Raw genomic sequence first — 144,179 nt, 5'->3', positions numbered from 1 at the left:
ATCACTACACACCATCCATTAAAAGATAAAAACTGTTAACTGCACTTAAACATTTATTATTTTTCTTCGTACAAACTGACACAGTTCCACTGCAGCTGTATGAAATGCTTACATATATTTTTTTCTGAGAATATGGTTTATACGATGAACTCTATAAGTAATTTCATAAAATAATCGTTGTACCATGTGGCTCTTGGCAGGATAAGGAGGCGATTAAAAATCTCGAACAAATGTTGGAGCAAACTTACAATTTTTGTATGACGAATTCTAACACAAGAGCACTAAGAGAGCGCAAACCTCCGCCAAGAGAGCACCAACGTCTTCTCAACGATTAGTCAGAGATGATTGTTAAAATGAGAATATCTGAAATAAACTGGACTGCTCTCACAAACGAGAATACTAAAAATGAACCAGACCGCTATCAAAAATTAAGTAAAGAAAAAAAAACAGAAAAAATAATCCAGAATCCTTGTCCGGTACCGGATCGATCCCAAAATCTAATCAGTCCGGGCCAACCACGAGGCCAAATATCCCTGAAAGTTTCATCCGAATCCATCCCGCGGTTCTTCAGATATTTTGTCTACGGACTAACAAACACTACTGAAAACAATACCTCCGCCTTCGCTAAGGCGGAGGTAATAAGAATTTTTATTTTTAATGAAGGCAAGCATACGCAATGTAATAGGTCATACAACATATATTTAAATAAAATCACGTCTTTAATAACTCGTTAGTGTTAATCATAATTTTTCTCAAAGACAAAGGTGACCAATCCGAAATAGAAATTGATTAAAAATTCAATGAAGCTACGTAGTTGGCCACTGATTCACCCTGTCTGAAAACCTTTAAAAGAAAATATGTAACTATTATTGCTTTTTAAATTATATGTTTGAGTATACAATCTTTACACGTACACTGTTTAGTTCATAGACTTGCAGCTCTTTCAATGCTCGACAAAACTTAAATATAAAATAATTAGCGAAAATAAAACCCTGATATTGTATTACAAATTATTAGTTTTCTGTCGTAGGGTCTGTTTAATCTTTCTTGGATCTACTAAACGCAAAATATTTCTTTTTCGATTTTCCAGTAATAATTTATCTTTTTGATGGTCATTTCAATAGGGTGTTAAATAAATTTAACAGCATGGAAGACACATATCAGGCATTCAAAAACGCACAAAATGTGTTTACTAAAAGGACAATGATAACAATATATGCTCCGGCATATTAATAAATGATGAGATGCCGGAGCGGACTTCATCTCCGGTATCCAAAACTGAGTTTTATTATGACAAACCAACTAATTGTCACATATTATATATATATATATATCTATATATATATCTATATATATAAAAATGAGAATGTGTGTGTGTGTGTCTGTCTGTCTGTCTGTCTGTCTGTCTGTCTGTCTGTCTGTCTGTCTGTCTGTCTGTGTGAATCCCTAAAACTCGAGAACTACGCAACCAATTTCATTCAAATTTTACACATGCCTTACTTAGGGTTCCAGTTGTGTTTTAGTCAAAAAAAATTTTAACTTCTTCCAGAGTTCGAGCCCACAGCAACATAATATCTCCTCCACTATTTAAGTATTACGTGTCAAAAGTGAAACAAAAACACTCATGTCAAATACTTTCACTTTAAAAATGAAACTATTCTACTAACTGAAACAATCACATTTCGATACTGTAATGACAGATACTTTCAGAGAGAGAGAGAAAGAGAGAAAGAGAGAGAGAGAGAGAGAGAGAGATGTATATGTATACATATAGATGTATATGTACACGTTATTCCACTAACTGAAACAATCACATTTCGATACTTTCAGAGAGAGAGAAAGAGAGAAAGAGAGAAAGAGAGAGAAAGAGAGAAAGAGAGAGAAAGAGAGAAAGAGAGAGAAAGAGAGAAAGAGAGAGAAAGAGAGAGAAAGAGAGAAAGAGAGAGAAAGAGAGAAAGAGAGAGAAAGAGAGAAAGAGAGAGAAAGAGATGTATATGTACACGTATATGCATAGATATATATATATATATAGATATAGATCTATATGCATACATGTATATGTATACACATGTGTAGATGTATATATATATAGATGTACATGTAATATGTACACATATATACATATATATACATGCATACACATATCTATACATATATACACCTATCACACACAAACACATGCACACAAGCACACACATTAGTCATTTGTTTTCTTATCCAAAACTACGTCAAAAGTACTGAACGGATCTTTATGAAATTTGGAAATTATATTCTATGTATAACGGCCATAACTCCCATGAAAATTCATATATTTTTGATGTTGATGAAATTTTAACCCGAACATAACAGATGAGCATTATTTGTAATTCAACGGTACAACAGTGTAAGACTACCCTTTCAGATATACTTACATTGTGATTTCTGCAATGTGGTGCATAAATTGTCAAGTAAATGAGACGCATCTTTGCCTCCACTGATTCACTTGCAAAGTGTTGAGTAAAATTATTTCGTTGCAGACATCCTTTGGGTCTTTTTATTATCACTACGACACACATAGTCCCCAGTTGGTAACATTGATTTCAAGGCCCTCCTAGATGAGAGACTGGCATTCCACTTAATGTCTATGTTCCATGCTGGCATGGATTGGAGAGTTATTAATGTAGAAATATGGTATCGTAGCTACTAACAGTTGAGGGTTGCGTAGTCTAGACGGCGTTTTTAGATTTCATTATTCTCTTTAACCCGTGTGTGTGTTCGTGTGTGTTCGTACGTGTGTTTTTCCGTGTGTGTATGTATGTTTGCGTGTTTGCGTGCGTTCGTGCGTGTGTATGCGTGTGTGTGTGTGTATGCTTGTGTGTGCTTGTCTATGTGTATGTGTGTGCGTGTGCGTGTTCGTACATGTGTTTCTGCGTGTGTGTGTACGTGTGTGTGCGTACGTTCGTGTGTGCGTATGCGTGTGCGCGTGTGTCTTCGTGCGTGTGTTTCTGTGTGTGTGGGTATGTGTGCGTGGGTATGTGTGCGTGTGTATGTGTGTGCGTGTGTGTGTGTGCGTGTGTGTGTTTGCGCACGTTCGTGCGTGTGTTTGCGTGTGTGTGCGTGAGTATGTGCGTGCGTGCGTGCGTGCGTATGTGTGTGTGTGTTTGTTTATGTGTGTGCGTGTGAGTGCGTTTTGTGTGTGCGTGTGAGTGCGTTTTGTGTGTGCGTGTGTGTGTTTTGTGTGTATGCGTGTGTTTGTATGTGCGTGTGTGTGTGTGTGTTTGCGTGCGCTCGTGCGTGTGTATGCGTGTCTGCATGTGTGTGTGTGTGATTGTGTGTGTTTGTGTGTGTATGCGTGTGCGTGTGTGTGTATGTGTGTGCGTGTGTGCGTTCGTGTCTGTTCGTGTGTGTGTGTCTGCGTGTGCATGTGTGTGTGTGTATGTGTGTGCGTTTGTGTGTTTGCGTGCGTTTGTACGTATGTATGCGTGTGGGTGTGCACGTGTGTTTGTGTGTGCTTGTGTATGTGTGCGTGGGGGGGTGCGTGTGTGTGCGCGCGCTTGTGTGTGTGTGCGTGAGTTGCAGAATATTGAAATTTATTTTACGTAGTTCAAGGTTTATCTGATATAGAACTCAATAAGTCGGGTGGAGTCGGTAGATGTGTTAATTATATCTAAGTTGACAGTCTACCCTGATAATCACCCCGGGGTTATTAATACTTCAGGCCAAAGCAAAGCTGGGGGTAAAGTGGCAACTTGCGATATTATGAACGCAGATACATATAATATACATATGTAATATATGATAACCATACACATATGCGCAGGAGTGGCTGTGTGGTAAGTAGATTGCTTACCAACCACATGGTTCTGGGTTCAGTCCCACTGCGTGGCACCTTGGGCAAGTGTCTTCTACTATAGCCTCAGGCCGGCCAAAGCCTTGTGAGTGGATTTGGTAGACGGAAACTGAAAGAAGCCCGTCGTATATATGTATATATATATATGTGTGTGTGTTTGTCCCCCCAACATCGCTTGACAACCGATGCTGATGTGTTTACGTCCCCGTAACTTAGCAGTTCGGCAAAAGAGCCCGATAGAATAAGTACTAGGCTTACAAAGAATAAGTCCTGGGGGTAGATTTGCTCGACTAAAGGCGGTGCTCCAGCACGGCCGCAGTCAAATGACAGAAACAAGTAAAAGAGTAATATACATGTGGAGGCACATGGTTCATTGTCTTGAACGTCGGGCTCACAATATGTGGGGGGGCGTGCGCGTGTGTGTACATATACATTAGGTTGGTGCATAATTATTGCAGCTTTTTCAATAAATTTTATTCAGCAAAGCACCAAGCAGAAATTGAAGTAGATGGTGAATATGCTCCGGAATAATCCTTTAAGAATGTTTTTGTTAAATGTTCATGTTTTTGTTGCATGAAATTTTTTTGAAAAAGAAAAGCCGCAATAATAATGGATAATCTTTTAGCTCTTTACTAAATTGATATATATATATATATATATATATATATATAATAATAATTTTCCCAGAGGATGTAGCAACCGTTACCAATATAGCATAAGAACTTACCTTAGGAGATCATTAATTAGATTCCTTAAGGGTCGTTCTCACAGTTTATATTTATATCATAAGGTTTTTAAACTTTTAAATTTTCATATTCAAAAGAGACAGAGACTTCAAATTCGATATATCGATTTATTCACCACTCTATGTTAACATTTCTGTGCCAAACTTATCCAGTGACTGGTCCATTGGATTTAGACGTTTGGCACTTCTTCAGGAGTGGTTACCTTTCGAACAAAACACGAAAAAACACATACATAACTATTATTAGGTCTTTAGGATATCGTTAGCTTTCATCTTTTCTGAAGAAGTGCCAAACGTCTAAATCCAATGGACCAGTCACTGGATAAGTTTGGCACAGAAATGTTAACATAGAGTGGTGAATAAATCGATATATCGAATTTGAAGTCTCTGTCTCTTTTGAATATGAAAATTTAAAAGTTTAAAAACTTTATGATATATATATATATATATATATATATATATATATATATATATATATATATATATATATATATATATATATATATATATATATATATATATATATACATACATACACACAGAAAGGTTTGGTAACACAAACTGGAAAATAGAACTCAAAACATGAGTGTGTGTGTGTGCGTGTGTATTATATCAACGGCAGAAGTTACGAAGTGACACAAGGGCTTAGAGTTTCGTGTATTGTCACTGCCAATACACACTGTCCCATCCCTAGTTTAGATTTAAATCTTCAAAATTTTTCTCTTTGCAGTTTTTGTTTGCTCCAGTGACTCTTTTTTTGGGGGGGGGGAGAAGGTTTTTTGCCCAGTTAAAAAATTATAAATAATATAGATCGACTTCTGTACTGGTGTATGTGGATAGATAGATAGATAGATAGAAAGATAGATAGATAGATAGATAGATAGATAGATAGATAGATAGATAGATGGATAGATAGATAGATAGATAGATAGATAGATAGATAGATGTGTGTGTGTGTGTGTGTGTGTGTGTGTGTGTGTGTGTGTGTGTGTGTAAAGTGATTAGAGCATCCCCGAATATATTTGTTCCGATTTTCTAAACAATCCCACGGAAACCAACATTGCTCTTCGTCCTATCGAGGTCGATAAAGCCCCATACAGCCTGCTTCTCTCTCTTCTCTCTTCTTCTCTCTCTTCTCTCTTCTTCTCTCTCTCTTCTCTCTTCTTCTCTCTCTTCTCTCTTCTTCTCTCTCTTCTCTCTTCTTCTCTCTCTTCCTCTCTTCTTCTCTCTCTTCCTCTCTCTCTCTCTCTTCCTCTCTCTCTCTCTCCCTTTCATCCTCTCTCTCTCTCTCTCTCTCTCTCTCTCTCATATTATTCTTTACTCCTCTCCTGTGCCTGTTTTATGTGTACATCAAATCAATCGTTTGGCATAAATCGATACTTACAAATTCCAATCTAATGACGTCTTCAAGTTCAATTGAATAGAAACAATTCACAAAGTTTAGGTTGCTGTCCTTTCTTTCTTTCGCCTGGTTTTTCTCTAATATTATTGATGTAGTGGTGAAAGTAGCTGTAGTCGTTGTTATTCAGCCCCTGGTCAGCCTTGATCCAGCAAATCTATGGTCAAAGACTCCCCAGTCGTGACCATCCCATCTTGATTTTCAGATATAGTATATCCAGGACTACATTGGAAGATCTGATGTCTATTTCTAGCAGGTCAAAGCACCACATAGAAGTCCTGTCATTCAGAAACGTTAAATATATCTTTGCGTCAAGTTCAGAAACACTATAGAGATCCTTACAAGAATAAAGATATTTATTCTGTTAATGAAGATATTCCTTTTGATTTTGGTATTTTGAAATTATTTAGAAAAACTTCGAAGAATTTTCTTCGTTAGATAATCATTCTCTTTTGAAATTTCTACATATTATAACTGACGATTCTTTTTCGATTTATTTTCTCATATTGGCATCGTTTTTAAGATATTTTTCTCTTTCTTTTATATTCCAATTGTTTAATTAAAAAATAAATTCTCTCAACTCCAAAATGATGGAATAAATGAAAAACAGAATTAAGTTTCAAACTGTATGAGGCGACCTGAGTGTTGACAGGACGAGTTTTTTGTTGTCCACTGGAAGTCATTGAAGCACTTACTCATATTACTTTATAAATGTGACTCTGAGGGCGGAAGTTTCACTTGTTGAACGTATAATATAATAAAAATTAAAATAATGTGCTTATGCGCGCGTGTGTGTGTGTGTGTGTGTGTGTGTGTGTGTGTGTGTGTGTGTGTGTGTGTGTGTGACACAGAGAGAGTGTGTACTTATATGTTTGTGAGTAGTTCTATGAATATGTATGCTTGTGCCTGCGTCAGAGTATTTGAGTACGTCTATACCCGTGTGAGAGCAAGCATTCGTAAAAACGCATAAGCATTTGTATGTGTGCGTATGACTGTATGTGTGTATGTGAGTGTGTGTGTGTGTGTGTGTGTGTGTGTGTGTGTGTGTGTGTGTGTGTGTGTGTGTGTGTGTGTGTGCAAGTCCTTGAAGGTGTGTCTATGTGCAATTGTGTGTGCATGAGTTTACGTGCATGCATGTATGTGTGTAAGCATATATGTATGTATGTATGTATGTATGTATGTATGTGTGTATGTATGCAGGTATGTACATGCATGTGCGTGTGTACTGCGCATGCGCAAATATCTTCTTGGTCAGTAAGCTACAACACTTGATTTTTCTCTTGTATGTCGTATATTTTAGACGTGTGAATATGTGTATGAATGTGTATGTGTAGTAGTAGTAGTAGTAGTAGTAGTAGTAGTAGTAGTAGTAGTAGTAGTAGTAGTAGTAGAATAAGAAATAGAAAGTCTTTGGTACAGTATTATATTGTGAGAAAAATAAATAGAAATGGCGTTTCTGATAATTTTCCCACTTTAATAATTAGATTTTTATAAATTAGGTGTAAACACCTAATATCTTATAAACACCTAATTGGTAAAGTGGAATAACTATCAGAAAAACCATTTCTATTCCGTTTTTTTTTTCAAAGATGTATGTGTGTGTGTGCGCGCGTGCGCGTGTGTGTGTGTGAATTATTCGAATTTTATAGTATCAAGTATCCATCACAGTTGGCCTTACCAATCGGTTTCGCGCAAACAATACGATTGAGTGTTAGGCAACAAAACAATTCTATAAATACGCTCATCAGAGGTAGCCGACATGGACGTGAATATGGCAATTGCTTGCTTGCCATGTTCCCTTCCATGTCGGCTACCTCTGACGAGCGTAGTTATAGAATTGTAAGACCAACTGTGATGGCTACTTAATACTATAAAAATCGGATAATATATCCACTCTACTAACAGTTATACGAGTGCATCTTCTCCCTCAAATATGGTCTTTTAGACGACTCCAACATATGTGTGTGTCTGTATGTATGTATATATATATATATATATATATATATATATATATATATATATATATATATATAAAGGGACAACAAAACATCCAGACAGACGATACAAGGAAAAGAAGGACGGGTCATTCGGAGTTTTCTATCCTCAGTCGAGTTCCAGATTATCTTTGCAAGTTCGGCTGGTTATACTCGAGATTGCTCCAATCTGGCCAGCCCCAAGGAAGAAATAAGCCAAGAGCATTGGATTCCTTGGAAGAAAGCACCGAATGTATACGAAATACACAAATACAAATGCAATTAACAGGACATAACAACAGGTGTCTTTCGACTAAGGACGAATTAAATTAAGCTGGCGTGTGTGGAAGTAAGGCCTTACGGCAGGGACATAAGATTTAACAAGCACAGGGAGGAATATAGATGTTGCACGAATGGTAGTCGAACCAAGAATGAAAGGTCAGGCCTGGCCGAACACAAGTAACGTGGGGAGAGAAGAGAGAGAGGTAGAGGCAGAGGGATAGATGAATTAAGGAGGGGCGAGAAAAAGTGAGAGGCGGAACTCGACTGAGGATAAAAATCTCCGAATGACCCGTCCTTGGTTTCTTTGTATCGTCTGTTTGGACGTTTTGTTGTCCCTTTTTGTATCACCTAACTGTCTGGATGTTTTGCGTTCTTGTCCCATTTTTGTATTAGATATATATATATATATATATATATATATATATATATATATATATATATATGTTTGAGTCGTCCAAGAGACCATAGTATACATGTGTGTGTGTGTGTGTGTGTGTTGTAGTAGTAGTAGTAGTAGTAGTAGTAGTAGTAGTAGTAGTCTGTCACCACATCAAAGTGGCAGCTGAGTATTACTACTAATTTAACCCCAGGCAGATTCTCCACCAGCTGGTTATCGGTGCGACACTCTGCACCCTGTATATTCTTGTGACATTTGGACCTCTATTTATTAATGAAAACGAGTAAACAAAATTTTTATTTGTCATTTCTTGACGAAAAAAAACATGGCTTCCGTGTCGTCACATATATACACATACAGAATACATACACATATAATGAATGTCATGGCGTGTGAATCAACACAAACACATGTCCGCTATCTCTGACATATACACACACATTTCTCTCAGAAGAAAAAACGCCGACTTTTTGACATACACAATATTATTATTTTTTTTTTTTTTGTATAATTAACATTTTTTACTTCCAGTTTTCCCTGTTATTATTTAAGATAACATGACCAGGGGACCGTGAAGTCTTGTATAAAACAAATGGAGAATAGGACCTTTTATTTTGAAAAGAAAGAAAAAGAGAAACCAAAAATAAAAAATATATAATAAATAAATAAATAACAAAGAGAAGGGAGAGAAAAGAAGGAATAAAAAATAAGTAAATAGAATAAAATAAAATAGAGTACATACTACTACACATTCACTCGTCAATCATTCATAAAATCTTGATGCAGTTATACAAGAAGTAACATTAGAGGACTACCATGCGTTTGCAGACTCATGGTAGAGCCTCCACTTTTTATAAAATTCTTCTTGTTAACTTTCATTGTATGATTTGGGATTTTTTTTTTTTTTTCAATTAGATATCTGTCGTGCACAAAGTATCTAAAATGTTTGAAATTGAGAGTGGTTTTTGACACTTTTCTTTTATATATTAAAAATTTTGCTAATAAGTCAAAGATGCCATCAGTATATGTGTTTTTTCTCAACCCGAGCAGAATGAACTGTGGGTCAAGTTTCATGTTCCGAACATGTATGCACTTTTCATACAGCAAATCTAAGAAGCGTTGCCAGAAGACCTGTACACACTCACAATACCAGGAAAGGAATGATTTTTGGCATGATTGTATTTCTGCCTTTGACAAGTTTACAACTAAGACAGAGCCTAATTCATCTGATGAATTCATAACAGAACCAATTTAATTTAATAAACACTTAAGTGTCGGTAAAGAGGCAATCTTTTTCCCTGTGTGGTTTGAGAGAGGTGTTAGCTAGATTCGTGACTTTATCAATTTAGATGGATCTTACCACACCCTGGAAGAATTCCACAATTTTTAAAACCTAGATACAAATTTTCTCCAGTATAATGGGCTTATCAGGGCCATTAAAAGCTACCAAACAAAGTGAAAAACAAGCAGACCTACTGCTTTTCAACATTTAGAGGATAATACAGCTATCCGAAAGCTCATGTCCGTTAAGAAAGAAGCCAAACGATACGACTATGTTTTAAACAATGTTGATGCTTGTTTAATATTCAAACACAAATGGGAAGAGTGTATACTTGCTGAAATGAAATGGGAAAAAATATTTTTTACCACCTATAAAGACAACAACAGATACTAAACTACGATGGTTCCAGTTCAGAATTGTACACAATATTCTAGCAACTAATTCTCTACTATTCAAGATTAAATTGGCCGAAAGCAACCTGTGCACTTTTTGTCAACGTGAGATGGAGACGTACACGATATTTTAACCATTTAGAAATATTTTTAACTGAATGTGATTTCAAAAATGTAAATTGTTTGTACTGTAAGTATTTATATTTTAGCTTTCTTTAAACAGACAATATTTTAATGTTTGTTTTTTTATTATTTTCAAGTTGTTAATTTCCGTAAAAGATTTTATTTATTTAATTTTGTTTTAAAGTGAAAGAGAGGAGAAAGCGAAAGATGAACGTACGTGTATATGAAATGGACGTGTGTGTGAAAGAGAGAGAGAAAAAAGAGACAGGGGGAAAGAGAGAGAGAGAGAAAAAAAGAGAGAGAGAGAAAAGAGAGAGAGAGAGAAAAAGAGAGAGAGAGAGAAAAAGAGAGAGAGAGAAAAAGAGAGAGAGAGAAAAAGAGAGAGAGAGAAAAAGAGAGAGAGAGAAAAAGAGAGAGAGAGAAAAAGAGAGAGAGAGAAAAAGAGAGAGAGAGAGTGAAGAGGTGCGTTGTCATGTATACGTACATACATCAACACATATGCGTACATCTTTTTTTGTATGTACGTGTGCATGTGTGCGTGTGTGAGAGAGGGAGAGAGTGAACGTGTGTGTTCTCATGTATGTGTAAGTGGCACTCTCTCTCTCTCACACACACACGTCCATTTCATATACACGTTCATACATCTTTCGCTTTCTCCTCTCACTTTAAAACAAAAGTAATTAAATAAAAAATTGAACGGAAATTAAGAAACAAAACCAGCTGATCCGGATGACAGTTCTGAGAGTCAAAGCGAAAGATCACCCCAAGAGAATACCATCTTCTTTTTTTTTTCTTTTTTTTCTATAATTTTAGCTGAGAGCTGCGGCCATGCTGATGCACCGCCGTTACCATTACAAAAGTTTTTCAAGTGCATTCAATGTATCTCAGCTCCAAAGATTTGACTGCTATTTCTAGCATGCCCTGCTACCACGTAAGAGCTATTTGCGATAAAGGACTTGAAATACCTGTTACGTGGTCGCAGGGCGTACAAGAAACAGCAGTCAAATCTTTCCTTTTCCGAGGAAAGGAACCGTTTATGCGTGATTTCGATATCACATTCGTTGAAAGCATGCGAAATAACCTGGAAAAGAAAAAAATACACGAAACAGAACTCCATTGCTGGGAAACTTAGACTTTCCAGGTGACCCAACGGGTCACAGATAGTCTCGTATATATATATATATATATATATATATATATATATATATAAAAGAAATTTGAAAAGGAATATATATATATATATATATATATATATATATATATATATATATATATATATATATATATATATATATATAAAAGAAATTTGAAAAGGAATATATATATATACGCGCGCATATATATAGGGAAAGTACGAAGAAAAAAAAAAGCGAAAATGCACATTGGATATCAAAAAAATAAAGGCTTTTTTTATGAAAAGTAACGATAAATATAGACAATTAGATGAACTGAAGTAGAATTAAGAGGAACAAAAGTCATTATTTTAAATTGTTAACGAGATTCAAAGTCCTACCGGTATCGTCAAACGCTGTTCACTGGCTTTGAATGAGTAGTAACTATACAAAACATTAAAGTTAGTCGCCACATCAAAGTACATATATATATATATATATATATATATATATATATATATATATATATATATATATATATATATTCAAGTATGAATTAAAAGCAGCGCTAGCGTTGCAAACATTATCGAACACACATCCTCAATGCAGAAACGTAGTTGTTTGCCGGCAAGCTGGAAATTTGGTGCGGTTGAGATGACTCCAGCAAAACGCCAAGTGTTAAATACCTGAAAGTCATAGACGGGGGAGACAACTCACCCCCAAATCCCAATCAGGAGCAGTGGACATCGATGTTTCGCCACTGCACTCCTATATCTATGTAATTCAAAATATAAAGAATAATAAACCGTAAAATAAATTTTTATTTTTCAAAATGAAACAAAACTAACAGTAAGATGGAAAATAATGTTTATTTTTCTATACTTCCACTTCATTTATATTTGCAAAGTATATATTAATATATTCTTTTCTACTCTAGGCACAAGGCCCGAAATTTTGGGGGTGGAGAGGGCCAGTCGATTAGATCCGCCCCCCCCCCCCCCCCAGTACGCAACTGGTACGTATAGTGGCGCAGGCATGACTGTTTAGAGGCGCAAGTGTGGCTATGTGCAGTGGGATTGAAGCCGAAACTATATGGTTCCGGGTTCGTTTCGGCTGCATGGAAACTTAGGAAAGTCTCTTCTACTGCAGCCTCAGGCCGACCAAACCTTTTGAGTGGATTTGGGAAGCTGAAACTGAAAGAAGCCCGTCGTGTGTGTATGTGTGTGTGTGTGTGTGTGTGTGTGTGTGTGTGTGTGTGTGTGTGTGTGTGTGTGTCTGTCTGTCTGTCTGTCTGTCTGTCTGTCTGTCTGTGTCCTCCACCACCCCTTGACAATCGGTGTTGGTTTATTTACGTCCGCGTAATTTAGTGATTCCGCAAAAAAAGACCGATAGAATAAGTACCAATCTTAAAAAAAAATTATAAATTCTGGGATCGATTCATTCGACTAGAAATTCTTCAAGGCGGTGCCCCAGTTCGGTCGCAGTCTATTGACTGAAACAAGTAAAAACAAGTTTAATTCCTTTAGCTCTGGAGAGTTTGCTGCTCTTTTATAAAGTACAAATACACTCGACACAAGAATAGGGTTTTAATGTCAAGGAAAGTACTTGCACTCATACACCTCTACTCTAACTTCCCACCAAGGTGGAGTCTGTGTTTTCGTAGAATTACTCCTCTCTCTCTCTCTCTCTCTCTCTCTCTCTCTCTCTCTCTCTCTCTCTCTCTCTCTCTCTCTCTTCCTCCCTCCTTCTCTCTCACCAAGACCCCAGCTACAAAGACCTCTAACGACTTCTGGAAAAAAGTCTCGCTCCCTAATTCCTTCAAGTGCCTTTACCGCTCTCTTCACTCGCCCATTCATCAGCATATCTCTCATTACCTTCCGGTTGATATTATGGCCATCATTCCACTTTCGGTTGATAATATGGCCATCCATCCACTTAAAATTCCCTCCTTTTGAAACCATTATATTTGTTGGTGTTTCAACGCTCACAATCCTTGCTTTTTTACTCCAACAACACATCCGTTTGGTGAAGAAACATGAAATTCACAGTTATAAGCAGTTTTATATAAGTTTATCTTGTAGCGAAACCCTGGCTGAGATTTGAACCATAGCTCTCAGATTATTCCCTGTCTAAAACACAAGCTAACGTATTTCCAGGTAAACGATAGCGTCACTATAAAGCCTATGGGAATATGACTAGACCAATCAACACAGGCTGACTCGTCATGATTGAGGGGACATAATTTCCAAGGAAGTAAGCAAGTTTTCTCGCCAAACAATTTGATCGAAGATTGTATAAGGATAGTTAACAGCTATGAAAAGGACAGTCAAATTTAACCAAACTTGAGAATCACTAAACCATGTAGGGGAATTTATGTTGCTTGTCTTAACTGGTGGTTCTCCCTCCCCCTTTCTAAGTAATATGTTTATGTCGTCGTCGACAAAAGGCACTAATTATATTAGTGATATATATATATATATATAAGGATGAGTGTGTGTGCGCGCGCGAGTGTATGTAGTACGTGTGCATCTCTACAGTTTTCAACCAATTTTCATTAAACTTTACACACACATTACTTATGTACCAAGGATGGTCATGCACTATAGTACTTTTCCCAGATCTCCTGCGTAAAGCGAGAAACCTAGGAAAACGGTGTTTTACAAGGGGTTTTCTTTAAAAACTTCAGCAGTTTTCAACCGATTCTCTCCCTTTTCTCTCTCTCTGTTTATTTCTCTCTTCTCTCTCTTTTTCTCTTGCTTACACATATTCTCTCTCACCCTCTGTAATAGATCCTCTCTTTTAGTCTGTCTGTTTCTTTAACACACACACACACACTCTCTCTCTCTCTCTCTCTCTCTCTCTTTAACTCACTCACACACTAACTTCTGTCTACAAATTGCTTTCCGTGTATTTCAATTAGTCATGCGTAAAAATCTCTGTTGTTACGGTTTTTGTGCGTTCTCCCTGAAAAATAAGTTAGGTATTTTTTATTTTTGTTCACCCAGTGTATTTAAATTCAGTTTTGTCACATCTGCCTAAAAATTGACTTCAGTGTATTTCAATTTTGTCGTGCGTAAATATTTTTGTCTTTACGGTATTTGTACGTTCTCCCTACAACATTATTTATTTAAAATTTTTTGCACTCCGTCTATTTAAATACACTATTTACATTTCTCTCTCTCTATCGAAAAACGCTGTGCGTGCGGTCGTACATGCATATGTATAACTGGTATGGGCCACTTACAGCCGATAAGCCTTTATTACAAACTAATGAGATTTCAACCACGCCACTGAGCGGTCATGCGTTAGAAAAAGTTATCCTAAAGCAGCTCAAGTTTTTTCACTCAAGCCATTTTCTTCTGGAGCTTTATACGCTCAAACATGGTTTGTAAGTTCTGTCTACAAATTGACTTCCTTGTCTATAAATATAAAATTCTTTGTCTGTCTGTCTGTCTGTCTGTTTCATATGCATTCTCAAACGGCTCGACCAAATCAAATCAAATTTTACAAGGTAATAGTATCAGACCTCGTGAGTGTCAACAAGTATTTTTTTTTTTTTTTCATTTGGATTAAAACAATATAACATTGGCTCTGGTTCGGTATTACGTGTCAAAAGTGAAAGAATTATCAAAAGTGAAAGAATTATCAAAAGTGAAAGAATTATCAAAAGTGAAAGAATAAGATCTATATTATAATGTGATATAATATTGTTTCACTTTTATTCTTTCACTTTTCATTCTAATGTGATAACACTAAGATCATCTTATTTCTATTGAATTCGAAACAAATGAATAATTTACATCCTAATGTGAACAACATTATGTATCAGCAATTTTCCATCTTTACGGCCACGACAGCGAAACGCTGTCAGTGTATGTGTTGACTGACATAACAAACGGCTGGAGGTGAAACTTTTGACAAAGAGCAATGAGGTGGCAGGTCCAAGATATATAAAAATACACATTTACCGTTCAATTACCAGTTAATAATTATCGGAGCAGTTGCAAGGTTGCAAGGTATTTACAATTACAAGTTAGCAGTTCATACAAGTGCTTCTATTTCGGGATCCATTTTCCAACCGCTGAAACCTTTCCAATCCTTTTCAGTTGGCGTAGAACAGTTGTATGGGCTACACTAAACTGTTCTGCAAGTTCTCTACAAGTAGCGGTTGAATTTTCTGTGACAACAGCTTCCAACTATTCGGAATCAAGTTGTTTTGAACGACCTTCTTTCGGCTCGTCTTTCAAACTCAAATTCCCACTTCTGAAGCGAGAAAAACCATCTCCTGCAATTTATTTCACTCACAACATAATCCCCATAAACTCTCTGATGAGACTTTGCTGCTGCGCTTGCATTCACACCTTTATGAAGCTCATAGAGTAAGACATGTCTAATGTGATGTTTAGATGGGGCGAACAAGGGAGCAAATAGAGCAGAAGATTATGTCTATCAAACAGATAATAATTCATGAGGTGAATGCTGAACAGAAGGAATCCAAACAATAACAAATCTATTCATTCTTAATACATTCTTAATAGATTCGAACAGGAATATTTGATCACTGTTTTTTATCACTAGAAAACGCTTCCTCCAATTTAGATGAGTCACACAGTGAGGTCGAAACACTGTGGTGTCTCATAACCCTTTTACACCAATGATTCGCATGTATTATGAATACACGTCATCTACAGTAAGTGGATTTTCTCCAATGACATAACAGTGATCAGATGTTAACGTTGGAAACTGTCAGAAAGCATTACAAATGGATACATTATTGTTATTTTAAGAAAGTTTATTTTTGTAAACAAACCTCGTGGGTTTCTCTCCACAAGTACTGCATAATTCAGATTATGAAAAACGAAAACAAAAGTGTACCACGTGAGATTGAAATTCAATTGAAAATTGAAGATTGGGTGATCAGGGGAAACATGTCTTTAGAGGAGACAGATTAGCAAATTGTGTTGAAGGTCAAGTTTAATGCACAGTATTGAGATATCAAGTGAGATAGTGATAAAACAATGATTAGATGATGATAAGAAGGGAAAAATCGTGTCTTTCGAATTGATACTGGCTTTCGTAATAAGAACAATATCTAGTGGGATTGGAGAGACAAAGGAGCGGTCAGATACTAAAGTGAAAGTAATCTTAGTGTGGTGGTAGGGAGGCGGTTATATATCTTCTTAGACTGTTCTCAAGTCAGACAGGTTGCGTGCGTAGACAACAATGACTACCCTAACGTTTGAATTTCCATGTATCATCAAATAATTCGTTTGCTGATTTCTATAAACTAGAACCTATAGTCTTCCTAGATCTATCGGTCCGGCGCAGTAGCTTTATCTGAAGAGACACGCATTAACTTCAAAACACTGCGTATCTCAAAGTCCTTTCACACCAGTGAATTGCGTATGTTATGAACATACACCGTCTAAAGCGATGAGATGTTTAGTGACGAAACACACACACACACACACACACACACAACAGAGCTGTGCTTCTCTGTCCATTATCCCGGCGTCTCTCCGTCAATCCTTATTTCAATGATTTCGTGAAACAAGATATTTTCTAGAACTTGGAAAACGTTTTGTTATGACGTCATTCCAACTGACTTTTTAACACGAGGAAGTTTTTTTTTTTTTGCTTCTTTTTTTTTTTTTTTGATTTTCTTTATAAGTACGAGGTCAATAGTTTCCGAATAATTTGCTTCAGGAAACGAATTTTAAAAAAAAACACCGAGTTTATTCAATTTATTCATTAATTCATATACATAAGGAAATTGATGCTTTTACTTAATTTTTTTTTTTTAAAAAGGTCAAAACATTCTTTATCGTGAGTAAAAATAATTCACTGAAATTTATCATTTACCACTCTGTTTATGTATGAGGAAGTTTTGGCTTCGATATTTTACTGAAATGTGACAGAATCGTTAGCAGGTTAGGGAAAATGCTCAGCGACATTTCTTCCAGCTCTTTACGCCGAGGTCAACTTTGCTTTTCATTCTCTCGAATCGATGAAATAATTACCATTTGAGCCCTGGAGTTAATGTAATCGACTTGCCCCTCTCCCTCAAAATTCCTGATATTCTGCCAAAATTAGGAAGAACATTTATGAAAAACATATTAATGCGTTTCATTTGTGTGTGTGTGTGTGTGTGTGTGTGTGTGTGTGTGTGTGTGTGTGTGTGTGCATGTGTGTGTGTGTGTATGGAGAGAGAGAGAGAATGAGTGAGTGAAGATGTGTGTTGTCATGTATGTATTTTTTTCATGCATGTGTAAGTGGTACTCTCTCTCTCTCTCTCTCTCTCAAACAGTAACACACATTATCTTTCATATAATACACGAAGTTTACCTAAACTTTCAATGGTATAACAATATATTATATTATATTTATTATCATCATCATCGTTTAACGTCTGCTTTCCATGCTGGCATGGGTTGGACGTTTTGACTGAGGACTGGCAAGCCAGTAAGCTGCACCAGGCTCCAATCTGTCCTGGCAAAGTTTCTACAGCTGGGTGCCCTTCCTAACGCCAACTACTCTGAGAGTGTAGTGAGTGCTTTTAATTGCCACCGGCACGGGGGCCAGTCAGGTGGCACTGACATCGACCACGCTTGAATGGTACATTTTACGTGCCACCAGCATTGGTATCGGCTGCATATTATATATGCCAGTGCATGCGGCACATAAAAAGCACCATTAAAGCGTGGTCGATGCCAGTGCCGCCTGACTGGCCCCCATGTCGGTGGCACTTAAAAAGCACTCACTACACTCTCTCTCTCTCTCTCTCTCTCTCTCTCTCTCTCTCTCTCTCTCTCTCTCTCTCTCTCTCTCTCTCCCTCTCTCCTTCTCTTACTTACCCGGTTAGAGTTTCTGCGCCCAAATTTGCAAAGGGAAAGTAGATTTCTTTTTCAAATCTATTCTGCAATCTGGGATTTTAAGAGGCATGAACAAGATATTTTGTTTTAATATTATACTTTGATTTGTTTCACACACACACACACACACACACACACATGCACAAACACTAATGTTCTCTATTTCTCCTGCCCAGACTTCGTTACCACTAACTTCTATAACTTCAGCATTTTCTCTTATTCTTTTCAAACTTGTTTGAATTTTCAATCTAATGTAATCCACACTCTCGAAAACGAATTTCTTCAAAATGTTATCTAAAAATATAAGTAAAGAAAGAAATAGCAAAATAATTTTGAAAATGCGGAGGGGTGAAATTTCTGAGGGTTTCACTCCACCCTTCCCACTCATTTTCCGGACAAAAAAATGTGTTTTGTAGCACATTAGGAGGTCACCGTAATTCATTCAACGTAAAAACAGAAAATTTTCCAATGATTACGGGATGGAGAGGGTCCGATTCCCCCACACATACACCTGTTTTTCGAACAAAAATAAGGGGTTTGCGGCACATTAGGAGGTCGGGGTACTTGATCCCACGCAAACAATCCGAGGGTTTTTTTTTTTTTTTGCTCAGTGAAACTCGTGTGGGTGTACTTCCCAAAAATTCACCAAAATCGATGCGATTTTGATATCAGCACTCAGAACTACATCAAACTATATTTGTTTAACGTAATCTGGTGAAATTTTGAAATATTTCAAGTAGTTTGAAGAAATTTAATAAGATCAATAATATCGATAATAGGCGCAGGAGTGGCAGTGTGGTAGGTAGCTTGCTTACCAACTACATGGTTCCGGGTTCAGTTCCACTGTGTGACATCTTGGGCAAGTGTCTTCTACTATAGCCTCGGGCCGACCAAAGCTTTGTGAGTGGATTTGGTAGACGGAAACTGAAAGAAACCCGTCATATGTGTGTATATGTTTGTGTGTGTATTTGTCCTCCCCAACATCGCTTGACAACTGATGCTGTTGAGTTTACGTCCCCGTAACTTACCGGTTTGGCAAAAGATATCGATAGAGTAAGTACTGGGCTTACAAAGAATAAGTCCTGGGGTCGATCTGCTCGACTAAAGGCGATGCTCCAGCACGGCCGCAGTCAAATGACTGAAACAAGTATGAGAATAAAAAAATGTATATACATGTAACACACACACACACACACACACGCACACATACACATACACATACACACACACACGCACACGTATTTACATAGAGAAGAAAAAAAGGAAAAATCTGAAATGACTCATGTCGAGGGGAAATAACTCTTACATATATTCCTACTTTCTTCGTATTTAAATAAATACAGAAACTAACTTATGAAATGTTTTTGCTACAACTTTAATACTATTTAGAATTGTAACAGTTCGTTCTGTTTTTAATAAATCAGAGTAAAAAATACACTCTTTTTAATTTTAAATTTAATGTAATTTATTACATGTAATTCTATTATTATTTCAAATGATGAAAGAGATGACGAATAATACGAATATTTGGGCTGCGGATCAAGTTCACGTGTCAACCTTAACTGACTTCCGGCAGTTGTGTCATAAACAGTGATTCACCATTGAAACTCGGTTGTTTTTCTGCGTAATATAACTACGGGATTTACCAAAGAAGTAGATTATAGACTCTGTAAATAATTTAATAATGCCAACTGTTGTTAATAATATTTATTCTCAATACATTTTTTAGACAATGGTTTGTCCAAAATGATGTTACTGTACGGGAGATCGGTCTACAATCTTGACCGAATAACAGTGTGGCCTCACAGTTGTCAAAAATATTTATTCCCAGCAAATAATTATAACTGATTCATTTGGTAGAAAAAACAAAAACAGAGTTGTCATATTTATATAATTTATTTAAATCCACGTTGAAGTTGAAATTAACCGATTCCTGTTTGAATTGTTCAACGATAAAAGTTGATTGTCCGAGTGGGATGCTTGCTCTGCTCCGTCGTCAGTTGACCAACATGCATGGACAATTCCGAAGTAGTGTTTGGGATCCAGTGTTAATAATTGCACAGATAATCACCATGCAGTGTATCTTTTATGCATCGGCTGGATTTTGGCTTTATCTCACCAGTTATATCACAAACTTTGACAGACACATCAGCCAATTTTTTACGCATTCTGTAAGTTTGTTTCGATTCTTTACTCCATAAAAAAATGTTATTTCTTTACTATTTATACCCATATCTTCCAAAATTCCGCCATATTTTTATGTACATATTTCGCATAATGAATAATTCATTATGAGAAGGTAAAACAGTACAAACACTAAGACTCTATTGACATGTGCTAATACCAAGGATTTCATTATCGAATACTCGTTACGTTATTTGGCTTGCCAGAGTGATATTACAATAGAGCAGAAACGGTTTCTGTGTGGAGTATGTGTGTGTGTGTGCTGTTAACTCACGAAGAACTTATGAAACATCGGCAATCAACAACAAATGTTATTTCGAGGCGAGGGAGGCTTATAATGCTAGAAAGTGTAGCCACGTCTCTATTCAACCACTTCAAGCAACGAGTTCTTGTGCGAATACACAGATAAAATTGTCACAGCTGGAATGCTTTTGGTCATGAACCTGTTCAATAAAGTCCGAAACAAGGGCAACAAATGTAAATAATAAGTGATCACTTTACTGGTATACAATAAGCAGAGGATGATCAATAGTCATTGATCTGTTTATATTTATAATTGAATATATTTGTAAATGTTTTCCCGTTTCTTATCTAAAAAGTATATTTGGAATATTGAGCTGAGCTGCCAAATACTCTATTCAGAAAAGTTTTCAGTCATAAATTTGTGTGATAATAAACAAAATGTTTGAATGGAATAAGTAAAAGATCTTAATTAATATAATTATAAAAGGTAACAACTCCACAGCAAAAACAGTTCAAGTATCTTAAATTACAATAAATTTCTAATTTATAAAAGCATTTTTATTCCTCCTTTAGGGAAGTTTCCAATTTTATTATTATTATTATTATTGAGTGAGAGAGCAATGCAAGCCATCAAAGTGACACTGGGGTACAAATATACGAAGCCCAATATACCCATCATGACTACCCGTCTGATAAGGGTACACCAGACACATGCATCACAACCATATGTGCGCGACATGGTGACCATAAACAGCGCATGAACTTGCAGGTGGGACCCAGTTAGAATTTTCTTCAGGTTGAGTAGCTCATCCTGCTCAAAAGGTCCCTGAATAAGGTTTGTTTAAGGATGTTGAACAAAACACCCATGTTTCCAGAGGTGAATTATCCAAACCCCAAAGAATTCCTTTCGACACATGGCTATGATGCTCCCCAACTACTTCTGCTGGTGATCAGAGATGCACATATTGTCAGCCACTAAGGGATATGCTCAACTGGTTAAGGTCAAACAACTGACAAGCAAATCTGTTGTATTAAGCAGAATATTTGCTGTAGCCCATCTTTTATACCAAGACAAAACAATTAACATAACACTTCCAATCAGTTAAGATCAAAAGCCATGAGAGTCAGTGCCTGGTACGGCATCAGGGCATTTATTATTATTATTATTATTATTATTATTACTACTACTACTACACTTATTTTTGTAGATAGATAAAGTGCAAAGACAATTTCAGTGAAATTTGAACACAGAACATAGAAACGGATGAAATGCTGGTAAACATTTTGTCCAACTTACCAACAAGTCTGCTCGTTTGCTGCCTTCAAATTCACTCTAATAACTGATTTTCTCCTAAGCCTAGTACTTATTCTATTGGCTTCTTTTTCCCCGCACCCCTACATTACTCAGATGTAAACAAACCAACACCAGTTGTCAAATGTGGTAGGGGACAAATACAAAGACGCACATATACACACATACGCGTATATATATATATCATCATCGTTTAACGTCTGCTTTCCATGCTAGCATGGGTTGGATGATTTGACTGAGGACTGGTGAAACCAGATGGCTGCACCAGGCTCCAACCTGATCTGGCAGAGTTTCTACAGCTGGATGCCCTTCCTAACGCCAACCACTCTGAGAGTGTAGTGGATGCTTTTATGTGCCACTGGCATGTGGGCCAGTCAGGTGGTACTGGCAACAGCAACACTCAAATGGTGTATTTTACATGCCACCTGAACATATATATATATTTAGTTAAGTCTATGTCTGGTCATAGAGTGACCAATGGTTTCACATCCACAAAGGGCTTAGCCCCATGGATGTCTTTCTTGTCAGACTCTAAAGCCGAAGGCAAATGTAACTCTTCATTTCTGGGAGGCAAGAATTCATTTGGTCAGTAAGTCACCAAAGAATGAATAGTCTAGGGTCAACGGAGTATTTATTCTTTAGTGACTTGCTGACCAAATGACTGTAATAGATTCCTGCCTCCCAGAGGTGAAGAGTTACATTTGCCTGTAGAGCTCGACAAGGACGTCCTTCAAACCCTGGTGGAACAAAATCCCATCATAATTATTGAAGAACTAGCAGAGAAGCTTAGATTTTGTCAGTCAACCATTCATTGACATTTGCATGCAGTTGGAAAAGTCAGCAGATTGGGTCAATGGGTTCCTCACAAACTTTCCGTGTCTAATTGCATGCAGAGAGTGAATGTATGTTCTTCTTTGCTGTTGCCTCTCATGAATGAACCTTTTTTGGATCAAATAGTGACTGGTGATGAGAAATGGATTCTCTATAAAAATGTCAAGCACCAAAGACAGTGGGTAGGGAAAAGAGAAACTGCAGCACCCCAGGCTTAAGGTCTTCACCCACGTAAAGTGTTGTTATGTGTTTGGTGGGATATGAAAGGTTTAGTCCACTTTGAACTTTTAAACCCAAACCAAACAATAACAATGGAGATCTACTGCATGCAGCTTAAGTCAGCACTAGAAGAAAAACAACCATCTTTGGTTTCAAGACAAAAGGTGTTCTTCCATCAGGATAATGCCTGGCCATATACAGCAAGGATGACATTCCAAAGGCTGGAAGCAGTTTGAATGGGAAATGATGTCCCACCCACCATATTTGCCAGACATTGCCCCATCTGATTATCATTTATTCCACAGTCTTCAAAATCATTTGGATGGAAAAAAATATGAATTCTGTAGACGAGGTAAGAACAGTACTGGAGGAGTATTTTTCATCACGGACAAGTGAATTTTGGAAGAGGGGCCTTGCAAGTCTATCAGACAGATAGAAGAGCATTTTAGAAAATGAAGGAGAGCATATTTTAGATTAAAAAAGAACTTTGTTTATCTTAATTTTGAAAAATAAAAGAAGTATATAAAAAACGCATTATTTATGCGATGCCCCAATATATATATATATATATATATATATATATATATATATATATATCTTGTTTTGGTCATTGGATTGCAGCTATGCTGTGACACCATCTTGAAGGGTTTACTTGAATAAATCAACATTAGAACTTATTTTCTTAATTTTTAAAAATCTGCTACTTTTTTTATTGATCCCTTTTGCCGAACCACTAGGTTATGGGCATGTAAACAAAACACCACCGGTTTCCAAACAGTGGGAGAGGACAAATACATACACGAAGACACACACACACACAGGTTTCTTTCAGTTTCCATCTACCAAATCCACTCACAAGTCTTCAGTTGGATTGAGTTGGATAGCATACATTTGTCCAAGGTGTCATGCATTGGGACTGAACCTGGAACCATGTGGTTGGAAAGCAGATTTCTTACCACACAGCCACACATATTATTTGTTAACAAGAATAGTATTGACAATGACTTTTAAAGTCATGGTCAGCTAAACGTTCATTGGACAATCCAGTTATGGCTTAACCAGCTGAAATTTCAAAGTTACTGCCAATACTATTCTTGTTAAAGAATAATAAATTTGTACTCTACTAAATGTATTAAGTAGTCCTTCAATTTAATGTAAAACTGCTTTTATTATAACATAAAAACAAACATTAATGTGTGAGACTCATCCACCACTGCGGAAGTGTTAAGGCTGCTCCCCTACTGAAGAGGATTGGCCCACAAGAATCCTGTGCCAGTGCCATGTAAAAAACACTTGTGCTGGTGCCATGTTAAAAGCACCCACCACACTCTGCAAAGTGGTTGGCATTAGGAAGTGCATCCAGTTGTAGAAACCAAGCCAAATCAGACTGGAACTGGTGCAGCTCTCCAGCTTGCCAACACAGATGAAACCATCCAACCCACGCTGGTATGGAAAATGGATATTAAATGATGAGGATGAAAATGATGATGGTGATGATGATGATATATATATTTACTATTGCAACAGCTGTGAAGCCCTTACTCATGGTTCCTCTGCCCTCACTCAGTTCTGGTCACCTCATACTTTGAGGGTCCATCCTGATTATCTCCACCCTCTCTTCCAAAATGTTAATAGCCATGTTGTTACTCTAAAGTAAGGAGCATAGTTTGCTCTGACCTCTCCGTTTGTACTTTAACCCCTCATTCATCATCATCATCACCATCGTCATCATTTAACATCCGTTGTCCAAGCTGGCATGGGTTGGATGGTGTGGTTGGGAAGCAAGCTTCTTACCACACAGCTACAATAAATGATAATAATGATCCAACCAAATTCACTCATATTGGTCGGCACAGGGTTATAATAAAAGACATTTGACCATGGTGTCGTGCATTGGGGTTGAACCCAAAATTACATGATTGCAAAGCAACCATCTTATCACATACCCATGCCTCTCCTTAAATGTGTTCCCCTCTCTGGAAATAAAAGTTCCCTTTTTTTTTAGCCAGATAGTTTTATTGTCAGTAAAGATGGTTACTTGGTTATTCTTTACCCTCTTGACACTAACAATGGTCGGTCATTTTCACAGTTAATTAGATTGTGCTTTAAGTGTCTTGGCAAGACCTTTTAACAGAACTTCTTTTTTTGTAAGTTCACATTGTATTAATACCTTCCCCTCAACTGTTGTTTTAATGAAGGAAGCTTATTGTGAGGAGAGTGTCCGAGTGTCACTTGACTTGCTAAAAATAGCAGCCAATTCTCCCTCAAACCACACCCCTTAACCTTAAATACAGAGAAGACATGTTGGATAATGCAGACCTACTTCTGACTCACTAGCATACATTTGATCATGATAGGTCTGCTTAATGAAAATTAGCCTAGGGTTTAACAATATATATAAAGGCCTATGTTATCACAATACAAAATATAAAGACTTTCTACATTGGTGGTTCCCAAATGGGATCCATATGACCCCTGGGGTCCCGTATTTGATTTTTTAGGGGATCCACACAAGCAAAATGTATTAATTGCAAGAAACAGCTAGGTTTCTTTCTCAAACATTTTACATAGTTCAGTATGTTTCTGGCCCCATATTCTGTCACAGACGGTTGTTGCAAACTCACACAAGTGAGTGTGTGAAAAACAAAAGAGGAATCTTGAAAGAAGTATCTATAAAACTAGTTTTTAAATATCAAATAAAACAGGGGAAAAATTATTGAGAACCGCTGATATTAGGTCACTGTACCTGCTAGAAATAGCAGCCAGATCTCTTTAAGACTACACCATACCATCTTAACCTTTTTGTTACTGTATTTCTGTTGAGATGCTTTGTGTTTCTTTCAATTAATTTTAAGCATAACAAAGAATTTAGTAAAATAACTTAGTTATCATTCAGCTAGTGTTAGGAACATAAATTGTGACTAAGGTGTGGTGGAAGATTTTAATTCAAAACTTATGAAAACAAGACATTTGTACAACAGAGCCAGAGCCGGTTTCAGCCGGGTTGGTATCAAAAGGGTTAAGAAGGGAAGGATACCTGGGACTAAACAATGACAAACAATGATAATGCATTTTAGAGAGTTGTCGATTAAATGACAAAAAAATATGTCAGAGGATAATGGAAGGTTCTATCTATTCTGACTTGTGGTTACCCTGTTCATCTTGCTCACTGAATATAATTCCCATGACTTCTTGACTTTTACACATGTCCCACATTCTAAATCAAGGGTCAGCAAATGGTTGGTATAAATCCCTGAGAGATCTATGTCATTATCATGATTTAACATTTGTTTTCCATGTCAGCATAGGTTGGACAGTTTGACATGAGCTAGTAAGGCCAGGGGCTACTCCAAGGTCCATTGTCTGTTTTAGCATGGTTTCTACTGCAGCTGAATGCCTTTCGTAATGCCAACCACTATACAGTGTGCTGGCTGCTTTTTACGTGGCACCGTCACCTGTGCTTTTTATGTGGAACCAACACAGGTACTTATTACATGGCACCAGCACTGGCAGGGTCACCAAGTAATTTGCAAGACAAAAACCTCCTCAGCTGGGTGGAGAGAGTAGTACAGGGGGATGGGGCTTTAGAGCTATAGAGGGACAGGGGTAGGAGTGCCTCTAAATGTAATGCTGATTTGTTTACATTGCTTTGAATTAATCAGATATTATCTCATTGCTTTGCAATTTCATTGATGTGACTTTTTAGAATGTCATTGTAGGGTAGGTGTGAGAGACCAGATCTAGTTGGTTTTGGCTTAAAATAAATAGAAAATTTGTGCCAGATATGGCCAGTTTAAATGCTAAAGGGTGTTGAATTATTAGTGAACTGAATCTGGAAGACCATGGTAATTAAGGCTAAAACTCATTAATTTCCAGTCAAATATTGATGCATTAACTAGTATTCACCAAACATTTCACATAAAATATTCTGACTACATCAATATGCATTACAGCGCAGGAGTGGCTGTGTGGTAAGTAGTTTGCTTACCAACCACATGGTTCTGGGTTCAGTCCCACTGTGTAGCACCTTGGGCAAGTGTCTTCTACTGTAGCCTCAGGCCGACCAAAGCCTTGTGAGTGGATTTGGTAGACGGAAACTGAAAGAAGCACCCATCGTATATATGTATATATATATATTATATATATATATGTGTGTGTGTATGTTTGTGTGTCTGTGCTTATCCCCCAACATCGCTTGACAACCAATGCTGGTGTGTTTACGTCCACATAACTTAGCAGTTCGGCAAAAGTGCCTGATAGAATAAGTACTAGGCTTACAAGGAATAAGTCCTGGGGTTGATTTCTTTGACTAAAGGCGGTGCTCCAGCATGGCCACAGTCAAGTGACTGAAACAAGTAAAAGAGTAAAGAGTATAAACATAAGAGAATTTTTATTGTTCTTTATCAATTTCAGTAAGTATTTTCATTAAATTTCTTTAGAAATTTCTTATTAATTAAAAAGCAGTAATCGCACAAACGAATGAAGGAAATATCATTTTGAAACCAAGAAATCTTTTTGATTACTCATACTTTTTAATTTTATTTTAGAAATATACATGATGGTTAGTCAATATTCTTTATTCTACACATGTTTATTCATCCTTGTTACATAACTGTTTTATTTTATCAATAATTGTTGATTATTTATCTCTTTGTTACAGGATTTGGATTTTGGGGAAGATAGCGGTCGAATAAATGCCATTGGGTTTGCTATCAATTCTTTATGTTGGTGAGTCATGGTTTATTTCTTATTATCCTCATTATGTTTTATCTATGTTACTGACATACATAATGACCTTTCCCTTCACACATATACATACATATATACATACATACATATATACATACATACATATATATCAATCATCGTCGTCGTCATTGTTTAATGTCTGTTTTCCATGCTGGCATGGGTTGGACAATTTGACTGAGGACTGGCGAGCCAGGAGGCTACACCTCGCTCCAATATGATCTGGCAAGGTTTCTACAGCTGGATGCCCTTCTTAATGCCAACCACTCCAAGAGTGTAGTGGGTGCTTTTTACGTGCCACCAGCACACACACATATATACATACATATATATATATATATATGTTTGTATGTATATATGAGGACATGTGGCTTAGTGGTTTAAGTGTTGTACTCACAATTGCATGATCATGAGTTCGATTCCCAGACTGGACAGTGCTTTGTTTCTTGAATAAAATACTTTGTTTCATGCTGCTCTGCAATCACTTCAACATCTAATGCGTGGCACACTGTGCACCTGTACAAGCAATGTTGATTTGGTGACAGAAGTGAAAAAAAATGGACAGCACAAACATTTAATCGCTATACACAAATCATCTGTGCAGGGTGTTAAGCAACAAGTTGCAGAATCCTCATCTGTCAGGGTTGGACGGTTTGACTGGGGGACTGGCAACCCAGAGAGTCCACAATATACATCATCGTCATCGTTTAACGTCTGCTTTCCATGCTGGCATGGGTTGGACAGTTTGACTGAGGACTGGCAAGCCAGGAGGTTACACCAGGCTTCAATCTGATTTGGAAAGGCTTCTACAGCTAGGTGTTCTTCCAAATGCCAACCACTCCAAGAGTGTAGTGGGTGCTTTTTACATGCCACCAGCATGGGGGCCAGTCAGGCAGCACTGGCATCGGCCATGCTCAAATGGTGCTTTTTATGTGCCAGTCAGGTGGCACTGGCATCGGCCATGCTTGAATGATGCTTTTTATGTGCCACTAGCACAGGTGCCAGTCAGGCAGCACTGGCATTGGCCATACTCAGATGGTGCTTGTTATGTGCCACCAGCATATACATATATAATGTGTGTGTGCGTTAGGAAGGGCATCCAGCTGTAGAAACTCTGCCAAATCAGATTGGAGCCTGGTGTAGCCATCTGGTTTCACCAGTCCTCAGTCAAATCGTCCAATCCATGCTAGCATGGAAAGCGGACGTTAAACGACGACGATATATATATATTTTATGTGTTTCGGTTGTTAAATTGTGGTTATGCTGGGGCACTGTCTTTAAGAATTTTTTGTTTAATGAATCGATCCCACCTGTACTTACTTTTTTTAAAGCCTGCTACTTATTCTATCAGTCTCTTTTATTGAACCACTAAGTCGCAGGGATGTAAACACACCAACACCAGTTGTCAAGTGTTGGAGAGGGGGCAGACACATAGATTTATACACACACACACATATATATATCCCTCTCTCTTGGAGAGGCACAAGCACATACACAGACATATACACATGCGGCAGTAACTTCCACCTACCAAATTAAATCACAAACCTTCGGTCGGCCTGGGGCTATAGCAGAAGACACTTGCCCAAGGTGCCACGCGGTGGGACTGAACCTGAAACCATGTAGCTGGGAAGAAAGCTTCCTAACCACACAGCCATGCCCATGTATATATACGACAAATTTTCAGTTTCCATCTACCAGATCCACTCACATGGCTTTGGTGAGCCCAAGGCTACAGTAAATGGCACTTGCCAAAGGTGCTGCACTGCCTGACTGAACCCAGAACCATATGGTTGGGAAGCAAGCTTCTTGTCACAAAGTCACACCTGCACCCATATTTATATATATTGTGTGTGTGTGTTTGTCCTCCACTACTGCTTGGCAACTGGTATTGGTTTGTTTATGTTCCCATAACTTAGCAGTTCAGCAAAAGTGGCCAATAGAATAAGTACTGGGGTCAATTTATTCAACTAAACTCAGTATGGCCACAGTCTAAAGACTGAAATAAGTAAAAACATAAAAGATAATTATTTTAAATTTTTTGTCACAAGGGCAGCTTGTGGGAGGTGGGGATGAGTTGCTTACATAGACCCTAGTGTTCAACTGGTACTTATTTTATCGACCCCGAAAATATGGAAGTCAAAGTTGACCTCCGTAGAATTTGAACTCAGAACGTAGCGACAGGTGAAATTCTTATTTCTTTATTGCCCACAAGGGGCTAAACACAGAGGGGACAAACAAGGACAGACAAAGGGATTAAGTCGATTACATCGACCCAGTGCGTAACTGGTACTTAATTTATCGACCCCCAAAAGGATGAAAGGCAAAGTCGACCTCAGCGGAATTTGAACTCAGAACGTAACAGCAGACGAAATACTGCTAAGCATTTCACCCGGCGTGCTAACGTTTCTGCCAGGTGACAGGTGAAAGTCTGCTAAACATTTCATCCAACGTGCTAACGATTCTACCAGCTCATCACCTTACTTAAAAGATAAATAATAATAATATAAAAGTCATGTATTTTCATCTCTCCTCCTCCTCCTCCTCTTCCTCACAATTTATGTTGATGTTTTATTTTTGGTTTTATTTTTCAGTGCTTTTGGATTATGGATTGTTGTTCAAAAAACTAAACAATGCCTGGACTATGCTGCAACAGTACATATAATCCACTTCTTTTGTTGCTGGATTTATAATGCTCGGTTTCCACAGAACTTTTATTGGTGGTTAACTAATATCATATCTCTCATTCTAATGACTGTGTCTGGAGAATTTTTATGCATGAGATCAGAAATGAAAGCCATTCCAGTTTCACTGGCACCCAAAGCTGACCTCTAATCCATTCCAAGCCAATTCCTTTGGACTTTTTTGTCTGTACCAATACAGTTACGGATGATATTCCAGTTGTGTTCCATTTTTTTTTGCATTGGTGTCAGTTCTTAGTGTTGATTTTTTACCTCTGTAAGAAATACACGAAACCCATTTGGGTGCAAAACAACAGGGAAAAAAAAAAACAACAAACTTGCTTGCGTGATCATCCTATACTTACTACCACCACGTACCATTACCTGTCAAATGTCATTAGTTGTCACATACTAATTAACTGACTTGAAAAATTTCGAAAAACTCTTAAATTAACCCTTTTGATACCAACCTACCTGAGGCTGCCCCTGTTTCTGTAATATAAACTTCCTATTTTGATCTAAATTAAAACCTTCCATCAAAATTTCATGATAATTTTTGTTTCAAACATCAGCTTAATAATGACAAAGTTTTTTTACTGAGATTTTTTCATTATTTTCAAGAATAATTGAAACAAAAGCAATGTATTTCCACAGAAATATGGTAACAAAAGGGTTAAAGGAGTATAACAATAAATACTGTGCTTGTAGCAAGTATATGTGTATATATATTTATATTTATCTATGTATATATATATATATATATATATATATATATATATATATATATACATACATACATATATATTCTTTGTGCTTCATTGCATTCATTATAAGTTATATATATTTTTCTCTCTCTCACACATACACATGCATTTACCTTGATATGTCGGTCAACAAATTACTGAGCATTTATTTTTAATTGCCACCAGGCAGAGTATGGTCAAATGGTTAATCCTACTGCATGGCATCTTGGGCAAATATCATTTTCTGTAGCCCTTGAATCTTGTGAATGAACTTTGGTAGAAAGATGGAAAGCCCATCGGGTGGATTGTAACTGTAATTCAAAAGGTACAGCTTTGTCACACATGTCTGTGGAATACTCAACCACTTACACATTAATTCAGTTCATTGAAACTGAATACTCAACATTAAACAACAGAGATCCATTTTTATTTATTACCACTGGAGGGTCATGGTTTGACAGAATCATCAGAGCATCCAACAAAATGCCCATAGTACATCTTCCAGCTCTTTATGTTCTGAGATCAAATCTTTCTTAGGTCCTCTTTGCCTTCATCCTTTCAGTGTTGACAAAAATGAAGAAACAATCAAGTACTAGAGTTGATGGTCTTGACTAACCCCTTCACTCCTTTCAAAATTGTTGGCCCTCTGCCTCAATTAGAAACAGTTATCGACTGCCACTTGTGTGGCAATTCTATAACTTGAAATGATCTCAATTCTGGACGTGTAAACCAAAAAAGTCGAAAATTCCTTTATCTAAATTCTATAGATTTTATTATTTTCCACAGTTTATCCAAATCTCTGAGTTACAGGTATCAGATAACTTAAATAACTTGGAATCTTATCACAACTGTTCACATCTGATGATTTGGTTTTGTTTTAGTAATAAAAGAAATATAATACCTTTTCTCTGAAAAGTTATTTTCCTCTGTTGATACAGCAAAACAAAATGTTTTCTTATTTTTCTAAAAGTAAAGTAATCCCAGCTTTGACTTGGAATTATGATGTACACTTCTTGGAGAAGGATTCTGGTTGTATTCAGTAGAATGTTGTAAAATAATTATTACATTCCAGCATTTTTTATGTCTCCTTAGTTGTTATGAAACCAGCTGAGAAAAACTTCCAGAATGTATTTTAGGATCTATGAGTTCCAGCAGAAATTGTAGTTATTTGGATGAAAATGCAAATAAAAAAATATACAACTAATACAGATATGGAAGGAGCTTTACATGGTCACTTGATCGACTAGGCATAGCAGCCAAATCTTCAATAAACCACATCTTACAGTCTTTAAAAAAGAAGGATACATTTTATAACATATTTTTTGATAATGCCTGAAAATGAGATGAGGAGCAGGCATGGCTGTAATTAACAAGTTTGGTTCATAGCCATGTTTTTGCCAGTTCAATCCCACAACATGGCAAGTGTCTTCTTGGGCAAGTGTTTTCTACTGTGGTCCTGGCTTGATCTAAGTCTTGTAAGTTGATTTGGTAGACAGAAACTGAAAGAAGCCCATCATATATATATGTATATGTGTATGTTCTTATTACCTTGTTTTAGTATCATATGCTAATTATAAACAAACAATAGTGTCAGTTGTTCTCAGTTTTCCAGGGAACTACATCTGGCCCTTGTGCTATTTGTGTTCAAAAGACTGGGGGAAATATATTACATTGCTCAGAAACAAGTGAGGGTTAGCCACAAGAAAAACATCCTGCCAAAAAAACTATTATTCAGCAAATCACTTCTGATGGATGCAAGCATGAAAAAGTGGACATTAGACAATTATGACTGGAGCACCTTTTGATCATAGACCTGTGATCAGAACTTACCTGGGTCTAACAACAGAAGACCTAAATAGTTTATTTGTTGATTTAAATAGTAAAGACTAAGGCTAACACAGAACACTTGACCAAAATCAGTGGAATCTCTGTTCTTAAATAAATACTAAGTCTATTTATTCCTAAAGGTTTGGCTTTCGATTGGATCTGCTTCTGTTGCATTCCTTCACTTTTGTATATTATCAGATGAGTAGGGAGCAGTGCCCCTGTGTAAACCATTCCCCTTAAACTGACTCAGGGTGTATGGTTAAAAATAGCCTTATCACCATCATAATATTTTAACATCCACATTTCCATGCTTGAATGGGTCAGGCCAAATTCATTAAAGCAGAGGTATTCTATGACTCTTCATGCCCTCACCTCTTTCCAAGTAAGGTAAACAGTTCCCTGATTCCTTCAAACATAAGTAGCACAATGGAGGAACATGTTTTCACAGAAAATCGCACATGAATAACACCACAAGTATGATGGTGATGAAGGATTCACATACATCATCATCATTTAGCATCTGCTTTCCATACTGACATGGGTTGGACGGTTTGACAGGAGCTGGCAAGGTTGGAAGCCATGCCAGGCTCATTTGTTTTAGCATGGTTTCTACAACTGGATCATCATCATCATTTAACGTCTGCCTTCCATGCTGACATGGGTAGAACTGTTTGACAGGAGTTGGCCAGGCAGGAACCTGCACCAGACTGTCTGTTTTGGCAGGATTTTTATGGCTAGATGAGGGGACTAAGTGTTTTTTACATGGCACAAGCACAGGCGAGGTCAGTTTTGGCATGTTTTATACAGCTGGATGCCCTTCCAAACACCAACCACTTTACAGGATGGACTTATTTAAGTGGCACCAGCAGTGGCAGGGTTACCAAGTAATTTGCAAGACAAAGATCCTTTGAGAGGGGAGGGGGCATCGGAGGTGATCTTGTGTCAGATGATGAAAGGTTATAATGAGACAGACAGAAACAGGTGTCTTGCTGTAGGGGAGGTACATGGTTACCCACAGCTAGAGAAAGAGAGAAAAATGATGACAGAAACAGGGGTGCTGCTGTAAAAGAGATACATGGTTACCCAGCCTGAGAGAAGAGTGGGAGACAGCAGGAGAGAGATGGTGGCAAAATGCCAGGCATACTCGCAAGGGACAGGGATCAGAATATAAATGGGATGGTTGAGTAAAAGAGATAGATGGTGGCAAGTACCAGGACAATGATGCACCATAGTGAAGTATCAAGGCATAGCGATGCACCAGCATCACTGCCTTGAGGTACAGAGATCGCAATATAAGCGACAGGACATTGCCAAAGAAGCGTGAGTAGAGAGAAGGGTGGGGAGTGCAGTGATAAAATCCCGAATGGAAGCAAGAAAAAGGAGAGGATTTAATAAATTGATAATGCAGTGGTAGGGGATTGGTAAGTTTATATAAGCTGTCGTTCAGATCATCAACACACCACCATTCTCTCTCTACAATTTGCTGGAAATAACAGCCAAATCTCTCTCAATGAATGTCACAAGCTAACATTATATAAACAAGGACACATTGGATAAGATGGGAAAAAGTGCACACGCACACACATGTATGTATTCCCTATAAAAGAACTTTCTATTTCTCACCCACCTTATCTTTTATACTTTTCTCCCACCTCTCTCTCTCTCTTTCATGACTCGATGACCCAGATGTTGTTGCTCTTCCATTACTTTCGCAAACAGTAGAAATTTTCTTCAGCTGAATACTCATCATTGATTGGTTAAAATTACCCAAATATGACAACTTCAACCAGTATCCAAAGTTTTAAACTGTTTAGTTAAAAAAAATTAATTAAAAAAATCTGTGACTGAGATTGAAAATGATGATGATGATTTGCATAGGTCCAACTCATGCCAACAGAGGACCGCTGCTTTCTACTCTTAACCTTCTGAGCTCAAATCCCACCAAGGTCAACTTTGCCTTTCATCTTTTTGGGGTCAGTAAAGTACCAGTCATGTACTGTGGTTGATGTAATCGACTAACTCCCTCCCAGATAAAATTAGTGGTTCTATGCCAAAATTTGAAACCACTATTTCAAGGCAAGGAGCTGACAGAATTGTTAGCACTTCAGGCAAAATGCTTAGAAGCATTTCGTCTGACTCTTTACATTCTGAGTTTAATTCCAGCCAAGGTAAATTTTACCTTTCATCCTTTTGGAGTCGATATAATAAATACCAGTTGAGCACTGGCGATCAATATGCTTGACTTCACCCCGCCCACTAAAGTTCAGACCCGATGCTAAAATTAGAAAGAATTGTTTCAATCTGTTTGTGTGCATGGTGTGGGGTAGGTAAGAACATTTGGTTCTGTATGAGAAGTCCTGTGTTCATTAAACAATCGTACACACTGTATTCTTGTCAAATAAATCTAGATAACAGGCATCAAACAACCAAAGCACCACCAGAAATCTAAGTTTTCACATTACCTCCCTTCTATACAGATTGAAACAATTCTTTCTAATTTTAGCATCGGGTCTGAACTTTTAGTGGGCGGGGTGAAGTCAAGCATATTGATCGCCAGTGCTCAACTGGTATTTATTATATCGACTCCAAAAGGATGAAAGGTAAAATTTACCTTGGCTGGAATTAAACTCAGAATGTAAAGAGTCAGATGAAATGCTTCTAAGCATTTTGCCTGAAGTGCTAACAATTCTGTCAGCTCCTTGCCTTGAAATAGTGGTTTCAAATTTTGGCATAGAACCACTAATTTTATCTGGGAGGGAGTTAGTCGATTACATCAACCACAGTACATGACTGGTACTTTACTGACCCCAAAAAGATGAAAGGCAAAGTTGACCTTGGTGGGATTTGAGCTCAGAAGGGTAAGAGTAGAAAGAAATGCCACAAAGCATTTTGTCTAACATGCTAATAATGTTTGGCTGCTGTGGCATTTTTTTTTTACAGATAGATGCAGCTCTTGGTTTAACTTAACATTATTTGGATGCTGAATTGAAGACAAGCAAAAATATTTTAAAATATTTTTATTAAACAAACTTTCACAATCTGTCAAAATGAGTTTTTCTCTTTTTACTTACAATTTTTGAATCATGAATTATAAAACCTAGAGATATTTGTTGAAGAACTGAACTCTAGGAATAACATGAAAGAAAATATAACAAGTTGTAACATTGGAACTGACTTTGAAAAAATAACACAACAAAATGAAGTTACATTTGATTAAATTTTTTTTAAACATTTTTTTTTTTTTTTGCAGTCCAATGTTAATATAAAATATTTTGATGTCGTGCTTTTATCCTTTTTTTTTCTTTGTTGTTGTACAACAAAATGGCTAAAAATGATTGAAGTTGTTACAAATCACATTTAGAAAATAGAATTTGAAGGAAACAGCTGGATTTGAAATTTGGTTACAAAATATAAATACACTATTTACAACGAATTTTTTTTAGAAAATCTTGTGAAAATGTTTTGAAATTTCTCAACTTTCCAGCAGTTGTAATTATGGAAACTATACTACCAAATTTCACAAATAGAGGCAGAATTTTTTTTTTTAATGGACAGATTTTAATTATTTAAAAATATGGATAGTAAGAAAGTCTTTAAAAAATTTTATTTTAAATATTCAAATTATAAAAAAATTATCCCCTCCAGAGGAGAAATATCTCATTCACAGAAAGTTCATCAATAAATCAAAAACCCCAAAATTTACTGAACCAAAACTATTTGGTTATTAGCATCATTGTATTAAAATACAATTATGTATCAGTTCATTTCTACCTAAGAGGATCACTAATAACTGTTGAATAACCTTTTGTAATATCAGCTGATCCTATCTAATAACCTTTTGCAACGATACATATCAGCTGGTCTATATGTAATAACCCTTTCCAATCTGGTATTTAGTATTAAAACACATAATATTCAAACTTTTTAGTTATTAAATCCACCTTTTAGGGTGATGGATTGGCAGAATCATTAGAGCATCAGACAAAATGCCTTGCAGTACTTCTTTTGACTCTTTTACAGTCTGAGTTCAAATCCTGCCATGGCCAACTTTGTCTTTTTATTTCATTGGAGTCAATGGAGTACAAGTAGTGGGGTTGATGGCATCAATGAATCTCTTCCCCTCAAATCTGCTAGCCTTCTGCTTAAATAAGAAACTATTATTAAATCCACTTGAGATTGTTGTTTCAATGTTGTGTGGTACCCTTAATCCACTAAGGAATGAAACTGGTGCCCCAAACCTAGTTAGGTGTGCAACTAATAAACCTCAACTCATAAACATTTTTCATTAGTGTGGGACTATTACCCCAAACCCAAACATTTTTCATACTATAAAAATACAAATTCAAAATAGTTTTCACCTTGTCAATAGAGGATCAAAATGTTAAAAAAAAGTCGGCAGCTAATGTTACAGAGATTGATTGTATTCTGAAAAAAGTTCTTAATTACTGAGAATAAAAATTGACTTAATTAGTCTCAAATATGCTGATTAATCATGTAAAATGATAAGTGATGTAATTGATAAAATTGATCTTTGAATTAGCAACACAGAAAGCAAGATTTATTTTTAAAAATCAGTCCCTTATCAAAATTATAAACTAATGATAGAAAAAACTATCAGGAAATCTTTTAATCTCAGCAGTTTAATACCAATAAGGAAATCTGTAATAAATTTTTCCAGAGCATATTTGCCAGCTTAAAAAGGAAAAAATACACAAACACACATATATTACTATATTATTACTATAAAAATCACTTTCAAGATCTATATAATCTATCTGTTTTAATTGATGGTTACACCAGGAAAAAAAATTTGATTCAAAATTATGTTTTATGGTTTTACAAAATGCTTGCAGCAGTTATATAATTATGAGAGCCCAAAGAATGTGGGGAGTTTCACAATGATAAACTGTTTGTACTTAAAGAATGTAATTCTTGGCTCAAGAGAACAAAACCTTATATCAGTCTGCACATAAGAGCACTTTTTTTATAAAAAAAATATATCGAAAAATTGCCCCGGGTCCTATAAGCAAAGTTGGACCTGTAGTACATGCTTTAATGTACCTAAACCCTTTTCTCCCTGAATATGCGCAGCTGAAATTGGGGTACATCTATAATGTACCAAGATAACTTTTATGCCAGCAAATATAGTACTCCAGATAAATGAATGTGGTTTTACACAAACAGAACAAGTCAAAATCACAAGGTGGAGATTTATCATTTAACCGTTTTGTTACCATATTTCTGTTGAAATAATGTTTCAATTCATTTGAAAAATAAAGGAGAATTTGGTAAAACAACTTTGGTATTATTAAGCTTTTGACAGCATAAAAGACATACAGGTGTATTAGATGTACCCCAATTTCAGTTGTACATATTCAAAATCAAAATGTTATTCATACATGAGCCCTATCATACTGTGTTCCTAGCCTACTGGGAATAGCATAAACAAAATCGCTACTGGATTCCTGATAAAGCAGTGATGACCAACATACACAAAAAGAGAAAATAAAATACTAAAAACACAACTATTTTGTAGTCAAGTGTATTTATGACTCATTGCTAACAGTGTTTCCCCCATCTGAGCTGTTGTTCAGTTTTGTTTTTAATTGAAAAAGAGAAGAATTTTATGATAAAACAGGCATGTAATGAACTCAACACTTTATCTTGTAAACAAGCAAGGCTTACACTCTTTGCAAACGAGGAAATTATTAATGATGTGTATTCTTCAGACAAAGAGTTTACACTTCTCGGGCAATGTGAGTGATTTGGACAATCAAACTGGTGAAAGTGATTAGGAAAGTAGCAATCTGAGTGAACAAATATGGTAGTTGAGAGATAGGGCTTATGGGAGCCCGAACTTAGCATTTAGAATCTAGAGTGATTTTTTTTGGTGAAGAAAGAAAAAGGTGTACCGTATACAGTAACATGAAATTTCGTTGGAAGGTTTTAATTTGGATTCCTTTAAAACAGGAAGTATCTTAGAACTAAGAAATTCTGAGAAAGACTGAAACCAAAACAACATCTAAACATGATGCTGTAATAGTTACCAAAAACTAAACTGGCATGATACTGTTTTTCAAATAAACTGATAAAAATATTTAGACATTTCCATAATTTTTTTCATGGTTTCTAATATTAATTTAATGGGCTTCCAATTAAAAATAAATAAATATAACTTAAACAGAAGGAAATTTTCATATAATGAATACACAAACAAGAAAAAACATTTCTAGAATTAATTAAAAAATAAATGTTCAACATGAAAGATAACATAGCTGGTGATCTTTTTAAATTGAACAATAACAATAAACTATGTAAAGTAATTTTACTTCTATAAACGTTTAAATAAATTCATTTTAGGATTAATACAACCATACATTTCTGAAATGAGGTATCCTTGGTATATTCAATAACTTCAGCTACCATATGCATACATTTATATACACATATATATATATATATATATATATATATATAAAAGTTTGGTGATGCAAACAGGAAAATCAATGCATGAAACTCTCAGCCCCTTAAGCCACTCTGTAATTGCTGAGTATTAATTTTATATACATTTTATTGCTTTTATGTTTCGTTACAATAAAGACAATTTTACGTTAATCTGAGGGGTTACTCTATACAAGTTTATTCTTAAACAAGAATATGGTTGACAGTGACTTCAAAGTTTTGACCAGTTAAGCCATTATCAGCAGTCCAACAACGGCTTGAGTGGCCAAAACTTTTAAGTCCCTGTCAAAAATACACACACACACAAACACATCATGCAGGCATGGGTGTGTGGTTAAGAACACTTTGCACAACCACAGTTTTGGGTTCAATCCCACTGCATGGCACCTTGGGTAGATGTCTCCTATTATAGGGCCTAGATAACCAATGCCTTTTATATAGAAGCTTGTTGCACACATGTGTGCGTATTGGTGTGTGTGTGTTTTTGTCTCTACCACACTGCCTGACAACTTGTATCAATTTCTTTATACATCCATAACTTAGCGGTTCGGCAAAAGGAACTGACAATAAGTAACAGACTTAAATATAAGTGCTGAGGGTGATTTGTTTTTGTTCGATTAATCCCTTTAAGGCAGCTCAATGACTGAAAGAGGTAAAAGATAAAAGATATGGCTATATATATATATGGCTATATATATATATATATATATATATATATATATATATATATATATATATATATATACATATATATATATACACATACACACACACGTGTAACTGTTGCTGAGAGTTTATCTCACAACTTGAGTTTCATGCCACTGTAAACTTCAGATGAAAGTGTATATATGTGTGTGTGTGTGTGTTGACACTGCAGGATTGAATGGCACTGTCCAGGTGTCAAAACCATAATGATATCCGTGGGGCAGCTGATGATGGAGGTATGTTGGATTGTTGGTATGGTTATGGAATAGTATAACACATCCTTTGATATATATATATATATATATATATATATATATTATACAAAATTAAGGATAAAACCACTTTAATGATTTTATCAAGTGGCCAGCATGAAATAAAAAAAAAACATACGGGTTACAATTTATACTAATTAATAATTATATCAAAGGATGCGGATAAACATCCACCAACACGCTAGAAATAGACACCAAATGGCTCTAAAAACTACATCTCCGTTAGCACCTGTTTGTAGAGCCATTTGGCGTCTATTTCTAGCGTGTTGGTGGGGTTTATCCACACCCTTTAATATAATTATATTATATAATTATAAATGAATATATATATATATATATATATATAAATAAGTAAAACTGTGCAGCTGAAGAAGATTCACACTAACAAAATGTATAACAACAAAAGTTAATAACATGTCTAATTAGTCTGATTAATCTTAATGATTCTTACTTATCAGGTTATCGTAAAAATTCGAGTTTGATGGAAATTGATGAGGAATCATTTGTAAAAATGATTATGCAATGAAATACTGTTTAAATAATCCTTTGGCAAACACAAGCAAACATGGCCCACATTGCACATACACTTTCAGGGTAGGGAAAAACACAGACTCTGACGGACAGGCGGACTTTGTCTCCTCGGCATGAAATGATGTCTTGACAAACAGAGGACCTGAGAAAAAGACAATGAGAGAAATATCAGTTATTATATTATTAGTAATTAATAAATATCAGTAATTGAAAACAGTGAGTTGGCAGGATTGTTACCGCACTGTTAAAGATGCTTAACAGCATTTCTTCTGACTTTACACTCTGTGTCCAAATGCTACCAGGGTTGACTTACCCTCTTACCCTTTTCAGAGTTGATAAAATAAACACCTTGGCAGCATTTGAACTGAGACCATAAAGAACCAGTAGAAATGCAGCTAACAATTCTGCCAGCTTGCTGCAATAACAACGATGATGATGATGGTGCTATCATCATCACTGTTGAACAAGTTGTCATAGTCCGAAACAGTTCTTACGCAGAGGAGTTATTGCCTTCCGAAACATTTTGGAGAACATCTTACTCGTATGTTCCATTTTGGGAGGCAGCGTGGCTTCTATGGTTGCATGTCTTTCCTAACACATTTACAGAGTGTATAGAGTGCAATTTTCATGACACCAATAACAGGGAGTTTGCTTTGTCCTCTGCAACACTAAAGTGTCTTCTCTACTCGTCTCTGTTCACTCTAAGTAAATGTAACAAACAATGTAATTAGGGGAGTGAGTGAAACAATACATACAAGCTGAATAGAAAAAGTAAATGTTTCACTAAGTCCAAGAGTATTTACTTGACAAAGGTCATAACTTTTAATAAAATATTTCAGGGGTTTTAATAAACATGAAATTGAATCACTTTCTAACATAACATGTCAATGAAGGAACCTCCACCTGCTAGAACCAGTAACCAAATTTCCCTCATATCACACTCTACTGGCTTAAAATAAGCAAAGATACAGAAGGTAATGCATTCCAATACACATACAAAAATAGGATGGTCCTGGTTGATCATAGTTCTGCTATATCAGGATTAACCTGAGGTTAAACATGATAGATGTTATGTATAATCACAATAAGATGTGAGGTACAGTGCTATCCCACTGGTCAAGTAACTTTATTTTAATGTATATTACTGGTGTGTGTGTAGGAGCCCTACTGCTTAACTGTTCCAGACAGCCCCAATAATGTACAAACTTCATTCACCCACATTTTATACTACCTAATTTAAATCATCATCATCATCATCACCATTTTAATGTCCATATGGGTCAAACAGGGTTCACTGAGGCAGATTTTCTATAGCCAGACACCTTTCCTGTCACCAAGCAAGGTAATGTTTCTCCCATAGCCAGCCATATTTTCCCGAAAGATTGGAAATGAAAAGCCACTGATCGTGTGAATGGCACTCATTTACAATTATCTCACAATGACAAAATGAGGAAACACAATCACACACACATTAACATGGTCTTCTTTCAGTTTCCATCTACCATATTCACCCACAAGACTTTGGTTGGCCCAGAATATAACAGAAGACATTAAATCAAGTTGTGTTGTGGGGCTGAGCTTGAGACATGATTGGGAAGCAAGCTTCTCAACCACACAGCCATGTATATATAATAAAATTTCAATTTTTTTTTAACAAAAAAACACAAATGAAAATAAAAGCTAAAAACTTACTTCAGAGCTTCATGAAACAACTTTTTAATGTTTGTGTGTTTTTGCTGAATCGGAAAACCACTGAAAGTATGTTTCTCAGGAATTGCTTGCTGCAAGGCATCTTGAAATTCTTCGTTACCAGCAGTAAAACCTTCATAAGCAAAGATTTCACATAATTAATAAAATCTAAAAGAGTACATTCTCATGGACAATATATGTAATACTTTCTGAAGCACATTCACTTCTTGACATAAAAGATAAGTGATAACTGTAAAGAGCATAACAAAGAATATAGTTTTCAAAGATGTTCACTCCAAAGGCTGCACCTTCTATACTACCTGTGTGGACGTTACATCATCTCAAAAATGAAATGCTTCAGAAAATACAATTTCAAAAGAATTTATGTATTTCTTGGTTCTGTATAAACTAACAACAATCTAAGAGTTTTCAAAATAACCATGGAATTTATTTAGGTGTTGCTAGTAATATATAATGCAGCAAAGTGGTTAGTATCAGGAAGGCTATCCAGCCATTGAGACCATGGCAAAGAAGACAGATCCTCTGGCTCAACAGATCCTGTCAAACCATCAATGCAAAGTAGCAGAGAATCTGGAGACTAAACGTTGACGACTATCATCTAAGCTCACCAGAGTCATTGTTCCAGGGCTAATTATAAAATGACTGTATAATTTAGACTAATCAACATGGTTTACTGTATGCTACACACGTTATGGAAGAGTAGCAGTTCTGTAGTTCGATTTTACATCTATTTTTTTTCCTTGAGAAACCATCGTCATTTAACATGTTTTCCATGTTGGCATGGGTTGGACAGTTTGACAGGAAGGAGCTGACAAGCCAGAGAGCTGCACCACACTCCAGTTGTCTGTTTTGGCATGGTCCCTACAGCATGAAAAACATTCCCAAAGTGCCACAATGGGGCTGAACCTGAAACCGTGAAGTTAGCTGAGATTAAAATGAGTGGTTACCTGTAATTCGTTCACATTCATGAGAAGACAGCAAAGATGTCAGTAAGTAAGAAAGTTCGTGATCCCACTGAGTTGTGAGACCTTCATTCTGGAAAATAAATAATAACAATACTTTCATTATTATTGCCACAGGCAGCAAGTTGGCAAAATCATTAGAACATTCTTTTCTCTTTTATTTGTTTCAGTCATTAGACTACGGCCATGCTGGGGCACCAACTTGAAGAATTTTTAATTGAATGAATTGATTTCAATCTGGTATTTATTTTATTGATCTACATTTTGTCAAATTACTAAGTAACAGTTCTTGACACAACACTGGTTTTTTTATACCAGTAAAGATAAGCACAATCATGGACACATATATATGATAGGCTTCTGTGCAGAGGTTCCTTTATGAGGACAATAAGAATAATATAAATAAATTAACTTGAACCAAAGTTTGGGAATATTTCACTGAAAAAAAAAATATTAACTCTTCCAAATAACATGATGAACTGGTTAAATCAATATTTCAGAACATATTTATATTACCTGTCTGTATGCAACGACTAAATCACAAAGTTGCTTCTCAAGAAGATCACTATATTTCACTGTGTCAAATGGATTACGTCTAAGTGGGCAAAGTGGAGGCCAGAGAGGACAAGAAGAAGGTTCACAAATTGACCAGATGGCATTCTCAGACATAGATTTCCAACTGCTTGATACTTTTACATTGAATTCACATATCTCTATGGCATCACTTGACTGGTGAAATAATTTTAAAGGAAATATTTTACTACTGTATGCAATACAAATACAAAAAAAAGAAAAATCTATAAAAACATTCTAATATGAAAAATATCAGAAATAATATGAAAAATATCAGAAATAATATGAAAAATATCAGAAATAATATGAAAAATATCGGACAATTCAGATTGTTTTGCTCTTTATTATCATAGATTTAACATCCCTTTTCACATATATGGGTTGAATAGATCTATAAAGAAACATATTTCTGTATGACATTCCTTGAGTAGTTTAATTCTACAGTCAGATCAGTTTTTATCATCCTTGTACCTTGTATATTCTCCATCTGTCATATAACATCATAGGTTATAATGCTCTTCAGATGTGAACCAACAAAGGCACATCTATGCTCAATCTTTAGAAATACCATTTCAAAACAGGACATATTGGACAGTCTAGTCATAGATATACAGCTATTTGAAAGACAGGATGGTCACAGCTAGAACATCTGCTGAATCAGACTGGCCTGCAGTTAAAGAGCAACTTTTTTATATTCCATTCAATGACTAATAGCCATTTATGATTAATTATTCTTACATCAGTTCATGTGTATGATATTTAAACTTTAGATAATGATTACAAACAATTATGTTTTTAAGTGACTAAGGCTCTGTGCTAACTTTTGTTTTCTTAATGCAATGCATGGATGCAAGAGAACTGATATCATTTCTGACAAAAGCTATTAATATAAACATGTGTGTATGTGTGTGTATCTATATACATACACGTCATTTAATGCCTGTTGTCCATGCTAGAAAGCCGAGGGGCTGCACAGACTCCAGTCTGATTTGACATGATTTCTACGGCTGGATGCCCTTCCTAATGCCAACTACTCCAAGAGTGTAATGGGTGCTTTTACATGATGGAGTGGTTGGCATTAGGAAGGGCATCCAGTTGTAGAAACCAAGCCAAATCAGACTGGATCCTGGAGCAGCTCCCCGGCTTACCAGTTCCAGCCAAACAGTCTAACCCATGCCAGCCTGGAAAGCAGATGTTAATTGATGATGATGATGATGATGATTATTTATATATATATATATATATATATATATACACACACACACACACACGGACAAATGAGTAGATGTATATGAAAAATTATCTGTTTTGAGAAATAGATATAATAAATATATTTACCTGACAATTGGCATAGAATTGACAATGATTAAAGATACATCCTACAGTTCTGTAAGGCATAGGATGAGCATATTTCTTGGCCAGAGGTGGATTATTTTGATCTAAAGGTTTATGAATATACCTACAAAAAAAAATTAAAACGCTTTTTTAAAATTATCTCTCCCAGCTTTATGGAGGAAATCAATTTTTGAGTTGAAAATTATCTTTTAATAAACCCTTTTGACACCATCCTGCCTGAGACTGACTTTGGTTCTATGATACAAACTTCTATTTCTAAAGTATTAAAAATTCAAATCAACCATCAAAAGGTGTTAAATCAAGACCCAAAAACCAGCTTAATAGTAACAAAGTTATTTCATTATTCATTAATTTTAAAATTAATTGAAACAAAGACAATATAATTCAACAGGAATATGGTAACGAAAAGGTTAAAGTAATGTAAATTGAAACCTTCCAATAGAATGTAGAATTGTACAGGATGCATTTAATCATGACAGTATCACAAGTGATATAGCCTTCTAGTCCACAATACACAGAATAGAAAACAACATGAGCACAGACGTGGCTGTGTGGTTAAGTGAGCTTTTGAACCATAGGTATCAGGTTCAATCTCACTATGCAGCACCATGGGCAAGTGTCTTCTTCAAGGATCCAACCCATGCAAGCATCGAAAAGTCGACATTAAAACAATGATGGTGATTTCTTAAAAAAAGATTACAAACATTAGGCATACAACTGATTCATTTAATATCCTGTCCTAATATTGTTGACAAAGAGCACAGGTTTGATCCCACTGCACAGGTTAACTAAACCTTGCGAGTGAAACTGTACAGAAGACTATCATTCATGTACACACACACACACACAAGTACATGTATAATCATCATCATTTAATGTCTTTTCCATACCTGCATGGGCTAGAGGGAGTTTGTTGAGGCTAATTTTCTATGGCTGGATGCTCTCCCTGTCACCTGTTTCTAAGTAAGGTATTTACCCATTGCCAGACATGTTGTCCATGAAAGGCAGGAAACAAACACTGTTTGTATGAGGGTGATGCTTGTTTACAACTATCACATGATATCAAGGCAAGGATACACACAAACATAGATATAGGACAGGCTTCTTTTCAGTTCCTGTCAACTGAATCCACTCATAAGGCTTTGGTCAGCCTAAGACTAAAGTAGAAGACTTAGTCAAAGTATCATGCAGTGAGACTGATCCCTAGACCACATGGTCGGGTTCTTTGCAATATTTGAGTATGGTCAGTATGCTGATGTTGTTTAATAACTAATTAAGACATATTCTTGCTTATAACTACATTCTGACTTTCAAATTAACACTATACATATTTCTTGAAGAATTCGAGTTTTAAAAAAATGTGGAGACTAACTTACGTAAGACCAGTTAAACTCTCCCAAAATGTTACCAGTCCTTCACAGCTGATTGTAACAACCCAAAAGTGGATACTGCCTTTTGACTTGGTTCCTACACATACATATGCATTTAGACCAAAGCCAAGCAACAGACTACACAATAAAATAGCATGATCCATGGATCCCTGGAGAAATAAAATTACAACAGTGATAATAATATACACACTTAGAAACAGCCTTACATTAAGATTGAGTATAAGATTTATTTGTATAAAAACGGTGTGTATAAATTTGTGTGTAAAAACAGTTTATATAAAATCTATAAAATATATATATCTAGTGTGTATTAAATTTCTATATATGACAATGGTGTGTAAGATTTATAATATAAAAACAATATATATAAAAAGAGTCTATAAAATTTATAACATGTATAAAAACAGTGTGTATAAAAATGTAGAACAGTACTAGCTATAATATATTGTCCCATTTTACCTGATGTCATTCAATATTTATATATACATTGTTATATACACAGGAACATCAATTATAATTTGGAAACCATTACAATATGAATAATTATTTCCATCTGCGAATAATTAATCTGATTGTTAGCTAATGTTGATTTAATCAATGAGAGTTAAATACTGTGAGGAATATAGAATCTAACATTTAGATCAGCAGCTGCCAACTGCAGCTCCCAGGGCCTCATGCAGCTCTCAAAGCATCCTTCCAGCAGTCCTCAACAGTCTTCTCTTGATAAATATAATAAATTTTTCTTTGACTTGTGTTCTACTTTTTTTGGTGTGGCCTCCTCAAAGAAATCCAGGTTTTGGATCTGGCCTGGATATTAAAATGGTTGAGAACCACTGATTGAGATGCTTGGCTTTTAAATGAAAGGGTGAAGAAAAGAGATAAAGTATAGGTCAACAACCCAACTAACAACACCCTCTCTTTTTCTCTCTCTCTCTCTCTTCTTCCCTCACTCTCTCAAAACAAAGCAAAGGTCCTGAAATGTTATACTTTCACTCATCATTACAGCAGAGCTTAATTAACTCTCTGATGAACTCTCTACCAACAGCCTAATTGCTGCAGACACCAATCAATGTCCTAATTTAATGCCAACTGATATAAACTTTATACAGCAACAATACAAACTAATGACCAAGCTACAAATACCACAAACGTGAAAGAAACTATAAACAGAAGCCAACTGAGCACTGGTAGATAAAAAAGAAAAGAAAAGGAGAATTGAATTACTCACTCCTTTATTACAACACAGAAAAGAATGCATTGAAGTCCATCTTTCTGATGTCATTGCATGTCCTATTGTCTCTGATTTTCCAACAGGGATTAGACTGACAAACCGTGCTGCCTCTCGTGCAGAACTCAACAATCGGTTGGCTTTGAGACGTTTTACAAACGAACAAACAAAACGGTTTTTGGAGTTTTCATCCTGAAACATGAGAATGAAAACATAAAAATATCTTTTACAAGAGATATTAGCTAACAAAATTATTCCATTTCATTTTATAAAAATATTTCTGTAATTTTGGCAGATATAGGTAACTGATTTTCATGAGGGTACGGCTCGAAGGACTGCATTGTGCTCTACTGTCTATTTTGTCATGTTTCCAATACAAATCTGAAATTTAATTTATTTTGAAATGAGAGAGATGACTTCTCGACCATTGTGAGGGTAACTCATTTTAGAAAGTTAGGTACCCCAAACAAACTGAATATCATCATCATTTAACATCTATATTCCATGTTGGCATGGGTTGGACTGTTTGACAAGATCCATTGTACTCCAAGGCTTGCTTTAGCATGGTTTTTATGGCTGAATACCCTTCCTAATGCCAACTACTTTACAGCATGTACTAGGCACTTTTTAGTAGCAGCAGCACTAGGGAAGTTGCCAAAATGGTTTTACAGTTTTAATAATTCTTGTTTCTTCACACAAACAATCTTTGCAAATGAGTGTAAAGCCCTATCAAACCATGAAAATAGAATGACAAACATAAAGACAGAAAGACACCACCACCACCTCTATGATGGTGATGTTGTGGTTAGCAGTAGTCCTAGTTTAATGCCAACCCATGTAAACTTAATACAATTTCAGTTTGACAATAATTTTAAAGATAGATAGAACAACTCAAACCTGAGCAAATATTTTCACAATTCTATCTTTGAAAGTGTCATTTATTTGTAGATATTCACTCCACCAACTGTTGGCATAAGCTATAAACTTCTTCTCTTTCATGCGCTGACTTTCCGTTTCAGACTCTGTTTGTTTGGTAACAGCTTCCTTTGATGGATTCATAGATAAATTCGGAAACAACTGTAATTGTATTTCCAACAAACCCACAGGAACTCCACCTAAAAAGGAATAAAAGAAAACAATTTATTTTATTTTACTAATTTTAAAATCATCATCATCATTTTATGTCTGCTTCCCATGAACTGAATGCGTCAACAGGATCTGAGAACCATGTCTAGCCTGGTGTTGCCATCCGGTTTCACCAGTCCTCAGTCAAATCGTCCAACCCATGCTAGCATGGAAAGCGGACGTTAAACGATGATGATGATGATAACATATATCATCACCAGCATCATCATTTAATGTCTGTTTTCTCTGCTAGCTTGGGTTGGATGGTTGGACGGTTTGACTGAAAACTTGTAAGCTAAGGAGCTGCACCAGATTTCAATCTGATTTGGCAAAGTTTCTACAGTTGGATGCCCTTCCTAATGCCAACCACTCCAAGAATCTAGTGGATGCTTTTTACGTGCCACTGGCATGGGTGGCAGTTCCGAAACACTGGTAGGCATGACTAACGACCTCACTTGGCTTGACAAATCTTCTCAAGCACAGTATATTGCCAAAGGACTCGGTCGCTTGTCACTGCCTCCATAATAAATAAATAATATATCACATATAAATAGGTTTTCTAAATAGTTTCTTGTATAAATTTATAATTACAGAGATGTTTTTATATGACATATCTCTAGTGGCCTTAGACTGTCACTGTGAGGCCCCTTGGTAGATAACCCGACTCCCTTGATCATAGAGAGACATGACTTCTCAACTAGTAAAGGATTTAATTTAGATCATTTTAAAATAAGAAGTTTGTGTCAGAATCAGGGACTGTTTTGAATGGATTAAACCAGATGATGGATTGAGTCTACTATTCAGGATTGACAACAGTCCACATAGACAGAATTCCAGTATTACCAACTACAAAACTGTCGACAAACGGCTATGCAATAGGACAGTTACATTAAGAGCAAGTGGTGAGATCAGACACCAAATCATGTACTTACAAAGCAAACTTCATAACAGACATTGAATATTCCTCAATAACTACACAGCCATTGATTATTTATCAATAACCACCGGAGCTTGGTGCAACTCTCTGGCTTACCAGCTCCAGTCAAACCGTCTATACCATGGCATTATGGAAAACAGATGTTAAATGATGATGATGATGATAGAGATGACACAACCATAGATTATTCATCAGGAACTTATTCCAAAGATGTAAAATATCCAAACAGTTTACTTATATAATTTTTTTTTTTTTTACACTGGCATGGGTTGGATGGTTTGACCTGGCAAGCTGGAGGGCTGCACCAAATTCCAGTTGTCTGATTTGATATGGTTTCTATGGCAGGATGCTCTTCCTAATATAACCCACTTTACAGAGTGTACTGGGTGCTTTTTATGCAGTGCTAGCACAGGTGCTTTTTACAGTTCAGTGATTAATGTTAAGAGAAGCAAGTAGTGTCTTTAATCCCTTTGTTACTGTCACATCAAAGACCTTGATGGAATGTACAGGACTTACCAGTCTTGACTTTCAGACAAGACTTATGCATCAAGGAGTGGAGGTTGTGTCTGTGGCACCATCACCAACCTGACCCACACCCATGATGATGGTAATATTCATTCATTCAAAGGGCAGTGAGCTGGTAGAATCGTTAGCACGCTGGGCGAAATGCTTAGCTGTATTTCATCTGCTGTTATGTACTGAGTTCAAATTCCACCGAGGTTAACTTTGCCTTTCATCCTTTCGGGGTCAATTAAATAAGTACCAGTTATGCACTGGGGTCGATGTAATCGACTTAATCCCTTTGTATGTCCTTGTTTGTCCACTCTATGTTTAGCCCTATGTGGGCAATAAAGAAATAAATATTCATTCATTCAATCACTATCACAAGCATTTAATTCATTCAGGTTTGGTAAACACAAAATGTAAATTAATTCCAGAAATTTAGATTACCTGTTCCTATTAAATCAATGGAGGCAGTCATTTCTCCCTTAGACAGAACAGGCCGCCAGTCATACATATGGGAAGCAACCAAGAAGTTCTCACCCATGTTATTAGTTCGTATTAAAACAATATTGATTTTATCTGATATTGTTAATAAATCAGCAACACTTGTAAGAGCTGAAAAAAAAAATAAATATCAGTCATTAGAAAAAGAGTAAATATGCTTTAATAATTAAGAAACACCTTATTAAAGAAACAATCAAACTGGATATTTGTACTGAGGTCAATGCAATCTACTTCCCCATCCCCTCAAAAATAGTTGACCTTGTACCAAAATTAGAAATCATTTTTATATTATTATAACTATAATTATTATTTTTCTGCCTCCAATATTGGAGAAGCAATGTTACACCTAAATAAGATTACTTGCCACATAAAGGAGGGCACAAATCTTGCAGGTACCTTTGGATTCTACAAAGCAATGACCATCACTGCTCAGTGCCATGTAGCATAGAACTTCCAACAACACCTTTTGCCTGTTCCTTCAAACTACCTGACGAGTTAGCAGTCATTACTATACCAAACAAAATGCTTAGCAGCATTTCTTCGAAATTTGCATTCTGAGTTCAATTTCTGCCAAGGTCAACTTTGCCTTTCATCCTTTTGGAGGTCAATAAATGAAGTACCAATCAAGTGCTGGGGATGATGTAATCACCTAATCTCCTTCCAAAAAATTTCAGGCACAAGCTCTAAAATTTTAGGAGAGGGGGGATAATTGATTACTATTATATTATTATTATTATTATTATTATTGTTGAGTGAGAGAGCAGTGCATGCCAAAGTGACACTGGGGCAAAATATGCATCCCAACCATATGTGAATGACATATGCATCACAACCATATGTGCATGACATTGTGATCTTATATCAAGATAAATAGCGCATGACCTTGCAGGTGGAGCCCAGTTAGAATTTTCTTCAGGTCGAGTAGCCCTTCCCATTCAAAAGGTCTTTGAATAAGGGTTGTTTAAAGATGTTGAATGAAACAAAGATGTTGAATGAAACACCCAAAAGTGAATTATGCAAACCCCAAAGAATTCCTCTCAGCACATGGCTGTGATGCTCTCCCACTACTTCTCCTCGTGATCAGAGATGCACATATCGTCAGCCACCAAGGAACATGCTCAACTGGTTATGGTCAAACAACCGACACGCAAATCTGTGGTATTGAGCAGAATATTTGCTGCAGCCCATCTTTTTTTATACCAAGACAAAACAATGTACATGATAACACTTCCAATCAGTTAAGATTAGAAGCCATGAGAGCCACAGCCTGGTACTGCACCAGGGCATTTATTATTATTATTATTATTATATAAAAGTGCATAACTGTCACTACTAACCTTGTGTAGATTTACTGAACTTGAGATGGAACTCTCCAGTTATGGCAGGATCACAAGTACATGGTACACGTTGCGTGTTGAATCTTTGGTTTTCAAATAAAATGTGAAGTTGAAAATACGACTGGGCTGGCTGACCAGGAGGCTGTCTGAGATGGTCAAGGAAAGCACGACCACCTTGGATTTTGAGAATAAGTTGCTGAGTTGTCATATCGACTCGAGCTAAAAAACAAATATATAATCAAGTTATTAATAACATCATCATTTAGTATCTGCCTTCCATGCTGGCATGGGTTGGACAGTTTGACTGAAACTGGTAAGCTGCAAGGCTACACCAGGTTCCAATTTCACGCATGCACATTGTTGGTTTTTGATTTTGTCGACAATACAGTATAGTAGGGTCAGTTGGGCACTGTCTGTGAGAAAAACAGCACCGTGACGCAATTCACTCTGCCAGAAATTTGGAAACGACATGCTGTACTGCTTGGCATTCATGCCAAAAGCCCCAATACAAATAGTTGGTGAACAGATTTACCCATGTTTAAAACTTTTCCTAAAGTATATCGGTTCAGGTAATATTATCTACACTTTGCATAAAGATTTGCATGTTTTTTGTTTCATTCGTTTAAAACATGCTTGTAAGCAAACATGGTATCGTAAGCAAAACATGACCAGATTGTTGCTTTGAAAACTATTGGAGTGAGCAACAAGGACATAACAAAACAATTGAATGTGTGCCATAAAATAGTGTTCAATACCTAGAAATAATATATGGAGTCCACTTCTGCCTCTAGCAAGCCAATTTATATATATATAAATAAATGGAGTTAAACGCAGGTGTTATTCAAATTCTTTTACTTCTGACATGTTTCGAAGATATCACTGGTATTATTCCAAAGGAATAAAATGGTGTAAAACAATGAAATCTTCTCTTCAGGGAAATGAAGAAATGAAACTCATCAATAAGACATTTTAACAGAAAATGATGGATATGTATAGTGATTAACTGAACGCTATTAAGTTTGTTTAAAAAAAACGTTAGATGATATAACGTTAAAGGTAGCCTGTAGAAAGAGGAGGGGTAAAAGAAAGAAGAAACCAAATAAATGAGAAGTATATAACTATATGTATATTAAATAAAACCATATAGACTTGGAAAAAGATATATTTAGTGAATGTGAAATGTAAGAAGAAATTTAATGTTTAAATTATATATAATGCTCTGTAACTGTATTTACAAGGGAATTTTTAGAAAAAAGAATAATAAATACTTCAGAGTTACAGAGAAGACAGAATTCCTTGCCTTTGTCGTAAGGTATGGAGATTAAGAGAATCAACCAATCTAAATTAAATTGTTTATTGTGGTCTTTTAGATACCAAATTAATTTAATAAGTCCTGTACTGTTACATTTATTCATATCCCTAAATGTAGAGTAATGATTAGAAATTCTTCTAGATAACTGAGATGTGCCTCCAATATAAAAAAAAATACTTCATTACCAGAAGTAATTTTACACTGGTATATAGAATTTTTAATTTTAGAGTTACTTGACATAAACTTGATTCTGTTGTAATTGACTTCAGATACAATAACCTTGTTACTAATGTTTCTAGGGGGGGGGGGGTATTAGCTACATTAATGTTAGTATTAGTAAATGTATCAATATTTAATAGTTTAATATTATGTGAAGAGATAATTTGTAAGAGATTTTTTGTGTTAGAAAAACCAATCCTAATCGTGTGTGAGTTGATAATAGAATAATACCTAGAATTCTTTGGAAAATTCCTAATAATAGCATCACGAAACTGCAAAGGCAGATTAGATTTAATTTGCCTCCCATAAGGAATAATTAACCAAATTGTTTTACTATTAGTTACCTTATTTTTAGTGTAACTATCTTTGAAAGACATAGATTTACCTTTAGAACAAAAATGGGGAATAAGAGTTATCTCCCTTCCTCTGTTTGGTGTTGGCGTATAAATTAAAATTGATATCATTTATATCCTTACAACTAGATTTCATATCTCCATTAGTAAAGGTAGAATGAGATTGAATGGAATTAAGGTAGGTAACTTTCTCTGTATAGCCTGCTTTAAGTAAGGCAGAGTTATAAAATTCAGCCTTATCACTGAAAATGTCGACATTAGCAGATAACTTGGACAATCTAAATGAAATATTCTTAACTATATTTATGTATTTTATACAAAATATTTCACGTAATAAAAAACAAGGAGTTACAACTTTTTACTTCCCTGGTAACTATTTATCTATTCTTTCCATGTTAATTGTTAACAAGGGAAAAATCGCTCCTTTGCGCCACATGGGCTCAACTCTCTTCCCCTCTTCATCTAACCTCCTCCTCCCTCGTACTTCCTCCCATCCACTTCTCTCTTGCTCCGACTCCTACTTCTTAGCACCCCTACTATCTTTCTCCTCTCTTCTCTCATACCCACCTTCCCCTTCCCCTTCATCATCAACCCTCCCTTATAAGCCCACCCCACTCCTACACATTCCTATCCCATCTTCCCTATCCTTCCCATCCTATCCCTTACACCCTCTGCCTACCCACATACCCCACCTCTACCTCCACCCTCAACCTAACCCACACCCCACACGTGCTTTCCCCACCTCCCAACACCATCACACCACACCACACTACACCATACCACACAACACTTCACATCACACGACCATGCACACACCAGCACTGACCAATTCCCATCCCCACATTTTCACACCTACACATACGTACACGTCAAGATCACCAGCCCTCTTTCACACGCACATACGAACTCTCTTACACACACACGCACCTTCGTCTTGGGATCACTACCACTTTATTATCTCCCCTTCTTAGCTCTCCTATGTGACCCTTCTGTCCGACTTTCGCCATGATAGATCGCTAGCCACTACACATTTTTTTTCTCTCCTTGTTTCTTTCTGTCAAAGAGCATAGGCTCGAAACGTTAAAGACTTTTTCACTTCCTGAGCATTATACTAATACATCCGTTTGTTTTCTACACCACCTGTCTTTGTCTTTTGTAAGTTACAAAATACACCAGTTTTCATCTCATGCTGGTATAAACAGCCGCATGGCTGAAACAAGTAAAGGAATAAAAGAATATATATACAACTGGTTTCTGCACAGTTTCTACCTGCCAATAGCCAGCAACACAGTTTGGTGGAAAGCTAACAACATAGTTTCTCAAATAACGTTTGTAATATAAAACTAAAAGACAGAAGATTGTAAGGGTAATGTTTAGTTATTTCAGAGATGGACAAGTGTTGGCTAATGTTTGTTGGTAGTTTTAACCTGTCAGAAAGCAGAAAGCTCACATGCTTCCAGCTGTTTCAAATCTTATGTTAGCAGCTTATCTTAATGGCTGTTGACAACCATATTTTTTTGATTTATATGTCTGAGAAAACAATTGAAGGAAAGTTAATTTTAGTTGAATGTCTAGTGAGAGGGGTGGGGTAGATTTATGAGTATTGCTTCTGTTGAGTTTCTGAATCAGCCTTTTAACAAAAGACATTCCAGCTGTGACCATCCTGCTTTTTCTTTTCCTTGGGATTGCATATGTTAGACTATTCATTTAATATATCTTATTTTTAACACAGCAAAATGTGGTTCAACCCTGTAACATTCAGATTACTCTATCAAATGTAATCTTTATTTATTCACATTGTTTCAAATTAATCATGCATCATCTTGTAGCTTTGAGATTTTGATGATATAATTGTTTTAAATGACATAGTCGGGTAGGTGTGAGAGGCCAAATCTGGCCAGGTAGAACATTTTGGGCCAGATATGGTTGGTTTAAATGCTAAAGGGTTAAGGAAGGTTTGATTGTTGTTTCTTTCAGGTTGAGCCACCATGTTAAGGTTTCTTTCTTGGTTTGATGTTGAGTATTGTGTAATAGGATGATTTCAGTAACACTCAGACTAACTGTTGCGATAAAGATTTAAAGAAAGTTAATGATTGAAATAGCCATTGATATATCATACTTAATGCATATACACAATTGAAAGGCAAAATGTGGTTTTTCTCTTGATAGACATATTGTGCTAAAAACAGAATATTTATTGGATTGAGGCAAACATCATTCCAGCAATGGCTCAAGAGAATGTCAGATGTGTTTCAGCCTTCTCAGTGACATGAATGTAATTTTCTTTGCCACATACATGCCTAAATGAAATTTACCCTCTTTGATATAAAGAGAACAGTGAATATCTTTCAAAATCTGTCTCTCCCCCCCTCTCTCTCTCTCTCTCTCTGATGTTAGTTTTCATTAAAGTCATCATCATTATCATTTAATGTCCATTTTCCATGATAGCATGGGGTGAACATTTTGACAGGATCCAACAAGCTGCAAGGCTGTATCAGTTCCCAACATCAGCTATGGCATGGTTTCTATGGTTAAAAGTCCTTCCTAATGCCAACCACTTTATAGTATGTACTGGGTGTTTCTTTTTCTTTCTTTTTGTTTTTTTTTTTGTGAAACTGGCACAAATGAGACTACTAAGTAACTTGCAAGACAAAGTAAATAAAAAAAAAGGTCCTCTTGACTAAGAGGTGGTTTTATGCCAGGTACAGAAGGCTAAAGTAGGTTAGAAGTAAAAGTATAGGTGTTTTGCTATAGAGATACATGGCGACCCCATAATATGCAAGGATGGATGAGAATAGCTGAAAGGGAAATAAAGATGGTAAAGATAATTATATTAAAATCATGAATTATAAGTTAATACTCACTGTCTGTAAGCACACAGGGATTTAATTGATTTAGTGCAAGTGCATCTCCTTCACCATTTTTAACATCTTTTAACAAACTGTCAATAGTTCCATTCTCTTTAAGCTGTTTCATAACATCAGCAGGATTTAACATTTTACCATTGTTACCTTCAGAGCACTTTAAGTTGGGGATGATGGATCTCAGCTTGTTCTGAACAGATGGCTGAAAAACAACAATGAAAATCAGAAGCTCACCAGCATTGAGTGAATTCATTTTCAGTATAAAATAAAAATTTGTGGAATCCGCAATCAAATATTTATTGAGTGCAGGAAATTTGCTTTCTAATCATAAGGTTTCAAATTCAGTTCCACTGTGTAACACCTTACAAGTATCTTCTACGAGAGCTTGAGGCTATAGTAGATGAAAACTGAAAAAAAGACCCCTGTCTGTTTATGTGTGTCTCTCTCTCTCTCTCTCTCTCTATCTTTTCAACAATTTGATAATTGTAAATGAGTATCACTGTCATACAAGCAGTGTCATTCATTTCCAATAATCTGCAAAAAGACATGTCTGGCCAGAGGAAAATATTTCCTTACTAGGAAACAGGCAACACTTGGCAACAGGAAGGGCATCCAGCTGTAGAAAATCTGCCTCAATGAACTTTGTCCAACCCATGCAAGCATGAAAAGTGGACATTAAAACAATGATAAGCTTGATGATTTAACAAGGATTTCATATTCAAGAGACTGGTAAGATCAATGGAGTTGATGTAAGAGTACAATTCTGGGAGGAAGGGAAAAGATTTAGCAAAGTAGATCTCCATTATTTTGAGAATAATGATTTAGCAAAGCATTCAACAGAACTATATACCAGTAATCAGAAACATATGTAGGAATATTTAACAGGATAAAAGAAGGTGAAATTTGTTATTTTGTTTATATATATAGGATAAAGGGAACTGGACTTATTGCAATATCTCTGTTTGGCTATTTACTGGTTGCATACCTAAGACTTTTTGCATATTCCATCTGCAAATTTTCAACATTATGACTATTACGTAAACCCAAACTTCCTGAAACAGCTGTCAAGTTAAGAAATTATGTATTCCCTTCTCAGTATTCTGTACTTTTTATGCTTTCATCATCATTTAACGTCCGTTTTCCATGCTGGCATGGGTTGGATGGTTTGACTGGGGACTGGCAAGCCAGGAGGCCACACCAGGCTCCAATCTGATCAGGCAAGGTTTCTACAGCTGGATGCCCTTCCTAATGCCAACCACTCATATTTGTGTATGTATGTGTGTGTCTTGGATTTTTCTTATAGCCACTCTTGATGCCATGGACCTAGTTCTGGATAAAGAATTCGAACTTTTCATTTCAGCACTATTGCATGTTTTCTATACTGAGCATATCTAGCTCTCACCTACTATCTGTATGTATGTGTATATACGTGTGTGTGTGTACAAAATGGAAGCTGTTTTATATATATATATATATATATATATATATATATTAAACAGCTTCCATTACTTTTGACATGCAGGAAATGAGGGCCATTATTGGAAGGTCAGAGAGGTTATTCTTCTTAGGAATAGGACACTGTTGCACATTTTCTTAGATTACAGTAGACCCTTGTAAAGAATGACTGAAGAGTTTGCTCTGGGGTACAGTTTAAAAGTAATGGAAGAAATATTCTCATAGACATTTGAATTGTTGGGTTGAAAGGATAGGAGTTTTACACTTGTTGGCAGCTGTGTGAACATAATGATTGTGTGTCTGAGCAGATGGAAAGAAGATGAATAATTAATGTGTTGACTTTATCTGCACTAGCGCTACTTAAAGGAGTGGTCGACATGGGGTATAAAGGAATAGGAATGGTAAGTAACTTAATATCACTGCCAAGGGTAACTGAAATAAATGGAGCACTGTTAAAAATGAAATGAAACGGTTGTGTTCACTAAGATCTTATAAACAGCACCACAGTAGCAACGATGGCAGCTATTGTATTTTCAAAAAACTCACTAAGTAAAGACTAAAAGCAAGGAAACAGAAAGAATCTTAGCTAGAAATTTTACTATATCAACAATTTACACATCACAAAAAAAATCACCAGTTATAGGAATGCTTTGAATAGAGAAATGTTCAGAGGAGAGGGTGCTCATAATAGAAAATCCAATACAGAACTGTTAAATAATCCTGATTAATTAACTACTGGTTATTTTTTCCACCGGGTGTGGATCTATATAATAACCTAACTACTTGTGTCTCAGGCACTCCCTGATATCAAATTAGTATGCAACCATATTCCTGCAGACTACATTACCGTGGCTGAAGGAAGATTCTGACATCTAGTAGGCAGTTCAGGATCACATTATACCACACAGATTTCATGGGCACTGCCATCCAAGAAATAAATCGATATCAGATTTAGTTAGCCAGGTGTGAAGAATAGGCTTGTTAATATACAATTTTTGAGAGAGTGGAAGATGTATACAAGTTCAGTGATGAACGGATATGAAAACTGGGAAATTATTGTACTAGAATCGTATTAACTAATTCAATCAATCAGATTGAGCACGTGTTATACATAGCTGAACCTTCAACATTTACTATAAAGATAGAGAGATATTTCAAGGATGACGAAACAAGCGGGTTGAAATAAACGACATGATGGGTCTTAGGGACAGAAACGGAAGCACATTCTGAAAATAAATGGGATGAAAATAACGGTGCTGTGAAGATACCTTATATCAGATGACCTGGTTCACCTTAGCAATTTTTAGGAACTAGAAACCATTAAAGAAGTTTATTACAAAATTTAGGCTTTTAACTGTTTCAATAAATTTTAGATTAATTGATGATATTTGTTGACATTAAAAAAATTGTCAAAAGCTAATCATTCGTTACTATCGCCGTTATCTACAAAATTACTATGAACGATTTAATAAATTCGGGTAAAAATGTCAGGCATATACTAGAGTGTCCGTGTGTGTGTGTGTTATGATTAATATTAATTCAATGATAAAATATTAAATGAAGAGAAACTGTTGCAATTTGCAACTTTTAGGTGTTTTTTATAACTGAAATAAACAGGCTAAAATTCAAATTTCAAATAAAAATATTGAACTTCGATCATTAATTACTAAAAATAAGGAGTAAATAGACACGACGATGATAACTTAAAATGTGTCTAATTACACACACTTTAATTCATTTTAATTTCTTTTAATTTTTAAAACATTTGGGTGAAATAGAAACGATTTGCAGTTATTAGAGAGGAAGGTCAAAACTTTTGATCAAAATATAGATAATAATAATTATATTCGGATAAATAAATCAACTTTAAGTATATAAAATTTAAAATGTAAATTGGTTTTTATAGAGAAAGGTGACAATATCATATAGAATTGTCTTATATTTGACAACAATTTCATTAATAAAGACATTCGATAAACAAAGCCGCTTGTAACATGTGCTGACATGACAACTTACTGTCATAACAACTTCCTCCACAAACATACCGTTACAGCAACCGTCATAACATTTCTTACAATGTCCATCCTTACCTGGGCTAAATGATTTTGGACCCTCTGTTTTAACTGAATTACTTTGTCTGATTTTAAATCCATATTTACAACATGTCCATCACTGAATTTGTCGGACGTGCTTTCGAAAATGGCCGCGTTGCTTTGCGCATGCTCCAATACCTTAGTAACCCCGCGAAATATTTTGCGGGATTTTTAAGAATTACTTCCGAAATATATAGGCATGTTCTAGGTGAATATATCGTTCAATATAATGATGTTATTTTCTTCTTCCAGACATTTTTAGCGATCACTAATAATGATCTTCAGTAGTATTCACTCGTTTTGAAATGTCATACAACGATTTTGTTATTGATTTAAACAATTAATACATGTATCGTTGGTGTTTTGTTATTAAAAAAAACACACACCCGAACTATCAGACCAAATTTAGATGATACGCACAAATAAATAGTGTTTGTGGATAGAGTACTTGCATATATAGTATATATAGTTGGTATAGACAGATTTTCTAAAACACGATGAAACAGCAGAAGTTGGAATAGGAGCAAGAAAATTTTTTTTCTTCGTGATGAATAAAAATGATAGGTAAAAGAACCTTTATATATCTCTTTTTTCAATTTTTAAAAGATTTCTTTATAAAGGCACAACTCCAAATTGTATTTAAAGATTTGCGTAGATTGAATTGGCACCTTATACTATATGGAGAGCATATTTATGAGTATGTGTATGTATATATATTGGTATTCCTACACACACACACATTAAACAAAACAAACAACCGACAAAAGTGTCAGTATAACCACAACTTCAGCCACCAAATGCTCCGTGACCAGGTAAATTCTTTTTTATTCATGCGGAATCTAACAAAAGAGATTCAGAAAAATATCTTAGCTATCACACACTACCCCAGTGCAAAAATTACCCTCCTCGCTGCCATTAAGTCATGAGTCTCTTTCGAGGCCCCTAAAAAAGTGTAATCGAGATATTATTCCAATCCCAACATTTTTGCTGGATGCACAAGGCATTAATCCATCCTGCAATGCAAAAAAATGGAAAATTCAACTCGTTGAAAATTGGCTTTTCGACCATCCTCATCACATTGCTTTCTTCGTTGTTACTGAGACACACCTGATTCCAGGTATATTCGATGCAGAAGTACACGTATTTAGTTATATACTACACACAATTGATCATAGAATACTGAAACAAGGAAGAGTAGCGCTCCTCAACCGTGAAGACCTAGGCACAGATGTCCTCCTCTCCCAATCCCACACACTGAGATGTTATCGACCTTAATATGATCATAGGCTTTACCAACTGTTCTCCTGACGCGGTTAACCAGGTAAATCACTTCAGGTATGCTTTGTTATTAGTCAAACCCTATGTGATGCTAGCCCACAGGCCAATGTACTTTTCTTAGGGAACTTCGATTTTCTTGGTCTCAAATGGCCTGAGGGCTATATCCAACCTGGAACTAAACAAGAGTGATGATGTGACTGCTCTCCTTGTCTTCCAGACACCACTGAAGCTTTTCTCATGCAATAAATCATTACCTGTCCACAAGTAATGTCAACCTAGTTTTTATCACCAATACAGGCTTCATTTGGAATGTTCAGATCATCTCAACAACTATTTCTAACCACAACATGATACAATTATCTATATATGGTTCAAAGAGGACAACACACACAACTCACTCCTCATGAACTTGAATTTCAGGACAGCTGAGTGGAAGAAAATTGAAACTGAGATCCTCAAAACAAACTAGTCTCAGCAGATTAGCAACCTCAAGTTTCTCAATGAAAAGTTAATCGAGATCTATCAAAAGCATTCCCCACATAAACACACCTATTTCCGCAAGAACTTGATTCCATGAGATAAATAGATATTAATGTGTAACAGAACCAAACTAACAAAACAGCTAAAAACCAAACCCTCTCAAAAGATGAGTTTATGAAACAAAAAATATGAAAATAAAAAACATTGAACTGGACCTAAAAATATCTTATGAAAAGAAACTTAGCTAAAGGAACACTGAGCAGTGGAGAATATGAAATCTAATCCAAAGTTCTTTTTTCCACTTTGTTAAAACAAGAATCATCTACTCATAACCAGATTGGCTCTCTAATAGATCAAAATGAGTCATCAAAAATATGTGCACTCTCAAGCCACTGATATAACAGTGCATTTTCCCAACCAATCATTAACAAAATAGTACATAACCCAAAATTCAACTTCAGAGACATGTCTAGAAATTGAAAATATTATGGAAGATGATATACTCACAATTATTAATGAACTAGATTCCAATTCACCATCCAGACCAGATGGTCTGTCAGCCACACTGTTAAAAATGTGCAGAAACAGCCTCATGAAACCATCAAAGATGCTATTTTAAAAAATTACTAGAAACCAGCATATTCCTTGAACTACTTGCTCTGATTCAAAGTCTTCCTTCCCATCCATCTCTATTTATCTGCTGCCTTTCCCATCATCCACCTTTTTGATTATATTATTTCCTGCATCAAGGATGTAGATCTGACTTCAATGTTCACAGTGCTTTTCTACACATCCAACTCTGATACAGCAATGGAAACTTTTGCATAGTTCAACCCCTATTCATATTCAAAACTGACATACAGGCACCCTTCACTTCTTACTCATCTCCAAAACCTCAAACCATCACCATCTCTGCACTTGTCAGATCATCCAACCACTACTTTGTTCTAACTACTCTCATAATATACATACCTCTACCTTCTGTAACTTGTGGCATTTTGGTTTATCAGATTTCTACCAGTTTTACATGAATTATCCCCGAGACAGCTTCAACTGAAAAGGATGTAAAAACTCAGACAGCCAAAGCATGGATGGCCCTAAACAGACTGGATGTCTGGAAATCAACCATGTCAGACAACCTTAAGAGAATTTTTTTCTGTGCAAGAATAGAGTCAGTCCTTTTATATGGAGTACAACCTGGATGCTTACTAAAAACCTGGAATCCAAGCTAGATGGAACTGACACCTGAATGTTATGAGCAAAAACAGTTGTACGAAGATCTGCTTGTTTCCACCATTATAAGGGAAACATGCTTGCACTTTGCAGGACAATGCTGGTGAGCTAAACAAGAACTGCTATGGATGTCAAAGCCTAGCCATGCTTTAGTGGGTCGTCTGAACACAGCATATATAGATCAACTCATCAGAGACACTGGATGCCTTCCTGAAGACTTCCCTCAACTAATGCAAGACCAAGATCGATTGTGAATAAGGTTTAAAATGTCTGAGCAAGCTTGACCAGATGATGATTCCTGGGGAAATGCATGCTCTTCATTCCTAACATATCACAGACAGGTATTTGAAGTTGTCTTGTTATAGAATGAGACAACTGGCACCGCTATTTTGGCTTGGCTGACTGCTCAGTCAACCTGTTTTAGTGACAGCAACACATGCACATGCAAGTAAATATACAGATTGGGCGCAAGTGAGATGTTACATTTATGACTGATGGGGTGCTGATGCCATGTAAAAAGCTCACATGTTGGTGTCATGAAAACACCCAGTACACTCTGTAAAGTGGTTGTCATTAGGAAGGGCATCCAGCCATAGAAACCATGCCAAAACAGACAATTAGAGCCTGGTGCAGCTCCCTGGCTTGCCAACTCATGCCAGCATGGAAAATGGATGTTAAATAATGATGACTTCCCTTTCTTCAGACACATAGAAAAATATGTTCGTATGAACAGACAGAGAATGGGGGAAAAGAACAAGAGATGCATTAAAACATCTGATGTCAAATAAGTCAGCATTGAATCATCTATGCCAAAATGTCTTCCACCCATCTTAGGCATGTCCTAATCACATCTCATATACAAACAAAACACACACTATCCCATCTGGGTGATTCACCTGCTGCAAACTGGACATAAACCATGAATGTTTGGTAAAAATCTCATCCTATTCATTTAGCATCCATTTTCCATGCTGACATTGGTTAGACAGTTTGACAGGAGTCACACCAGGCTCCATTGTTTCTTCACTTCAGCTGGATGTCCTTAATGCCAACCACTTTACAGAGTGTACTGGGTATTTTTTACATGCCACCAGCACCATGAAATGGAAGGTTCTTCAACAATTTTTATTCTCCAATGCAACTCCTGTGTGACTCTTATTTAAATTGAAGCTGCCTTCATCCATCACATACTCCAAAACACCTACCTCCCAAACTGCAGCTAATCCTTCTGGTTTTTTACTATGATCTCTACCAACTTTACAGTGTCCTCCTATCCTCCATTTATCAACCATAACAGCTCCACAAGCAGTACTCTCATATTGAAAGCATATCTAGGTTCTTCAAAGTAAAGACAGCCGTCCTGAGTTCTCTTCTTTTAGTTTCAAACAATGCATCTCCCCTCTTCCAGTTATGACTTGCATATATCTAAATTCCTCAACTTCACTACCAATGCTAGGCCTCAGAATCACTGATGATACCATGTCCTCAACAACAAAGCAAAAGTCTTCATCCCAAACACTAGCCTTCTTCATCATCATCATTGTTTAACGTCCGCTTTCCATGCTAGCATGGGTTGGACGATTTGACTGAGGACTGGTGAAACCAAATGGCTACACCAGGCTCCAATCTGATTTGGCAGAGTTTCTGCAGCTGGATGCCCTTCCTAACGCCAACCACTCCAAAGTGTAGTGGGTGCTTTTACATACCACTGGCACGAAGGCCAGTCAGGTGATATTGTCAATGGCCACGCTCAAAATGGTGTATTTTACGTGCCACCTGCACAGGAGCCAGTCCAGCAGCACTGGCAACAATCTCTTTCGCTTGCCCCAACAAGTCTTCGCAAGCAGAGTTTAGTGTCCAATGGAGGAGACGTTGGCATGGGGGCCAATCGTTGAATTTAGTTCGATTTCAATTTCACTTGTCTCAACAGGTCTTTGCAAGCAGGGTTTTAGTGTCCAATGGAGGAAAGGTACGCATAACTGGGCTGGCTACATCCCTGGCAGAGGCCTTGGATTTTGATCTCACTTGGCTTGCCGCGTCTTCTCACATACTGCATATTTCCAAACGTCTCGGTCAGAAGTCATTGTCTCGGTGACGCCTAATGTTCGGAGGTCGTGGCTTCACCATCTCATCCCAGTTCTTCCTGGGCCTGCCTCTTCCACAGGTTCCCTCAACCGCTAGGGTGTGGCACTTTTCACACAGCTATCCTCATCCATTCTCGCTACATGACCATACCAGCTCAATCGACTCTCTTGCACACCACAACTGATGCTTCAACTTTTCTCTCAAGGTACTTACACTCTGTCGAGTATGCACACTGACATTACACATCCATCGGAGCATACTGGCTTCATTCCTTGCGCTCTTACGCATGTCCTCAGCAGTTATGGCCCATGTTTCACTGCCATGTAGCATGGCTGTTCATACAGTCTGCCTTTTACTCTGAGAGAGAGACCCTTTGTCACCAGCAGAGGTAAGAGCTCTCTGAACTTTGCCCAGGCTATTCTTATTCTAGCAGCTACACTTTCAGTGCACCCTCCCCCACAACTAACTTGGTCACCTAGATAGCGGAAGCTATCAACTACGTCTAGTTTTTCTGCCTGGAATGTGGCAGAAGTTGTTTTCTGCACATTTACAGTGTTTATTGCTCCTGAACATCTGCCACATACAAAAACTAACTTCCTAGTTAACCTTCCTTTGATATTGCTGCACCTCTTGTGTCCATAGCTTACACTGGGTGCATCTTATAGAGTTTCTACCTACGCCTTTTCTACAGATCAAGCAGGGCCATCTACCTGAAGGGGGTTTGTGTTTTCTCCACCTTCCTACTTATTAAGACTTTAGTTTTAGCTAGGTTGACTCTAAGGCCCTTTGATTCTAGTCCTTGCTTCCACACCTGAAACTTCTCTAGTTCTGATAGTGACTCAGCAATTAGTGCAAGGTCATCAGCATAGAGGAGCTCCCAGGGGCATCCTGTCTTGAATTCCTCTGTTATCGCCTGGAGGACTATGATAAATAGGAGGGGGCTAAGGACAGAACCTTGGTAGACCCCTACCTCTACCTGGAATTCATTACTGTACTCATTGCTAACCCTCACCTTACTGACAGCTTCTCTGTACATGGCTCGCACAGCTCTCACTAACCATTCTTCTATCCCAAGTTTCCTCATTGACCACCAGATAAGGGATCGGGGGACCCTGTCAAAGGCTTTCTCCATATCAACGAAAGCCAGGTACAGAGGTTTATCCTTGGCTAGGTATTTCTCCTGCAACTGTCTTACTAGAAATATGGCATCAGTGGTGCTTTTACCTGGCACGAACCCAAACTGCATCTCATCTAAATTGATTCGCTCCCTAATTAGTTAGGCTATGACCCTCTCCATGAATTTCATTACCTGATCTAACAGCTTGATACCTCTGTAATTATTTGTATCTAAAGAGTCACCGTTACCTTTGTAGCAGTTGACTATGGTGCTGCTACACCAGTCATTGGGTATGACCCCTTCGTGTAATCACCTGGTTAATAATACGGGTGACTAGGCTATAGCCGACACTGCCACATATTTTGAACATCTCTAAAGTGATTCCTGACGGGCTGGGGACTTTCCTTGTTTTCATACTCTTAATTGCATTATCTACTGTCAACTCGGATAGCTGGTCCCTCTGTTGGGTCAACATTCAGCAGACTCTTTTTCTCCCATTCATTGTCTTTATTGAGCAATCTTTCATAGTGGCATCTCCTCTTGATAAAAAATACTTCAGCCTTTGTCAGTGACCCACTTTATACAAAGCTGAAAACCCACAATGGAATTTTATTTTTGAATAAATACAACTGTCTTACATACAAACAAAATGAACACCTCTTGATTTTCATGCAAGTTGTTCCCCATCCTCTGGCTAAGACACCTATTATTTCTACAGTAGCTAACTGCTGCATGGAGTTGGTTGATATCATGCCACCCCCTCCCAGACCCTTCTATTTACCACCCCAAACCTGGTACTAGAGACTTTATCCAAACATTCCTGCTTTGTAACTGCTCAAGAATGCAACTATATCTACGTGGAGGACCAGCAAATGTCAGGAGTAAAGCTGCTTCCATTTAAAATATTTCTATAGAATCACTAATATTTAAAATTGTTCTGACTTAAAGATACCATTCGTTAATATGGCAAATAATAAAATTTAAGAAACTATTCCTTATTTTGTTTTTATTATCCTGATTTATAAGACTACCATGTATTTTTAAGCAGTTTTGTAAAAATCAAAAAGTATACAAAATGTTCAAGTTTAATGAATATATTCTTATATATTACAACTTAGTTTCATTTGTACAGAATCCCAAACAAAACATTACATCACTAATACCTTGGAGATATGTGCTACTAATCCTAAAATCTGCCCATACCTTGGTTGTATTACTTTCAGAGCCCCATTCTTGGTCTATATACAGGGTGAGCCAAAAGTAGGTATACACTGTTTAAATTAACTCATTTTTTTACAGGTACTGTAGAGTCAAGAAAGTTGATTCTAAAGCAGTATTGGAAGATTGAAAATGCAGAGCAGGTGCATACAGCATGGAGAGAAGCATTTGCCACTTCACCAACACCAAGATAAATTTGAAGATTCATTGATTAATGCATTGAAATTTGGATGTCAATGAGTGAAGAAAATGAGATACGAGTCACTAACATTTGTGAAGTCCCAAAAAGTCCACACATTATATCCATACCAAATATCACACAGTAAACAAATTAAGAATTCACCTCAGCTTTTATTGAAATTGATGCAGATTGTAACTTGTCAGTGTTCATCATCGTCATTTAACGTCTGTCTTCCATTCTAGCATGGGTTGGACAATTTGAGTGAGGACTGGCGAACAAGGCTCCAATCTGATCTGGCAGAGTTTCTACAGCTGGATGCCCTTCCTAACACCAACCACTCCGAGAGTGTAGTGGGTGTTTATACATGCCACCAGCACGAGGGCCTGTCAGGCAGTACTGGCACCGGCCATGCTCAAAATGGTGTATTTTACGTGCCACCTGCACAGGAGCCAGTCCAGCGGCACTGGTAACAACCTTGCTCAAATGTTTTTTCATGTCACCTGGAAAAATTTGAGGAATAAGAACATTTTGATTTGGCCCACCCGGTATATGCTACCCCCATCCTTAAACAAGGACATAACTTATGTTGGCATGAAGTCACTTGTCAGTTTCTAACCATGAGCAGTCCCTACTGTCTAATACTATTTTGCTGCTTCAAGCTAACTGTTCAAGTCGTCATTCACCACATGCACATACTTCTATCTAGTCTGTCTTTTCCTGCAACCATGAATTTATAACTGACCAAAAGTAACTTTAGTTGCACCTGAAAATACCAATAGAAAGAAATGTAGTTTATACGTTTCTCAATGTTGCCAAAGATTTCCGATTCTGAACTTTACTACTCCCTACATCTTGGGAGTCATTTTCTCTTTGTGCCTTAATACTCACCAGTAAAATTTCCACTCGTTTCTTTTTATTTTCCTAAAACTTTCGTTGTCTTGCATGCTTTTCAATAAAGCACCAAAATTGTAATATAATGCAATGTCAACTTGTTGCTTCATAACTATTTGTCAACTTTACATATGACAGATTCAAACTTCCAATGAATATTTCACATTAGTCATTTCAGATTGAACAATGCAGTCGATTTTTCCAAATTTAACTCCCCTGATCCACCAAATGGTTTTGCTTCACACACTTCATGTTCAATCAAGCTGAGTCATTAAGTATGGACAATTTTGCTATCATTTTCAATTGTTATAGCTATTCCCCTATAAACACCACCTTATTACATGAATACAAATGACCATATGGATAGTTGTTAGGAAATTAGGTAAGATTGTTTTTTGCACATTAGGAAATACTAAATAACATGAACCAGTTCTGAACACAAAGATGGCCTCATAAGCAACTATTTTATTATCTCTCAATTTATTAGGCTTAATGAAAGGCATTTTGCATTCAAAACCTTACCTCAAAATATTTGACCCCACTATTTTAAGGAATCATGGTCACCTGTCTTCTTGTAAGATGTGCTCATTTGTCAACCACATCTAAATTCACTGTAGTTAGAGATGAAGGAACTATGATGAAAATTTGCAAACTGCAAATCTTAAAATTTGATGGCATAATACCATAAAAATTTTTAACAGTATACAGCGTATTACATAGTCCAAGTCAAGGTTTGGGATTTAGCTGTAATTTCAGCTAACTTTCTAGATATATTGCATAAGATAACACTCTTGAAACTTATTTTTTAAGATGTGGTTTCAGAAAGTTCTAGTTACTTTTAACATGTTGAGTGACAGGTACAGAACACCTTTGTAAAAATATGCCAAACAAGTATGCAAACTTTTAACATAATAGCATAAGCAGGTGAGAAACTTCAGAATGCATAATGTACCTTACAATCAACTGGTATCTAAGCTGAAGTTAAAAGTACCTTGGCCAGAGATTTGCTAGTTACAATGCAGACAACTCACCATGACCTCATTGCAGCAGAGCACCCCTTAGGATACATTTGCATAAAGATGAAAGGGATTCTCTGGATAGATTCTATAGTCCAGCTCATAGTCTCAGTAACAGCATTACAAATCCAGTCTTCAGGTTTTAGTAACTGTCAAGCATGGAAATTTTTTTTTTTTGAAACTATTTTCAAACATTTCTTATATAGTAATTATTTCTTCCCTCTGATGAACAGCAGAAACCAGTTTTGCTTTGTATAAGTAGACTTGCTTGGTCATGATACCAGGTTGTATTCAACACTTCCCCATGGCTGAGCATACTTTTCTGTAAGATTAGAGATGAGAGACTTTATACTGGTCAATATTTGCTTACAGCTACCACAGATCAAGACAAGGTGTGGACAAAACAGCTTTTGGCTTCCATCAAGTAAATCCACTCATCAGGTTTTGGTCAGCCAATGGCTTTTGAAGGAACTTGCCCAAGGTGTCTTTCAGTCGAGATTTGACTACATAATTAAAAATGGAGAACCCACAAACTTTTGTTTCCCATGTTAAAACCTCGTCCTGCAACAAAATCTCAAAATTACTTCCACTCCACCATTTGTCAATTTTCAAAACCCATGCATTGGAAAACACAAAGTACAAGACGATGATTACTTTATGTGTACATAGTCTGCTGCTCTTCTCTGACCATGGACCTAGCATTGCAAATATCTAGATTGCATTTGAGCTGAGCACAACCCGAAACAGACAATCTCTAGTGAATACCAAATCAAAACTAAAAGTAGCTGGACAATTCAGAACACTTATGGAATTGGATCAACCAGGTCACAAATCCTTCCATTTCCTATCAGCCCTTCTCACAAGGACATCAACTCCATTTGTCATCTGCAGCTGCTGCCTCAACAATCCAGGAATAGTTTATCTCCGTCTCCAAGCACCACAATAGGCTAGACACCTAATTATATATAAATCCATGCTAGAGACATACAGTACCTTTCTAAACCTTAAAAGCAAAAAATTTGCTAAAGAAATACATTTTCTACTACATTGTACCACAAAAACTTTTTAAAAAGTAAGTGATTTGCAAAAATAGACTGAAATAAATAAAGCAACACAAGTTTGCAAAATACCAATTTATTAGTGACTCAAAAATTAACTTCCCTTCTCTTGATGAACCACACAAAAACGTATTTACCTTGAAGTAAACCAGAATTGGCAATGATTCTTTGTTGGAGTATATCTTTGTGGCTTTTCTTCTGGCACAGTATACCCTCACATGTGGCAATGTATGGTTGTCTCATATGTAGTGAAGTCAGGGCTTCAAAAACAAAATCTGTCAATATGCTCCCATTGGTAAACTTGAAACTCCGCTTTTATACTATTTTGATACAATCTGTCTGAAACAGATTTTACTTCCAAATTATGCAACTATCCACTCTAACCAGAGGTGTAACTTTGATTCCAATTTCTCAAAAGATCATTCTCACTATCTGCAGAAGTTGTAATAGACAGGCTGTGTGGTTGCAAAAAGCTTTCAGCATTAGGCATTACTGGACAATAGCATTTTCGTTGGTACAGCAATCACTAAAGTTAAATCAAAGTTTATGTAAAACCAGCCAAACCCAAGATGTAATCCAAAAGTGATTATGGTAATGGTGCAAGTGGAATTAAGTGACTGGATAAAGTGAAAATATAATTACAGAAACCAAGGAAGATTTGAGTAAAAGGTTGCTCACCTCCATATCAGCAAGGTTTTACAGTAGTCCACAGCTGGTTAAACTGAAAAAAGCTGTTACATTACCTTCACCATAAATCACAGCCTCACTGGTTACATTTAAGTAAAAAAAAAAATTTAAAAAAAAACCCAACTAATGTACTTATCCAAACATCAAATTCTTCTTCCCCAGAAACCATACTTAATACATCATGTTCAAATATGTCTGTCTGATTTCAAGAAAACCCGTGCTCTTCATCTATAGTTAAATGATTTAACATATTGTTTACAGGACTCCTTTCTGTAAGTTTCAGAAAAGGGAAAATTAAAAAAAAAATTCTGGATTTCAGATGGCTGATTTCTATTTCAAAGCTACTGAATGCTCTTTTTTTATTGTAGACTCTAAGACACAAAAGTTATCAACTGTTGCAGCCTGCACAGCATCCTCTCCTTTCATACTTACATGGAACCTTGGATCATATTTTACCTTCACATTAATTCCTGAAGTATTATTCTTATAACAGTGCATCCTTCATGAAAACTAATTTTTCAATGTTTTGTCAGGTTACCATAAAGTTTATTTCAGATTGTAAACAGTATCAATATAAGATACAAAGGTAATGGTGGTAACAACAGTAACAAAAGAAAAAAATAGAAGTAACCACACACAATAAACCAATTTTTATAGTACCATTATATGTCACACTGACATCATCACTTCTTTACAACTCTGGCATAATTGCTGCAGTGATTGCACGTAACACTACCAGCCATGCCATCAAATGCAATCCACAATATAAAGCCCTCTCATTTGAAGCAGTTTACCTCAGCTGTTATATCTGTAAGTGTTTCATTTGCACTTATAATATAGGCGCTTGTGGATGCATGCAGGATTTAACTGACAAAAATATGAACACACACATTGTGTTGATTTTAAATATCCTGCAATTGAAGGGAGATGGATGCAACAATAACACAGAGCAAATGATGGAATGAGGAATATATTATTCCACAAATTCAATTTGTATAAACGGAAATTCTATTTCAAGTTATTCTGCATCACACAAACGTATTCAAGCTTCAAATCTGTTATCAGTGTTGTCATCATTAACTTTTGCAATTTTTTTTTTTTTTAAACATTTTTCCAGCCTAAAATAGCTCCAAACGCATTATTTTCCATATCAACCAATCCCCTATTCTATGCATCTGACCATAATAATTGCTTAGTTGAAATATCGTTTCCCACTGCATTATACCTAAAATTCAAATGCAATGATTTAGAACATTAATAAATATTTAACTAAATGGTTTATGTAAAAAATATTGCTATGAAACCATATTTCAGTGAATAAGCTTCTTGTATTTCCGAGATTCTACAAACAAGTCATGCTATTTAGAGGCTCCCAGGAACAAAACCTAAAAATTAAAACAACTATCTAGTTGGAAAGAAAAAAAAATTTTAAAAAAAAGAACACTACAATTGGTTCTGGAATCCCTAAAATCGAAGCAAGAAACTCATTTTCATTCTGCCTCAGTGATTATTGAACTTCAAAAGCAGTGACAGCCCCAGCAGCAAAGGTTTATACACATTAAAGCTCCAGCAAAATTTCGAGGTAATTTCCAGAGCACCCAAACGTTTCATTTTAACACCAATCCCCTAAACTGCAATAAACAAAAGTTAAAAATGAAAAGCCGTTAATAAAAATGACCTTAATGGTGTTTAAGTGTTAGAATGGCATAAATAAAACTAAACACCAGTATGTTAAAATGTATTTTATGAAGAAATTACAGTTGATGGTAAACCAGACTCTACAGTTGTTTCTCTTCATCAGGATCAGGTAGGACAAGACTTACCTGTTAGACAGTCATTTTCCAGCCACATCACATGTTGAGATTAATATATATTTAAACAGTTAAAATAACTGTTTTTATGTCATCTGCCTTCTACAGATTACATTTCAGATTTTGTAGTTGCAAAAATTGTCACAATCTTATTTGACTAGAAAACCACAAGATGGCAGTAATTTGTGATGATTTCAGCAAAAATTAGTTTTACACGTTTGACAAGGTCAACCAGAACAGCAACAACAGGTTTAGCACACAAACCTGTGCAGAATTCATCTCATAAAGAGACAAACCCTATGCCATGGTTTAGCAGCACCCGCAGATAAATTGCAGTGCATGAGGAATGGTTGTTAACAATATGAGAAAATAAAGCATGCTAATGAGAGGTCTGACACTCAGTAAGAGAGGTCAGTCCAGTGACCTTTTTTTAAAGACCTGCATTGAAGGGAAAAAGAAATTCTGCAATACATACCTATGAAATAAGGATCAAAATGACTGAAGCACAGCAACGGGTTGTTTTGACCCAAGCAACAGCAGCAACACGGGTTTAAAATCATTCTGAGAGCGGGGTACAGCGGCACAGCAGCAGCAGCGGCACAGCTATCTCAGCCCAACAGCATTACAATAATTGGGAGCTCTGCAGCCACACAGGAGACTGGTGCAAGTGAGAGCAGCCAGATTGTGTAGTTGCTGCTGTGTAAGGAACAGCAGACACCTCCTCTCCTCCTCCTCCTCCTCACCGACCTGCTACAAGACCAGCAGCATCAGCACTGCCAGTGACCAGCTACAGACCAGCTACACGGCAACCAACAACAGCACCGCAGCCAACCAGCAAATACCCCTGCAGCATAGACCACACCACCCATGATAATAATTTTAACGGTCTTCACAGTTGCATACAAATTTGGTAAAGAAACAATATTAAATTGACCCTAGTCACAGGGTTAAACAGATTTATGACTCGGAGGTCATTTACAAATTACAACATTTAATTTAAAATTTAGATTTAAAAATATGCTTTAGAAACATTTAGGAATTTAAATTAGGAAACAGGATAAGCAAAAACAATAACAGTGATATAAGTAGGCTGGGTAGGTGAATTAGGGACGGCCACACCGGCAGCAGGGTATATTGGCAGATTTATTATCATTATCATTCTCAGAACTGTATACTAAAGTCAAGAACTAATTTGAAGCAGAGGGGGAGGGAGAGGGGGATGGAAGCATGAGGCAGGGTTGTCAATTATGTCGTTGGATTCTTGAAAATAGCCCAAAATATGGAAAGTCCCTTTACAGTAAAACTGCTTGAGAACAGAAAGGATGGTCTGACAATAAGAGACAGGGGGTACCCTCGTCAAAGTTTGTCTAGTCGATTCTAAACTGTAATCGGTTTTTTAGTAATCAAAAACTGAAGACTTATATTAAATTGATACCACCAAATGAGGTTACACTTCCAACTGCAGATGCAATGAGGCATCAAAAAAAGCAGCAACAAAACGGCAGCAATCAACAGGAACCTGGAACATGCCCCGGGTCTGAGTTGACTCCGCCCTAAAACACAAGACAGAAATATTGTCATCTCAAGTAAATCTAGACAGAAGAGGGGTTTTTTAAATTTAGTAGGGAGGCGGTAGAAGGATGATGTCGGTTTTGTTCATAGTTCATGTTGTAGTCGACACTACTCCTTGTGGAATAATGACAGCAAAGAAAAAAAAAGATATAGAAACCATCATCATCATCAAATATCTTTTTTAACTACAACAGAGACTGGCTGAAACTAAAAATCAATGACGTTCAATATGGTTTCCCAACACAACAAATTTACAGTTAACCAACCCAACTATTAAAATTTAATACATTTAGAGAGACCAACTTCTAGAATGATTATGATCGAAATATTTTTCATTATATATTTCAGAAGTCAAAACTACAAGGGGAATTGTTTTTATATAGTTATTTTAAGTGTTTTTATTGCATGAGGTGAACATTTAGAAACTAAGCAAAAAAAAAAAATTTTTAATGCAATCAAGTCAGTTTTAACTTGAGTTTTAAAATGAAAAGATACAAAAACAGTTAAGTTTGTAAACCAGCCAAAAAGCTAGCATGACGACAATATCTAAACCACATAATTTTTATCAGAACGAAAATACAATTTATCGCCAGGCATGATGACATTTTATAAAAGAAATCAGTTGATTTTTGTTTCATCTTAAACTGGTTTTTAAACCAACTGTAGTAATAGTAGTAATAATAATAATGAAGAATGGGAGGGGGCAGAAAATGAGGAAATACTTCCAGACAAACACATTTTTATAGATAAAAAGCTATGGCCATGGAAATTAAGAGTGAAAAAAAAGGAAATGTTTTAAAAAAAAAAAAAAAAGTCAATACATTATCAGAAAGTAGTCTTACATTTGAACAGCTACACCATGCAGACAGCATCAACAGCAGCAACTCTCACCAATGTATACAGTGGTTTTTAAAAGGTGCCATTCACACTCAGCATCATCGCCAACATCTTTAAAACCTCCATCAGTTTCAAATGTTTTAACATTCGCTGGAGATTTTTTTTTTTTTTTCATTCTTTTAAAAAAAAAACTTCATTTTTATATATATCTGTTCAGCTTGTGTCTTGTGATGAATGAAAAAATTGTTTAAGCCTTTTTTTTTTTTGGCTTTTTTAAATTTTTTTTATCATTTTCAGTCAACCACTACAATAAATTTAACCCATTCATCTCACCTGCTGCCAAGATATCAGTGTTCATCTGCTGTGGTTGTATTTTCTTTTTCTTTTCTTTATTTTTTTTCTTTTTGTTGTGATTTTTTGTCTCCAAATTACAAACACTCAGTCTTCCTCCTCCACCTGCTGCTCGAGATCGTTATGGTCGTTGCTACCACGGTCTGACAATGCTTCAGGAGAACAGCTCCGGCTGTGAGGGGTTCGACTTCTGCTTCTGGATTTGGAATTTTCACGTGGTACACTACCAGAACTGCCTCCACCACCACCACCACCAGCATTAGCACCAGCACCACTTTCGCTTCCGTCGCGACCTTCACTGCAACGATCTGGACTCCGTCTCGGACTGACAGGGCTGCGGCTGCGAGAATGGCTCTTCCTCTCCCGACTGGCGCTCCGACTCCTCGTGCTTCTTCGACTACTGGCACTGCTCCGCTTCTTTCCTTTACTTGATGGAGATGGACTACGACTGTAATGTTTACTGCGACTCGATCTGGAATATGACGCCGATCGAGATCTTGATCTACTTTTGTAGGAACGACTTCTACTGCGACTTCGTGATCTTGAATATGATCTTCGCCGCCGGCGTGATGAACGAGACCGCGACCTCGATCGTGATCTCGTATATGATCGTCTTCTCGATCGATAGGAGCTATAACCACCACCGCCAAAACGGCGAGGTGGGGGACCTCTCCGATATGGGTCAGCCGGTCTACCATATCTAGCCATTTGGACACGTAGTTCGCGTCCATCCATCATAGCACCGTCCATAGCATCCATTGCATCGTCAGCATCTCGTTTATCATGATAGCGTACAAAAGCAAATCCTCGGCTTTCCCTGGTAAAGCGGTCTCGTGGTATGTACACATCTCCTACGTCGCCATATTTCTCAAATGCGCGACGCAAATCCTCTGGTGTTGTTCTGTAAGTAAGATTGTCCACTTTTAGTGAAACCATGCCTTCTAAGTCTAATTCAGAAGGCCCTCGTCGTACGTAGCTCATCTTCGTCCAATCCACCACTTGAATTGCAGTACCTTTCTCTTGGAAGAAAAAAGCCGGCAATATTTTATATTTTCTCGGTCCCAGAAATGAGAAAAGTAGCTCGTCACCTTAACTCGCTTCGCTTTCCAAAAACTGTGGCTTTCTTTCCGGTCAGCCTCACTTTCGACATAAAACTGTAAAATATCTTGCGCGCTAATAGTAAACAGCCAATAGAATCTTGCGCTTTAGATCACATGGTTAATTATTGAGATCACGTGCGTAATTAATATTCATAGTCTTGCCTCATTTTCATAGCTTGCCACTTAACAATACAGGGAAATGGCGGATTAATGTTTCTTTTATATAACCCAATACACACACATGTATATTAAGTTTTATATATATTTATATATGTGTGTATCTGTATTTTACTAGTGAATATTTTTCGCTGCTATATCAGGACATAGTATTCACGAAATAAATTATATTATTAAAAACGAAATATTAATATGAAATTTTCTCAAATGCTGAACAATAGACACACTTGCTGTTTTATAAATTTAAAATATTATTTTTTTTAAATAGGCATTTGAACTCCTATATATATATATATATATATATATATATATATAATTTCCCTTAAATATTCTGTATGCAGGTGTGTTCATATTGATGCTCTTATGACTGCAATGTTTTTCCCTCTCATCACGTCAACCTCTAACTCGTTATCTTGACATGTGACAAAACATGTAAGCTTTAACAAAACCTAAGCTTTACCTTTATATCATCTATCCAAAACAGACGAGTTTCTTTGGATTCTGATATTTTCCCCTAAATTAATATTAAAACGAATTAAATTAACTGGGCTGTTTTTTTATATAAATTAAAAACCCAGTTATACGTTGGTGCGCGGGCGTCGGGTGACAGACATCTTGTATTGTTCTCGCATTTGAACAATTTCGTGTTTTAAATTACAGGAAAATTTATTTCGTTACAAATTAAATAAATGAAGTTCACACAATTTAATGTCAGCTGCAAAAGTTATGATTTTTTTCAGGATTTGAATTCGCATTCTTTTCACGTGTATATTTCTAAATAATCGTGCAAGAAGCTTTAAATTTAAAATATAATTATATTTAACCACAAGTAACATTAAATATATTAAACAGCGATTTAATGAAGTAGGCCGAAATTACATAAATTCGTTGATATAAATCAATATAATTCGAAAATATTAACGAATTAAAATGCCAATAAACATTTTTATCTTTATTTACAGTTGAATGTTAAAACAGATACGTTCTATACATACAAAACATATCTTTGGTTATACGTTCCAACAATTATTTTACGTATTTTGATGTAGAGTTGGTCTTAAACAATCATTGACAAGACAGAACCAATTAGTCGAGTTGACTAAGACGTATGTGAGTTCTTCCAAATATATGTGCTACATTTAATATCCAAAATAAGTGTGTATATACAATAAACATTACAATATATAACGTTCAGGTACATTAGAATATAGTTTCTTCTTTAATTATTACATTACTAACGGAATAACAATATATTTTTAAAATCATGCGGAAAATTCAGCGGAGTTTTGGAATAACCACCTCTACCACACTTAGAAGGAACAGGACACCGAAAGGAGGAGTGTTAAAAAGAACTGGAATTTTCGTGAAAACAGCTTTCAGAATCGTAATTTCTGTTGTATAAAACACAGGAGGAATGCTGAACAAAAGAAAAAATAAGAGAAATGAATGTTTTTTCACCCTTTCCCTTGGTGTATGGTACTTCGAGGAACAGCTATTCAAAAACTCTGTTGAAAACCTTTGATCAGAGAGCCTACGCGCGAACTGTATATTTTATCATGTCCTAAAATTAAATCTTTAGTAATTAACATTCCCACTTAGTCTACTACATTAGTTCAACAAGGTGTGGTGCCATGTGGAACCCATCTTTTTTGTTATAACTATGTATTTTTGAAATGCTACATCTGTAATTTGGTCGGTATTTATTTATTATTAGGATTGATCAGATACGTTAAAATGATTGTAATACAGAGTTGGTGAAATTTTGTAATACGGACTCGGTGAAGTCCATATTCCCATACCTTATGGGAAAGACTAGTTTTCCCTCGTTTTTTAGTGTCCACTTGTTTCAGGAGACGGAAATTACGATCCTGAAAAAGAATTACAAAAATTTCTATTTCCTTTCTTTTCTTATATTTTTTTTTTCTTACACTTTTTTTCACCCACGTCCCTATTCTTTTCCTAAGAAATAAGGATATGAGAAACATTTTACGGTATCAAATTTAATATGACGTCAACGACGACTAAAAATATTAAAAATTGTAAATACGTTTATGTATATGTGTTGTTGTTATTAATCTAAGTGAGCAACATAGTCATACTCTGGTACGTTACCCTCTGAAATAGGTACTAATAATGGAAGCAATACTGATATACTGGTAAAACAGTATAATGCCAAAATAAAGACACGCATGTTTAAGCCACTAACATAGGTAACCATGAGTGATGACATGTCATTTCTAACGGTCAAAATTCAAATTCTGACATTAATATCTCCACCAATCACCTTAACTCTTTACCAACATCCGTTCACTCTGAAGATGGTTATAGATTTGGAATTTTACAGTACTAAGCTTATAGCATATGAAAAATAAGTGAGAAAAAACGCTTGGTTACAAAAAAGATAAAGATAATACTCAGTCATGTTCTCAATACATTTGTTTGAAAGAAAAATCCTTCCACACGTAGCTATTGTGGTTAAGAAGTTTGCTCCCCGACCACAGGGTTTCGGGTTCAGTCCCACTGCATTGTACCTTTGGTAAGTGTCGTAATGCTGCATGGGCAAAATCCTTAGAGTGAGAGGTGAAGCCACCATTTCTATGCATGTATAAAACGTTTTGCACTGGTAGGCCATGACAGTTCCTGACTTACACCTAGAGTACTGACATGTGGTGCACATTTATCAGATTTTCCTTTTGGATGCATCAGACAGAGACCACACACCCAAGTCTCATCACCAGTGATGATGGTCTTCATGAGCTCTGGGTCATGCTTTGTACAGGCCAGCATGTCCTGACCGATTTCCATGCAGAGTTGCTTCTGCTGCTCCACCAGTACCTTGGAGATGAATTTCACTGACACTCTCCACATGCACAAATCCTCTATTAAAATGGAATACACTGATCCTGTGCTTATTCCCATTGTGTGAGCAATTTCCTGGACTGTTACATGATGGTCTTCCATGACAATTTTGTCAATTAGTTCCTCATTTTGGCTTGTTGACGGCGTGCCTCACTCTACAGTGAGGTGTGGTCATGTTTGAAGTGGTTGTACAACTCTTTGATCTGAGTTTTGTCCATGGCATCTTTTCCAAAGGCCTGCTGAATCTTCTGGATTGTTAGAGCTTAAGTATCACCAAGCTTTTGGCAAAACTTGATGCAATATTTCTGCTTGGAGCATTTGGGAAAAACTAAAATCCTTTGAGCATACACTACATGACTATACTCTAAGCATAACAGCTGAGAACTGACATGGCCTACCCAGTGGTGGATGCAGGGGTGTTATACTAGTTGCCTGGGCAACACCCTTTCTAGCTGAGCCAACACCAAAAAAATTGGGACCAAGGCTTAAGAAGGATTAAATTTTGAAAATACAAGCTTGAACGTTAATGATGATCTTTTTTGTTTTCATTAATTTGGATTATAAAGTGACCATGTTATTAAGTTATGATACACAAGTGTAGTTTGCCACTACTTTCCATAAGTAAATCAATACTCACTGTACTGTTGCAAATATAATAACATTGTTATTTTATTTCCAGTAGTTTCACAGCATTACAGTTACATATGCAAATGGTCTGCTACAACAAAATTAGAATACATAAAAATGTGTCCATTTGTTATGAATTTTTTTTTCAAAATGTAACCACATGTGAATCGTTGGCAATTTTTTATTCCTCCGTCTTCCTTTTCTATTGGACTTTCCTCTGTTTCTGAAGAAGAGCTTTTCAAGTTAATGGAAACAACAAAACCATCATTAAAAATATATATATATATATACACATACACACACGTGTGTATGTGCATGTGAATGTATTTATGTCTCCTTGCCTTGACATTGCATGACAGTTGTCATCATCATACAAGTGGTGTCTTTGTTTCCAATCTTCAATGAAAACATGTCCAGCCATGCCAAAATATTATCTTACTTGGAAACAGGTGAAGGTTGGTGACAGGAAAGGCATCCAAGTGTAGAAAATCTGCCTCATATAAGCATGGAAATGATATATATATATATATATATGTATTTATATATATTTTTTTATACCAAAAATTAGGCAAAAATATAGTATCTGTTAAGAAACTTAGCAAAATACTCACAATTGAGTTTTTGTATATATATCGACTTTAAAAAGAGCTCAAAACTGATCCATTGAAAATACTTTATTATAATAATAAAGTATTTTCAATGGATCAGTTTTGAGCTCTCTTTAAAGTCGATATATATATATATATCATCATTGTATTAATGTCTACTTTTCCATGCTTACATGAGACAGATTTTCTACTATTGGAGGCCCTTCCTGTCACCAACTTTCACCTGTTTCCAAGTAATACATAGATATAGATACATACATATCTACACACACACACACACTACTACTACTACTGTGAATGCACGAGGCTTAGTAATTAGGGTATTCAGCTCACAACTGTAATGGCATGGGTTCGATTCCTGGTGGTGCATTGTGTCTTTGTGCAAGACACTTTATTTCACATTGCTCCAGTTCACTCAGCTGGCAAAAATGAGTTGTACCTGTATCTATGTCACGCTGAATCTTCCTGAGAACTACATTAAGGGTACATGTGTCTATGGAGTGCTCAGCCACTTGCACATTAATTTCACGAGCAGGCTGTTCTGTTGATCAGATCAACAGGAACACTCGTCATCTTAACCGACAGTAGTAGTTTAGTGTCATCATCATCATCATCATTGTGTCCAAAGTATTCATAAATCAGAAAAGACAGGCACTCATATATTAGGTAATAGAGATGGTATATTATTTATACAAAATTGTAAATTTAGCTTTATAACAGCCAATCGATGTTGCCAAATGGTTTCATGTAAAAAAGCATTTCAAGAGTGGAAGGTTAGTTTAACAATCATTAGATATGACCGAGTAGAAGCTTGGGCTCTTTTGTGCTGGAGGTTTGAAAATACATTTGGTTTATGAATTTCAGGGATGTTGAAAAAAAAAAACTAAATCCAAGACACCCAACCTTACCCAGATCCCCTCCAATTCCACAATCACATATATGAAAAAGTGGGGTGTCTGTTGGCATCCAAATGCTGACACACAGAACAATGACAAAAAGGACCAATCTAAATTATATAACTCTGGTGAGACTAAAGACCAGGCTTGTGTTTTTTTTTTCAGCTGCAAGACTTTTGAATATCATCAATATCATTAGACTGAATCCATGTGAGCAATATATATTTCATCGAATATTTTAAAATTGAAAAATAAGAATAAGATCTTATTTGTTTTATGAAGTTGAGCTCAGGAGCCAGACAAATATTGTTGTGTAACAGATTCAGCCAGTGGGTTCTATATTTGACATACCTAAGCTAATTGAATGACATGGCAGTGCAAGCTTTCTCTCAAGTATTGGTCTTCTCAAGAACAGTATCTGTTCATTTGGACAATTTCTTTGCTCTCATTATAAAGGCTCTTAATAGGATTATAAATGTATACCATGTGGATAAGTCTTTGTGACCTATCTCTATACACAAAATTTGTTAACATCTTATAATCCTTCCTTTGTTTATTGTCAATAAATTTGTTATGATATACATTGATCCTTTGACCAATTACTTTAACCTACATTACGAAGAGTGTTTGGGAGAATAATTGTTTCTATCTGGCCAGCAAGAGTCCTGATTCCACTCTCAAATTTGGTCTATGATATACAACAGGTTGTGTCAAACTCCCATTTGTGCTCTGTGTTATGGATCTTTATCTCCTCTTCTTTAATATACCTCCTGACGCTTTTCTGAAACTATATCTAGTAGATGGAGCTTTCAGTTACCATAGTCTTATACCTTTTCATTTGTCTAGTTCTTACTCTGACAACACTAATCACTAAACATTTGAGAGGTGTTTTCTTCTCTATAAAAAGACTTAATAATCACAACCAGCAATTTATTTCATTTCCTGATGACTACCAAGTCTTTTCTGGCTCGTGTATTCATCTAATTGATAAGTGGTCAGGTGACTGACTGGTTAATGCTGCAATTGGTTTAGCTGTTTGTATCACAGAACTCCAAAAGCTTTGATTTCCTCTCATTTCTTGTACCATACCTATAGTTTCTATACACACAGGAGCAGATGTTTTAGTATTGTCCAACAAGTACATGGAAGATGCCATTGTGGATAATGAGAGATAATGAGACTACTTTCCTTTGATATTGATGTGGTTTGCAAAAAAAACTTATAGAAACACTCCTTTTGTACATCTATTAGTACTGATTTTGATGCATATATGCAGGTTTTACTTTTACTGTCATGCTACTGATAACTAATCTACAACACAAATGTTTTAATGCCATTTCCCTGTTCAAGCAGAAAAAATGGCATTTTCTAAGTTATTCTAATTTATACATCTCCCACCTTCCTAACTTTTGTGCTCTCATTTCTTCCTATATCATCTTTAACTATGTTTTTTTCCTTCCTCTACCTCCTCCTACATTCATTTTCATCATTCCTTTTATCCAGTCATTTTAATTCTTCCTTAGCAAATAGCCCAACCATGTTATCCCATTTCTCTTCCCAACATACATCACTTTCTCTATTGCTACCATGAATCTCTGATTCATTGCTTGTCTTTCTTTCTCTCAGTGATATTCTACTCATCCATTGAATGATAACCATTTCCATTCTATCCAGACTCCTCTGTTGCTCCACATGTCTTCACCAATTTCTTACTCCTATAAATCATTGTACACCTTCACCCCACGTGGCATACACCTTCCCTCAAGCTCCACATTAACATACTATTCAGTTTCCAGAGCTTCTATTTACATCTAACTCCACCATTACTGATCCGAACCAACCTTCTTTCAAAATATCATCAAGGCAACATATTTTTCACCTTCTATCATCATGCCATTTCAAAGATCCAACTTCTATTTATGTATGTACTAGCAGCATAACCCGACGTTGTTCGGGTGTGACTTATTACGCCATCTACAATAAGTCTTGCTAGGTGCAAATCAACTAAAAAAGAAAGCGTTGCAACGAAAAAACCTTTATGCTAAGTGGATTTCTATAAACTTTTAAAAAGGCTTCACACATACACACAACTTCACGTTTATTATATACTAGCAGAAATATCCGGCGTTGCCCGGGTTAAAGAGAATAAGGAAATCTAAAAACGCTGTCTAGACTACGCATCATCTTTATATAGAGAGATGTATATACACACACGCACCCAAACACACGTATATATATGTATATGAATATAAATATATGAAAGTCAATGAAGTTTCGTAAAAGAAGGTGATCATGTACATACTTTCTTGCTGTTGTGACTATAACACCTCATTGTAAACAATGTTCTTTGTTTTCCCTTGTGGAGCATATACAAATAGGTTTTTTTTGCTGCCCACTCTTGAGCAGCCAACATACAGTTGTCCATGTGAGAAGCAGGGCTCTTCCAAGAGAAGACCAGCTACAGACAGTGTTTGACCCTGATATTTGTTTATGGACATGGCAAAAGTCACACGAAGGGGGAATTGTAGTCTTCTGAATGTAAAAGGAATGTCTGCTCCTGATGGAGTAAGAGGAATTCTTGGAATAAAGACGTCATCCCCTTTTGCACATCCAGAAAGAATGGTAGCCTCGATAACGTGTGACATCATTTTCTTTATCACGAGTCGTGTTCCATTGCAAAGTCTTGGTGGTTCCAGATTGCGGAGCAGCATAACAGGCGTTCCAACTTTAAGTGATAATATGTGGGGAGGTAGTCCTCGAGGCTCCAACGAATTGAGAAATTCAGGAGGATAGTTCACCACTTCATTTGTATCTGGAACTGTATCAACAGACTTGTAAGTTTGAAGATTGCCGGGAAGAGAATGCATCAGGTGTTGATTAATTTTTGTAACAGCTACGTTTTTTGGAGCTAATATTGCTGTTTCACATAGCCAATTGTGATTTTGGTAGTTTTGTTTAAAGTTGGGAAAGACATTGTGTTTGAGGTCATCTACAGAATTAACAACAGAACAAAATGGCCGGAGGTCTGCAACGAAATAATTTTACTCAACACTTTGCAAGTGAATCAGTGGAGGCAAAGATGCGTCTCATTTACTTGACAATTTATGCACCACATTGCAGAAATCACAATGTAAGTATATCTGAAAGAGTAGTCTTACACTGTTGTACCGTTGAATTACAAATAATGCTCATCTGTTATGTTCGGGTTAAAATTTCATCAACATCAAAAATATATGAATTTTCATGGGAGTTATGGCTGTTATGCAAAAAATATAATTTCCAAATTTCATAAAGATCCGTTCAGTACTTTTGACGTAGTTTTGGATAAGAAAACAAATGACTAATGTGTGTGTTTGTGTGCATGTGTATGTGTGTGTGTGATGGGTGTATATATGTATAGATATCTGTATGCATGTATATATGAATATATGTGTAGATATTACATGTACATCATCATCATCGTTTAACGTCCGCTTTCCATGCTAGCATGGGTTGGACGATTTGACTGAGGACTGGTGAAACCGGATGGCAACACCAGGCTCCAGTCTGATTTGGCAGAGTTTCTACAGCTGGATGCCCTTCCTAACGCCAACCACTCAGAGAGTGTAGTGGGTGCTTTTACGTGTCACCCGCACGAAAACGGCCACGCTCGAAATGGTGTCTTTTATGTGCCACCCGCACAAGCCAGTCCAGGGGCACTGGCAACGATCTCGCTCGAAAATCCTACAGGAGCCAGTCAGGCGGTACTGGCAACGGCCACGCTCAAAATGGTGCATCTCATGTGCCACCCGCACAAGAACCAGTCCAGGGGCACTGGCAACGATCTTACTTGGCTTGCCGGGTCTTCTCACGCACAGCCCATTTCCAAAGGTCTCGGTCCGTAGTCATCGCCTCGGTGAGGCCCAATGTACGAAGGTCTTGCCTCACCACCTCAGCCCAGGTCTTCCTGGGCCTACCTCTTCCACGGGTTCCCTCAACTGTTAGGGTGTGGCACTTTTTCACGCAGCTATCCTCCTCCATTCTCACCACATGTCCATACCAGCGCAATCGTCTCTCTTGCACGCCACAACTGATGCTTCTAATGTTCAGCTTTTCTCTCAAGATACTTACACTCTGACGGGTATTCACATTGACATTACACATCCAACGGAGCATACTGGCTTCATTCCTTGCGAGCTTACGTATGTCCTCAGCAGTTACAGCCCATGTTTCACTGCCATGTAGCATGGTTGTTCGTACGCATGCGTCATACAGTCTGCCTTTTACTCTGAGTGAGAGTCCCTTTGTCGCCAGCAGGGGTAAGAGCTCTCTAAACTTTGCCCAGGCTATTCTTATTCTAGCAGCTACACTTTCAGCGCACCCACCCCCACTACTAACTTGGTCGCCAAGATAGCGGAAGCTATCGACTACCTCTAGTTTTTCACCCTGGAATGAGATAGAAGTTGTTTCCTTTTTGTTTGCAGTCTTTATTGCACCTGAACATCTGCCACAAACAAAAACTAACTTGCTAGTTAACCTGCCTTTGATGTTGCTGCACCTCTTATGTGTCCATAGCTTGCACCGGGTACATCTTATAGAGTTACTACCTACTCCTTTTCTACATACTGAGCAGGGCCATCTACCTGAAGGGGTTTGTGTTTTATCTACCTTCCTACTTATTAGGATTTTGGTTTTAGCTAGGTTGACTCTAAGGCCCTTCAATTCTAGACCTTGCTTCCACACCTGAAACTTCTCCTCTAGTTCTGATAGTGACTCCGCAATTAGGGCAAGGTCATCAGCATAGAGGAGCTCCCAGGGGCAACCTGTCTTGAACTCCTCTGTGATTGCCTGGAGGACTATGGTAAATAATAGGGGGCTGAGGACGGAACCTTGGTGGACCCCTACCTCTACCCGGAATTCATTGCTGTACTCATTTCCAACCCTCACCTTACTGGCCGCATCTCTGTACATGGCTCGCACAGCTCTCACTAGCCATTCTTCTATCCCAAGTTTCCTCATTGACCACCAGATAAGGGATCGGGGGACCCTGTCAAAGGCTTTCTCCATGTCAACGAAAGCCAGGTACAGAGGTTTATCCTTGGCTAGGTATTTCTCTTGCAACTGTCTCACTAGAAATAAGGCATCAGTAGTGCTTTTACCTGGCACGAACCCAAACTGCATCTCATCTAAATTGATTCGCTCCCTAATTAGTTGGGCTATGACCCTCTCTGTAACTTTCATAACCTGATCTAACAGCTTGATGCCTCTGTAATTATTTGTATCTAAAGCGTCCCCTTTACCTTTGTAGCAGTTGACTATGATGCTGCTACACCAGTCATAGGGTATGACTCCTTCGTGTATCACCTGGTTCGTAATCTATATATATATATACATCTATATATATATATACATCTACACATATGTATACATCTACACATATGTATACATATACATGTATGCATATAGATCTCTCTCTCTATATATATATATTGTTGTACTTGGGGATGGTCATATTGCCAGTTTAGCCAATAAAATCACACGCACTGTATATTTGGTGTTAATTTGCTTCAGCTTTATATTACATTAATCTTAATCTTATTTCGGCCAGAGTTCTTTCGTCACACTTCTGTGACCTCATCAGTGGTCCTTTGTTTCCTTCCTTCTTATGTGTGTCTCACCTTGCTAAATATCAGCCATTTTGTATTTTGTATTCCTATTGTATGTGTCTACGCATGCGTGTCTTTCAATGTGTCTGTGTCTTTTGTAAGTGCATGTGTGTATGGGGAGTGTCTGTATCACCTATATACTCTGTTAATACGTGTTCGTTTGTATTTGTTTTTATTTATTTATTTGTTCATGTGTGTGTGTGTGTGTTTTTTTTTGCGTTTAATTAAATCTTGTTAACGTATGTAGTATTTAATTCCATTTGTTTATCTATGTATTGTATTATACTTTGTTCATGTTATTATTGGTTTATGGGTAACATGTCACATGCTGTGGTTTGTGGTTTGTTAGTGGTGTGTTAGTGTTCCATTCTAGTTTCCTATTCAGGCTAGGTTTCTCTTCTATTATGTGTGTAGCTTCAGTGTATATATATATATATATACATATATATACGTGTACATATACATCTATATGTATACATATACATATCTCTCTCTCTCTTTCTCTCTCTCTATATCTATACATATACGTGTACATATACATCTCTCTCTCTCTCTCTCTCTCTCTCTTTCTCTTTCTCTCTTTCTCTCTCTCTGAAAGTATCTGTCATTACAGTATCGAAATGGTGTACATATACATCTATATGTTTCTCTCTCTCTCTGAAAGTATCTGTCATTACAGTATCGAAATGTGATTGTTTCAGTTAGTGGAATAGTTTCATTTTTAAAGTGAAAGTATTTGACATAACTGTTTTTGTTTCACTTTTGACACGTAATACTTAAATAGTGGAAGAGATATTATGTTGCCGTGTGCTCGAACTCTGCAAGAAGTTAAAAATTTTTTTGACTAAAACACAACTGGAACCCTAAGTAAGGCATGTGTAAAATTTGAATGAAACTGGTTGCGTAGTTTTCGAGTTTTAGGGATTCACACAGACAGACAGACACACACACACACACACACACACACACATTCTCATTTTTATATATATAGATTACCTGCTTTAATACACATGAAGCTTACTTGGCTGGTGTAAACACCACCATAGTGACATCAGTTAGGTGTTAATTATTTTACAGGAACTAACAAGTTGCCCGGGTTAAAGAGAATAATGAAATCTAAAAACGCCGTCTAGACTACGCATCATCTTTATATAGAGAGATGTATATACACACACGCACCCAAACACACGTATATATATGTATATCAATATAAATATATGAAAGTCAATGAAGTTTCGTAAAAGAAGGTGATCATGTACATACTTTCTTGCTGTTGTGATTATAACATCTCATTGTAAACTATGTTCCTTGTTTTCCCTTGTGGAGCATATACAAATAGGTTTTTTGTTGCTGCCCACTCTTGAGCAGCCAACATACAGTTGTCCATGTGAGAAGCAGGGCTCTTCCAAGAGAAGACCAGCTACAGACAGTGTTTGACCCTGATATTTGTTTATGGACATGGCAAAAGTCACACGAAGGGGGAATTGTAGTCTTCTGAATGTAAAAGGAATGTCTGCTCCTGATGGAGTAAGAGGAATTCTTGGAATAAAGACGTCATCCCCTTTTGCACATCCAGAAAGAATGGTAGCCTCGATAACGTGTGACATCATTTTCTAAATAATGCTCATCTGTTATGTTCGGGTTAAAATTTCATCAACATCAAAAATATATGAATTTTCATGGGAGTTATGGCCGTTATGCAAAGAATATAATTTCCAAATTTCATAAAGATCCATTCAGTACTTTTGACGTAGTTTTGGATAAGAAAACAAATGACTAATGTGTGTGTTTGTGTGTATGTGTGTGTGATGGGTGTATATATGTATAGATATCTGTATGCATGTATATATGTATATATGTGTACATATTACATGTACATCTATATATATATATACATCTACACATATGTATACATATACATGTATGTATAGATCTATATATATATATATACATATACGTGTACATCTATATGTATACATATACATCTCTCTCTCTTTCTCTCTCTCTCTCTCTGAAAGTATCTGTCATTACAGTATCGAAATGGTGTACATATACATGTATATGTATACATATACATCTCTCTCTCTCTCTCTTTCTCTCTCTGTGAAAGTATCTGTCACTACAGTATCGAAATGTGATTGTTTCAGTTAGTGGAATAGTTTCATTTTTAAAGTGAAAGTATTTGACATGAGTGTTTTGTTTCACTTTTGACACGTAATACTTAAATAGTGGAGGAGATATTATGTTGCCGTGTGCTCGAACTCTGCAAGAAGTTAATAATTTTTTTTGACTAAAACACAACTGGAACCCTAAGTAAGGCATGTGTAAAATTTGAATGAAATTGGTTGCGTAGTTCTCGAGGTTTAGGGATTCACACAGACAGACAGACAGACACACATTCTCATTTTTATATATATAGATAAGATGTATGTATGTATGTATGTATGTATGTAAGCATGTATGTATGTATGTCCAAAAAATGTGCACACCATAAGATTTTTGCACACACTATTAATACTTTTGTTACTATATTTTTATTGAGACACTCCATCTTTGTTTCTATTAATTTTGAAAATAACAAATAATTTAGTAAAATAACTTTGTCATTATTAAGCTGGTGTTTGGAATTAACTTGAATTTGGCACTTTAAAACAGAAAGTTTTTACCATAGAATCATGGTCAATGTCAGGTGGATTGACATCAAAAGGGTTCAAAAGTAGAGAGGAGAACATGTATCTCATTGCATATCTGTTGAGATTTTTTCATTTCTTGCCATTACAAGTGTAAAAGACAATTACTACATTTTTGATGAGGAATGTGATGACTTTTTAAACATTGTGAATACTTTTACCAACTACTAGTTGCTATTATGTCTCTCAGCTATGATTTATACAAGTGAATGCATGAAAATCAAAATAGGAATTCTGAAAGAACTATCTATAAAACTTCAAATGACTTTGAAGGCCCACCAGAATAAAATTGTAATCAAAGGGATCCATAGGTAAATAAAATTTTAAAAAACGCTTGAGAACCACTGAGTTAGAATATTTTTCTAGGTTATATTTTGCCAACATTAATTACATCTTAAGAGTTTTAAGTAATTTTAAAATCTCTGATAAAGGATGATCCAAAATGATTATGCACAACTTCTTATTAAACTAACAAATAACAAATGAAGTAATTACATTTAGTGGGCAGAATGATGGCAGGTTGGCTTACTATCTTTGTGTTAAGTTGTATAGAACTGAATACATTTTACTAGGTGCAGCAAAGTGCGAGTAGTGATACAATTCTATATATTACTAAATGTTTCATTGATACTGCTACGATTAAAGAAGCTTACAAAGATTCAACATAGAATTCTGAAGTAGATATCATAGAGCATCTAGCCTAACTTTGTTTATCCTTTCACAAACAATGACTTCTTTTTTTTTACATTTTTTAAGAGGCTTACTGAGAAGAGGAAAGAGAGCACCTACAACTCTTAATAGAGCCTCCTCGACTGTTGGGATGGATGAAGTTATCCTCTTACTATTGAAAATCTGATACAAAGCTTAAAACAGAGTGGACCAACAGCCAAGCGGTGGTATTCAACAGGGCGATGGATTAAGTCTCCCAAAGAAGGAATCCGGAATCGTAAAGGTCAGCTTCTATTGTGAAAAACCCAACCTCAAAAGAATGCCAATCATGACAATCCTGTCATTCTTCTAGAGTGGTATAGTCCCAACTACACGAATGATCAATGTCTTTTCCACCTTCAAGACAGTAAAGGGATATAACTGAATACTGCCATGATTTCTTCAAATGGCACCCGTAGTTTGCAATATACTGGGGAGTATAGAATCAATTAAATTAATCTGAGTACATTACTGGTACTTATTTTGTCGTCTCTAAATAGATGTAATGAAATATCGGTGACGTTTTAAACACAGAGACGTCATTGGACGAATGAATCGATACCACAAATCAAGAAGATAGATGTACAGATAACGATTTCTAATGGAAGCACAAGGCCACATATTTTGGCGAGAGGCTTCAGCAGATTACTTGACTGATACTGATTTTATCGCTACTTGAATGATTTGAACTCAAAAAGAAGTAAATACCACGAAATTATTTTATCCGAATCTGCACCGATTCCGTCATGTTTCGATAATGTGACAGCTTATTTTTCTGTTGTTACTTATCCCTAATTTAGCTCTGATCGAATAGAATTATAATCAAAGGTATTCCAGGCGTGACCATTTGTCTTTTTGAACATCAGGAACCACAGTTTTCAATTCTTTATTTACGACGATAAATAGTAATTTTAGAGAAATTTGGCTGCTATGTCTAACAGATGAGCAACCTCTTGAGATATTTTTTCTTGGGTTAACAAGTTTTTGGTGAACACCGATTTATCGTTGATGTTTCGTCAATTTCATTCTTCCAATATGTTTCCCAGAATTTCTCGATTGTTTTTCTCACCCATTCAGGTTAGAAATACTGTTTATTTATATATATATATATGATTAATTGTAAAAGAACGGCTAAAAATTTATTTTAAAGGATTAATTGATATTTTTAGTCACCGAAAAGCTGCTTTTTCATTTATATAATGCTTGACAAAAGTTTTTTTTTTGCGAGGAAAAAAAATGTGATCATTTCAATAGTTTATTTTTAGTTTAGCAATGAATGTAATTAGTAGCTCATTAAATATATTTAGCATTTCATTTATGAATTTATGTCAGAACAAGGAACATTGATTGGGAGACATATTTCAATATTTCGGAACTATAAATGCCCCTTATCTTATATATTTATAACATTTGATAAATATTTTATTGTGTTTGGGGAGAGTTATTCTGTTTTCAATAGTCGTTGAAGGGGTTGCAAGAAGCAACGGAAATTTTTAGAAAAAATAAATAAGTAAATAAGTGGAAGTCGATCCGGTGTGTGTGTTAATTAATTAGGCATTAAAACAAAATGACTCTCCTCAAACAATAAAATATGCATCAATTTACAAATTCATATAAAGAATCTTACAAACCAAATACAAAAACGAAATTTGATAAATAAATAAACAGGTTAATGTTTTTTATCGCATTGTGTTGTACCCTTTGTTATCTGGAACTCAGCCAAACTGAAGCAAGTGGAAGAAGGTCGAAATATTTTGACTTGTACATCTGAAGGTGATATTTTTTGGCAAGATTATCTAACGAAATTTCTCTTAGTTTGTATTGATGTTTTTGTATTTCATTTCATTAATTTCGTTTAAACGTGAATTTTTAAAAACCCTTTCCGGCATTTCTATTGTGGCCTTTTTTAAAAAAAATATCTGGGTCCAAATTTTTATGTTTTAAGCATTATTACATTGAGGATCTACAATATTTTTTTTTAATTAAAAATATTAAATCAGGAACTAAATATTAAATCAGCTGAAGCACTTTTATGTGGAGATATTCCATCCTCATGGGAAAAGAAATTAGTATAGAATCATGTTTGCACCCTCATTTTTTAGTATTCTTGTTTTTCATACAACGGGAATTATAAGTCACAAATAAGTACTTCAGTTTCTGTTTTATTATTCTCTCTTCGTCGTCCATTATATAACATCTACTTCTCATTTTTTATTAAGTCAACATTTTACCTCCAAAAGGAAACTGTGGGTCGACCAACTAGAAATAACAGCCAAATCTTCAAATCTTACCCTGCATTCTTAAAACACATTAGACAACCTAGTTCTAAAAATAGTTCTAAAAATAGGCAAGATGGTTTATAGCCGGAACACCTTTGGTTATAGCTCAGGTTCATCATGGATACTTGGAACTAAACAACAACTGCTATCACTTGTGTAAGCCAATTAGTCTGAGTTTGGTAATATGTCAGTAATTGGAGAATGTTGGTGTGTGATCTTCACTATCTGGCAGATCATGATGTTGATGGTAATTTAAATATGAGAGGTGCACATTTTCACGTGTGTATAGAAAGGAAAGGAAAGAGAGAGAGAGAGCTTATTTCTACTTTTTCTCTCATCTTTTAGTCAGAACTGAAGGCAGTGTTCATGATTCATAGCTCACTACAGTGCCTCTGGGACTGGTGGGAAGGAGGATAGTATTCACAAATTATGTACTGGGTCCAAATGCTTGCAACAAAGTGGATTCTTCTAAAGGCACACTGACCAATTAATGATGGTGAGAAATTCAGTCTACAATCCAAGCAGATCATGGTCTAATTTGAACTCATTACAAAGAGCTGCAACAAATACCAACATCAACTGCCCTGAATTGGTACTTTATTGTTACCTGCCAAAAGGATGAAAAGCAGAGTTGATCTCATTTAAGGCTGAAATACTTCCTGACCCCTTAGAAATCAGCTCTTTCAGGGTTAATATAGGTCATAGGAGGAATGTTCACCATAAAATAACACATTAATGGTATCAAGGTATAACATTTATTTTACATGTTAATAATACTCATAAAAACAACGATATGTTTAATATCAATGGTTGTGAAACACTTAGTAAAACTCTAGGCAGTATTTTGATAAATTCTTTGCTAAACATTCTTTTGTAGATTTTAAGAACTCCCCATTCCATAAGATATTTCTGTACCAAAACTTACACTGATGGTGAGAAAAGCATAATTAATATTCTCAAACAGAAGTTTCCAGTTGCTTCACAAATTGAAGTTGCTGACATATCAGGTGTGTTTCTTTCTTTTATGATAACTTAAAGTCTGTGGATATTAAAGACAACCTCATACCTAATAATCATACTTCTTTTCTAGCGCATTCTTCCCAGATGAAACTTTAATAGCTTATAAACAAAGGGGAAGATACAAAGATGATGATGATCACGAATTGTATTTTTGTCTTGATCCTCTGTAATTACTTACCTTTGGAAATTAGTGAGGGTTGGTAACAGAAAGGATATCCAGCCATTAAAAATCTGCCTCAACAAATTCCATTTGATCCATGCAAACATGGAAAAGTGGATGTTAAATAATGATGATGGAAATTAACTTATTTAAGATGCTCAAGCAGGAATAATATAGTTTTAGTTCTTAAAAATCTGCAGTGCACCTAGATGCCACTGCAATGCACTGTTTTAAGTACCACTGAAATAAACAACCACACAAATCGTGACAACAGTCGCAACTGTAAGTTACTGAGACCCCATAAGAAGAAACAAATGACTGTCCTGTGATTTCCTAGCTTTCATACTTTCTAAATGATGACTTTATTGTATTTATGTCAAATATTTTGACATATAAGCGCAGGCATGGCTGTGTGGTAAGGAGCTTGCTTCCCAACCACATGGTTCCAGCTTCAGTCTCACTGCATGGAACATTGGGCAGGTGTTGTCTACTATAGCCTCGGGCCAACCAAAGCCTTGTGAGTGGATTTAGTAGATGGAAACTGAAAGAAGCCTGTCTTATATATGTGTGTGTCTGTTTGTCCCCCTGCCATTGCTTGACAACCGATGTTGGTGTGTTTGCATCCCCGTAACTTAGTGGTTCAGCAGAAAAGTCTGATAGAATAAGACCAGGCTTACAAAGAATAAGTTCAGGAGTTGATTTCTTTGACTAAAAGATAGTGCTCCAGCATGGCACCAGTCAAATGACTGAAACAAGTAAAAGAATAGAAGAACCTATTGACATACTTTTTTATTGTATTTCCTTTAGTGCATGTGTACTGGCATGTGTGGTTGGTTAACAAGTATATGTTGCAACCATATGGTTTTGAGTTCAGTTCCACTGTGGTACATTAGGCAAGTGACTTCTGTAGTTCTGGGCCAACAAATACTTTGTGAGTAGAGTAGGTTAATGGAAACTGTGTGAAGCTTATTAGATGTGTGTGTGTGTGTGTGTGCATCTCTGTATTTGTCTCTCTCTACTTGGTAAGCTGCATGGTTTTCTTTGTGTTGCTGTAACTTAGTAGTTCGGCAAAAAAAGATCAATACAATAAGTGCCAGGCTTAAGATGAGTATTCTGGTAAATTTGATCAACTAAAAAAGTCTTCAGCATGTTGGCCAAGCATGGCCACAGTCCAGTAACTGAAACAAGCAAATGATTAAAAAAGAATAATAATATCATTGGTTAAAGGTTTCATAGCATTTACAAAGGCATAAGTAAGGGAGTGTCTGTGTAACATGGGCAGGACATATACCTATAAGATATTTCTGTTTGAAAGCACCAGTTCGTCAGTTTCCTTGCTTTTAACTCCAACATTATTCGGAAGGTGGCAAGCTGGTCAAAATGCTTAGCAGTATTTCGTCTGTCTTTATGTTCTGAGCTCAAATGTTGCTGGGAATGACTCTCTCTTTCATTCTTTTGGGGTTGATAAAATAAATATCAGTTGAACAATGGGATTGATGTAATTGACTAGCTCCCCCCATCCCCTTAAATTTCAGATCTTGTACCTATAGTAGAAAGGATTATTCAGAAAGTGGAATGTAGTCACATCTGGTCTGCCACTGTAACTTTTTATTACATAACTTTTTGTTCTTCTGCTGTATTATGAGATTATCTCCCTTTCATCTACTCCTGTCATTAATGTTTGTTGTTTGAACATAAGGTGGACAATGACAGAGCTCCTGTGTGGTCACTCCACCTGCTAGAAATAGTATTTAAAAGTGTTTAAATTTCCAGAAAGTTGTCATAACTAAATGATTTTTTTTTCAGGTGGTTGTGGTGCGATGTATGAAATTTTTATTGAAAGTGAAGACTTCCAAGGGAAAAATATGCTTACACAACACCGTATGGTAAATAAGGTAAAAGACATTGGAAATATTTTCTTTTATATACATACTATAAATGAATTTGACAAAGTTATTGACAATAATCACCATCCTTCTTTCTGAGTATTTCTCATTTTGTTTGTAGTTCTTTGTTTATGTTGATGGCTGAGAAGGTCACTTTTTGCATGGAATAATTGCCCACAGAGGTCACATCTGATAGTTGGTAGAAGTCTTGGTTAAAGTTAATAGTTCTTGAAGAGGTTAAAACCAACAGCGTTGAGGCTGTCATCGTACATTGCCTTAGAAGGGCATGTCATGTCAACCCAAACCTTGTACAGCAAACTCAGCAGTTGCAAGACATCATGTGGCTGTCCTATGCAATGCTGCAAAACCATCTGAAAGAGACAATGAAGAGCATCAACATTGTCAATAATCTTATGTTAATTAGTGATTGATTTGACAGTGTGTGTGGATGTAATGCATGTATACATATATAGCAATATGAAGGGCAACCAGCTGTAGAAACCATGCCAAAACTGACAATAAAGATGATAATTTACTGAGTTTTTTGTCTTTTTTGTTCCTCACTACTTTGTATTTCGATCACTGCATTTTCCAGCTATTCCTGAAGAGAGAGAAAGAGCAGGTTTTTACATTCACTGATATATTCACAACTCTTATTTACAATTGAAAATTATTACTAACATAGGGACAAGAAGAATGAGTGTATATTATTTGCTGTACACGTGCAATCATGGCAGTGTGGTTGAGAAGCTTGCTTCCCAACTATGCACTCTTAGGTTCAGTTCTATTGCACAGCACCTTGGGCATATGTCTTAGTGTAGTCCCAGGTTGACCAAAGCCTTGTGAATGTATTTGGTAGATGGAAATTGGAAAAAGCCTATTATGTGTGTGTGTGTGTGTTCTTCATAGAAAGTTAGTAAATTAGAAATTGAGAGAAAATTCTTAGAGTTTCCATACAGTGTAATGATTGTTTTCTACTTTTTATTTATTCTTTTTTCTTTTTTTTAGGCTTTGGCAGATGAAATAAAAGACATGCATGGTTTACGTATCAGTACACAAGCTCCTGCTATCTCAGAATCTAATATACCTAGCAAAAAGCATTAAATATTTAAAAACAAAACATTTGTTTTATCAAAAATTATATCCAGTCTGGTAGTAATGAGAAGAGAAATGGTGCTAAGAGAATTAGCACACAGAAATGGACAAAAAACAAATGCAAAGAGTTGCTGAAGATTTCTCCATTGTTTAGATGTAAATAGATAATGGTGATGATTAATATGTGCAGCAAATTTTTTGATGTGTTGGTGTAGTATTAAGTCAATATACAATAGAGTCTGCAGTATTAAGTTCACATACAACTGAATCTGCATTCCAGGTTTGATTCTGTGTAGGAATCTGTTTTTGGAACAAATTGCCTTGGGAAAAGTATGAATGTAACAAAATTCCAATTTCTTCTGTATAAATCTTGATTTGCAATATTTATAAGTGATATTTAATATTAAAAAATATCTAAAAATTATTTTAAGAAATTTTTAATAAAATGATGTATTTATTTCTTTAATTGTTGTTGTGGAAGACAAGATCTGCTGAGATTGAGTATGTTGAATGACTATGAACAATCTACAGATCCATACTTTTGTCTAGATCAGTGGTTCTCAACTATTTTTTAAACTATGCCCCCTTCCCCCGGTTCCTGTTTTATTTTGTGGACCCCCAAGCCATTGAATGTTTAAAGAAGCCTATTGTACTTTTATAATTAAATATTATCAAAAATTGTATGAAGAAATCAAAATATTTGGTGTATTGTAGAAGTATAACCAATGAATTTTAACAGCAAAATCTTATATGCCCCTCCCTCTCCGGGCCATAAAGACCCTGGTTGAGACTCGCTAATCTAGATGTTAACCACAGTAATATGGATTTTTTGTTTTAAGAAACAACTCTTTTGAAAACCAATCTTATATCCTTAGCTATCCAGAAATCAGGTGGGATTCATCAGTTGCTGCCATCATCATTTTAATGTCCACTTTTCCATGCTTGTGTGGATGAGATATGTTTCCATGGAAGATTGCAAACAAATGGCACTGCTTGTATGATAATGATATTTGACTAATTAAATCACCTTTCTCTTGACAAGAATACCTGACGGACTGATAGTTCTTGAAATATCATGTGACAGTCAACAATAGATTTTTGGAAAAATTTAATTTAATGCAGGATGAATTGGGGAGCTGGCAGAATTGTTAGCATGCCAGCCAAAATGCGCAGTGGTATTTCGTCCATCCTTACATTCTGAGTTCAAATTCTACTGAGTCCAATGTCACCTTTCATCCTTTTGAGGTTGATAAAATAAGTACCAGTTGAGCACTGGGGTCAGTGTATCATTATCATCATCATTTAACGTTCGTCTTCCATGCTAGCATGGGAAGGATGGTACCACAAGAACCGGCCAGGCCAAAACCTGCACCAGACTTCTGTGACTGTTTTGGCAGGATTTTTATAGCTGGATGTCCTTCCTAACACCAGTCACTCAGCAGATTGGATTTAGTGCTTTTTATGTGGCACAAGCACATGCAAGGTCAGTTTTGGCAAGGTTTTTACAGCTAGATGCCCTTCCAAACACCAACCACTTTACAGTGTGGATTGGGTGCTTTTAAGTGGCACCTGCATTGGTAGGGTCACCAAGTACTCGCAAGACAAAAAAAAATCGACTTAAATGCTGATAGGTAAGAGTATATGGAAGTGTGCATGGGGTGGATAAAGATAGAGTTTGTTGAGGTAGTTTCTCTGCAATTAGATCTCCTTGTCACCAACCAAGAGTGGCTGTGGTAAGTAGCTTGCTTACCAACCACATGGTTCTGGGTTCAGTCCTACTGCATATCACCTTGGGCAAGTGTCTTCTACTATAGCCTCGGGCCAACCAAAGCCTTGTGAGTGGATTTGGTAGATGGAAACTGAAAGAATCCATCATATATCATCGCTGTCGTTTAACATCCGCTTTCCATGCTGGCATAGGTTGGATGGTTTAACTGAGGGCTGGCAAGCCAGAAGGCTGCACCTGGCTCCAATCCAATCTGGCAAAGTTTTTACAGCTGGATGCCCTTCCTAACACCAACCACTCCGAGAGTGTAGTGGGTGCTTTTTACATGCCATCAGCATGAGGGCCAGTCAGGCAGTACTGGCAACGGCCACACTCAAATGGTGTTTTTTACGTGCCACCTGCACAGGAGCCAGTCCAGTGGCACTGGCAACAACCTCACTTGAATATTTTTTAACGTGCTACCGGCACAAGTGCCAGTAAGGCAACGCTGGTAACGATCATGCTCAAATGGTGCATTTTATGTGCCACTGGCACGGAAGCCAGTTAGCTGCTTGTTTTATAACCAGATACCTTTCCTTTTGTTAACCTGTATCTGTTTTTCAAGTAAAGGAATTTTTATTTCACACATTTGAAGGTAAAAATCAGTGGATGATTTGTTTTTTGCAAACATCTGCACAATACACATATGTATATGTACATGTATGTATGTGTGTGTGTATGTGTATATATATTGCCAATGTTCTGCTTCATGAGGACCAGAGACTTGAAGTGTTTCGTATTGCAAAACAGTGTGTGAGAGAATCATGGTATCATAGGAGAGAAATGTGTCCACATAGATGATGACTCACTTGCATTTAATGATGCTATATTTTCTGGTAAGACAGCAGCAGGAGAAATTCCTAGTCAAAGATAAACCTCTGTACTTGGCTTTTGTTGACGGGGTCCCCTGATCCCTTATCTGTTGGTCAATGTGGAAACTAAGGATAGTTGAGTGCTTGGTGAGAGCTGTACAAGCCATGTGCAGGGATGCTGTCAGTAAGGTGAGTATAGTGAAGAATTTAAGGTAGAAGTAGGGGTTCACCAAGGATCAGTCCTCAGCCTCCTCTTATTCATAGTCCTCCAGGCAATAACAGAAATTCAAGACAGGCTGCCCTGGGAGCTCTTCTATGCTGATGACCTTGCTCTAATAGCTGAGTCACTACCAGAACTAGAGAGAAGTTTCAGGTGTAGAAGCAAAGTCTATAATCAAAGAGTTTAAGAGTTAGCCTAGCAAAAAACCAAAGTCGTAGGAAGGCAGACAAATCACAAATCCCTTCAGGTAGATGGCCCTGCTCGATCTGTAGAAGGCAAAGGTAGAAACTCGTAAGATGTACCCAGTGTAAGCTATGGACACATCAGAGGTGCAGCAGTATCAAAGGAAGGATAACTGGGAAGATAGTGTTTGTGTGAGGCAATAAACACCAAAGATGCCAGTGTTGCATAACTGGCTCATTTAAAAGTACCCTTCAATCATCAGGCAATGTACTGTACTTATGAAGACTTATTGAACCAAGTGAAATCAGTCATGGCCAATGCCAGTGCTGCCTGACTGGCACATAAAAAGCACCATTTGAGCGTGGCCGATGCCAATGCTGCTTGACTGGCACCTGTGCTGGTGGAACGTAAAAAGCACTATTTGAGTGTGGTTGATGCCAGTACTGCCTGACTGGCACGTAAAAGGCACCATTCGAGCTTGGTCATTGCTAGTGCCAGTGGCATGTAAAAGGTGTCCACTACACTCTTGGAGTGGTTGGTGTTAGGAAGGGCATCCAGCTGTAGAAACACTGCTCAATCAGATTGGAGTCTGGTGCAGCCTCCTGGCTTGCCAGTCCTCAGTCAAATGATCAAATCCATGCCAGTATGGAAAGCAGACATTAAACGATGATGTTGATATTAAAGTTAGATAATGCCAGGTTATGGGATTACCTTAGGTTTCCCGTCACGTCCATAAAGGGCTTAGCTTTATGGCCAATCGTCAGATTCCATTTGCTAGAGAGGCCTTTAGCCAACAAGTTTTAGGATCTGATGATATGCCATAAAGCTAATCCCTTTATGGACATGAAACCTAAGGTAATCCCATAAACCAGCCTTATCTAATTTTATTATATACTGCTCTATAACTTAGAGTGTGCTTCTTTTTTGGATATATGTTTACGGACTATATATATATATATATATATATATATATATATATGACAGACTTGCTGCAGTTTCTGATAGCCAAATCCACTCATAAGGCTTTGGTTCACCTGAGGCTGCAGCAGAAGCCACTTCTCCAAGGTACCATTATATGGCATTGAATCCTTGCAAACACCATTGGAGGATTATGTGGACCACCTTGTCATGTGACCTCTCAGCATTGCTCTTAAGGACAAGTCCAACTTCCTTTCCAGTCTAATCAACTCCTTTAAGAGCAAGATATGCATAGTAAGTAAGTGTATTTTCAATGCCATCCACTCCAATATCAGAAGGGTCAAGGAATTGATTCAGTGCTGCAGTAATGAACTAGTTACATGGTATCAAGAATAAAGCAGCTTTTGATTTCACCCAGGTTAATATCATGGATTTCTACCTTTCAATATAAAAATCCATTCTCATTACCCTAGATTTTGGTAGACAATTCATTAGTAGTAGCAACCCTGATATCTGGTTTCATGATGAATCCTACTCGGTAAAAATGAAAGGTAACCTGGGGAACTATGATGGGAGCTGAGGTTAGTGACTTCCATCATCCTAAATACCCTAAGAAAACATACAGACCCTATAGTTTGACCATGTATAGAGATGAGGGTCTGGCAATCTCAAATATTATGAATGGCCACACCATAGATAAACTCAAGAATTCAGCCAAACTATTAATGTTGAGTTCCTGAATGTATCCCTAAACCTCAAGACAGGCAAGTACTACTCTGTTATAATGTAGATCCTTGTCCACTTGTATGTTACTGTTAGCACTGTAATATTCTTGTCACCATTATTATGTTGTGGTGGTATTCCATGTCTTATTATCCTAGACTCATCTATCGTGCTATCACTAATAGCTCCACAAGACAATGATTTTGAAATGTCTACCTTGATGGTAACTCGAACTCATATATATCACGTAACTGACACTGACTCCAATTGAAGACTAACACAATGATTCTACTTCTACTGACCTACAATGACTGACTGTCTGACTTTTGACTCTATAGTGGCTGCTTCATACCACTTTGTCATGTGGGGAGAGAAGAACTATTTTCACTACAACATACCCTTATAGAAAGCTCAATGAGGTAACTCTTTATATTCATAGACTCCCCACCTGAACACCTGCTGTAATTAGAAACTTAGTAACAGGCATCAAAAGAGGAATCTATCAAGGAACAGAATGAGCAACAGGGCAGCCCTTGAGCAAGACTCAAGCCAGTAGTGGCTTTATCAATAAATTAAGTGAATAATGAAGGATCTCTTCCATTCCATATCTGAAGAGAGAAAGAGGAAAGTAATTTGACTCAATACTCCATTCAATCAAGAGGTTTCAATTTGTGTAGCTAGAAGCTTCCTGATGCTAATTAAAAAGCATTTCCCAAGCACCCATAGATATGAGCTATTTAATTTACAAAACTCAAGGTTAGTTACTCATGCTTAGATAATTTGCTTCCAACATTGCATGGTTCAAGACACAAATAAACAGCCACATGGTCTCCATCCTACACTTCAATCTGTAAGTATTGAGATCCTACTAAGTGCCCACTAGGGCCTTTCAAGTGCTTTTGTCTGAAGAACACTCTCACATCATTTGATGACATCACAAGACATTTACAGGCATGACAGCCAATGATTTTGAATGGAATATACACACAAACACATGCACTCTTTCAGGTGTAGGAACCATGAAAACTTCACCTCTCTGTTCCACTTCATCTGGAGAATCTGGGACCATCAAAACAACTTCCCCAACATCACATGGAGCATCCTTGATAAAGTCTCTCCTTGTTTACCTGGAGTTTGTGATTGCCTACTCTGCCTCCACAAGAAACTGCACCAACTCTTCCAGCCTGTAGTATCTACCAATAGTTGCCACCAGAAATATGCTCTGTTAATGAACTTCAGGCCTTCATCTAACCGAAATATACCACCCCAGGCCTAGCTATGCTCCACACAATGGCTGGAAATACAATACCTGTTGCCCATAGAGATTATAGCCTACTCAGGTTGGTTACACGAACTCATTTGTAACCTGACACCATTAAATGGGATACCCTCCACATGATAACTGTTATCACTAAAATACAGAATAATTACTAATTGATGCCAAAATCTTGCCTCATCTTCATGTCCAGGATTGAATGTAAAGTGCTGATGCTACTGAATATATTCTTGCCAAATGTCTCCTTACTAAAGGACAGGTTTGAGATTCTTCTGAAGCTTTTTACTAGGTTATCAAAAACTGAAGTGGGGTGAAAGACTATGTGCATGTAGGTGAGTTTTTCATTAGACATACTGAAGGGCCTCTATGAATCATTACCAAATTCTAATATCATGTCTAAAAAGTTAAGTTTGGATGATGCCCTTGTTTAGATTGGCTCCACTGGCACCCTTTGGTATAGCCAGCATAACGTTTATGTACAAGCCAAAGATAGTAGAGGGGAATTTCTTATTTAAAGCATTTAATACTTATGAAATTGCAGTTCTTTGTGCTGCTGTTTCTTTGACATTTTCATGTCAAACAAACTGTGTGGGTCCAATAGCTTGACTGGACTGACCTTTTATCAGAAGAGGGTCTTCCTTGCATACATAATGACCCCTTTAGCACTATCAGTTATTTCAGTGTAAACCCTACAAAAAACCTAAGGCCTTTTATTAACAATTTATATATATTGATAGATAAAAGTTCACAATATAAAATTGAGTGGATCTTACTTTGCCCTTATTGCAGACACCATTGAAACATGGCCTGACCTCGCCAGTGTTATGCCTTAGTCCAAGGTCCCAAAAGTTTCTGACATTGTTATAGATATTCTGCAAAGTTGTTTTGAAACCCTCTTTAAGCATAGTTACAAAACGAATGAGAAATTGACATAAAGGAACAAATTATACACACATAAACAAAACAAAACAAAAAAAAAAAACCCTCGGTATTACAAGCAGAGGCAAGACTCTACGGTTAAGCTTGCTTTGCAACCATTTAGCTTTGGTTTCAGTCCCCACAGTTGGCACCTTAGACAACAATCTTCGACTAAGGCTCTAGACTAACTAATGTCTTGTAAGTGAATTTGGTAAACGAAAACTGGAACTACGTCGTGTGTGTGTGTGACTTTGTTGTCCCACCCTGGCTTGATAACCGGTGTTGGTTTTACGTCACCGTAACTAGCAGTTCAGAAAAAGAGAGCGATAAAATAAGTACCAGACTTTAAAAAAATAAGAACGGGTGTCGCAGTCCAGTGACGGAAACAGTTAAAAGATATGTTTATGGGTCAGTGGCGTTGTTGGATTTTGGCCATCTACTTCCTTACATATATCTTCGATTACAGCGGAAACGTATAAGTGGCTGCCCTGTCCGGTCGGTACACCCCACGTTACACAAATGTTACAGATAAAATCGATCTTCGATTTAGCCGAGTCGATCGATCTACGTTTAAAAATTAGAAGTCAGCTTTGCGATGTTTGTGGGTGAAATCATTGCGATCAGCTACTGTCTTTCCCCTATTGTTTATATTTGACCTTATTGCTATATCTTTAGCTTCTGGGCTTATGTTACAAGCCCATGGTTTTGCTCTCATGTAAATTCTGCTTTTTCACTAAATAATAGTCTATATAAAGTATCTTATACAAATTCTTAACTTTCTCAGAGATCAAGACAGTCTTCAATTATTTTTAATTCTGTTAATGTCAAATTATATATAAATTACAAATCAGCACACATATATATGCTGTGCGAGAGGAAATAATAGCAATTTTTAAGGTTTAACAAATCAAACAAATTACTAAGGGAAGTTTCTCCCATGTTCGTATTTGCGTTCTATAATGAAATCTCGCGGGAATCTCGGAAAGCTACCGAACGATCGGAATTATGTAGAATTATTTCAAAACAGAAGAGAAATAAATTAATAATCGTAAATATACTCTAATTAATAAAAGTTACAACTTCATTTTTATTTCCAATGCATTTTAAAAATGCTGAACAACACCTGATAAATCGTTACGGAAAAATCTTATATGAACAAAATAGAAAGCTATTTAGGTCAGTATTTGGCATAAATAAGATGATTTCGTGCGAAATGACAGCATATTATGTGACTCTCAGGAAACAACAAAAAAATTTACGAAACAATTAAAAATAAGGGCAAAAAAATTCATTTTCTATAATATATTAGTAATAATTTCCGCAGTCTTTGACAGGGTGGCCGCGTGGCCTAATGGATAAGGCGTCTGACTTCGAATCAGAAGATTGCGAGTTCGAGTCTCGTCGTGGTCGCAGCTCTTTTTGTTCTTTTTTGCTTCAGTTATTTTATTTGTCACATATACTTAAAAATGAAGTATTCTGTTCGTAATCATTATCCATCCTATGTATATGTGTGTGCCTTTAAAATCTCTATATGATCTATGTCTAATAATTAGATAAATATTCTATTATAATTCGGATATAATAATGGTAGATCAAATTTACAGCCTAACTCAGAATACAGAAATGACAAGCTACGGATAAACGGTACCGACGAATTTTTCTACAATTCATCTACAGCAATTTATTTACGGATACAATTCATCTACAACCAAACACACGCACACATACAACTACACATACATATGCATACAACCACATAGATAAATTGTTGGAGACGAGTTCACCCGGATAAACATTTGAAAGGAAACGATCTGTCACTATGATATTTGTAGGGTCTCATAGGGTCTTGCTTTTCATCCTTTCGAGGTGTCGATAAGTTAAGTACCAGTGAAATACTGGGGTCGATGTAATCGACTAGTCCCCTCCCACAAGAAATCCTGGCCTTGTGCCTTTTTTAGAAAGGACTATTATTATTATTTTTTACGCCCGTTTTCCACGCTGGCATAGGTTGGACGGTTCAACAGGTTGTAAAGACACACCTTGCTCTAATGTTTCAAATTTGGTATGGTTTCTATTTTACAGAGCGTGCTTGGTGTTTTTTTTTTTCGTGGCATAAGCAGGAGTTAGGTCGTTTTGCAGATCGCAGGGTGTGGAAAAGTAGATTTTAAAGTATGATGGAAGAAATCATCATCGTCATCATCGTTTAACGCCCGCTTTCCATGCTGGCATGGGTTTGACTGAGGACTGGTAAGCCAGGAGGCTGCACCAGGCTCCAATCTGATCTGGACAGGTTTCTACAACTGGATGCCCTTCCTAACTCCAACCACTTCGAGAGTGTAGTGGGTGCTTTTTACGTGCCACGGCACGGGCTAGTCAGACGGCACTGGCATCGATTACGCTAAGATGATTTTGAAAGGAGTTAAATGTTGGTAGAGGAATAATGGAGGAAGCAGGTCGAAGAGGAAAACGAACGGTAATGTCATGGATCATAATTATTGAAGGATTGATGACAAAGTGATGACAAAGGTATCTAGTAATGGGGTGGATCAATTAGGCAAATTTAACCTCTGTAGGATTTAACTCAGAAAGTAAAGAGTTTGCACAAATACTGCAAATGTTTTATGCCAAAACATACTAAGACATCAACAAAAGTTGCGCCAAACAGAGATTACATATGAACGAATAGGGAGAACAAGAGAGTTGTGGCTATGCTTTTTTTTTCTAAAGAAATGGAAAGCATGAGAATCAAAATCAGGTCAAGGATTCAAGACCGGTATAGAGACGGAAGCACAAAGAATGAAACGTTTAGCTCAAATCTATTCAGAGTCAGCACGCACATTTTTGTGACGTACATAGCATATTTATACAACAGCGGGATTTTCTCCATTTGATTTATTAACTTACCTCGCAGAATGTTTTACCATGTGTCATTAGAACACGAAATTCTACTTCATCCTCGATACTTTGGCCCCAATCTACTAAACATTGTACGAAAGAAATTATTTACAGAAGTGGAAGGAACCTGTACAGGGAAATATGGATTTGTTATTGCTGTCACATCGATCGATAACATTGGTGCAGGACTGATTCAACCCAGTAGAGGTTTTGTTGTTTATCCTGTTAAATACAAAGCGATCGTCTTCAGACCATTTAAAGGTAGTTTGGTATATTCACTATAATTTCTATCGTATTATTTCTAATGGAAGTTTGATATTATTTGTTTAAATAGAAATGCATTTAATTATATGTTTAAACAGATTTATATGAATTAACACTGAAGGCTTCCTTGTGATATCATCATAAATATAATGGGTATTTATTATCAATTCAATTCACACCTACTGCTAAAAAAAACTTTTAAGAACGAGAAATAGCTAGAAGCCATCTGCACAGCCGCTCGGCCTACGAAAAACAATAGCTACATTCACTCAAATCACACTGGACAGTAGTCCTAGATATACAAATCGCACCTCCTTGAAAAATCCTTTTTGTTTTGAAAATAATTTACCAAAAATTTTTTGGATTACTACGTTTTAACTGTCGGAGATTAGGAATATGCAAAAAAAGTTCTTTTTAAGGTAATTTTTCAGATCACCCGCACGATCTTCACTAGGTTGTTAGGGTTTGGTATACACCATCTTATGAGAAACAAATCATATGTTTAATAATTAATGTTATAAAGTTTAATAAAGGGCTTAAGTTTCACGCCTCCCCCAATTTCGAATTTTTCATTTATTTACATTAGACGGATATGTGTTCTCATTTTGTTTGTTGTTACCACAACGTTTCGGCTGATTTACTCTCCAGCCTTCAATCAGGTGTCCTGGTAGAATTTTGGGTAATCTTCAAGTTTAGTGGGGTAAAAAAAGTAAATAAAAGTATTCAAGGGAAATAACTGAACGACTTACCAGTATTATCCGTTTTCTTCTAGCTGTTTATAGATAAATCACACCCTAACCCTAACGTCAATCAAATCACGTGTGTGATTTATTTATAAACAGAGATGTACGGAGAATACTGGTAAGACGTTCAGTTACTTCCCTTGAATATTTTAATTTTTTTTTTTACCCACCTAAACTTGAAGATTACCGAATTTTGAACCCATTCCTTGGTTCTCGTTCCTTAGGTATTTTTGGCATAACTACAGATTCCTGCCCCTCCCCCGAATTTGGATGATCATAACTTTCAGAAAAATGGATATTTTTTAATGAAAGTTTTTACGAATATGTGTTATATCATGTAGATTCCGAATACCCAAAACTTTTGTGAGAAAGTGTTTTAGGAGGGGGTGGGGTGTTGAATTTCGGAAAATTCACCGGCGTCCACTTCAATTCGTCTTAACTTTCAAGAAATAGATATTTTTTAACGAAATTTTCTACAAATATACCTCGGACTATGTAGATTCCGAGAACATAGGAATTTTGGTAGAAAACAATTGGGGTGGGGTGGGGGGTTACTTTTGAGGACCGTTCCCACTCGGGGGTGTTTCGGAACAAGTCGTCCATATTTATCGTTTTCCCACTGTTGTCTTATGGATAGATTTGACTACAACAACAGACTGGTGCCCCTCAACTGTTTCCTCATAATTTTCAGAAAAATGTGTATTTTTCTCACATGAAATTTTGCAGGAATACATTTTCATGGGTTTAGATTACAACCATGTTGATAAAATTTAGAAGAAAATTTTAGTGGGTTGAAGAATCAGATTGTTCTTTTTCTCATCCACCCTGATTTTGTTACCTTTGTTGCCACCAATCCTCATAATAGCACTTAGTGCATAAAAGCACACACAGGTTGTAGCAGACGAGAATCGTCTGTCATAGTCGTCAGAATTCCATTACTAAACTAAACATCTAGGTTATACATTATTGTAAATTTATTCAGAATATTTTATACATTTAAAATATATTGTAATCTTTTCAAACCATAATTAGAAAAATTTTAAATTTAATAATTCTTTCTTTTTCTTTTTTCTCTCCCATCACATTTAGGAGAGGTGTTTGATGCAGTTGTAACCCAAGTGAACAAAGTTGGCTTATTTACTGATATTGGACCTTTGTCATGTTTTATCTCCCGACATTCTATTCCTGCTGATATGGAATTTGATCCTAATTCAAATCCGCACTGTTATAAAACCAAAGATGAAGATGTTGTTATCCAACAGGAAGATGAAATACGTATCAAAATTGTTGGTACCAGAGTAGATGCAAAAGATATTTTTGCTATTGGAACACTTATGGACGATTTCCTTGGTTTAGTTAGTTAAATGTAACAACCAAGACTATTTAAGAATCAGACACTACAAAACTATGCCATTTCTTCATGTCTTTTTTACTCCATCTTGACTGCATTATTTTGATTTCAAACACTTTGTTATGAAATCTCAAATCTTGACTGCATTATTTTGATTTCAAACACTTTGTTATGAAATCTCAAATCATATTTTATAATTCAAAAATACATTAAATTAAATTATCCAGGTTACCTTTTTTTTTTAATATTATTTGAAAGAAATATCAATTGCATTCATTTTAATATGTTATTGTTTCTGTATTCAGTTATACTTTTAATGTATGTGTGTGTGTTTATCACATGATAATTGTAAATGAGTGTCACTGTCATACAACCAGTGTCATTCATTTCCAATATTCTGTGGAAACATATCTGGTTATGGGGAAATATTAGCTTGCTTGGTGACAGGAAGAACGTCTGACTGTAAAAAAATCTGCCTCTGCCTAACCCATGCAAACATGGAAAAGTAGACATTAAACTGATGATGATTTATGCTCTCTCTCTCTCTCTCTCCCACACACATACAATCAAACAAATGTTTGTATTCCATGAATTAAACCGTTTAACAGGATCTGACAAGTCAGAAGACTATGTCTAGCTTGAATGTTTGCTTTGGTATGGTTTCTATGGTTGGATCCCTTTCTTTAAGCCAACCACTTGGCAGAGTGCTGCTTGGGTCTCTGAATAACTTGCAAGATAAAGGGAAAGAAGAAGACTCCTCACTTGAGTGGGTTGAAGTAGAAGGGGAGATTGCTATGTAGCATGTAAGGCTAAGATCCTCATTGACTGACTGGGGTTACAGTAGAGAGGGAGGTAGTTTTATGCAAAGTGGTGACAAGTTAGTCTATGAAGGAAGGGACTGGGACAGGTTTCTTGCTGTTGAGGAGATACATGGCTGCTCACATTATACAAGAGTGGGTGAGAGTAATCTGTAGAGCTGGAAAGAGGGCTGAAGATGGTGGTGACGAGGTGTCAGGGTGGGCCCTGGGGAGCAGAACAGGAAGTGTGGTTGGTTAGAGGTAACAAGTGTGTGTGTGTATATATATATATATATATATATATATATATATATATATATATATATATATATATGTGTGTGTATGTATGTATGTAGAGGCATAAGCATGGCTTGGGAACTGAGAAGAGATAAAAGAAATTGATCAACAGGTAAGGGTTTGCCAGAGTGGGCTGAGAGCTTTTTATGTGGCACCAACACAGGCGAGGTCAGTTTTGGTATGGTTTTTACAGCTGGATGTCCTTCCAATTGCCAACCACTTTACAGTGTGGACTGGATGCTTTTTAAGTTGCTCCTGCACTGGCAGGGTCACCAAGTAACTTTGCAAGGCAAGAAATCTTTGAGAGATGAGGGTGCATTGGAGGAGGTGATCTTATGTCAGATGATAAAAGGTTAGAGTGTGACTGAGAGACAGAAACATGTTTTGCTGTAGAGGAGGTACATGGTTACCTAGAGAGAGAGAGTTAACGAGAAAGAGGTGTGTTGGTGTAAAGGTTACCTAGCCAGAGGTAAGAGCAAGAGAAGGAGGGAGAGAGAGTGATAAAAAATGAGGGCAGAAATGAGTTACACACATATCTATATATATATATATATATATATATATATATATATATATATATAATTTTTCAAAGTAAACTCTGCAATCGTTACCAATATAGCATAAGATTTCACCTCAAAGAATCATTAATTAGATTCCTTAAGGATCGTTCTCCTTGTTTATATATCCAAAAGTTTCAAATTTATACATTTAAAAAAGAGAGATTTAACACCGGAGTTTATATATCCACGTTTTCATTCAATGTAAACATTTCTGTGTATAACTATATTTAACCATTAAGATAAGTTAGATATATTAGTTGTCTTACACGTCTCCTGATGACGTGTAAGACAACTAATATATCTAACTTATCTTAATGGTTAAATATAGTTATACACAGAAATGTTTACATTGAATGAAAACGTGAATATATAAACTCCGGTGTTAAATCTCTCTTTTTTAAATGTATAAATTTGAAACTTTTGGATATATATATATATATATATATATATATATATATATATATATATATATATATATATATATCGTTGCTATTATGCTAAAGTGCGGTAAGTCCAAAACATTGCTTTTTCAGAAACAGAAAAAATAGTTTCACCATTCCATAGCAAAACCATCATACTACACTTTGACAATTTTTGATATCTTGGTATCTGAAGCAGCTGGAGATAGAATTGTTTGACCAAAAGAACAGGCTATTGCAAGCAAACATAAATATTGAAAAGTGAGGGAGTATAAATCATCATCAAATTTGGACATATGGCAGTTTAAAATAATAGCAATGATATATATATGTATATATACATTTATACATTTACCCTGGCATTGTCTCACACTCAAGAACACCTTGTGCTTCTGGTATTCATGGTACAGATAATTGGTAAACCTCTTTCTATGGGCTATACCCCTTGCTCAATATATCTGATATGTAAGTTCTCCTGTAGCTACCTGGTGATGTTCCATGCAACCCACTTCACTCTAGGCCTGTCTCATAGCTTCTAAGACCCTAATCTACTTTCCATTCTACCATATCATTCTTTGTCTGATACTGGAATCTTGCTCCATTCACAGTCGATAGCTTCCGCTATCTGGGCGACCAAGTTAGTAGTGGGGGTGGGTGCGCTGAAAGTGTAGCTGCTAGAATAAGAATAGCCTGGGCAAAGTTTAGAGAGCTCTTACCCCTGCTGGCGACAAAGGGACTCTCACTCAGAGTAAAAGGCAGACTGTATGACGCATGCGTACGAACAGCCATGCTACATGGCAGTGAAACATGGGCTGTAACTGCTGAGGACATACGTAAGCTCGCAAGAAAAGAAGCCAGTATGCTCCGTTGGATGTGTAATGTCAATGTGAATACCCGTCAGAGTGTAAGTATCTTGAGAGAAAAGCTGAACATTAGAAGCATCAGTTGTGGTGTGCAAGAGAGACGATTGCACTGGTATGGACATGTGGTGAGAATGGATGAGGATAGCTGCGTGAAAAAGTGCCACACCCTAACAGTTGAGGGAACCCGTGGAAGAGGTAGGCCCAGGAAGACCTGGGCTGAGGTGGTGAGGCAAGACCTTCGTACATTGGGCCTCACCGAGGCGATGACTACTGACCGAGACCTTTGGAAATGTGCTGTGCGTGAGAAGACCCGGCAAGCCAAGTAAGATCGTTGCCAGTGCCCCTGGACTGGCTCTTGTGCGGGTGGCACATGAGATGCACCATTTTGAGCGTGGCCGTTGCCAGTACCGCCTGACTGGCTCCCGTAGGATTTTCGAGTGAGATCGTTGCCAGTGCCCCTGGACTGGCTTGTGCGGGTGGCACATAAAAGACACCATTTCGAGCGTGGCCGTTTTCGTGCGGGTGACACGTAAAAGTACCCACTACACTCTCTGAGTGGTTGGCGTTAGGAAGGGCATCCAGCTGTAGAAACTCTGCCAAATTAGATTGGAGCCTGGTGTTGCCATCCGGTTTCACCAGTCCTCAGTCAAATCGTCCAACCCATGCTAGCATGGGAAGCGGACGTTAAACGATGATGATGATGATGATGATGATGATGATGATAGGCGCAGGCGTGGTTGTGTGGTAAGATGCTTGCTTCCTAACCACATGGTTTCGGGTTCAGTCCCACTGCTTAGCACCTTGGGCAAGTGTCTTCTACTACAGTCTCAGGCTGACCAAAGCCTTGTGAGTGGATTTGGTAGACGGAAACTGAAAGATGACCATCGTATATATATATATATATATATATATATATATATATATATATATATATGTGTGTGTGTGTGTGTGTGTGTGTGTCTGTGTCTATGTTTGTCCCTCCACCATCGCTTGACAACCGATGTTGGTGTGTTTACGTCTCTGTTACTTAGCAGTTCGGCAAAAGAGACCGATAGAATAAGTACTAGGCTTACAAAGAATAAGTCCTGGGGTCGATTTGTTCGACTAAAGACAGTGATCCAACATGGTCGCAGCCAAATGACTGAAACAAGTAAAAGAATAAAAGATATAATTTACAAAAACATGGATTTTTCTAAATATTCGGGGATTCTACGCATGCAGTGTAAATAAAGACTGTGATCATTAAGATTAATTAAACTGATGTGATTACTCGTTAGATAATACATTTTTAAAACAAAAACTTTTGTAGACATTCCGGAATTTCAGAATGTCATTTCTATGGGATCGGTGTATAGCAGTTAAGTAGCAGACGACATTGGGAGTAGGCGTGTCACGTGATTCTAAGAGCAGACGACATCGTTGCAACCTGTGAAATTGTTTGAACGTCGAAGGCTCGCTCACAAGAAAAGGTGCAGAAAATAACACTGGTAAACATTTTATACTTCTTTTAAAATTTAATTTTCGTTTACAATTTTAAGGAAATGCTGTTTTCTTCACAATGAAAAAGAAAAAAAAGTTAAGTAGTTAATATAACATCTCTAAACAAGCATGTCATATTTACAATGATTTGGATCATGTTTATTATTGAATGTTTGTGTAAAATGTTTTTTTTAAAAATTAATTGCTTCATGAAACTACAAAATATAAAGAAACTAAGTTGGAAAAGCGTTGGAGATTTGCACGGGAAAGAAAAAAGGAAAAACATGAAAAAAAAAAAAAAGGTAAATTAATAACAGTTAAATTATAATTATTTTGTTGTGTCTGGGGAGAGTCATTCTCTTTTGGTGTCTTATAATTTAACACACCAGTAAAATTTCCACTTATTTCTTTTTTTATTTTTCTAAAATTTTCGTTGCGTTTTGCAACCTATTCAATAGTTTTCGCTCAGTGATACAAGTTTTTGTCCTTCGAGGCAAATAATTCCTTTACTGAAACTTCCACCTCCTCTGGGGTTGACGAAGCATCGCCAGCGGAGGAAGTGAGCCATGGATCAAGGAAAGAGCTCATAAACCATGAACCCCAGTTACTTTCTGACCATTCTTTATACGATATTTTTAGAATGGATATTAAAAAAAAGACTGAAATAACATAATTGTGTAGGTTTAAAAACTAACCGAATTAAAATTTATTTTAAAACTACCAAAGGATGTTTTTGAAAAGTTTCGTGAAGAATTTTACTTTTTTTGTTTTTATCAGCAAATATTTTTTGTTATAATAACCCCCCCCCCCTCCAACAACTCTCATCGAATATTTTGAATAAAATATAAAGAAACTCCAATCACTTTAAAAATATGTGTATAACTGAAAATTGTTATAAAATGTTTTCCTTGTTTCATTATTATTGCACAAGTAAGGCGGCGAGATGGCAGAAACGTTAGCACGCCGGGCGAAATGCTTAGCGGTATTTTGTCTGCCGTTACGTTCTGAGTTCAAATTCCGTCGAGGTCGACTTTGCGTTTCATCCTTTCGGGGGTGGATAAATTAAGTACCAGTTACGCACTGGGGTCGATGTAATCGACTTAATCCCTTTGTCTGTCCTTGTTTGTCCCCTCTATGTTTAGCCCCTTGTGGGCAGTAAAGAAATAAGAAACGTTAGCACGCCGGGCGAAATGCTTAACTATATTTCCTCTGTCTTTACGTTCTAAGTTCAAATTCCGCCGAGGTTGATTTTGCCTTTCATCTTTTCGGGGTCGATAAGTTGAGTACTGTGGTCTATCTAGTCGACTGGCCCCGACTCCCTAAAAATTTTGGGCCTTGTGCCAAGAGTAGAAAAGTATACATACATAGGTGCGCATGGACACGACACACTCTTTCTCTCTCACACACACAATCCACACCATGCTACACAAATATTCCCACGTACGTGCGCGCACACACACACGTCTCTCCCTCTGACTCTCTCTCTCTCTCTCTTTAACATTCTTCTGTCTCCATAAATGTAAACTCTCAAAACTAGGATACAGACCTTGAGTAGAGAGATAAGGTCGTGAACAGCGACGAAACTACTCTAACGAAGCAAGCTGAGTGATTGATTAACCGAAAGATTAATCTAACAATTGCTTAGTTAATTGTGGAAATATTTAACTAGCAGGCCTAATAATAATCAACAATAATAAAAGGATTAAAACAGAGCCAGTGCATTTGTTTATTATTGCACAATGATACTATCAAGATTCAATAAAATTGCTTCTCACATTTTATGTTTAGGTTCAGTAAGTGGACCAGTGCCCATGGGTCTTGCTGTTCACTACAGACTGGCAAAATTGATATAGTTGTTGGTTATGTTGAATTCCTGTAGCACTGCAATATGTGACTAGGAAAGGACAGGAGGCTATTTACCCAGAATGAGGTGCGAGCTTCGACTGAGGAGTAACAAGTCAGCAAGTGTGTAGGGATGATGCACCAGCGAGCTTGGTTAAGATGGGGATCAAGCGGTGACACTGGAGTGGGGAGTCCCACCGGATAAAATTCCTGATTCAGGTAGTTTACAATGTCTTTCTAAACCCATTCAACTTGTTCTGCTAGGAAAATTTGGAATCACCAGCTTGTCCCTTGTGCCCAAAGAGGGGAATCCTGGAGCACAGTTTCAGCTGCTGTCCAGGAAGCCCTGAGAGAGGAACGCTACCGCTGGAGGCATGACCAGGTTTTGAAGACACCATCGAATGTATAATAATATTAGCCATTGCAAGCACCTCCGTCAAACAAAGAAATTTATCAACTTATTCAGAGATGGTGTGAAGAAGACGCCAGCTGCTAGGAAAGCAAAAGACTTGGAGCCGAAAGTCGACATTGAAAACTTGTCTATGTACATCAATGAAACTGAATATTGTATTTAACTTGACGTTCTGACATTTTAAATATTTTCCTTGGCTGTACTATGGCTGAAAGGTTAGGTAAAAAGGATTTTTTTTTTCTGAAGCGTATAGAAGATATGGTGATTCCGTCTGAGGTAATTCTTGATCTAGTATAACTATGACTAGAGGTGTTCTAACAATGACTAAGGTATATAGGTCTTCATTATTCAATGCGTCGTAGCAGTTTTTTGAAAACGGTAGCGTGTAATTTAAAGAGAGCTCTGATTTATTTCTAGTTAGAATCGACCACGCAGAACATTCTTGTGCTTATAGTGTAAGGGAGGTAATTAATAGCTTAGTAGTCTCCCTTCTTACAAAACCGAAGTACGTCTAGCCGAATGGAATAAAATCCTCAAGTATTAGGACCTGGCAGTGCACTATCTCTTTCAATTTGTGGCGTTTGAGACGTTTGGAGGGACTGGGCCACTGACAACGAAGTACTTACTCATCATCGTTGGCAGCTCGCCTCGCCCAGGTATCAGGTGATACCCGTAAGAGTGCTTGGCTTTTCCAACGCTTTAGCCTCACCATCGCTCGTAGTAATGCTGAGAGCGTGCTGGCTTACTCTAGTAGGTTCCGTTGAGCCTCATGGTGTGTGACCAATTGAAGCACTTGGTGTTGCATTGGTATTTTTTCTCTTTTCTTTGTACTATATATGTATCATATACATACATGTTATATATGCAAAAACACAAAATGTATACCTGGTGTTCTGAAAGAAAAAATAAAGCAAATACAATTAAAAATTGATTTGAACATTTAAGAGGATATGTGTAGTCTTTAGAGATACGACAGCCATAACTAAACAGACTAATCAGTCTGCCAGATGGTCGTGCAGACAAAATAGTAAAGGCGTTGCCCCGGAGAATGGTGAGGGAGATCAGCCACTCCGAGGGCTCGCACTTGCGGTTAGCCCATCTCTGCCTCAATAGCAGTGAGTAGGGACATGAAAATTGTTTTAGCATTTTTCCGGATTTTCCTTTAGTATTGACAAAAACTTTTGACTAAGATTTATTACCAGTCCTTAATTTATTTCAATAGCTTCTGTTTTCACACTAACCAACCGAGATATTTGCTTATTTCTTACTGAAATTCACTGTTAGTTTGATTTAAAGCCGTTACTGTGAAAAAATAACTTTAGATTTTCCGAAAAATTGTATAACTATACAGTATTTAACTATGATATTTTGTTTGTTTTCGAGTTCACTTGGTCGCTGTGTTATTGTTCTTCATAAATCTTTTCTGATTTTCGTTAACAACGCAAAATAATGCTGGTAATTTCTTTTGTATATTAATCTAAGTCAACGATATAACATGCACTTAGTCTGGTTCAGATTAACATATCCGCAGAAACATTTATGTTGTAATATAAAGATTATTAGTCCAGTATAAACATAACACTGGAAAGGGAAGCTTTGATTACAATTTAAGGGAAACCTTCTTGTATAGCGATGACAATATCCATGGTTGTTTTTAGCCAGATATTCTTTTTTATCGTTTTAGTCAGGAGAAAAAGTAGTGTCCATGACTATAAACAGGATCTCCGAGATTGATGGGAGGAGTGAGGGAGGAAGGCATCTTCAAACTGGAGACTTGGTCTGATTACTTACAACGGAGGGGACAGAGTTGAACACAAGGACCAGGAGTTGGTGTTAAAGGGATTTGAACTGAGAATGCAAACAGAACAGAATCGTAAGAATAGTCTAAAACTTCTGTCAGTCAACAATCTTAAAATGGTACTTTGTTTATCAACGTCCAGAAAAATAAAAAAAAGCAGGATTGACTTTAAAAGAATGTGAACACAGGGCACAATAATTCAGAATAAATACAGTCAGGCATTTTATCTCTAACAATTCAGTCAATTTGCTGCCTTCAACTTCTACAACATTAAAAAAAAAAAAAAATTCTTTCTAGTCTATAACAGAGAGAAAATGATCAAGCTATCCAGTCACTTCTATTTACTGAACTACATGTAAGGCATAATTTAATCCAGTGCTATAATTGCAAATTAACAAACTTTGAATTTTTATTTATGAGTCGATAATGTGCAAAAGCTTTGTTCAAATGTGGTAAATTGACTGCTAATACCATGACCCAACTTGATTATGATACATTTATCAAGGACCTGGATCAAAAAGGTTTTTACAAGTATTTTGGGGTACACAAAAGGGAAAGGGATTCAACATGGCTCAATGAAAGACAAGATCAGGAAAGAGTATTATAGACATGTCAGAATGATCCTGAATATTGAACTGACTCCTAGAATAGAATTGCAGCTATAACCCCCACTGGTTGTACCAGTTGTCCCATATAGCCTTAATGTCATCAATTGGAATCTGAGTGAACTCCAGAGTCTGGACATAAAGGCTAGGAAACTGCTGACAATAAACACGATGCACCACCCAAAATCGGACGTCCACAGGCTCTATCTCTCAAAAAAAGGAAGGTGGTAGAGGCCTAATCCAACTTGAAACTTCCTATAAAACAACCATGATAGAACTCCAAATGTACATCCAGAGTAACACCAATTGGATGGTACAGCTGGTAAGGCAACATGAGCAAATTAAGAAATTAGACTCAATCTCAATGGAAGCATATAAATACAAACAAGAGCTTAACCTGTCTGATTGTGATGATGATAAGGAGGGCACACCACCCACTAAAGCGCAAAAATGTGTAAAACAAAAGCCGAACAGGAAAGCTTGAAGGTAATATCGAGACTGTGGAAAGAAAAACCATTGCATGGGCAATACCCCAAATGAGCTGGGGAAGCTGATGTAGATAATGAGAAGAACACATCAGTGACTGCAGAGTGCTGGTTTGAAAGATGAAACAAGGATTTATCCTAGTGGCACAAGATCAGAGCCTCCTCACCTAGAACTATCAAGCTAATGCCACACACAATAAGGTAGACACAAAGTATAGACTCTTCAATGACAAACTTGAGAGTGTTGACCACGTTGCCCTTTGCTCAGTCCTTGCATCTACAGAATAAAAAACCAGGCTTGATCAAGTTGGCCAATACTTGCAATGGAGAATATACCATCACTATGATATCCCACACCCTATGCCCAGAGAAGCAATATGTTCAAGATGTGATAAGCAACTGTAGTTATACCTGTTATAATTAATCCCCACCTTCTTTTCAACAGATAGATCTTATTTTTAAAGAATAAATAGGTAAATGTAGAGTTTATGACATGAGAGAGACTAGTCAACATTTCAAGTAGAACCTATTGTCATGATTTTAATTTTTTACTGCATTTTTAAAAATTTACCAAATCACATATTTTCAGGCTTTATAATGAATCACTAATTACTTTGAAATCAACTAGACATTATAGACAATCATTTGTGTATTTGTGTTAGAAAAGAATAACAAATCATTTGATGTGATCCTGACCATGGATCTATCATGACTGGTAAGTGATAGAAACTGATTCAAGTTCTAACAGTTGGGCCTGTCTCTCCCATCCATCTCAAATCGTAAGGTTTATAGTGTTTAGTATAATTAATCTTGAAATAGCAGTTAATTCATACTCTAAAATCTATTGTTAAATTAATAAAATAATTATATTGTAGAAAACTGGTTTTGTTTTATAATAGGAAGTATATAGAAGTCTGATCCTGAAGTCAGTGAATGTTAATTAGCAACATGTGAAAGCATGAAAAGATAGATGCCAATGAATAGAAAGGACTCCAAACTGAATACTGCCTTGTGAATTAAGGCCTGGAACAGTTATGATGCAGCAGAAATTTAGTAATTAGTGGTCTTAATAAATTATTAAATTTAGAACATATTTGTAGGACTAAATTATTCTTTGTAAGATTACCAACTGAATGTGTTTAGAAAATCAGAACTGTAAGTCATATGTGTGTAAAATTCAATGCTTTTTCCCAGCTATACATATAATGTGAAGAGAAAATGTTGCAGAGATAAGAAAAATAGGTAATCAATATATGTGACTGGTAACCTGGTGGAACAGAGATACAACAAATCAATATCTTGTTCAACTGCAATGTGTCATATTAAGAGTAACTGAAACAAATGTAGACAATGATTGATACTGCTGCTCCTTTTTCTGGAAGACAAGATATATATATATATATATATATATATATATATATATATATATAGAGAGAGAGAGAGAGAGAGAGAGAGCAACTTTGAGTTTTATTTATATAACCAGTGCATGCTGTCAGTCTGATAAACTGGTGAAAATGGTGAATGGCTGAACTCTCATCTGGCTGCACGATAGCTGCTACATTAACTTTCTTCTAGATTTCTGGGAAATAACGATCACTAACCATCAAAATAAAACAAAAAATAGTGAAAACTGAATGACTGCACAAATATAATCCAGTGAGTGAATGTTACAGGTGACGAGTTGGCAAATGGACTGATAGAATCATGCTGTTTGTATGCATGCAGAAGAAGCAAATGGAGTCTACATGACATGTGTGAAAATGCAAGTGGATTTGTTTGTGTGCAAGGTACAAGTGAGTCTGCATAATGTGATGTGTGTAAGATGAAAGTGACTGCATGATATGCATGAAAAATGAAAGTAGATCTGCAGAAATTGAAAGAGCAAAGGTATTAGTGTTTTAATGGACATTCTCAACTACTACATGTTCTCTGTCAAAAAAACCGAACTGGTTTATGAAGTAAAATATATATTTTTTTATAGAACTCTCTACAGTAAACTTTAGCAGCAAAAGGGGATGAATTTTGGTTACTGTATTAATGCAATGGTATTGAACTCACATTTGTTTTCAGTGTGAATTCATCAAGCTTTAAGATTGTTTTGGGTTGCCTGCTCATTGCTGCATCAGAGTTGGTACTTCATAGATGGTCTACTGTCTTCACTAGTAAACATCTATGGAAACAAAAATAGCCTGTGCTGTATTTATAGATATCTATTCCTCCTTACAGAGTACAATAATCCTGTATACTAAAAAATAGTTAATTCCATGGTTAATTTAGCATGTTTGCTGTTAGGCCCATGATCATGCTAAACTTTAACATTTCCAGCATCAGATTGAAATCTTCCAAGCTGATGTTGTAGACATGTCAGAAAGAGATGTGAGAAAGTAAAAACTTTGTCACACACAACATTGCATAGTGTTAGATCAATTTCCATTTATAGCCTACTTCTGTGATCAAATTGTGTTAACAAACATTTAGTACACCTTTTACAGTCATTGCCTTTGGTATATAGAGTACATTCTCTTTCTTTAGTATACAGTGTACAGTTACATTCTATGATAAATAGAGTACAGCTACATCCTTTGCTTTATAAAGTGGGGTCATTTTTTTGGTATATACAATACGTTCACATAATTTGGTATGTAGAATATTGTAACTTTATATGGTCTTGAAAGTACAAGGAATTTCTATGGTATTCAGAACATAGTCACATCTGTCTTTGGTAAGATAGAGTACAATCACTTCTGTTAGTATATATTGTTAATTCATATTCTTTGATATATGAAATACAGCCACAACCTTCGGTAATATAAATGCACTACTTTTCTTTTGTATAACCTCTCACAGTCACACAATCAACTGTCATGTCCACGTATTTGTTTTGACCAATCATTAAAGTTTGGTATAAAGCGGAGATTCTCAAACTTTTTGGGCCACTGCCCGCCTCATGGCCACATAATACCCTCAGCGCCCCACCCCTATTTTTATGTATAAATATTTTAGATTTTATTAATTTATATATACCGTCATTTGATATTTAATATAATATATAATTTGTATACAATACTATAATAATGTTATAATAAATTCATAGTGTCCTCCAATTCACTGCCTTCCTCTCAATGCCTCTTTTTTCTCTACTGCACCCCCACCGCCCCCTTATGCACCAGTGTCCACCTGGACCATCTCAATGCCCACTGGAGCGTGGGGTGGTAGCGCCCACTTTGAGAACCTATGGTATAAAGCCAGTGGCAATGATGATAACTGTTCCAATGATGACCATCCTGTCTTTATTTCAGAGTATTAGCATCCAGAACTATTTTATCTCATATATCCCACAATCCTCTTTTTAGATGATGATGGAATGGTGGTAGTAATGGTGGCGGTGGTGATAATGATCATGGTGGTGGTGTTGATGATAATAATAATGATGATGACAACAACGACGACGATGATGATGATGATGGTAGTGGGAGTGGCGGTGGTGATGATGGTGTGAATGCTGGTGGGGTTGTATTGGTGGTGATGATAGCGGTAGTAGTGGTGGTGGTGGTAGCAGCGTAATATTGCTGTTGCTTGATTTGTTTTTGTTGCTATCTGTGGTGTTGGTAGTATGGTTGCTAACATAAGTGTCGGTGTTGGTATTCGTATTACTGGCGGTGTTGCTGTGGTTATTGCTGCTGGTAGTGATGGTGATAGTAGTATTACTAGTGATAGTGGTGTTGGTGTTAGCGGTGCTGTTGTTGTTATTATCAGGGCTTCTACTATTGATGATTGTGGTATTGGTGATAGAGTTGTGCCTGTTTAATTGTTTACGTATTTGCATATATAAATGTCCTCGAAAGTTCAAACATATCGGGTATAAAAAGAAGGGAGGTCACTCTAACTTTACTATTAATTAAACAAAAAAGTCCCATTTGAAAAGTGATGAGAATAGAAAATATTCTTTTCTGCTCTAGGCACGAGTTCCCAATTTTTTTGGGGAGGGGACCAGTCGATTAGATCGACCCCAAAATGCAACTGGTGCTTAATTTATCGACCCCGAAAGGATGAAAGACAAAGTCGACCTCAGCGGAATTTGAACGCAGAACATAAAGAGAATAGAAAATATCAATTGAAAACGGAAATCCTTTGTAGTTTCGCGTTTCTCACCTTTTGGGATATCGTTAAGGTTTTCATGTATGTAGTTATTAATTTATTAAAAAAAATAGATCCCTCTGTCTCTGTTACTAATTAGGAACGAAATACTAGTAGGAGGGTAAAATAAATAAAAATGAAAAGGAAAGGGAAATGTGTGTTCTATTGGGATTTCATCTTGAGATGTCATTAAGGTTTTTTACATGTTTTTTTTTTGTTCTTGTCTTTTACCAGTATTTCGTATCTAATTAATAACATACAGTTAAGTGACCTAATTTCTTTAATTAATTAATAACTATCTATATAGAAACCTAAATGATTTCCCTATAGGGAAAACACGTAATCCCAATTGGTAACATATTTCTATCTCCAATTAATATTTTCTATTCTCAAACGATACACTGTTTAATTAGTTGTAAAGTTAGAGTGACCTCCCTTGTTCCATAAATACACTTAGCAATCGCTAATTTGGCGCTCCAGTAGACTTGTCATACATGTAGATACGTATACACCTCAGTATGTAGACAGTGACACGTTAATATATGCATACATTCACTTGTACACATATTAAACCATTGAAAAGAAGATGCAATTTAAATGAATGCACCGGTCACAATGTTATACACGTAAATGTTTATAAAAGTCTGTCGAAATGAACGCAGTCACATGGCATACACAACACCAACGAGAATGTATTCTCCACAGTTCAAACCCAGTAGTAAGAGCCACAATGGAGAGAGAGAGAGAGAGAGAGAGAGGATTTGTTTCTAATTTATATATTCTATAAAGTATCACAAATATAAATAAATGTTACCTGAAGAGCCAAGTTATAGTTGGAAGGTAATGAGGGAATATCCAGCTAATATAATATACACAGAAACATACATGATGATGGCTGCCCACTCGTGACCGAGGAAGACCATTGCTGACCTTTAGGAACATTGTGCGTTCTAGGACTAACTTATATTTTGCATTTGCGGCTCTGTTGGAGGCTAATGATCCCTGCTCTTGACAAGCATACACAAATGCAAACATTGCAAATTAAGCTTTCCCCATTCACTATGCTAGCAGTGCGCTTTCGAGCAGCGCACTCAAATTCTTCATGCAGAATATGTGCTCTTTCAAAGTTGTTGAACCCCTCCTTAACCTGCTTCCTCCATCTGTGGCGATGACAGGCATTGCTCTCCCAGTCAGTCTTCTGCATATCACAAGCCTTTAAAGAGGACTTGACACAGTCCTTAAATCGCAGTTTTGGTTTCTGCTAGGGTCTCTTTTCACTAACAAGTTTCCCATATAGCATCTATTTAGGGATCCTGCTATTCTTCATTCTAATAAGGTGTCCAGTCCAACGTAACTGGTGCTTGTGCACCATTGCCTCAATACTTAAGACATCAGCTTTCCTCAAGACCTGTATGTCTGGAGTTTTTAAGATTGAGCCAATATTCAGAATGTGTTTTAGACATCTCTGATAAAAGCGTTCAAGGACCTTTACATGACGTTTGTAAAGGGTCCATGTCTCACATGAGTAAAGGAGTGATGTCAGTACACATACACGGTACACAGCAATTTTTGTTTACCGTGTGATGCCATGCTGGGACCAGACACAAGACTCAAGAGACCAGAAGGAATCAGTTGCTCTCTGCAGTATCATCATCATCGTTTAACGTCCGTTTTCCATGCTGGTATGGGTTGGACGGTTCGACTGGTGTCTGGGAAGCTAGGAGGCTGCACCAGGCTCCAGTCTGATCTGGCAGTATTTCTACAGCTGGATGCCCTTCCTAACGGCAACCATTCCGAGAGTGTAGTGGATGCTTTTTTACGTGCCACTGGCAAAGGGGCCAGAGGGGGCTGGCAATGACCATGATCAGATGGTGCTTTTTACATGCCATGGGCATGGAAGCCAGTCAAGGCAGCTCTAGCATTGGCCATGTTCGGTTGGTGCTTTATATGTGCCACCGGCACGGGGATCACAACTACAATTTCCATTTTATTGTGATTTGATTTGATTTGGATGTACCTGACTCAATAGGTCTCCTCAAGCATGGCATGTCACCCTACAATCCAGAGAGCAAGAATGGCTGAGTGTGCTGCCTAGGTAGACAAACTTGTCTATCACTTTCAGTATTGTTCCTTCAACCAAGATAGCTGATTCCACATATGGGTTTCCTGGTGCAGGCTGGAACATTACAACAGTCTTGTCCAGGCTAATGCCCGAGTCCAAAATGCCTTGCAAGAAGTAGAAATCCAATTCATAAGTATTTGCATATCATCCACTGTATGAATGACTAAGTCACAGTCATCTGCATAAAGGAGGTCATGAATAAGAGACTGGAAAACTTTTGAATTGGCAGCAAATCGGTACAGATTAAAGAGGTAGCCCAAGAGATTGATGCCTGACATATATTCTCAGAGAGCTAACCATATATATATATATATATATATATATATATATATATATATATATATATATATATATACATATATATATATAAATATATAATTTAGAGAAACGAACCAAAGTTCATGAACTCTTCCATGAAAATCCACAGTCACATATAGAAATATTTAATAAGTAAATACACTAAAAAGAACTATAATAAAATACAAAGTAATAATCATAAAATAATAAAACAACTACACGTGTTTCATGACCAAATTTTCAAATAGAAAATAAAATAGAATCAAATCGATTAAATTGATCGAAAATTAATTCTATTCAAAAATATAGCTAATCTTCAGGTCAAAATACAACAATAATAATAATAAAATGAATGTATATATATATCAACCAACAATAAATAACAAATGAATTTATATAAAAATACTTATTATATCAAGATAGAAAAATGTTAAACAATATTATTAAAAATAAATGTGATACTTATCTTATCCAAAATATAAACTTGATGTTATTAACTTTACGTTTATTAAAATATAAACTAACAGAAATATTAAATGCAAAGCTTATCTTAATGAATCTTTTGTTTAAAATACAATTTAAACGAAGTTTTAGGTTAAATTAAAATTATAAACATTATATTAACTTTACGTTTATTATAATATAAACTAACAGAAATTAATTTGTATAAATTAATTTATATAAATTAATTTATATAAAAATACTTACATCACCAATAAATAAAAGAGAAACATTTAACACAATTATTGAAAACAAATGCAAAACTTATCTAGTCGAATCTTTAGTTTAAATAAAATTTTAAATGTTATACTATTAACTTAACCTTAATTATAATATTAACTAATAATAAGTGAAATTATATAAAAATACTTATTTTACCAATAAAACAAAAAGAAATATTAAACAATATTATTGAAAATAAATGCAACACTAATCTAATTGAAGTTTTGGTTTAAACTAAAATGTTAAACTTTATACTATTAACTTAGTGTTCAATAGGATATCAGCTAACATTAAAGATCAAATGAATTTATATAAAAATATTTATTTTACCAATAAATGAGACAAAATCATTTAACAATATTATTGAAAATAAAAGCAATACTTATCTCAATGAAGCTATAGTTTAAAGTAAAATTTTAAACGTTATACTAAGCGTTTATTAGAAAGTCATGTGAAGATATGGCGTAAAGAAAAAGAATAGAATAAAGAGATATATAAACATGAATGAAAGTTTTATTTATAAAATCATGAATGAAAATTAAAATGTATATAACATAAATCATAATAAAACAATTAACTATATTGTAAACATTTTATGGAAATTTAAAATCTAAGTACTTATAGAGTCTAAAGAATAAGACTAAGATACATAGATTATATAATATATATCAAATAAGCTAAAATACTATAATTAAATTAATTAATTAAAATATTTATATTATTAATTTTGTAAAAATTATAGTGTCATTAAAATATTCATTCATAAAAATCAATATTTATGTTAGTTTATATTTTAATATAAGCTTTGCATTTAATATTTCTGTTAGTTTATATTTTAATATAAGCTTTGCATTTAATATTTCTGTTAGTTTATATTTTAATATAAGCTTTGCATTTTCTGTTAGTTTATATTTTAATGTAAGCTTTGCATTTAATATTTCTGTTAGTTTATATTTTAATATAAGCTTTTCATTTAATATTTCTGTTAGTTTATATTTTAATATAAGCTTTGCATTTAATATTTCTGTTAGTTTATATTTTAATATAAGCTTTGCATTTTCTGTTAGTTTATATTTTAATGTAAGCTTTGCATTTAATATTTCTGTTAGTTTATATTTTAATATAAGCTTTTCATTTAATATTTCTGTTAGTTTATATTTTAATATAAGCTTTGCATTTTCTGTTAGTTTATATTTTAATATAAGCTTTGCATTTAATATTTCTGTTAGTTTATATTTTAATATAAGCTTTGCATTTAATATTTCTGTTAGTTTATATTTTAATATAAGCTTTGCATTTAATATTTCTGTTAGTTTATATTTTAATATAAGCTTTGCATTTAATATTTCTGTTAGTTTATATTTTAATATAAACTTTGCATTTTCTGTTAGTTTATATTTTAATATAAACTTTGCATTTTCTGTTAGTTTATATTTTAATGTAAGCTTTGCATTTAATATTTCTGTTAGTTTATATTTTAATATAAGCTTTTCATTTAATATTTCTGTTAGTTTATATTTTAATATAAGCTTTGCATTTTCTGTTAGTTTATATTTTAATATAAGCTTTGCATTTAATATTTCTGTTAGTTTATATTTTAATATAAACTTTGCATTTTCTGTTAGTTTATATTTTAATATAAACTTTGCATTTTCTGTTAGTTTATATTTTAATATAAACTTTGCATTTTCTGTTAGTTTATATTTTAATATAAGCTTTGCATTTAATATTTCTGTTAGTTTATCTTAATATATAAAGCTGAAATTGTGTGTCTGTGTGAAGCCTTTTTGAAGGTTTATAGAAATCCACATTTTCCACTTTTTCGTAAAAATGTTTACATCAATGGAATTTTCTCGATCTGAACTTTCCAGTGCAGTAATTAGATTTTTAAAATTCCGTTTACTTTGTGTGATTTAAGGGAGATTTGGCTGTCGTTTCTAGCAATTTTTATATTTCATCCCTTCTACTTGGAACGCCGTTCTTACACACGCGCTCAACATAAAAATATAGAGAGTAAGAATAAAAGAGGGAGAGGGAGAGAGAGAGAAAGTGATACATACAACGCCATAGATTAAACTTTCATCTCAGTATTCTTTACCTATTTTTCATAACATAGATACGTAAAAACACACACAACCACACATACATAACCTGTGACAACAACATACACATTTCTCTCAATCTCTACTCAATTCTCCCCCTCTTCCTCTCTCGCTCTCTCAAACGTATACACGTCCAAGTAAACACAATCATTCACATCGTGGTGTATTTACAAAACATTGACGGCATAACTACAGAGTTGTACCCCCCAACTTTGGAAGGTCATAACTTTCATAAAAATCAATATTTTTTAATGAAATTTTCTATGCATATATTATTTATTATGTAGATTCCGAATATACAAATATTTTTGGTGAAAGTGTTTTGGGAGGGGGTGGGGGACAATTTTCGGAAATTCCACTTAAATTCCTCTTAACTTCCAGGAAAATGAATATTTTTTCGTGAAATTTTCTACAAATATACCTTGATATATGTACATTTCAAGCATGTAGGAATTTTGAAGGAAACAACTGTAGGTTATTTTTGAGAAGTGTTCCCCACTCAGTGGTGTTTCGGAGCAAGTCGTCCATATTTGTTTCATTTTTCTCTATTATGTGCTTATGCGCATCCTTAGCTTTCTAATGAAGTAATAGGCAGTGAACAGAAGCCGTCATAAGAAAACTTTTAACTACCTCTATTCCTTTCTCCCCCTCTCTCTACCTCTTCCTCTCTCGCTCTCTCAAACTCATACACGTGCAAGTACACATTCATTCAGTAAAATATAACCCATGTTCGTCAATGTTTTGTAAATATACCACGATTTTCACTAGGGTGTTAGGGTTTAGGGTTACTGTTGCGGCTAGGGTTAGGATTAGTGTTATGGTTAAGGTTTTAGGGTTAGGGTTTTAGGGTTAGGGTTTAGGGTTAGTGTTAGGGTTAGTGTTAGGATTAGGTTTAGGATTAGGGTTGGGTAAACGTGCGGGTGTTAATCTGAAAAATTACAGAAATGTGAAAAGTACCGACCCTGCCATCTATTATAACTTTTGTTGTTCTGTTTAATATATACATAGATTATGCCTCCAAAGAAGAGAGTTTGCTGGGGAAAGACAGCAACCGGTTTAAAATGACAGCAACAGACTGCAGCAATTCACCACATTCCAGTAGCTACTTTGAACATAATGCAAAATGGTGCATCAACATCTTCTGCCCAATCTGATAGAATTCTGGCAAAACTGTTTAGCAACAGATCGCCAGCAATTGCTTCATCACAAATTGCCGTCCTAGCTCCTGTATAAAGGGATTACCCTGCTATGTATAATCAGGGCAGCGCAAAAAATTGTTTTGCACAAGCATTTCTATAGCCAATTAGACGGATGAAATTTACGTACGCATAATAATGTTACGCAAAACAGCCTTCAGACTTTTCCTATTAATTTCATCGTCTTTTGAATTATGAACATATTTACATCATAAGGGTTTTTTCGTTGTAAGGCTTTCTTTTTTAGTTGATTTTCACCTATCAAGACTTATCGTAGATGGCGTAATAAGTCACACCCGGACAAGGTCGGGTTATACTGCTAGTATTTTAATATAAGCTTTGCATTTTCTGTTAGTTTATATTTTAATGTTAGCTTTGCATTTAATATTTCTGTTAGTTTATATTTTAATGTAAGCTTTGCATTTAATATTTCTGTTAGTTTATATTTTAATATAAGCTTTGCATTTTCTGTGAGTTTATATTTTAATATAAGCTTTGCATTTTCTGTTAGTTTATATTTTAATGTAAGCTTTGCATTTAATATTTCTGTTAGTTTATATTTTAATATAAACTTTGCATTTTCTGTGAGTTTATATTTTAATGTAAGCTTTGCATTTAATATTTCTGTTAGTTTATATTTTAATATAAACTTTGCATTTTCTGTGAGTTTATATTTTCAGGTAAGCTTTGCATTTAATATTTCTATTAGTTTATATTTTAATATAAACTTTGCATTTTCTGTTAGTTTATATTTTAATGTAAGCTTTGAATATAATATTTCTGTTAGTTAATATTTTAATATAAGCTTTGCATTTAATATTTCTGTTAGTTTATATTTTAATATAAGCTTTGCATTTAATATTTCTGTTAGTTTATATTTTAACATAAGCTTTGCATTTTCTGTTAGTTTATATTTTAATATAAGCTTTGCATTTAATATTTCTGTTAGTTTATATTTTAATATAAACTTTGCAATTTCTGTTAGTTTATATTTTAATATAAGCTTTGCATTTAATATTTCTGTTAGTTTATATTTTAATAAACGTAAAGTTAATAATGTCAAGTTTATATTTTTGGATAAGATAAATATTACATTTATTTTTAATAATATTGTTTAACATTTTTCTATCTTGATATAATAAGTATTTTTATATAAATTCATTTGTTATTTATTGTTGGTTGATATATACATTCATTTTATTATTATTATTGTTGTATTTTGACCTGAAGATTAGCTATATTTTTGAATAGAATTGATTTTCGATCGATTTAATCGATTTGATTCTATTTTATTTTCTATTTGAAAATTTGGTTATGAAACACGTGTAGTCGTTTTATTATTTTATGATTATTACTTTGTATTTTATTATAGTTCTTTTTACTGTATTTACTTATTAATTTTTTCTATATGTGACTGTGGATTTTCATGAAAGAGTTCATGAACTTTGGTTCGTTTCTCTAAATTATATACTTATATATTATATACTGTGATACTTAATTTAATTTTAATTTTTGATAAATTGAATTTAATTGAGTTTTTACCTGTAAATTTGGATTTTTATCCCTAATATTATTATTATTATTATTATTATTATTATTATTATTATTATTATTATTATTATTATTATTATTTTATATATATATATATATATATATATATATATATATATTGTACTTGTCTTCTAGCATTGAGTTCTCTATTGCTTATAACTTTTTTCTGTTCTTAGATATCTTTATATATTCTACTAATGGATAAGGTTACTTTTGTTGGAGCAATTAGCTTTAAAGCTTGTTGTCATTTCCACCACTAACCACTCAATTATGCAGTAGGAGTAGAACAGATTCTTTTTAGCCAGACAAATTGAAACAAACAAAATCGGACATTTATTTTGAGTTTAACCCTTCAATTTGAACTTAAGACCACATTTATCCAGTTCTTCCTCCCATAACTACTTCCAATTGAAATTTTTTCTGTTCACATTTTCACTTGAGTCACTAACTTGCAGCAATTTAAGTTGAACTAATATGCTAATGGATACCTACATTTATTACCCTAATGCCTGTAAATAGCAATATTCATCCCACCAATAATTTACATGTATTGCATTAATACCAGCAGGTAACTGCATATATTGCATTTGTGGGTGGGATCATTATTATATCATTGTTAATTAGGTAAGAAACTGTATTCACAGACAAGAATGACCATACAGATAAATATTTATTTCCATCCATTTATTAAATTTTATAGTTTATATCTTACATGTGTATTAAGGTGTTGACGAACATTCCTGTGTATCTGCAGGTAATACTTGAAGATTTACAACATGGAAGATGCTGAGAATGGTCTTAAAAAAGAGTAGATAAATAGAGTGATAGATGGATTTCAACAATTAAACGAGGCTAATTAACTTTTGTTGACCATGTATTCTTAAAGTATAAGGACAATTAGAAACAGGTGAGAATATATCTAGTGAAACTAAGTGACAAAGTTCTGTGTGGAATGTGAGTTGATTCTGGTGTGGAGTCCAAATCACCAGCTTATATAACCCCTTCCAAAACTATCAAGTCGCAAACTGGTGGGAAGCTTTCACATCCCTTCTTTGATGCTCACTGCTGTTAGCTGATACTTGCCAATCAATGCTGACTGACTGCTTAAAATTTATGTGAGTGTTCTCTTCTCACAAGGGTTTGGTTGTGCCTTTTATTGCTATATGAATAGGCTGTGGCTCATAACTGGAAATCCAAGCAAAGTGGTGTAAATCTGGTCAAATCCCTGCTATGTAAATAATTACATTCTTATTTATTACATTAATATCTGCAGATAAGAACATTTATTGTACTAGTGTCTATAAGTAATTACATCTATTGTACTAGCATCAGGTAAATAGCTATATTTATTTTAATTATTTCAAAAGCTTGGAGTGTTACTCCTTCTCACATGATGAGGCTACACAACCTACTAGAGATAACAGCCAAATTTACTCAAATTTGTTGTCTTTTAAGAGAACAGAACACAATGTAAAATGTAACAAATGCAAAAAAAAAAAAAAGAGAGATGACCATGGCTAAAACACCTCTTATTATAAGTTTGCTGAATTAGGATGAATTCAGATTAATTAGGATTAATTTGAGGCAATCTAAAACAAAGAAAAGACAATTTTTTTGTCAACTTAGACCACCAGTATCTTCTTTAAATTCATAATTTTCATCTGCAGTAATACTCCATTGGTTATGACGGTGAGGGTTCCAGTTGATCCAACCAATGGTGGAACAGCTTGCTTGTGAAATTAACGTGCAAGTGGCTGGGCACTCCACTTTGGTCCACAGGTCTGCAGTGCAAATTCAAATCACTCTATAATACCTACAGTTCTTAACGATCAGCAAAATGTGAAGTGAGAAATATAACAATGAAAATAGAATTATAGAGAACTTAAAGGCTGTGTAAAGGAATTTTATGTTGTATAACGTATTCTCAGACACACTAAATCAGCATGGTCATGGTTGGATTAACTTTGATCATGGGTCAGCTTGATTCAGGGGTTGTCCTGGACTTAAGCAACAGCAGCAGCAGCAGCAGCAACAACAACATTAAATAGAATAATAAGAAATCTTTTGGTTCCATCTCCAAAACCCAATGTGCTGAAATCAATAATATGGCTCTGAAGCTGTTGGCTTCATGAATATATTAAACAACTGTCCATTCTAGCAAGCTGTCAGAATTTACTAACAGGTTCAGTAAAACAGATTTCAGAAGTTACAGACACACACTGGTGAATTCTCTTTTCACACACACATACCTACCCATATAAACACAGACATGCACACACACATACACATAGATATTTATTCACACACACATACACACACAAATATTGAAATAGATGCATAGAATCTTTATATTTCATAATTTTGTTATTGTTGCTAATCATTTCTGATCAAGCAGACTTTTGCTGAAAGACATTCCAACAATGACCATCAGACATAGTTTATCTAGAACTATATTATTCAATGTGTACTTCCATCTTTTTAAGATATGAGATATGTGATATGAGAGAGAGAGAGAGAGAGAGAGAGAGAGAGAGAGAGAGAGAGAGAGAGCATTGGTCTAGACGTTCAACAATATTTAGCTTATGATAATCCATCTTTGAGTTTAGAACCTGCCAGGTCTGACTTTGTCTTTCATCTATCAAGAAGATAAATAATTCAGCTTCCCCCAATAAACTCTCATGGTTCTTAAGGTCTAGACATGAGGACATTTCATCATTTAACATCTGTTTTCCATGCTGGCATGGGTTGGACAATTTGACTGGAGCTGGTAAGTTAGAAAACTGCACCAAGCTTTGCTGTCTGTTTTAGCATGATTTCTGTTATTGGATGCCCTTCTTAATACCACATTTAAAGCTTATTGACAATGGTTAGAAGGTCAATAAAATGTTTTATTGAACTAGTTAAATCTGTTGTAGAAAAATTAACTAAATTGGATAAAATATTCACTCAAATCAAATAGGATTTGAAATGAAATTTTGGACCTTGATATCAGCAAATATCAACTCCTGCAAATATTACTCCGTAAATTTTACTCAATAAATAAATATTCAGTTGGTATTCAGTATTCAGTATTAGTATTCAGTTGTTTGACCAAATGAACCACTTATTGAGTTAACATAAAAGTGACTTTGTATTTTGTAGGTATGTGTGCACTTTTAATGTAATCCTCAGGTAGAAATCAATATGATATAGTGAGTGTTAAGGTTGAACCATTGAATTACAGATACAACTCATCCAATAGCCTTCTGTACAATTTTCATCCACTCAATTCCACTCACAAGGATTGGGTTAACCTTAGGCATTGGTAAAAGATACTTGCTCAAGATGACACACAATAGAATCAAGCCCAGGATCATGTGACTGTGAAGCAAACTTTTTAAGCATTCAATCATGTTACATACATACATACATAGACATATACATGCACACACTTGCATATGTGCATAAATGCAATTGTGCATACTTATATGTCTGTATAAATACATGCACACATACATGCATAGATATACATACATGCACATATATAAATTCATATGTATATATATATATAGCCTGATAGACCCTGCTATGTCAAGATGGACTTATATATTCTTCCTCTGCTCTCTCCCACTTGGTTTTAATATGTTGCCACATTTGTAATATGTCTTTTTTTCTACATTTTTTCGTGCAGCTGAAGATTGCTCTTCATATTGCATTTAAGGTAATGCTCACATTACTTAAATAAATTGAAGTAGCATGAAACGTGCGTACTGCAATCACTTTTGAAATCCGTGTTGCTTATTATTTGATATATATATATATATATATATATATATATATATATTTGAAGAAAAGCAACAAAAATTCAATAGGTTATAGCAGTACGTACGTTTTGTGCAAACTTCATTTATTTATGTAGTGAGATGTGCAATGAAAATGTACTCCTCAGCTGCATAATGGAAGTTCATTTTAAAAAGTCATTTTGTAGATGTGTGCAAAAACAAGAGTAGGAGAAGAAAATACCATCTTGACTGGGCTGTTTTGATTAAATCTATATTATTATTATTATTATTATTATTATATATATATATATATATATATATATATATATATATATATATATATATATATATATATATATATATATATATATTAGGTCGTCAAGTATAAAATTTGTATAAACGAAAAAAAAAAGTTTGCTAATGTTTTATTCATCAAAGTATGCACCCATATTGTCAATACACTTTTGCCATTTCAGTGGTAGCTTATCCAGCCTGGAACTGTAAAAGCCTGGCAATCTAGAGTCAATAAAATGTTGGAAGGCCTGTTTTACAACTTCGTTGGAATTAAATTTTTTTCCTATCAAAAAGTTATCCAAATTCTGAAAGAAGTGGTAGTCAGTGGGAGCAAGATCAAGTGAGTAAGGTAAATGATGGAGAACTTCCAACTCCAACTCCTGTAGTTTCGCCAATGTCATTTTTGCGATGTGTGGTCTGGCACTGACTTGCAATAAAATAGGAGTGGATCTGTTGACTAAACTAGGTTGTTGCTTTGTAAGTTTATGCATCATTTGGTTCAGTTGGCTACAGTATACTTTGGCCATGATTGATGAGCCAGGTTTAATGAAATCATAATGGATCACACCTATGCCAGACCACCAAACACACACCATCAGCTTCTTTTGATGAATTTTGTTTTTTGGACTGTGTTTTGGTGGCTTGTCTTTGTCCAACCATTGTGCTGAATGTTTATGGTTGTTGTACTGGATCCATTTCTCATCACATGTTATGATTCAATTCAAAAATGATTCATTTTGTGATGAGAAAGTAGCATAATGCAGGCTTCCAAACGTTGCTTTTTCTGATTTCCATTGAGTTCATGTGAAGCCCACTTACCCAACTTTTTCACTTTACCGATTTGAACTAGGTGAGTCAATATTATTTGCTTGCTAACACCAAACAACAATGGTAATTCATGGGCACTTTGAGATAGATCTGACTTGATGGTGGCTTTCAATTTGTCATTATTCACCTTTGTTTGTGGTTGACTGTGTTGCTCATTTGTGAGGTCAAAGTTACCAGAATGAAATTTTGCAAACCAATTTGATACTGTCTGCTGTGTAATAACATTAGAATGAAATACTCCATTAATGATCTGAGCTTTAGAGACAATTCAAACTTTGTACGAGTCCATACCTCATAGAATTCAAGCTGTAATTACTGCCAAAGGTGGTCCTATCCCATATTAAAATAAATTTGTTTGACGTTTTAAGGTGTTTCCATTATTTTGTCCAACCTCTGTATATATATATATATATATATATATATATATATATATATACATGCACACATACTTACACATATATGTATATATAGACATGCATATACATATATGTATAACATACAGACATACATATGCATGCATACATACACACATACATACACATGCATACATATTCATATACAATACATATATATGTATTTATACTTACATAGATACATACACACACACATTTGCAAACACATGTATACATACATATATATACACACATGCATACATACACATACACACATATAGATATATAAATACATAATTTTTTAATGTTTTTTTGGCACATGGCTACAAATTTTGGCTAAACTAGCCTCCATATTTGACTGGTACTTTATTTTATTGACTCCAGAATGATGAAAGGCAAAGTTGACTTTAGGAAGATTAGAACTCCAAATATAATGGTTTGTAACTAAATACTGCAGGCTATTTTGTCTGCTGGTTTCCACATTAAGCAATCTAGTATCTTAATTAAATTTTACAATATAATTAATTTTGTAAAATTGAATGGTTTTACAATTAAATGAAATTTGTAATGCCATTAAACTTTATTTTGTTTCTATTTAATAAACGCTCGTAAAAATGTTTTAGATTTTGCTTTTGGGGGGAAAATGAAGTCTTTGTCAGCCAATCATCAGCTATTTATTTAAAGCTATATCTGGCTAAGGTATGTCCACACTTAGTTTGCATCTCCAGTCTGGAGCCCGCTTCTTGTCTAGAATATTGATCTGCTTGGAGCTGTCTAGAGACATGAAACCAGATGAATATCCTCTATCAGTCACTTACTACATCTTGAACATTGACTCTCTGGGTATTGACTCTCTCTGGGTATTGACACACTAAAGTTTTGACATGTAGCAGCTGATTTGGCAGAAACCTATCAGATTATCCACCATCTTCCCAACAACTTTGTCCACCTTTTTGAGTTCAATATCTCTACCACTCTTGGACATGTTTATATATTAAAAAAGCCAAAAAAAAAAAGCAGTGCAGTCGCATGACTTTTGGAAACATTTTTTCAAGCTCAGAATTGTTGATGCATGGAATGAATTACCCATGTTGGTTAGTAGCTGTTAGAATGTTGCATTCTTCAAAAATCCTTTACTTCCTGAAATTCATTCAAACTACTTCTGATGTGCCTACATATTCTTTCCTCTTTATGACTCTTTTTATGTTCACTTTCTTTTTGTGTTTTATTCTGTGCACTTCTAGCTTACATTGCTGTTTTTCTTTACTTGACTTATATGTCTGCTTTCTGTTCCCTCATTCAACCTTTTTTGATGAATTGTAGTGCACCTGAGTACTGTATACAATAAAATCATGACCTAGAGAAGAAATTTCAGGTGTGGAAGAAATGCCTGGAATCTAAAGGCCTTAGAATTCATTTAGCAGAAACCAAAGCCCTAGTAAATAGGAAAACAGACAAATCATAAATCCCTTCTGTGAGATGGCCCTGCTCAATTTGAAAGAAGGGTTTTGATAGAAACTTCATACATTGTACCCAGTGGAAGATTTAGACACACAAGAGGTGTAGTGGTATCACGGGAAGGTTAATGGAGAAAATAGTCTTTGTGTGTGACAAATGTGTGGGTACAATAATTACTAAGAATGTACAGACAATAAACTTCCTCAAATGCTCAAGGTGATCCTTAGAAATAGAAGATAGCTTATGTTACCTAGGTGATCAAGTTAGCAGTGGAGGAAGAAATTCTTAGAGCATAGTTGCTCGAATAAGAATGTGCAGGGCAAAGTTCAGAGAGTTTCTACCTTTGTTGGTAACTAAGGGCCTCTCCCTCAGAGTGAAAGGCAGAATGTATGATGCCTGTGTATGTACAGCTATGCTACATAGCAGTGAAAAGTGGGCTATGACTGCAGAGGACTTGTGAATGTTTGGAAGAAATGAAATTAGCATGCTCCACTGGATGGGTAATGTTAGTGTGTATGCAAGATAGAGTTTAAATAATTTAAGGGAAAATTGCAAAAGAGGTATCAGATGTTGTGTGCAAGAAAGAAGACTGTGCTGGTTTGGTCATGTGATGTGTATGGATGATGTCAGCTGCGTAAAGAAGTGCTGCACTCTAATTGTGGAGGGAATCTGTGGAAGGGGTAGACTCAGGAAGATGTGGGATGAAGTGGTGAGAAAAGATCTTTAGATGCTGGGCCTCACTGAAGAAATGACAAGGGAGTAGGAGTTGTGGAGATTTTCTGCACTTGAGAAGATGTGTCAAGCAGAGTAAAATCGTGATCATCCATACATATAATCATGTCCTTTAGAGGTGTCGGTGCCATGTAAAATGCACTTGTGCTGGTGCTACATGAATGCACCTGTGCTGGTGGTACATAAAAAGCAGCTAGCATAGTCTGTAAAGTGGTTGGCATTAGGAAGAGCATCCAGCCAGAGAAACCATGCCACAATATATAATTGGATCCTGGATAGCTTCCCAGCTGACTAGCTCCTGTCAAACCTTCTAACCCATGCCAGCATAGAAGGTGGACATTAAATAATGATGATGTTGATTTTATTTTTTTAAAATAAATAAAACTATTCTTAGAATATTGATGTAGAATATACACACTTTTATTTGAATTTAAAACTAGTATGACTTTATGTTTAGGTCATTTAGTTGTCAACAAATTGGTGTACAACAATTGCAAGTGTTGAAGGGTTACTGGTACATTTCTTAAAGAGCCAACACTGTAATCTGGTATTGATTTTGCTCTTGTTTGAAGTGATTTCACTCAATTTATTGTGCTCATACTTTGGGAAAGGCAACATCTTGCAACATCTCACTGAAAAATAAGACATTATTCTGGTCTAGTAGTTTTAGTAGTTAGGATTCCTGGCTTTCACCCACGTGGTCTGGATTTGATTCCCAGAATAGGAAATGGATTAAGAAGACTATTGTGAGTGTGTGTGTGTGTGTGTGTGTGTGTGTGTGTGTGTGTGTGTGTGTGTGTGTGTGTGTACGTGCATGTGTGCATATGTGCACGCACGTATGCATGCATTTCTATGTGTGTATATCTTTATCATGACATCATGTGATGGTAGACTAGCATCACCATCATATAAAACATGTTTTTTGTTTTCAGTCTTTCATGAAAATCATATCTTGCCATGTGGAAAGGTTAGCTTTATTAGAAACAGTGAGTATTAGAAACAAGAAGCGCATCTGGCCCATGAAAGTCTGCCTCGATATATTCTATTTGATCCATGTGAGTGTGGAAAAGTTGACATTGATGATGATGATAGTGATGATGATGATATTCCACTGTAAAAGAACCCAATAACTGTTGTTAATGTTGATCTTAGGGGTATATCTAGAACTATGTTATTTAATCCACCCATGCCAGTATGGAAGGTGGACGTTAAATGATGATGATGATGATGATGCCCTTTTTTATTGAAGAAGATATAGTATGATTTGAGTGAGATCTTGTTACTATTTCTAGTAGATCAAGTGACTATGCTGAGGTGCCTTTGCTGGCTAAACCCAATAATTGCTTATGAAGCAAGAGACAGTTTTTTGTTTCTTTTCTTTTTTTTACTTTCTTTCTATAAATATTTTTGTGTATTTGAATAATTACCTGCCATATAAGAACATTTGACCAAAATGGTCTTGCTAAAAGATGCCAGTAAGTTATGAAAGCATACATCAATACAATCAGATATTATCGCTTGATTTTGAAGACTATATATTTCAGAATCTAATTCATAATCTTCAAACTCAACATTCTGAAAAGACAGTTATGCAAGAAAACTATTATTTTTCTCCCCAAAACAGCTGTAGATTATTATTGAATGTAATAGAAAAATTGATGGTTTATATATATATATATATATGTATATATAATGTGTGTGTGCAGGGACAACTTGAAGGTTTTGCAAGTTTGTCTAAATCCATCACAATGCTAGAAACTCTTCTGTATCACTAGCAGGTATCTCAGGATCAGAAGTATTTTGTTCCTTAGCCTGTATGCTTCATCTGTGTGGAGCATTGAAGACTGAACTATTTTTCACCTGGGGAAGGGTTCCACTTGAGGTCTTCTTTCAATCATAGCTACCTTGATCTTATTTCAGCTGCCATGCCTACCTCCTTGGTGACTTTCTTCAGTTGTCTGGGCCACAGAACTATCTTCTGTGGGAAATAGCACACTGACCTAGTTAGAAAGCTGACTTCAATGAGAAATGAGGCTGCATGCTCTCTCTTGACAAGTGCCTCATTGATTAAGTTCTGATATTTGCTTTACTTTACCTAGTTGGAAATATCAAATCTGTCTTCCTGAGGCACTATGAGTTTGACCACAATCATTGTTTTGTATTCCTGGAGAGTAGGAACATGTCTGATCAGAGTGATGTTAATGCTATCTCCTCTGGGAAGACTTGCATCTCCCAGTGTGAGGCTGAATGTAAAATAGAAAATGGGTCCCTTGCCATTACTTTTGTCTTGGGAGCCTTGTTGTCTAGGAATCTGATACCCTTTGGTGGTGATGGTTTGCCTTAACCCTTTACAGATCTGTCCACTTGGTGATTTCTGCCAGGATCTTGTCATGTCTCCACTTTTATCAGTGTTCTCCCAGTGTCCTTGGACATCCAGTCAAAATGTGGTTCAGAGTGCAAAGAGTTGCACAAACTGCTTGTAGTGTGGGTCTTCTTTGCCCATATCTTAAGGTTATTTGTGGTTGGTAAGAGGTGAGCAACAGCATGAAAGCAGAACAACCTTCTCTGGTTCATGCCCCAGAGTTCCTTCCATGACAGTGGGTACTCGAGTACCTGGTCCCATTGTATTCATTGTGCTTGGTGGGTAAACCCCACAGCTTTCACCAGTGATTCTCTTCTGTTGAATCACAGATCCTTTGTTAAATGATGCATATAACACACATACGTACACATACGCACACACACACACACACACACACACACACACACACACACACACACACACACACACACACACACACACACAGTCTTTGACTGAACTCCTTTCGAATGTTGGGTCTCACAGAGGCAATGACCAAGGCCTTTGGCATTATCTTGTGGCTTGAAAAGAAGACTCATCAAGCCAAGTAAAACCACAGTCGTGGCAGATAATTAAAACCACAGTCATTGGCGTCACGCAAATGACACCTGTGCCAGTGGAATGTTTTAGCACCTTTCGCATGTTGGGCTTCATGGAAACAAGGACTGAGACCATTTGGCATTATGCTGGGCTTCGAGCATTGGGCCACGCAGAGGCAATGACCGAGTCCATTTGGCATTATGCCGTGCTTGAGTAGAAAACCTATCAAGCCAAGTAAAACTGCAGTCATGGCAGATACTGGTATCATGCAAATGGTACTGTGCTGGTGGCACGTAAAAGCATCCATTTACATTCTTGGAATGGTTGGTGTTAGGAAGGGCATCCAGCTGTAGAAACCATGCCAAAACAGACTGGAATCTGGTGCAGCCTTCCAGCATGCCAGCCCTGGTCAAACCATCAAACTCATGCCAGCATGGACAAGGGACATTAAATGATGATGATGATGATGATGATGATGATGATGATGATTTATATTTATATTTAAGCACTTTATGGATGCAAAACAATAGGTCACTCTATGACCAGACATACTTAACTGCATATAAATACACACACACACACACACACACACATATATATATGCGTGTGTGTGCGTGTGTATGCTTCCATAGAAAAGTAGGGAGAAGTCAGAGGAGAGAAAGCGTCATAGTAAAGGGAGATATGAGAATACACTTCATTTGTTATATGTCTGGCCATTGGTTGTCCATTTACAGTCTGAGAGAAGCTTATTGACGGCTGTTGAATATTGAAAGAGTTAATTGAATAGCCAAGGGAAATTAATGTTGTTTTAGAATGAGAAATGAAAGTGAAATCAACATACCAAATTAAATAGTGGGCTGTGAGTAAATGGGGAATAAAGAGATATATCAAACTTATATAATAATCAGTTCGTTATCATCATCATCATCATCTTTGTTTAACGTCTGCTTTCCATGCTGGCATGGGTTGGATGGTTTAACTGAGGACTGGCAAGCCAGTAGGCTGCACCAGGCACCAATCTGATCTGGCAAAGTTTCTACAGCTGGATGCCCTTTCATTTCATATACATACATAAATACATACATACATACATATATGTGTGTGAATGTGTGTGTATGTATGTGTATGTGTGTGTGTGCATATATCATCATCATCATCATCATCCTCGTTTAACGTCCGTCTTCCATGCTAGCATGGGTTGGACGATTTGACTGAGGACTGGCGAACCAGATGGCTGCACTAGGCTCCAATCTGATCTGGCAAAGTTTCTACAGTTGGATGCCCTTCCTAACGCCAACCACTCCAAGAGTGTAGTGGGTGCTTTTACATGCCACCAGCACGAGGGTCAGTCAGGCAGTGCTGGCAACGGCCATGCTCAAAATGGTGTTTTTTACGTGCCACCTGGACAGGAG

General features: G+C 36.0%; 6 protein-coding genes, 1 long non-coding RNA gene and 1 other non-coding gene across 15 annotated transcripts in view; 4 read left to right on the top strand and 4 right to left on the bottom strand.

Annotated features, from left to right (window-relative positions):
* Positions 1–7,420, bottom strand: part of LOC106871609 (stabilin-2) — a 108,381-nt gene extending 100,961 nt beyond the window's left edge. The window contains exon 1 of one of the 4 annotated variants that reach the window (XM_089364469.1): positions 5,959–7,420. The gene's annotated coding sequence lies outside the window, so the exon portion shown is untranslated. Of the gene's footprint in view, positions 1–2,411; positions 2,745–5,958 lie in introns of those variants that run through there. The other 3 variants (XM_089364491.1, XM_089364502.1, XM_089364480.1) reach the window with 3 other exon arrangements.
* Positions 7,421–19,970: 12,550 nt separating this feature from the next.
* Positions 19,971–32,270, top strand: LOC106871610 (protein SYS1 homolog). The gene is made up of 3 exons (XM_014918163.3): positions 19,971–20,577; positions 27,856–27,923; positions 30,536–32,270. Exons 1-3 carry the CDS (start codon positions 20,383–20,385, stop codon positions 30,774–30,776), a joined length of 504 nt encoding a protein of 167 aa, XP_014773649.1. The 5' UTR covers positions 19,971–20,382; the 3' UTR covers positions 30,777–32,270.
* Positions 32,271–36,194: 3,924 nt separating this feature from the next.
* On the bottom strand, positions 36,195–61,222 carry LOC106871619 (centrosomal protein of 76 kDa). 3 transcript variants are annotated; one of them, XR_016244635.1, is made up of 13 exons: positions 61,083–61,222; positions 57,538–57,739; positions 52,790–53,008; positions 51,396–51,563; positions 49,280–49,497; positions 48,383–48,574; positions 47,140–47,303; positions 45,746–45,866; positions 44,351–44,563; positions 43,820–43,907; positions 42,855–42,984; positions 41,657–41,863; positions 41,177–41,304 (listed from the first exon to the last, which is right to left on the bottom strand). XR_016244635.1 is itself a non-coding variant. In XM_014918187.3 (12 exons), exons 1-12 carry the CDS (start codon positions 61,143–61,145, stop codon positions 41,166–41,168), a joined length of 1,917 nt encoding a protein of 638 aa, XP_014773673.1. In that variant the 5' UTR covers positions 61,146–61,222; the 3' UTR covers positions 36,195–41,165. The 3 variants fall into 3 exon arrangements, 2 of the variants coding, with proteins under 2 accessions (XP_014773673.1, XP_089220567.1); XM_014918187.3 differs by lacking the exon at positions 41,657–41,863 and having other exon boundaries at positions 36,195–41,304; XM_089364441.1 differs by lacking the exon at positions 41,657–41,863 and having other exon boundaries at positions 36,195–41,304; positions 61,009–61,140.
* A 10,480-nt stretch (positions 61,223–71,702) lies between these two features.
* LOC106871612 (uncharacterized) lies at positions 71,703–78,017 on the bottom strand. 2 transcript variants are annotated; one of them, XM_014918164.3, is made up of 2 exons: positions 76,555–78,017; positions 71,703–75,693 (listed from the first exon to the last, which is right to left on the bottom strand). In XM_014918164.3, the coding sequence occupies exon 1, from the start codon at positions 77,879–77,881 to the stop codon at positions 76,988–76,990; it is 894 nt and encodes a 297-aa protein (XP_014773650.2). In that variant the 5' UTR covers positions 77,882–78,017; the 3' UTR covers positions 71,703–75,693; positions 76,555–76,987. The 2 variants fall into 2 exon arrangements, with proteins under 2 accessions (XP_014773650.2, XP_052829447.2); XM_052973487.2 differs by having other exon boundaries at positions 71,703–74,984.
* Positions 78,018–92,930: 14,913 nt separating this feature from the next.
* LOC106871621 (bolA-like protein 3) lies at positions 92,931–99,110 on the top strand. Its single transcript, XM_014918189.3, has 4 exons — positions 92,931–93,287; positions 95,367–95,496; positions 97,476–97,564; positions 98,564–99,110. The coding sequence occupies exons 1-4, from the start codon at positions 93,219–93,221 to the stop codon at positions 98,657–98,659; spliced, it is 384 nt and encodes a 127-aa protein (XP_014773675.1). The 5' UTR covers positions 92,931–93,218; the 3' UTR covers positions 98,660–99,110.
* LOC149137918 (uncharacterized) lies at positions 95,226–109,470 on the bottom strand. Of its 2 annotated transcripts, none has more exons than XR_016244634.1 (2): positions 109,374–109,470; positions 95,226–98,156 (listed from the first exon to the last, which is right to left on the bottom strand). It is a non-coding gene; the product is annotated as an uncharacterized LOC149137918 (long non-coding RNA). The 2 variants fall into 2 exon arrangements; XR_016244633.1 differs by having other exon boundaries at positions 95,226–97,926.
* On the top strand, positions 106,803–106,875 carry Trnar-ucg (transfer RNA arginine (anticodon UCG)). Its single transcript has one exon. It is a non-coding gene; the product is annotated as a tRNA-Arg (tRNA).
* On the top strand, positions 108,287–110,949 carry LOC106871620 (DNA-directed RNA polymerase II subunit RPB7). The gene is made up of 2 exons (XM_014918188.3): positions 108,287–108,621; positions 110,457–110,949. Exons 1-2 carry the CDS (start codon positions 108,378–108,380, stop codon positions 110,729–110,731), a joined length of 519 nt encoding a protein of 172 aa, XP_014773674.1. The 5' UTR covers positions 108,287–108,377; the 3' UTR covers positions 110,732–110,949.
* The last annotated feature ends 33,230 nt before the right edge of the window (positions 110,950–144,179 follow it).

Source organism: Octopus bimaculoides, chromosome 1 (genome assembly GCF_046866305.1).
Source record: "Octopus bimaculoides isolate indiv1 chromosome 1, ASM4686630v1, whole genome shotgun sequence".
NCBI lineage: Eukaryota > Metazoa > Mollusca > Cephalopoda > Octopoda > Octopodidae > Octopus > Octopus bimaculoides.
This window is presented reverse-complemented; position numbering and strand designations above follow the sequence as displayed.

What these genes read in the sequence shown, in the direction of transcription:
- LOC106871610 (XM_014918163.3), top strand. Translation starts at nt 20,383, where the DNA reads ATGCTTGCTCTGCTCCGTCGTCAGTTGACCAACATGCATGGACAATTC. An exon ending in GCCAATTTTTTACGCATTCT is followed by an intron (nt 20,578 to 27,855) that starts GTAAGTTTGTTT and finishes TCTTTGTTACAG; the next exon opens with GATTTGGATTTTGGGGAAGA. An exon ending in GCTATCAATTCTTTATGTTG is followed by an intron (nt 27,924 to 30,535) that starts GTGAGTCATGGT and finishes TTTATTTTTCAG; the next exon opens with TGCTTTTGGATTATGGATTG.
- LOC106871619 (XM_014918187.3), bottom strand. Translation starts at nt 61,145, where the DNA reads ATGGATTTAAAATCAGACAAAGTAATTCAGTTAAAACAGAGGGTCCAA. An exon ending in CATTGATTTAATAGGAACAG is followed by an intron (nt 49,498 to 51,395) that starts GTAATCTAAATT and finishes ATTCCTTTTTAG; the next exon opens with GTGGAGTTCCTGTGGGTTTG. An exon ending in TTGTTTCATGAAGCTCTGAA is followed by an intron (nt 41,305 to 42,854) that starts GTAAGTTTTTAG and finishes TCTTTTTCTCAG; the next exon opens with GTCCTCTGTTTGTCAAGACA.
- LOC106871612 (XM_014918164.3), bottom strand. Translation starts at nt 77,881, where the DNA reads ATGAGCTACGTACGACGAGGGCCTTCTGAATTAGACTTAGAAGGCATG.
- LOC106871621 (XM_014918189.3), top strand. Translation starts at nt 93,219, where the DNA reads ATGTTTCGTCAATTTCATTCTTCCAATATGTTTCCCAGAATTTCTCGA. An exon ending in TGAAGTTGCTGACATATCAG is followed by an intron (nt 95,497 to 97,475) that starts GTGTGTTTCTTT and finishes TTTTTTTTTCAG; the next exon opens with GTGGTTGTGGTGCGATGTAT. An exon ending in AACACCGTATGGTAAATAAG is followed by an intron (nt 97,565 to 98,563) that starts GTAAAAGACATT and finishes TCTTTTTTTTAG; the next exon opens with GCTTTGGCAGATGAAATAAA.
- LOC106871620 (XM_014918188.3), top strand. Translation starts at nt 108,378, where the DNA reads ATGTTTTACCATGTGTCATTAGAACACGAAATTCTACTTCATCCTCGA. An exon ending in CGTCTTCAGACCATTTAAAG is followed by an intron (nt 108,622 to 110,456) that starts GTAGTTTGGTAT and finishes CATCACATTTAG; the next exon opens with GAGAGGTGTTTGATGCAGTT.